The 144,179-nt window shown below is 42.5% G+C and overlaps 3 protein-coding genes and 1 pseudogene across 5 annotated transcripts in view; 3 read left to right on the top strand and 1 right to left on the bottom strand.

Annotated features, from left to right (window-relative positions):
- The first annotated feature begins 25,256 nt into the window (after positions 1-25,256).
- LOC147625935 (mitogen-activated protein kinase HOG1-like) lies at positions 25,257-84,155 on the top strand. 3 transcript variants are annotated; one of them, XR_015268740.1, is made up of 16 exons: positions 25,257-25,597; positions 26,547-26,647; positions 26,784-26,880; positions 28,319-28,397; positions 28,553-28,663; positions 28,762-28,846; positions 56,583-56,675; positions 57,299-57,369; positions 57,525-57,549; positions 57,641-57,708; positions 57,990-58,059; positions 58,161-58,262; positions 77,799-77,924; positions 82,160-82,282; positions 82,447-83,215; positions 83,710-84,155. XR_015268740.1 is itself a non-coding variant. In XM_086817464.1 (15 exons), the coding sequence occupies exons 1-15, from the start codon at positions 25,528-25,530 to the stop codon at positions 83,158-83,160; spliced, it is 1,935 nt and encodes a 644-aa protein (XP_086673590.1). In that variant the 5' UTR covers positions 25,257-25,527; the 3' UTR covers positions 83,161-83,454. The 3 variants fall into 3 exon arrangements, 2 of the variants coding, with proteins under 2 accessions (XP_086673590.1, XP_086673591.1); XM_086817464.1 differs by lacking the exon at positions 83,710-84,155 and having other exon boundaries at positions 82,447-83,454; XM_086817465.1 differs by lacking the exons at positions 82,160-82,282; positions 83,710-84,155 and having other exon boundaries at positions 25,269-25,597; positions 82,447-83,454.
- Positions 65,227-67,172, top strand: LOC147625937 (uncharacterized). Its single transcript, XM_086816987.1, has one exon. The coding sequence runs from the start codon at positions 65,940-65,942 to the stop codon at positions 67,170-67,172; it is 1,233 nt and encodes a 410-aa protein (XP_086673113.1). The 5' UTR covers positions 65,227-65,939.
- On the top strand, positions 74,063-75,850 carry LOC147625936 (uncharacterized; annotated as a pseudogene).
- Positions 84,156-143,313: 59,158 nt separating the features above from the next.
- The window catches only part of LOC147625934 (ABC transporter G family member 11-like), a 6,342-nt gene continuing 5,476 nt past the window's right edge, over positions 143,314-144,179 (bottom strand). The window contains exon 11 of the mRNA XM_086817463.1: positions 143,314-143,705. Coding sequence (XP_086673589.1) covers positions 143,379-143,705 — 327 coding nt within the window. The 3' untranslated portion in view covers positions 143,314-143,378. The remainder of the gene's footprint in view (positions 143,706-144,179) is intronic.

The following is a 144,179-nucleotide window of genomic DNA, read 5'->3' as shown; positions in this document are numbered from 1 at the left end:
ATCAACATCTCCTACCATGACCTTCTCTCTGGTAAAGCTAGGTTCCTAATACTACTAAGCTTGTTGCAATAGAGATGACAACTTGCATGTCCACATGCATCCCCAAATCTCCAAGTAGCTTACATAACCAAGCTACCTCACATGTTATCATCGCAACACCCCTATACTCTGCCTCTATACTCAACAAGGCAACTAGCATCTCGCTGCTTCTTGCTTCTCCATGTAATAGCACCACTTCCAAAGGAAAACATAAACTCACTAGATCTTATGTCCAAGATCTTACTAGTCCAATCTACATCAATGTATGTCACGTAGCATGCAACGCACGTGAGGCTCCATCGGGCTTTGAGTACACATGCCAGAGTACGAGGTAACGAGTAAGTCTGAGGTTCAAGGGTGAGTCGTCCAGGCAGTTAGAGTACTGCTAGTCGGCTAGTGTGAGTAGGCATGCCACTATATATAGCTTGGCAGGATGGGTGCATGCTCATTCTACTCTACGGTTGGGAGGTGAACAAGAGCCTTGCCTTCTCTATCTCCGCGTAGCCGAAGAGCTATGGTGTAGCCAGGAGCATTAGAGTATCCATTCACTTGTAACTGTATATACTAGCCTTATAAAAGAGACCATAATCCACTGTGGACCTCATGTATCGTAGTGTGTGCCTCACACTATCCAAATGCGGCTTTCGAGGAACCTACATATACTAGCTCTAACCCATCTGTGTAGTTCATGTCTAGCCTTATATGATCATCATGTAAATCAAGCTGCCCACTATCTTCTTCCTATACATAATCGCATCCTCCACAAAATCTCACCTGCATTTGCACACAGCTTACCATTCTCATCTAATGATACAAAAATGGGCTTACATCCAAACCTCAGGGGGTCCACCTTGTAGACCTGTAGGTGTAGCATGTGCATTCAAAAAGAGGGGTGCTTAAATTAATTTCACCTACAGTTCTATAAAATGAGGGGTCTTAATATTCTGCGTGGTAGAATTAAAATAAGGGGTGTTTTTATTCCTTAAACTTCAGAAGTGGGCTAATAGAGTAATGGTAGAACAACTTTTTACATAGTTCCAAGTAGAGGGTTCAAATCCCACACACATCTTTGACTAAGAGAGAGACTTTTTTTAACATTTTCTGAATTTGCTATAGTTCAAAGGTTTTTTAATGTTTTTTGAATTAGGTGCTAAAAAAAGTGGGAAGAAAAATAACATCACGTGTAATGATTTGTAGCTCCTTACTATACCACCTTTTCCCTCTCTCTCTCTCTCTCTCTCTCTCTCTCTCTCTCTCTCTCTCTCTCTCTCTCTCGTTTCTATTGTGGGTTCACTCTCTACTCTTCTCTAGCTTGTGGGTTCACTCAGAGGAGCTTATGAGAAGCTATTATGGGTTGGGTTTTGATTTTTCATTGTGGGCGATATCTATTAATTCTATCTCCATTTTTGTAGACTTTGGTGGGTAATCTAAGAGCCATTGTGCATTTAGTAATTTATTGGGTTGTCATTCTAAAGGATTAATGAGCTGATCACTTAGTGATTTCTTTTCTTCTTCTACTTTCTCTGAAAATTGAAAGAAGCTCCCAACGCTCTTCTCAATCAATCAACCTTTGCAACCTCTTCTCAATAAATTTCTTGGTAGCCTCTTCTTTATCTCTTCCTTTCTCTCATTAGATTTACCAGGTATAGGACTTCATTAAGTGTAATAGGCTTTTGTTTTAGTCTTAATTTTGTTATGAAATGGTAAGTTTTATTCTTAAGACAGTATGATTCTCTTGTTGTGCAGGGCAATTATTGCTTCTTATTTAAAAGATATAGGGCTACAAGTTGAGAAGAAGTTTCTTTTTTATAAGATTTACGGTTAGAAGCTGAGAAGGTGAGTGCTTTACTATTTTTTATGAGATTTTTTTTGTTTCTTTAATGTAAATTAAGGGAGAAGAATTTCTATAGTGTTTAACACTTCTTATCAATGGTTGTGAGGTTGGCATAAAACCTTTTCTGCATGACCTAAAGATGGGACAAGAGTGGTTTTATGAGCCACATACAAAAGCTACTTTGTATGATGGAGGTATGGAATACACAGTAAATGGATGCTTTAGACATATATGTTATTTTCGTATCTCAAAAATTGGAATTCCCTTTAAAAGTTTTACATGTGAGTACTGCAAGACAATTCCAACTTGTGATGATTTTGCATGAGGGCATATCGAGAGAGTACCACCATTGAGAAGAGAGGAGAGAGGCAAACAAGAAAAGGAAGGCGATTAGACTACCTTTCGAGTGAAGAGCTGAAAAAGGTCACACTTGAGGCCAAGAAGAACTTGCTAAGTAGGGAGAAAGCTATGGTGGCTAAAGGCAAAGAATGTGGGCTTTTGGTGAGAATCAAGTCTTTGAAAGAAGAAAATTATAAAGCCATTAATAGGAAGGATGTGCAGTGCTTTGCAACAACATCATTAAGGCACATAGGCAGGGAAAATTTGGGGGGAAAACAGCTTTATGGGATTTTTTTCAAGACATTGCAAATAATGCTTTAAAATCAAAAAAGGGGGAGCAAAGATTCACGAAATTCACAAAGACCATTTTTGCAGTTGTGAAGGTGGTGGGCCATGCTTGCACAATTTTCTGAATATAAACATTAGAGGGCCATCCATGTAAACCACTAGGAGGCACGGAAGAAAAGCAACCCACTTTCAATCAGGGGAGCATGAATATATCTTTGATGCGATCGGGAAGATATACATGGATGCAAAGAATAAACATGGAATAGCATCATGAGTGCCAATCATCATTGTTCATGGGACAACCATCAAGTGTTGCATTAGGTAAGCTTGGTTGGATATCTCTTCCCTTTGTTTGGTTCTAAAATCTAAAAAAAATTGAACACAAGAAGTTGGCTAAAATGAAAATGTTAAAGCAAAGCTTTATGTTCATGCAGATGGAACACAAAGGATGATGCTCTAATTGGGTTTTGTGGAAGAAAAGGTGAGAATCATCAATGCTCTTCAAATGATGCCATCATCATTGGAGATGGAGCACAAGGATATGAGACAATAGTGGATGCCTTCCAGAACCATGTGGTGGGGCACTATACAAGACTCTTCATTGTCAACCCTCTTCATGAGATTCTTCCATGATTGACTCTAGTTGTGCATTGCACATGTAATCACTTTGATAGTGATTTCATTAGAAATTAATGGACTCTTCTGGGAGCAGATGGGGAATGCAAAGTTCAAGGATACCATATGGCCAATAATTGAACATGCTTCACATGGTGATAGTAGACGTTATAAGCTCATTCTTGAAGACTACGTAGGAAAGAGTGATAAGCAATTCTTCATCAATTGGTACGGATGGAAGCTCAAAGGAAGATTAATAGGAAGAGATGTGTATGGTTTACGTGATTAATATTTCATGCATGGTGGAAAAAAGCTTGTGAGTCCTCTTGATAGTCCTACTCAACAACTTACAATTGGGCATGTGTGGATCCCACTCAACCATGTTGCCGTGGTCTATAATTCTTTTTCCATTGATCAACATATGTTACGAGATGGGGATATACAACAAAATGATCGTCAGAATTGGGGAGTAGCCCAAAGGATTATCTCTAGACAAGTTCAAAAATGTATGAGGGAAATGCCAAAGAAAGAGTGGAGCATGCAAGGGTTTGAGGCATATTTGTTGTTTGTTGCTAATTATATTGACATATTTTTTTCTCCATATTTAGACTTGGGACAACGTGTGGTGCTTGCAGATAAAGTGGTCTTCTTCTTCAAGATGTGGAGATTATGGACTCATCACCATCCTACATGACTCTATAGAAAAACTTCATTAGTAAAGAGGTGTACACAGATATCCAGCTTTCTTGTCATTTTGAAGTTCTATTTATAAAGATGTTTCGAGACTTCTATCCAAATTTCAAGTGCCCTTTACATCTCATAGGATCTAATGTTGCAAAAATCTATTTCAGCAAGATTGGAGGTATGGTTGGGCAGAAAAAGAGCATTTGATTTTAGAGATCTTTTGCATTGTGTTGGTAGTTTGAATCAGATCGTCACTCACAACCATGTCTCTCGCTCAATTGGATATACGAACCTAACTTGAAGCAACTTGTCCAGTTCCTCTTTCACCCTTTGCGCATAGTCTGGGTTCATCCGATACCTCTATTGCCGGATAAGGATGGCATCCTTGAGATTGATCCGATGTTAGTAGAACCATGGATCAATCCCTTTTCTCTCGGTGTAGCTCCATGCAAACACATCCTTGAAGGAAGTGAGCAACACTCGGGCTTTCTCTCTCGGAACTCAATATCCAACTTGGCATTGACCTGAACCATCTTCGAGTCAGCATCAATTCCAAGATTCATCTCCATTAATGTCATCTTCTTTGACCCACTTGGAGTGCTTAAGGTCCCTGTCAAAATCCTTTTTTGCTACAATGATCTGTTGTAGGCTCAGGGTACTGCCATCATTAGCCAGGACCTCCTACAAATCTTCAGCTTTATCCAGACTTTGCCCTGTGCTTTGTGGATCGGACTGATCCTATTTTACAGGTATATATTTTATCATATTTTTTATGAATTAATAATCGTACAAAAATATGTTTAATTTAATTTGTGCAGGATTCAGCTTAATGGAATGTGCAAGTGAGCACGAGATTAATATATGTGCAAATGTGCACAATGTTATTTTTTGTTGGAGCTACACACTTGAGGGGGGAGATTGCACCCAATCTGGTTTACTGTGTGGTATTCTCTATCCTTTACTTTTGATGGTGATGTTATTCTAATTCTTTTCCCTTGTGTTATGCTAAGTTATTTAATTATCAATTTCAATTCAAGTCTTTGTTTCAATTATGATGTAATTTATGAGATTTTTAATTAATTCTTCAAGAAGTAAAAAAGGGTCCCGTGTGACAGTGGTATTAGAGCATGGGTGTACATTCTTGAAGAAGGTCAAGCTCACAAGAAACCAAAGGGTAAAGGGGAGAAAGCTTAGAAGACCTTTGGACCAAAGATATAAATGGTTATGGGAAATCTCTGGACCCTTAGATGAAGGTCTTGATCAAGGACTGAGAATAAAACATCACCTTCTTGTTGAAACCACCCTGCACAAGAGAAAACCACGCTTCAAGCTTAAAAATGGTTTTATTCCATACTCATTCACCATAGTCCAAAACCCCGTTCCCCACTCTTAGATCTTCAGAAGATTGATGGAGTGTGAAATCCATCATGGACGGGGATGAGGGTTGTGTAGAGACTTTTTTTTTCCAAATTACTGTTAAATCAGGAAACTATCCCAAGAGACCAAATTGATCTATCCGAATAGATCAATTTGGTCTCTTGGGATAGTTTCCTGATTTAACAGTAATTTGGAAAAAAAAAGTCTCTACACATCAATTTGGTCTCTTGGGATAGTTTCCTACGACGTGAAAAAGTTCTCTTCTCTCTCTCTCTCCTCTCTCTCTCTCACACGCATAGATTAAAGGCTCGACTACTGGCTGTTGTCAACAACGAGGCGGAAGATCTCGAGGAACAAATTACCACAATGACATGGCAAGTACGGTGGGCCTGGTGCCCATTACCCACCTTGCCAAGTTCTACGACAGGTATCCCTACTCGCCGGCCTGCCAAGACGTCGTCTCCCTCTCCACCTCCCTCCACCACTACTACAAGCGCATGGAGGCTCAGCTACCCCAAAACCAAGCGGCGGATGAGGTTGAGTTGGTAGTTGGCCTAGAATTTCTTCCCCCACACACAAGATAGATGAGAACCTTTGGAAAAAACAGTGAACAAATTGAAGAAGTATTGGACCTTTTGATGAAAAAGGCAAACTGGCCCGCTGCTTTGCACCATCTTGTGTGCAGGATTTCCAAATTGTGCTCATTGAGGGATGTCCTTATTGAAGGAAAACTATTGTCAAGTACTTAGTAGGAGTCCCACAGGTTTTACTTGATTTTGTTAGGCCCCCCCTCCCCCTCCCCCCCCCCTACATAAATTGACAAGTCTTTCTGTTTCGATCAGAATATTTCTAGTGCTTTGGTGGAAAATGTTTGATGATCATTTATCGTGTGTAAATGAATTTATCTCGCTTCTTGAGAGGGTTGTCAAGTCTTACATGACCGAATTCAAGCACTTCTTAAATTTTCTAGGGGATGTATTTGAAAATTCACCTTTTCTCATTTCAGCAGAGGAAGCGGGGACTACTGAAGGCATTGAACTTGTTGTTGATGACTTCAAAGAAACCATTATCGCAACTGGGAAAACTCATGAAGTAATTGTGACAGTGGATTGTGCAAGATCTCTAGTTTTTTTTTTTAATGCAAAGAAATTTATATTGAGTATCAAAATAGATACAGCACCCTAAGGTGAACACTGCAGCTTATGGACTTTCCTAAGCGGTAGATCCACAGTAGCTTTTATCTTCCCTCTCTCCCTACTACTTGCTAGTACAAGACCTTCTACCACTAGATTCCTTACTCTCCCTATGGAGCTATAGTCACAACTGGATCCCCTGTGTAGTATAGCATTCCTAGATTCCCATATCCTGCTTAGTATCAAGCCTCTCAGTGTTTGCCACACTTGATATATGGCAGGGTTCACCCTGCCCTTGCATCCACCAATGACTGCTTGCTTCCAGTTGATCTTGTCAAGCACTCCACAGTTCACTGAGGATTCTGCTGACTGCTGTCCACACAGGGTACACCTCCTTGCACTCCCAAAAAGCATGCCTCATAGATTCCTTATGGGTTTTGCACCTGGGACAGTAAGGGTTCCCCTGGCTCCACTTGCTGGTTATGCCCCTAACTGGTAGTTTCCTCTTCAGTATTCTCCACAGATCTCTAGTTGCTTGGGATTTTCGATTGACTTCTGGAAAGTCTGACAACTTTGGTTTGAAATCAACATCGGTAAAATGGCTGGGAAACCCTCGATTCAACCACTTTTATGGACACTCAGAGAGACTACCAGACCACATATTTACCTTCTAGTCGAAAAACTAACCGACCATGAACCTCCCCCATGGTGAACTTCTATAATACTATGGCAATGAGGAATTGCTTGGGACTCCACAACAAAAGTCGTGGACTTCGATATTCACGATTGTTACCCATAATACAAATTTCCCTTACGCCTTACCCAAGCTGTATATTTTGTACTTCTTCAACATGATTTCTGAAATTTGTATCCACGTACCCAACTATTTGGCAAGATTCCCTATAATAGCTATCACTAACCTCATGAATACCTTTCCACGATATCTCTTTAGACTGTTTGAGCAGAACTCATAGCATCCTTGGCCCTAGATTAAAGATGTATTTAAATTTATTTTTGGTTTTGAATTATAAACTTTAGTAGTTGTGTTACTTCTTTTAATTTCCTTAGATTGTAATTGTGTTACTTCTTTTCATTTCTTTAGATTGCTATTAGTTTTCATTGTATTTAAAATTATAATAGTGCTTAACCTCAAGACTCCCTCACTAAAACCAAAATTAATTATATAGCATAGCATCCTCATGTCAAAAAAAATTATGATGATTATAGCATTATGACTCGGTCATCACCCCATGATCCTCTTGCGCAATCGGAACTCAAGCGACTCATGACACAATGTACCCATTTAGCATATATACTTGAACGAAACCATGCTATTTTTCAACAACTACTACTTATATTCAACAACCGACAACAAGATAAATGGTCAAAGATATGGACACATGATCATGAGGAATGCTTTATTTTCATACCTATTGGAAACCCCACGGTTTTTACTCCAAACATACGTTTTTGCCACCTTCTCGAGCGGATGGACATCGTACGTGGATATACTATAGAAGATGATTCATTGTCGATAACAGATGAAGAATTTATGAATCGATTACATTACCTTATAAACAAATTACCCCTTGAGAAGATACTAATACCTGACCATATCCACATCATTAGAAGAGTGTAAATTTTATTCAAATTTCTTGTATTCATTTCTCTTGTTATATTAAAACTTTCTATTTGGGAAGTGGTATTTCATTATCTTTATAGAGCAAATTAATTCTCCATTTTTCATAATTTTTAATATTCGTAACAAATTAAACAATCACATATGCTTACGAAATTTGTGTCCTTTAAACAATGTATCCACTGTAACTTAGTAAAATGTATCCACTATAACTTAGTAAATAATGTTTCCAATATTTCTATGTAAGTTTTATCTTTTAAACGGTGACTCAAACACCTTCCAAGTAAGTTTCTTACACTTATTCTTACAATAATGATCATGCTTAAATAATTATGAATAGAATTTCAATTCATACTACTCTAAGTTCGATTTCTTATAAAGTCATAATTAAAAATAACTCTATGGATAAGGTAATTTTCCTATATAAACACACATCTCTAAAACTTTCCCACACACATATCTAGTACTATCCCATCATTGAGCCCTTATAATTTTTTCTCTTAGCTTTTTTAATTAAGAATGGGTTCTCAAAGTGATAGAAATCGAAAACATGATACGACTAGACTTCCCCCCGTCTACCAAGCTCAAGAGGAGAAGAGGAAAAGGGTAGCTCGTGAGAGAAAGAGATAGTGGAGAGCACATAAAAACAAGCAACACCTTCCATTGGCGACAATCCAAGCCTTGCCCCTCCTCTTACTCTCCCTCCGCCCTCTTCTCCACCACTATCCCTTAGTTTAGATAATCCACATGAACCAATCCTTGCTCCTCCTCATCAACAACCCCCCCTTCTCTTCCACAAGAACCCCCCCTTCTCTTCCACAAGAACACACCCCCATCCTTTGGGCACCCATAGTGTGGATAGGAAAGAACTATCAAAGTCAGCGGTGCATTGTCGTGCCCGTGCAATCTTCCAATCCTATTTCTAAGACCTCATGCCTTTGATCTCACAAGCATGCATGCTTGATGATTTGATCAATCAGTCCAACATGGCCGAGTGCAGGGCGCTTTTTGACATTGGAGGTCGAAGAGAGAGGAAAGCTAGCATGGTGGTACTACAAAGTGTTCGTCGTTCCTATTTAGTTAACAAGAAGAGGAACTGTGCAGATGCTTTAGCTGCTTGATGGGCTATTGTGGTGGCCATAAGTAGATCCCAAATGAAGGCTAAGATGAATGCCACATCTAGCATTCTTTCCATAGCACCACATGCCCTTAGAGGTGGCTCTAGTAGAGATGACAAAGTGTAGATGCCAATGAGGCTAATGCTTTGTGGGGGAGTAATGGTTGTAGCTAGGCATGTACACCTACTAGAAACCACTAGAACCTTGATAGAAAGGTTTTGAAACAAAAATTGTCGTGCCTCACCAGTTTTCAAGTAAGCTTTGTGCAAGAGTCATAAGATGAGTGTTCATTGAGCATGCTTCTTAGGACAATGGAAAAATTATCCACATCCCAGAGCATATCCACCCAATGCCATCTATGTCCTCAAGGCATAGAGTGCAACGAGTATTGTGAAGAAATCGTGGTGCATCTTGAGGGAGAGGTCGCCAAAAAACCTCCGTTAAACAAGAAGCCAATGTGGATACAAGGGTAAGTAAGGCACTATCACACGTCTGAAGACCTATGGCACTCTTGAATATGCAAGATCACAACTACTCTATCCTATATGCTGAGCAATCCTCTCCACGATCATATGATGCTCTGCCTGCAATGCTGCTCTAAGACAGTCAGTCTTTACTACTCTCACCTCTAGCAACTCTTGTGTGAGTCTCTCACTCACAGATGTGGTACCCTATGTGACATAATCAACCAACATTAATTTTAAAATTGTAGAAAAGTAAATATAAAGATGTAAACAGACAACTATGAAAAACCTAAAGAAGCAATGAACATGTATAAATACCTTGCCATCTCTCTACATTAATCTTGAAAAAAGATGCACCATGTGTTGGATGCTCTCAATGGTACTACGTACATCGATCCCCACCTAAGCGAGCCTAGTGCCTCGACAGTAGACAAAGGTACAAATGGTGGATCTGTAGTAACAACTACATATAGGGCTAGCGGGGCCACCTCCTGTGGTTTTGGAAATAACCTCAATGAGAACAGCCACCAAGCCAATGTTGGTGTATTCAACCTCTTTCCCCAAGACAATCTCTACTTATAATTGCTTCCCAAAGTAGACGGGTGGATCTATAATAACATCTACATATAGGGATATTGGGGCCGCCTCCTGTGGTCTTAAAGATAACCTCAACCAGAACCGCCACCAAGCCAATGCTGGTGTATTCAACCTGCTTCCCCAAGACAATGTCTACGTATAATTGCTTTGCAAAGTAGACGGGGATCTGGCAGTTGTTCGGACATCCTCCCATATGCGGCAATATATCGACCGTAGATATGTGCCACCATACGAGGATGCAAGCACGCAAAATAGTAAGGGGCTTCCTTATCCCAAGCCACATCCCATGACTACCAAGAAAAAGGTCTAAGTATGCTCCATCTCTAATAGGTCCAAGCTCACACTCCTGACGGTATGTCAAGCCATGTGATACTAGAGCAATATAGTGATGGGTTATCCACTCATCTACATAGACAACATTGTGAAGGTTACAAAGGGATGAGAGCATTGCCTCCAAGGTTCGACACGATATGTAAAATAATTGGTGTATCTCTAGCACTCCTATGTATAGTCGCTGCTAACTCACAATCTATCTCTGCAACAATGAGGTCCATAATAGAAAAGCGGCCCTCCTCGCGTGACTCCATGTTGGACCCTAAGCTTAACCACCACAGATGGCGGGCATGCTAATGTGAAAGGTCCAATGACTAGTGCTAAGAAAATACTAATCTAGCACTAATGAAGCTCTAAAACACCACCACTAATGTTGGATTCAAAGCCCACTAATTACACTTCAATCCAAGAGAGAAACACAAAGGAAGAAAGAGTGAAACAATGAAAATGACATGAGAGTGAGGGGGAAAAAACTTAGGATTTTTATAATCTCATTCAAGGTCACGTGGCATAAATTATAGGGTTTGCAAAATGAATGGCCCCAATGTATGCATGGTTTTAGGGTTTGTAAAATGAATGGCCCCAATGTATGCATGGTTTTAGGTTTGTAAAATTAACAACTTAGATTTGTTGAGGGTATCTTGATCGAGATACATGGACAGCTTTAACTCTAACCATGTATCTCGATTGAGATACATTTATAGCTAGGATCACATCTTAGTATCAAGGTAAATGGATGGCTCTGATTCTAACCACATATCTTGATCGAGATACAATTATAGCTAAGATAGCATCTTAGTATCTCGATCGAGATATATGAATGGGTGAGATTGCCTCTCACTATCTTGATCGAGATATGTCAAGGGTCGAGATCACATTTCCATATCTTGTTCGAGATACATAGACTATCATGATGTATCACTGTGCATGCTGACCGAGTGGGCATGTTAACCAAGATCCCTTGTGGCATTGATGTGGATCCAAGTGTCCTACGTATCTCGATCAAGATATCAAGGTGGAGGTGACTTGTTTTAGTGACATGGACCATGACAACCCTTCCGAAGCTACTGGCATGGCGGTTGTTGGTATCTCGATTGAGATATTAGACTTTTAGCTCGGGGAGCACATGTCAAGTTGTTATTGATGTTGATATCTCTATCGAGATACCTCGCCCGTGAGTTTTTCTCCTTGTGTCAATGTCCTATTTTCATTGAGAGTGAACGAAAGTGAGTACTATTACCTTACATCCACCCCACTGCTAAATTTTTATATGAGCATATCATATCCATATTTGGGACTTCACTAGAGCTGGTCAGTGATAAAGGCTCCCATTTTATCAACGAGGTCATTGAGCACTTGTTGATAGGATTCATGGTGGTACACTGTAAATCATCACCTTACTACCCTCAAGCTAATGGGCAGGTAGAAAGTATTAATAAATTCCTTTGTGGTATCCTAGCCAACATAGTGGAAGTTAGCTAAAATGATTGGGAGCATAAGCTAGTAGCTGCAATGTGGGCCTATAGGACCTCCTATAAGGTAGCCATAGGACAAACTCCTTTCTAGCATGTCTACGAAATTGAGGTAGTGATGTCTATGGAATATTTGGTGCCTAGCTTGAGGATATCTATAAAAGAATATCTTTGGGAGAATGCTCTCGCTGAGAGGTTGGTCAAATTAGAAAAGCTTAATGAGACTAGAGTAATCTCTCTACATGGCATGATAGTAGAAAAGCTCAGACACGACACAAAAACGGTGGTTTAACCACAACCTGAAATCTAAAGAGCTATAGGAAGGAGACCTAGTACTTATGTACGGGGTCGATTATTCCAAACGAAAAAAACTAAAATACTGAGGGTTGGGACTATTCACAGAGTTGCGGAGCTCACCACCCAAGGTGGAGCCGCACATTGAGATCATTGATGGCATTATGTAGCCCTACATTAAGATGCAAGGCTACATAAATGGTAGCAAACTTAAGAAATACTATGGGCCCTCAACCCAAGACATGTTGGGAATAGGCTCGTAAAAAGAAACAAGAAAGACTGAAGAAAGAAGAACAATACAAGGCTAAGGCAAGGACAACCCAAGCCAAGGCAAAACAAAGTGAACCGATACTCCAAATAAACATGGCTACTCTAACCCTGATTGAGGAAGAGGACCTTGAGATAGAGCATGTGTGGCTCAAAGTAGGACTCTCTGTGGTGGGGGTGGGACAACTAATCTCCTTGTAATGATTGACTTAGGGGCAAGATACACCTTGCTCTCGTATGAAACTTGGGTAAAATTGAAAAAGCTAGATTTGGAGACCACATCAGCTTAAGTTAAAATTGTACATGCAAAAACCATAGGAGCTTTTGGATATTTGAAACATTAGGGGACATTTGGACTCAAATTGGGCCCTTTAAGGATTGCTACACATTCTCTCTATACAAAAATGGGCTCATGGTGAAATTTCTGCAAATCAACTCAAAAGTGAGAGGATTTTGGACATTTGGAATATACTCTTCAAGACCTTTCCAATGATATATAGCATGATAGGCAATTTCGCATATTCAAGAAGTCCCCAAATTTGGTGATGATGGGGGAGAACATGTGCCATCCTCCCAAGGCCCACCTTCTCCAGCTTGTCTTTAACATCTGCCTCCCCCAGAATCTCCAAGCTGTGGTACTGCAAAGCCACCTTTCCATGAGGCGTGTGAATCTCTTGCTGATGATGGCACCATGGAAAGCCTGGGCGTATGGACCCAGGTAGTTCATCTTCGAGCCCCATGTCAATCTTTTCTTTTGGCTCTCCGGGGATCCCGTCGCACTGGCCTGTGTCACTGTGAGGGTCTCTGAAACTTTTGGGTCTAAGGTTGACATCTATACATGGAAAAGAGATCAGTCCATAGACTCGTGGTGGGGCATGTGCCACACCTTGTTGTCTTTTTTCTCTTTTTTCTTTTTCTTCTTTTTATTTTTTATTTTTTATTTTTTATTTCTTTTTTGATGGTAAGAAGGTTAATTGTGATGGGAAGTGTGTTAGTGGTGTGAGCAATTAACGAGGTATGTTAGCTGCTGTGATATGACAGGGTCAAATTAAGTACCGTGAAAGTGCGGGTGATAAAGCCGTGAAAGTGCAGGCCATGAGGGGTAATCCCGTGAAACAAGGTAAACCCATGAGAGTTAGTTCCGTGAGTTGGATTTCCGTGATTTCGTGAGTTGGAAATCCATGAGTTGGATTTTCCTAAGGTGAAAATCCTTGAGTTGGATTTTCCTAAGGTGAAAATCCTTGAGTTGGAAATCCGTGAGCTGGATTTCCGTGAGGTGGAAATCCGTGAGTTGGATTTCCGTGAGGTGGAAATCCATGAGATGGAAAACCGTAAGTTGGATTTCTGTGAGGTGGAAATCCGTGAGTTGGATTTCCGCGAGGTGGAAATCCGTGAGAGTTATTTTTGTGAGTTGGAAATCCGTGAGTTATTTTTGTGAGTTGGATTTCCGTGAGGTGGAAATCCGTGAGGTGGATTTCCGTGAGTTGGATTTCCATGAGTTGGAAATCTGTGAGTTAGAAATCCATGAGTTAGATTTCCGTGAGTTTGCAGGTTTTTGGTTGTAGCCCCATGAGTTTGCAGGTTTTGGCCATAGCTGTAAAGCTTGCAGGTTTTGGCCGTGAAGTATTTAGGTTTCGTTTTTTATAAATTTGTTGAATACATTATTTGTTGAATACATTATTTGATCGAACTGCAGAGTGAGGTTTCGTGCAAGGATGATCACGAGGCAATTAATGATGATGACATTGTTTGATAATCAAAGACATTTGTTTCAAAATGCAAAGCATTGTTTGAAATGTAAAGACAGCAAGGCACTTAATGATGACAATCAATGATTTGAATACAAGAAAGAAAAGAAAACACAAGGAAAGGCCCATGCTCCCACCTCAACCCATATGTGTCGATTGAACTCAAAGAAGTGAGGAGGAAGGCGATGCAAGGAACGCTTGATGCTGCGTTGTGCACACGATGACCAGCGATTGCAAAATGAGGAAAAAAGGAAAGAATTTTGATTTTATTGCGCAGCTGTCGGACTAGACGACTGCCTTAATGAAGAATGCCACATGTCTTCCTATGATTGGTTTAGAAAAAGTAACTGTTTCATAACGTGAAGCATTTTGGACCAGTTCACAGTGTGAACCATTTCATACCAGTTCACGGCGTGAACCTTTTTGTACCAGTTCATCGTGCGTGAAGCATTTCGGATTAGTTCACGACGTGAACCTTTATGAATCATGTGTGTGCAAGATTGATACCCTAAATTTCTCTTCATGCTCAAACACTCAAACATGCATCTAAAGAAGTGAATGATACCCAGTTTTACCTTGTATCCATTTTGTGACTAATGGATACCTTTATCTTTTTATTGCCATGGAAATAATGGTGGTACTTTGGCACTTCTGGGTAGGTGTTATTGTTGCAGGCATTTTAACTTCGTGTGAGAGTGCTTGATTCTTCCCTCCACCCAATTGAATAGTGTTTCTACTGAGTTCTATGGATTGGGACTTGTATCGGTGTCCCTTTGTTACACCTTCTTTTTCCTGCTTTCAAAGTCCTTGTCCACCTCCTTGATCGAGGTGGTTATTGGTTTGGTTATATTTAACCTATGTTGTTGGGTTGGCTTCTTCCTCCACACCAATGTTTGTGCACTCTTAGTATTGGTTTTAGTTGGGAGTTGGTTCTGAAAGCCTTTACTACCCTTTCCTTTTTATTCAGAAGTGCTTGCAACAGTGGCCACCAACAAGTGAAGTTTGGGCACCCATACTATTGTATTTCCTTGGTAGTAACCTTGTGCCATTAGCAAGTCCTTTCGGACCCATTGCTTACAAATGCTTTTTGTAGTGTTGTTTTGTTTGGAGTATCGCCAACTTACCTGTGAAGACCATTTTTGTCCCTTGTCTCCTTTTGAACCCTTCTTGTTGATTCCTTATTGTGATGCCCTTCTCATCCTTGTAGAGCTGGTTTCCAAGTTTACTCTAGGCCAGTGACTTGGGCTGCTTTTTACGAAGGGATTACAAAATTGATGCCATTTTTGCTTCATGGGCTAATGTCATCATGCTCGGTGTTTCTATATCCTCAATCATGGTCTGCTTCCCTATATTTATCGGGCTTCATAAGGGTACAGAAATGACATTGTTTCCCTTGTTCAACAATGTTGTTCTCTTCTCCCATTGGATATTATAGTTACTGGCGCAAATCCAGGATTGTCCTAAGCTCATTTCCTCCTCCATGGAACCTGCAAGCATGACAAACACCTTCCCAAACAAGGAATTATTTTTGATGGAAACATTAACACTTAAAAATCCCTCAGCTTTCATAGTTGTCAAGTGCACACTGCGTAATTGTGTGTTGGTGGTTTCAAGGTGCGGTTTATCTAAGGCTACCCATGTCTCATATAAGATCAGGTTATGACTTGATCCCATATCTATCAATGTAATGCTCATTGCATGACATTTAGCTGTAGAGAGTCCCACCCTGAGTCGTGCTGGCTCAATGTTTAGTTCCTCTTCATCTAGGAGAGTTAGTGAAGCCATGTTCACATGCAACACTCTCTTTTGGAGTATTTGTTTGCTTTGGCCTCCCTTGCCTTAGCCTCTTCTTGAGCTTGCTGGATTTTTTATTTTGCGATCTCCTTTCATTGTTTTAAAAGATGTTCTTGTTGCAAGAGCATCTCTTGGGTTAGTGGTCCAAAATATTTTTTTAAGTTTGCCCCCATTAACGTAACCCTCCATCTATTCACCCTAAACTATCTCAATTCTAACCGACCCCTGAGGTGTGATCTCGAACACTCAGAAGGGTCCTAGGCCTCTATACTTGAGTTTCTTTTTTCTGGTGCTCCCTACACCATACATGAGGACAAGGTCCCCCGTTTCCAATCCCTTTCAATTTAAGTTATTGTCAAACCAATGTTTTCTTCGACCATAAGTCCATGCGATGCAATTAGTTTGGTCTCATTAAGCTTCTCTAAATCGATTAGCCTTTCAGCTTATACATTTTCCATCAAACATTCTTACACTGCAATCCTTAAGCTTGGAACTAGGTATTCTATAAGCATTACTGCCTCAACACCATAAGCTAGACGGAAGGAAGTGTATCCTTTCGCTACCTTATATGATGTTCGGTATGCCCATAAGGCTGCTGCTACCTTATGCTCCCAGTCCGTTCCAACATGCTTCCAATGTTTTTATCAAGATAGTACACAAAATCTTATTTGTACTCTCTACTTTACCATTAGCCTGTGGATAATAAGGTGATGACTTCCGGTGGATTACTAGGAATCCATCAAGTAAGTGATCAATCACCTCATTAATGAAATGTGAACCGTGATCACTGACTAACTCTAATGGGCAACCGAATCTCGAGATAATTTGCTCATATAAGACTTTTGATGTTGTTTATGCATCAGCTCACTTAGAGGCTCTGGCTTCTACCCATTTTGTGAAATAGTTCGTGGCCACGATTACATATCGTGGTGGATGTGCCGCTGGACTATTAGGTCCAACAAAATCAATCCCCCATTTCTCGAAAGGTTGTCTTACAATAACAGGGGCGAGTGGCATCCCATCCCATTGTTGCGGGATAGAAAATCGTTGACATTCCTTGCACCTTTTGACAAACTCTATGGCATCCCCGAACAACGCAGGCCACCATAGTCTTGCTTGAAGCACCTTGCGAGCTATAATCTCTCTAGAAAAATGTCCTCCGGCTATCCCTGAATGTGCTTCATCCAGTATCGTAATGAACTCATCTTCTCTCACGTATCTTCTTAGGACATTTCATCCTACGCATCTTCCTCAAATATTCTTGACATTGTGTTTCCTTGAGATCCCTCTTCGATCTCTTCTAGAATTGGAGTAGGTACGTCCAATTCCCTTTCCCTTGTTGGTTCGTTTCTTGGATACATTGTATCCCTGACCTGGTTAGCCCTTAACTTAGCTTTGTGAAGTCGTTGTGGCACTCTTCTACTAGGGCCCTGGCTTCTTCGAGCTTCCTTATCTCCTCTTCGGCATTTGGGTATACACCGACTCCTTTAGGGGTTGATGATCTTTTCCCTTGCATCTCTAGGTTAGGCTCTTTTTGTTTGACCGCTTTGATCCCCTTCTTCTCTTGATTGGGTGGATCCTATGTCGATCGTATCTTCTTTGAATCCATCTTGGATTGTGACCCTCGTGTCACCCTTACTCACTTTTTTCACTCTCCTTCTCCGTCCAGTTCTGGAAGTGGTTGCATCTGTTGAGTTCTTCCCCTTGACCCCCAATTGGGCTTGTGCTCGTGTTAGGACATTGAGTGGCATGATATTTCCAGGCTATATAGTAATGGTCCGGACAATGGCCTGGAAGTCAAACCACTTGCGCAGTATGGACAATCTTTGATCAAATGATCAATGCCACATTTAGTACAAGTAAGTATTGGCATGTCATTGGGTGGAGTAGTCAATAGTTGGGGTTGGTACATATGAACTACATTCTTGTTTAGACACTCAACCATTCGATGCATCCCCCCGCAACCAAAACATTGTAGCGGTCCTCTCCTCATGTTTGAGTTAATGTCCTTACCCTTCCACTGTACCATGGTTTGAAACATAGATACTGGCGTGCTATTCTATAGGACATAAAAGTCTGGTGCGATCTCCACAGCTTCCTCATAGTACTCTCCACTGAGTTCTACTTCACACCATATCCATATCTTCTGATGGCTCTTTAATCAATACTTGGTTCATTTTAGCCTGTGGTGGTGGTTGTGGTGGTAGAATAGGTGGCGGCAGAGGTGAACTGTCGTATACCCGAAACATCCCCCTAGGTAAATAAGAAGAGTTTGGTTGTCCTGCAGCTGTAGTGATTTGCACAGGTGGTGCTGTTGGTAAGGCCAATGGAGCTCTAGGTATCGGCAGCAGCTGTGCAACTGTTTCGAACCTTGGATATCTGCACATGGAGGTGTCATGATTCCCTAATTTTACATAGTGTGCACAATAGAGTAGTGGCCTTGCTCTTAATTATGGGCATTCGGTGGTAGTGTGATTCAATCTGCACATAGAGCACCACACCAATTCTCTACGGGGGTAAAGATGGGTATGCCCATCTTTACCCCCGTAGAGTGATTCAATCTGCACATAGAGCACCACACCAATTCTCTACGGGGGTAAAGATGGGTGCCCATGCCCAAATGTTTCTCTTCCTCCTTTACCTTCAATTTTTCCAGTATTGCATTATTGAGTTCATCCACACTCATGTTTCCGACTTGCTTGCTTCGAGTTCCAATCTCTTGGTGACTCGAAACACGCGAAGTCGTACTGGCGAAGATATTCTGACATCTTCCAGTTGTGGCAATTTCAACATATTATCTTCATATTTAATTGCAGTTTACAACATGCATCTATGGTAACCGATCAGGTAATACCAAATAATCATGCATCTTGTGGTCTCTTACTCCTCTCCGGAAGCAAGGCAATAACTGATCATCAGTTAGCCTTTCTCGTAGTTTGCACCTTGAATTTAAGTGCTTTAGTTGAGACACATAGTCTCGCATCGACTCCATTTTCTTTCGTTTGATGTTGTGCAGCTATGCCACAGGACTTCATTTGTTGCCACTTCTGGAAAACCTGGGCACAAACACATTCTTGAGCCATGTAAAATTAACCTTATCTTCGGGTTTGAGGGTTTAGAACCATTGATGCCCTTTTCCTTCTAGGGTCAGTGAGAAATCATGAATCGTTGCTACATCACTACCTAGCTTGCAGGTTTTGCATGTGGACTCAAAGATCTCTACATGTTGAATAGGATCCCCATCCCCAGAGAATTTTTGAACGAGCTTTGAAATGATGTGTGGCTTCATTTGGGAGAGTCGGGATTCTAGAGCAATGCCTAGTTCCCTGACCATTCCTCGGCCCATTTTCGCAGCCATATTCAACAAATCCATCCTTGTGGCCACATTAAGATCTATGTTTAGATCCACCCTTGATCAAGGTGATTTTGGGTGCAAAATCCTTATCCAACTGCTTCCAAGATGATTGTGCCATGCCTAAGGAGTATAAAATCCTTGTCCAACTGCTTCCAAGATGATTGTGCCATGCCTAAGGAGTGTAATACAAGTTCAAGGCATAGTCAATGGCTCCTTATTTTTACGATTTTTATAATTTTTTAAAAAGAAAGAAAAACAAAACACTAACCTGCTCGTTCACGTTGATAATTCCGGTGATGCAAACATCAAAAATAACTAGAAAAAATAGTGAAGCTCTCTTCCAAGACCACTCCACCACACAAATACACAACAAATACAACTAATTTCTTACAATTTTTCACTTCCACTCAAATCTTATCCATTCATTTCCTACATAATGCACTACCAGAATGCAAAGGCAATTATGAATCTTATGTAATGGGAGCTGAAACTCAAAGAGGATGGAAGAAACAAAGGTGTTTCCTTAGTAGCAACACCAAAAATGTTATGGGCTACCACACTTCCAAGAGGGAACTCAATGCATTCACCTAAGGGAAGAGCAATAGGACACAACTGTTGTAGGACACTTACCAATGCTTTGAACTTGTGTCCCTTGAGGCCTCTAAGCTCACTTGAGAAGCTCCAATCCTCCAAGCTCCACCTCCATGTCGTCACCGTAGAGTCGCTCGCACCATCACATAAGGCAATCACTCTCTCTCTCTTCAACACAAGCATGCAACATACAAGCATAGAAGAGGCACAAGTACTAGAATGCTCTCTCTCAATCTCTCTCTCAAGACACAAACAAGAGCTCTCAATAGCACAAAAGGGGATTGTGTCCATTCATTATGAGAAAATTCCTTATATACAATTGGCCCTCACACTTCAGCGCCCAAAACTTACTTAACTAAGGCCTTGGGTGGCCAATATCTCATAATGTACAACTTTTATAGTGCCTTTGCATGACACTTATTAATGTCCTCAAATGGAGGAGCATATTTGTTAATCCAAAATGGGATTAACAATGGCTTACAAGGAATATCTTCAGAAATTCCTTGAGGTCTTTATGGATGACCTCTGTGTTAACTTATCCTCGAAGGCGCACCTTGCATGTTTGCACAAAGTGTGAGAAAGGTGTAGGTTGTATTGCACCTCTGTGTTAACTTATCCTCGAAGGCGCACCTTGCATGTTTGCACAAAGTGTGAGAAAGGTGTAGGTTGTATTGCATCTCGTTAAACCCACTTAAATGTCAATTTTGGGTTCGACACGGAGTGATCCTGGGACACATTATCTCCAGGCAGGGAATCTCTATAGACGATAGCAAAGTGTGGCTCATTCTTGAGCTATCCCCACCCACCAACTTTAAGGGAGTCTAGCGGTTCATGGGGCATGTAGACGATAGCAAAGTGTGGCTCATTCTTGAGCTATCCCCACCCACCAACTTTAAGGGAGTCTAACGGTGCATGGGGCATGTCGACTACTATCCGGCGATTCATTTTTATGTACGGGGATATTACACGACCTCTGTACGGACTCTTAATCATCTTCTTCAAGTGGACTGAAGAATGCCAATGGGCTTACACAACACTTAAAAAAGCCTTGGCAAGTGCTCCAATTCTCAGGTCCCCTATAACTGGGACATTATCTTCCATGTCCACATCAATGTCTTAGCTTTTACTGTTGGGTGTGTGTTGGCCTAATCAGGAGAACACAAGATAGAATTTTCGATCAACTTTTCCAGCCGCCAACTCAATGAAGCGGAAAGGAACTACACTAGAACAAACAGAGAAGGATTAGCCATATTCTACACCGTCAAGAAGTTTCACCATTATCTCTTGACGACTTAGTTTATTTTCTTTGTAGACTAATAAGCTCTCCTGTACCTAGTAAACAAGCCTTGCATGATAGGCATAATCACCAAGTGGTTGCTTATATTCCTTAAGTTTGACTTCACCGTCACGGTAAGGAAAGGCTCTCAGCATGTTCTAGCAGACCACATGTCAAGGATCCCCAACGGTGAACCTCCGATGGAAGTAGATAATGATTTACCATATGCCGCCCTATTCCAAATATGCTTGATTCCTAAATGGGGCGAGGAGGTGGCACACTTCTTAGCCAATGGCTTACCAATGGATCCCCTCCTCAACAAAAACCGAGCCCGTCGCTTAATTAAACAGGCAGCCCCCTACCAACTCATTTGCAAGCTAACTTTATATAAGTAGGGGAAATATAAAATTCTACAACGCTCTATTCGTGAAGACAAGTATGTACTCCTTCTTAAACAGGCTCACTCTACCTGTGATGGGGACACTATGCAATAGGTATCACTGTGTGTAAGGTCCTCATGGCTAGGTTACGGTGGCCCACTCTAACGATAGACGCAATAAAATACGTCAAGCGGTGTGATGAGTGCCAGCGCACAACAATTCCCCACTTTAAGGACTGCATGCCCCTGAACCCAATTGTGTCCTTACAACCATTTGCGAAATGGGGCATAGATTTCATTGGACCCATCAATCCAATAGCCAAATACACTCAAGCTCGATATATAAGAGCTGCTACGGACTATTGCACTAAGTGGGTAGAAGCTCGGGCGACCTACAAAGCTAATGCACGATCGACTGCTAAATTCCTGTATGAATCAGTCATCACACGCTTTCTTTTCCCCCTCGAGCTCGTTAGCAACAATGGGACACATTTCATTAATGAGGTAATCCAATTCCTCTTGCAAGAGTTCCTTATCACTCTCACAGAAAGTCCTCCCCCTATTACCCACAAGCGAATGGCCAAGCAAAAAGCATGAATAAAATCTTGTGTCCCATTTTGACTAAAACCGTGATGATTGGGAACAAAAGTTGTCGGCTGCACTTTGGGCTTATCGAACTTCCTACAAGGCAGCAACAACCAATGCCACCCCCTTTAATTCAACCTATGGTACTGAAGCAGTCATGTGCTAATGGAGTTCCAGCTCCCAGCTTACGCATCGTTGTACAAGAGAAGCTCACCGGAAATGTCTCAGGTTGTCACCTTTTTGAGCTTGAAAAGCTCCATGAAACATGCCTTTTAGCAATATACAACATGATTGTTGAGAAGCTAAGGTGCACACAATGGTTTAACAACCAGCTTAAGGGAAAACAAATGAACGAGGGAGACATGGTCCTCTTATTCAGTACAAAGACACACAAAAAGAAACTCAAGCTCAGAGGCTTAGGACCTTTCCTAGTCACTGAGATAACACCACAAGGTGCAGTGTGCATCGAAACACTCGATGGTGTAGAAATGGCTAGTTATTTCAATGGTAGCAAACTAAAATGCTACTATGGCCTTTTGCCTTTGGCTTATAGCTGCCTTGAGAAAAGGCTTTGCCTTTATCATTTTTACTGGCAACAAATGCTTGATCTCCCACACACATACTAATTTGTTTTTGCCGAGATTGCTCTTCTTACAAGAGCATTGCAACCAACTCATTAAAAGTAAGGGAATTGGGGGTTACCTTATTATGAGCCGAAGTGCAGATGTAAAACCTTGGCAGAAATCCAGTAGAGCTGTGAGAATAGTAGATACCAAAGAGTTGTTCGGATAGGCCTCATCAATATATGCCAAATATCTTTAATCCTTGTGAGGAACTCATTCATTAAATCTCCCTCGTTCATATGCTGGGTCTCTAATTGCTTATGTAAGTAGGCCACTCGTGCCTCGTTACGCACCTGGTAAAGTACATTAAGTGCATCCCAAGCATGTTTCGTGGTTTTACATGAATGAATATGAGGAATAATCATCCTTTTCACTAAAATCATCGCTAATGCAAGTGCCTATGCATCCTTGCCATCCCACCTGGCTTGTTTTGATGTGGGAGGTGTGGAGGTGGATACCACAGATACATACAGTTACATTAGAACTTGTATCAGAACTTACATGAGTGAATATGAGGAATAATTCTCCTTTTCACTAAAAGTGCCGCTAATGCAAGTGCTTATGCATCCTTGCCAGCCCACCTGGATTGTTTTGATGTTGGGAGGTGCGGAGGTGGATACCACATCTACATATAGTTACATCAGAGCTTGTATCACCATGCAAAGTATCTGTACTATCTTATCATGTTGGCAAGACATGGTGTGCCTCAATGGCAATAACAACATTCCTAAGTCCTTTTGTGACCAATACATGGCGCATCATATAGGACCACAATGGATAGTTGGTTCTGTTAAGCTTATCCTTAGCAGAAAGCATCCCAAATATATCACCACCTACCATTCTGCCTACAAATAACCAATCTCTGACACAAAATGTAAATATCATAACTACCTGCATAGGTATTGTCAGTGTCCATTGAATGCAACCAAAATGGTTGCTAGTAGATCGTTAATGATGATGGAAACTTGTAAAGTGTATGAAAAATTGGAGAGTGTAGAGTTTGGAAATGATACTTAGTAAGAATGTAGAAATCGTTGATAATGTTGACGATGCTATTGAAGTTGTTGAAGTTAAACTCGAAGATGCGATGTTGAAGATGACGACGGCACTATTTGCACACCAAACTGCTCTTATGCAAAAAATCCAAAATCAAATAAAAACAACTTGAATTGACACTCCCTTGGGATGCTTGTAGAAAATTTACAACATGCGAATGAGCCCTGAAACGCATAATTTTTTAAATTAACATAGTTAATAGAAAACTATATGGTATACCTTCTCCACCTAAGAGGATAGCTCAACTTGAGACAATCAAAGTGCAACTCGAGGAGAAGATAACAAGGGGGTTACAACCAAGAGAACATGCTCTTATACCAATTATTGGAGTGGAGATTAATGTAGTAACACACACATAGGTGTAACAAGCAAGGAGAGAGAGATGAAAGCATAACACTCAAAAGTAGCTTGATGAGAATGAGTGAAGTACAAGTGAAGTGACATGATAAGGTCACTTCACACACTCATAAGAGTGCATATATACGCTCGAGGGAAAAAAAACTCCTAAAGAGGGAAAAAGTGCCTACATCCACACATCACTACCAGATAAATGCTATACACTTAGTTGTAATAATCTTAGCTTAGATTGCACTGATTTTTACCAGGCCTTCCACATATATGCAAACAAAATCTATAAAAACATGTCACCAATCGTAAGGGCCTCCATGGCGGCCATGATTATGGTTAGGCAAAGGTCATGCTTGAGTTTGTGTTTTCATGCACTCAAGAAAAGGTGCATTTAATTTGTGCTTAGGTGTTGATGATGAGATAGACCTTGCTATACCAATTGTTTTGCACTACACCATAGGTAGAATATAGAAGATTACTCTAAACTAATACAAACCTTGAAATTAATATGCGAGAAATCTTTAGCCGTAATATTTAACTCTAGATTACTCCAGACTAATACAAATCTAGAAATCAATATGCAAGGAATCTTGAACTCTAGAGGCATGTTATGGTATTAAAAAATGATAAAGACGAGCCATTGTAGTTAATGCCATCCTATAAAGTCTCACACCATGTAAGATCTGTCTTGCAGAGGGGTTGTATGGGTAGGAGTTATGTAGGGATAGGAGGGCTTTGTTACTAATAATATGAGGAATTCAATGGTCCTTGATTGTCCAGACATAACCAAAAAACGAGAGGAGATACTGTGGCTGATGACCCAGAAGTTTAAGGGGGCTTCCGAGGTACAGGCTAGGAAGCTGGAAATTTAGAAAGTCAGAAATTATTTTACCCCTAATAGCTATCACTCGCGAGACCCAGCTCTTAAAGCCTCCCCACCCGAGATCTCCACGTGGCTTAATGCGTTTCCCCTTGTCGTGTAGCATGTGAAAGGTAGCATATGCAAACCAGACGGACATCAACCCACATTTAATTGCACTTAATTTAGGGTGCGAACCTGCTGCGCCAGTAGAGTCTCGCTGCCCACGGTATCTCGGTCCACATCGAGATTTCTTTCTCTTCCATTGAGCTCGCCTAGCCATACCCTGACTGTACAGAATCAATGCGTTGCTTGTATTAGTGCTCCTCAAAAAAAATGATTGTTTTCCCTTAATCTGATCCTAATCACTCGGTTTTCTAATCATTAAGGCATTTCACGGATGAAAATTAAGTGTTCAATATGCCCAATAAAATTGTCACCGCAACTGCGATTGAAGGGCAATACAAAGTCTGCGGCAAGCCATGGACAGGTGCGTGCATTTCAATCTTCCACAGTTAATGATTTATGGAAAGCAAAATAAAGTTAATGTGCACAATAGGATCGTTAATCTTAGATTCTTTCAAACTAACCTAGATAACAGTGGTTTATGATCTGTTGGGGTTTTAAGTGGTTTTATTTTGACTGTTGGCCTTAGTTGGAATTTACAGTAATCATCAGTAAATTGTCATTGTTTTGAGCAATTTAATATAAGCTAAGATTAATCGAACTATGGTAGATCTCTTGGCCGGAATCACGAAGTCCTGTTTCACTCTAGTGCACCCTTTTGATATGGGTTTGGCCATTTAAATACTTGATCTTGTTATGGTACACTATGCCTTAATATCTCACAGGTGACTCAATATTGAAGGAAACTAAGGCTAGGGTGGATGCCTTGGGTTTTTATACGCATGGCTTCTGCAATTCGTTTAGTTTAGGGTATATATACACATGTCTGTCATTTGCGTCAGATTGATGTGTGGGGACGCAGGCATTTATACACATGTTTGCCATATGCTTTGGATGGATGTGGTGGATGGATTTGGCGGGGTTGCACATGGCTGTCATCCCAGTTGGATGGATGGTATTTATACGCATGGCTGCCATTTTCTTTTCATGGTTGTGGTGCCATCTCTAAGCCCTCACAGCTCCTACCTGCTGTCGTTAAATGCTTTATGATGGGCTGTGGAGTAAGAGTGTATACACCAAAGGGGAAAACTAAGATGTTCCATGGTATTATATACCCTATACTGGGGATGGCTCTTTGATCACAGGAATAGAAATACATATATGTTGTAGCCTATTAGATGGTTCATTAGTAGTTGAAAGCTGTAGGCAATGTCATCCATGCAAATTCCAGCTTCTCTCATCTTTAGAAGGTTTTCCTTTTCTCTTAAGGTTATGTTTGGAGTGTCCCAAAGTGTTTGTGTTTTGTGTAACAGTGGGCCGCAAGTACATTTTGCATGAGCATGTTGGAGGCGGGTCATATGGGGATGTATGCCGAGCAACAGACCTTGAAACGAATGAGACAGTGGCATTAAAGGTTTTTGGGGACATTTTTTTTCAATGTTCAATTTTATAGGCTGCCTTTCCGCTTTGCATTGAGATAAAGAAGATTTTAAGTTGGCAAAGCCTGGAAGCACCCCTTAGTAGTCTTGGTTGGATCTATTTGTTTGCAGAGGGTACCAGATGTATTGTGCTGCCCGTTGCTGGCAAAACGTGTCCTTCGGGAAGTCTGCATAATGCGTCGCCTTTCTCATCCACACATCATTTCCTGTAAGTCCTACTGAGCAGAATTGTCTGTTATGCTGAAGCTTTGAAGGATGAAAAAGATTTTGGATGCTTTTTCATTGCATGCAGGATCACCTTGTTGCAACTAGTGATTGCTACAAGACTGGATCTGAGTTCTTTTCTATGTGGCTCCAAGGTTTTCTGTGGTGATTCTTTGACATCCCGTAGGGGGGACATATACCTTGGCGATAAGGTACATTTGAGATGGAATGATTGGCAAAATTGTCAAGAACTCGTTGATGGAAGCTAATGAGAACAAGCGTAACCCGGATTGGATTTAAGGGTAGACAATAGAGTTTATCAATAATGTGGAGTTTAGGGTACAGAGAGACTGAAGTCTTCCTTCTGCCCAAGGGAAACCATTTGAGAGGGGGTAAGGAAATATCTACGAAAGGAGGATGCAAGCAAGTTTGAACTAGACAAGTAGGCGAAAAGTTTTCAACATACTCCTAGTAACTTCATGTGGGTTTATGGGTGTAAGAGTGCTAGCACTTCTTGATGATACATTTTGACAGATGTGTCATAATTTTTGAGAAATTTAATCTTGCTATATATGAAGTTATTAGATGTGTTGGGCTATCACTCATGGGTTTAGTTGTTGACACGACAAGAGTATCCTCATAGACTTAGTGGGTGTGCTAGGAGATAAGTGGGATTCTGTAATCCATGACAAGCTGTGTCAAACTTTGAAAGAGTCTGAATTGCAATTCTTCTAGCAGTTTATCAAAGTGGGAAGTTGGGTAACCATATCAAAACTCTTTCTATCGAGGATTTTAAATTATCCTAGGTCAGGTAGCTCTTGAGTTGCGATAGAGAAGTTAACATGACCTCGTTTTTATGGAGCCAGCTCGACTAGGTTTTGGAATCAGGTTTAGTAGGTCACATACTTGCATCTTTTTGGGTCTTTCTAGAGACCTAGTGTTGTATATGGAAACAGAGGAGTCCAAGGCCTTTAGGTCAGCAATAAGGGATTTGTAGATAGTATTGCACTTCAGGTGTAATTTCATATATGGTTTGTGACTCCTATATTTTTGAAGTCATGTAAGAATTTGTCTTTTGTTAAATGCATGTATTACATATATAAGTAAGCATAATGTATGTCACACGTCTCATATGATAGTATGGTTATATTTGGGTGCTTTTTCATACGTGTAAGTGATATGGATGTTTTGCAGTAGTTGATAGACGTGTGCTAACTATGTCATCAAAAGACTCTGTCATGGTAGAACATTCTTGAAAAATTAATTATATCAAATTGTTCCTGAAGTCCCCTGTTTTGTGTAATTTATTACAACTGAATATAAAAGCTAGCAGGACCTTTTGCCACTGGCAGCTTACGTTATCATGTTTACATTCGGCTGATTAGTGCCAGGTTAAAGCCATCACGTTGGATATTTAACAGCTTTATTTTCTCACGTGACAGTAACCGATGTTTTTACCTTTCCATCATCCGAGGTCGGAGGTGGACTCGATCTCTATATTGCTACAGAGTTTGCCGACGGGTAAGTGACAAATCAGCTTGCAAGATGTTTTTTTAATCAGTGCTGCACGCGCACACGCACGTTTATACCACCGACTTTGCCAGATCTTGTGCAAGTTCCTATCTGAAGACTGATCCAAAGCACAACGACACTTAATCTACTTGGAAATTATGCAGGGGTGATATGTATCATCTTAAAGAGCCAGTATCAGCGAATGATGTTAAGTTGCTCGTATGGCAGTTGCTTGTGGGGGTGAAATACTTACATTCATGTCGTGTATGGCATAGGTAATATAGTAATTAGTTTGCGTGTAGTTTTCAGCTGCATTCAAGAAAGCGTTTTCAGTTTTGGGAACAACTTACGCTTAACCTTAACACATTATCAGGGATATCAAATCGGAGAACATACTTCTGACATCTAGGATGCATGTCAAAATTTGTGACTTCGGCCTCTCGAGATCAGCTGAAGAGGTAAAGGAGTCAAGAGATGTTTTAGTAGAACTCCTTTTTGGTCCTGCTAGGACGCAGTGTGCTCCTTGCAGTTTAGGGGGTCTAGTCAAATATATGGCCTCCTTTCCCACAATTGGGCATGTGAGACCAAATGTGCTTTTGTCAAATTGTTGTATCATTTATTATAGTATCATATATAAATATTTGTTCGTTATTGAGGGCATTTATCATGTGTAAGTTATTACGTCATATTATAGGGAATAGGACTGACATAAATTTTTGTTTGAAAGTAGTTGCTTGGGTTATCATCTGAAACGTACATGAGGGTTTCTGATCTCCTCCTTACTCAATCTGAAGAAGGGTCTCTGGAGTCTTAACCAGCTTTGCCTTACTTAGTTTCTGACCTCGTTCTTACTCAATTACATAAGAAGGATCTCTGGAGTGTTAAACAGGTTTGTCCTGCAAAACTCGAATTACTATGATTTCAGTGGAACTTCTTGGAGGGACTGGCTAGCTCTTTACCCAGCCATAGCTCCACTTGGGAGCACACCAGGTCTTGAGGCTAGACCAACACTATGCCTGGACTCCTCACCCAAGCTACAGTGTCTGAGACCACCAAGAACCACCATCCAGGTGTAAGGCTTGAGTTAAACCAGGCCTGATTCAGGTCCTGATTCCCAGGGTCTCCACTCTCTTGAGAATGCCTTTAATGAGCCTATTAGGTGAGCGTCCTTTAACTGTAAGGCTACTTTACACCAGCTCATTAATTAATTTAGTAACTTCCATTACTGTCAACTAAGCTTTGGGAAGCTCTGGGAAAGCAATGTACTGATTAGCAAATAACGCAGTGAATTGATTAAACAACTGAATGAAACACAAAAGTATTCACTTGATACCTCGCGCATGCTCTCAGATTTCGGGCTGGAATGTGCTCACTGGTGCTGTGTTTACTCTTGAACAGGGGAGGCAAGCTTACTTTCAGTCACGATTGATCGTGTCCTTTTGTGTGGGCTCATAAAGACCTGCTAATTTCTAACCCTTCTCAGTTGTCTTTGCGCATGCATTTGAGACTCATCATGCATGTCACATGCATTTGAGACTCATGCATGTGACATCCTCTCTTGCTTAACTTTGACCATGAGGGTGGAGTGTCTTTTTAAGAATGTCCATCTTCACCAACATCTTCACTAGGAGATGACTGCTAACACCCCCTCTCAGCTCCTGGATGTGGAACCAACCCGAGTGAGCTGGAGTGTTGACAGAGCATCTGTAGAGGCAGAGGCTTCGTGAAGAGGTCTGTCGCATTGTGCTCCATGGAACAAAAGACTAGCAAGATGTTATGAGCCAAAATCTTCTCATGAACAAAATGATATTGTATCTCTATGTGCTTGGTCCGAGCATGGAAGCCCGGGTTCCGAGCAATGGGTTTGGTTGTCGAACCGGATGACCATGGGTTCCTTTTGCGGAAACCCAATCTCGCCAAGTAACCCACACCACCTTGCAAGCAGCACCACATGTAGCCGGATACTCTGCCTCAATGGAAGACAAGGCAATAGTTGGCTGCCTCTTGCTGCTCCAAGAAATCGCTCCTGAGCCAAGGGTAAAGCTGTATCTTGAAGTAGATCTCCTCGTGTGTGGATCTCCTCCCCAATCAGAGTCACTCCAACCTCGGAGAATGACTTGGTCCTTCGTTCCCCCTCTAGTGTTATAAAAGAGTCCAAGATCCTTCGTACCCTACAGATACCGCAACATCCGCAATCTTGCGTCCCAATGAGTCTTTATTAAAGGTGTCTGTAGCATAAATGAGCTCAACAACCCCATTGGAAAACTCAAGTCCAATCTGGTGTTCAGCAACCAAATCGATGAACCAATAAGCTTCCGATACAAGGAGGCAACAACCTGGTCACAAGGATCATGTATGGTAAGTTTGGTATTCGGGTCCATCGGAGATGAAATAGGCTTGTAGTTCTCCATCCCAAAGGCCTCCAGCAACGCATGAACATACTGTTGCTGGGAAACAAAGAACCCCTACGAGTTCGGATCTGCAACTAATCTCTGGAAACTCTTTCTCAGAAAGAAAGAATCAATCTTCTGGTTCTAAGCCTTGGGAGCCTGTTTTAGACCATACAAGGCCTTCCGCAACCTTTAAACCATACCTTCTGATCCCGGAACCTCAAAGCGTGGAGGTTGCTCAACATACACCTCTTGCAAGTCACCATTCAGGAACGCAGATTTCACATCCATCTGATACACCGGCCATTGTTGAGAAGAGGCAAGGGCAAGAACTGTCCGGATTGTGGTCATCCTAGCTGTTGGTGCACAAGTGTCCTCATAGTCGATGTTAGGCCGTTGAGCATAGCCCTTAGCCACAAGTCTGGCCTTGTGCTTGTCCACGGACCCATTGGACGTATGCTTGGTCTTGTAGACCTACTTGACACCAATGACTGACCGTTTTGATGGCTTGGAACCAACTCCCAAGTCCCGTTCTTCTCTATGGCCTCTAGTTTCACCTGCATGGCTTCCCTGCAAGTCTCTTGGGAAAGAGCTTCTTTAACTGAAGTACGCTCCTTGTCCCGAATGATACAAGACATCAAGGCATAATTTACCTGCAAATGCTCCTTTGGCTGACATTTGTCACGAACTCTATGCGATCTTCGAGGTCCATCCTCCGTGGTCCACTCGGAGGGATACTCGGTCACACACCACTCTTGAATAACCTCAACGACTGACTGAGGTTGGTTAGCTGGAACGATACCCCAGGACTCATCCTCATATACATCTGGCTCTCCAAGAAGCGGTGGCTCCTTATAGCAGTGGAAGCTAGAACATGCTTTGTAAGCCCAGCGGGGCGTGCTGTGACAGACTTAACCTGTGTCCAAGAGATAGAGATATGGAGAGGGGGGAATAGGGATCTTGCACAGTACACCACATTGAGTGGGGAATAGGTCCTGCCCCCTTTTAGGAATTTATTCAGGAACAATCCATGGGCACGCTAGCTAGGATCAATACAATCAATGAATACAAAACAAACAAATATGCCGATGTAGGATATCCAAGTCGAGGTCGAGGCATGAGATCTTTGATGCTGAGCACACCACAGGGATGACCCACAAGTACCTCGCACCGGGCTAGTACCAAATGTAATATCCCAATCCAAATTCAATGAATCCAAGTCCAAGTCCAAGTCCAGATCCAAATCCAAGCCCAAGTTCCATAACCAAGTTCCATGTTCATGTCCAAGTCCAGATCCAAATCCAAGCCCAAGTTCCATAACCAAGTTCCATGTTCATGTCCAAGCTTCATGTCCAAGCTATATGTCCAAGTTCCATGTTTATGTCCAAGCTTCATGCCCAAGCTATCTGTCCAAGTTCCATGTTTATGTCCAAGCTTCATGTTCCATGTCCAAGCTCTATGTCCAAGTTTTGCATGTCCAAGCTCTATGCACAAGTTCAAGTAGTCCAAGCTTCCATGAGTAATCTCGACAACTCGTACAACCTTGTCGATGAACAAAACCATGGAAAAGCTCTTTCTGGCAAGAAAACTGATAGAAAACCCGTTTTAATGGTTTTTGGGGAATAAAAACATCCAAAAAGTAGTTTTTAGGGTTTTTGGAGCAGTTTTAGTGTTTTTGAAATTTTTGCCCGTACATGTCCTGACAGCTTCATACATGCGTCCATGTCGCCCATGCACATGCCCATACAAGTCTAGGGCTAACTGTACGTCTGAAAAGCAAGTTGGAGAAGGTGTTGATGGCGAAGAAGAAGCTTTCCATGATCATAATGATGCCCACACATACACTCCACGATCTCCTTCAATCTTCAATGATCTTGTTCATGGTACTACAAGAGAAGTCCAATCCTCTTTATACTTGTAAGAGACCCTGCTTTTTGCCAAAAAGCCTTCATGCTTTTGCTTTGCCTTTTTGTGCTTTGCTTTTCTCTTTTTGCCTTTGATTTTGCTCTTTTTACTTTTATTAATAAAATATTACTCAACTTTTGGTGCTTTGCTTTTTTGGCTTTAAGGCCTTGCTTTTTGGCCTTAGAGTTGCTTTTTGAGAAAGCGTCTTTTAGCTTTTTGGTCCGACTGAGTCTCCTCTTTTCAATGGTGCCCTTGGCTTGCAGTCAACCCTGTTTGACTTTTTTTGTTGCTTTTTGACCAAGAATGGTGCTTTTTCTTAATCAAACCTTATGGACCCTGTCCCCATGTCTTCTTCCACGTGTTTGGTGTTTGGGCATCGGTTTCATCATGTGAAATAGAGCTAGGAGGACCAAATAGTTACATGGTCATCAAAGACAACATCTTTGCTGACAACAATCTCATTCCGCTCCGAGTCATATAACCTGTAACCTTTGGAAAGAAAGTTATATCCCACAAAAACAAGTTTCTGTGACTTTGAGTCAAGCTTCTCCCTTTGCTTCTTTGGAATGTGAACATAGGCATCACTCCCAAAAACACGGAAATGGGAGACGTCTGGTTTCCTGCCAAAATAAGCCTCAAACGGAGTCATTTTAGGCACTGCAGTCGTCGGAGATTGGTTGAGGATATGGACAGCCATAGCCACAGCCTTTCCGCAAAGTGGACGAGGAAGGTCTTGATGCTTCAACATTGTCCTCACCATCTCCACCACAGTCCGGTTCTTTCGCTCAACTACTCCATTCTCTGAAGGGGACCCTGTATTGGCCAGCTCCCGCTTGATGCCATGCTTCGCACAAAACCGCACAAAAGCATTAGAAGAGAACTCCCCTCCTTTGTCAGCCCAAACAATGTTCACTTGCAATCCAAACTTCTTTTCCACCAAAGCATACCAGTCCTTGAACCAAGCAAAGGCTTTGTCCTTATGTGGCAGAAAATACACCCATGTGCACCTGCTACAATCATCCACAATTAGCATGAAATCCAAGGCTCCTCCAAGGATGGGGTCTGCATAGGCCCACACAAGTGTTTCGAAGCCCGCCTGGTACCTTGCTTCGGAAAAGACTCCCTATGTTACTTCCGACGAATGCAAGAACTGGAATGTCTTTGCCTGTTGCCAACATCTGGCAAGCCATCCACTGTCTGGTCCTAGAAAGCTCGCCGTAGTGCGCCCACATTCAAGTGGCCAAAACGAACATGTGACAAATCACTGAGTTGAGTACTTGTAAGGGAAGAGAGTGCTGAGAGTTTGTAAATCCCATTCTCCACTCCGCCTTCCCAAACAACTTGGCCTGTTGCTTTGTTCCGGATAGCAATTGAATGCTCATCAAAATCCACCCGTGCGAATGACTTCGCCGGTCCTCGCTTCGGAACTCGCGGACTACCGACTCAAACACTAGGGTTGGGAAAAAGGGAGCGTGGATCCTCTTAGGAAAGTATACCCGCCAAGGATGAGTAGACCTCATTTTCTAGACTTGCAAGACCTATGCTCTACACTGTCTACTGTGCTCTCCGACCACCACCTAGCACCGCAGTACCCTACAGGCCTCACTCACACCACACCCACCAGTGACCTCTCACTCACCTCACTCACAGAGAGAGAGAGAGAGACAAACACCACAAGAGCGTAACACTGTATACCAAAATGCCAAAAAGAATGATACAAGAGAGACTTTGCTCCAACAGAGAGAATGTCATACACCAAGATAATGTGCTACAAGTGTGTGATACACCAGTGAATGTGCCACCAGCCAGAATGTCATAAAAAAAAGGGGGTACATGAGAGAGAATGCCTACATGGTGGAGTAAGTGCTACCCTTAACTCCTCTTTGGGTGTCCTCCTCCTTGAGGTCCCAACCCTCATCATGTTGTGTAGAGGGAAGATCTTTCGTAGGGAGGAGATAGTGCTCAAAGAGGATCTTGCCGTGGCTTGGGAGGCTCTTGGTGGAGTGTGGAGGACTTGGCTTGTGTTGGAGATGTTGGAGGGCATTGGCGGTGATGGCGGTCGGAGCGGTCGGAGGGCACCGGTGGTGACAGTGGTCGGAGAGCATCGGCGGTGACGGCGGTCGGAGGGCATCGGGGTGACGGCGGTCGGAGCGGACGGAGGGGATAGTGAGAGGAGTTTCTCTTGATGGAGCATATAGGACTTGGCTTCTTGTCCATAGGTAACTCGTGGACTACCGACACCAACACTAGGGTTGGGGGAAAGGGAGCGTGGATCCTCTTAGGGAGGTATACCCGCCAAGGATGAGTCGACCTCGCTGGCTAGACATGCAAGACCTATGCTCTACACTGTCTACCGTACTCTCCGACCACTACCTAGCACCGTAGTATCCCTACAGGCCTCTCATTCACACCACACGCACCACTGACCACTCACTCATCTCACCCACACACACAGAGAGACAAAACACCACAAGAGTGTAACACTATACCAAAATGCCATAAAGAATGATAAAAGAGAGACTATGCTCCAACAGAGAGTATGTCATACACCAAGAGAATGTGCTACAAGAGAGTATGAATGTGCCACTAGCGAGAATGTCCTCTCCGAGAGAATGTGGTATACGAGAGAGAATGTCCTACACGGCTGAGAGAGTGCTCCCCTTAACTCCTCCTTGGGTGTCCTCCTCCTCCAGGTCCCAACCCTCATCATGTTGTGTAGAGGGAAGATCTTCCGTCGGGAAAAGGGAGATGGTGCTCAAAGAGGATCTCGCCCTTCCTAGGCTCTTGGTGGAGTGTGGGGACTTGGCTTGTGTTGGAGATGTCGGAGGCCACTGGCGGTGACGGCGGTCGGAGGGCAACGGGGTGACGGCAGTCGGAGCGGACGGAGGGGGTAGTGGGAGGAGTTGCTCTTGGTGGAGTATAGAGGACCTGGCTTCCTGTCCACAACCCGCATGCCAGTCTTGCAAACCTCATGCATTGACAACAGATGAAAACCAAGAGATGGAACATAAAGAATTGGGGAGGAATGCTTCTCCTCTCTGCCATCGGGGACGATCTCCAACTTGCTGTAACTTGGTTGAACACAATGCTAAATCAACACACTTAAATACACTAAGATTTGAAGGACACTTGCTCATATACAAGAAGTAAATTGCTGAATTGACAAGAGATACACAATGAGCCGGAACGGCCGACCCCTCCCTTGAGTAAATTGTATTACTATTGGAGAAATTCAATACATAGCTTCACGGGCATCCATTGCCAAATCCTCCATGCCAATGCATATGAAATTCAGCATTTTAGAAAACAATGGTATGTCGATGTAGATCACCAAGGAGCTGCCTTGATACCCGGCCCGACTTCAGTGCCCATATTCTCTACCATTGGCTCTATGTTCTACCAAGCAAGGTAGCAACATCTTCAAGAGCACATAGGACAAGAGAAATACTACACAGGGCGGCTAAACAAGGAGTCCTGCCCTTTTACTGAATAAGTAATGACAACACATTGTCCAATTAGCTTACCAGTCTTCATAGAAGTTGTTGCAAGCGGAAGCCTTCGCGTTGGAAGCTTTAGAAGTGTGGATATCTTCGATTTGCCGCAATTCTTCGCGACAAAAGTCTTCAAGAGGATGAAGGGAACCTTGGGAAAGCTTCCCCTATGGTTTAACTTGAGAAAGGAAGGCTGAAATTAGGGTTTGCAGCAAAAAGACCAGAAATTACAGCAAAAATGAGAGCTGTTTCGCTGAATTTCAGTCATTGGGAGTGAGTAGGAGAGTGATTAGCACTTGGAAACACTCTTGGAAGCTTGGAAAACACCCTAGCAAGTTGGGTATGGCTATGGAGAGCTTGGAAATGGAGAGAAATGGTGGAAAAACAGAGTTTTCAGCCTCCAAAAATCCTCATGAAGAGAAAACACGAATTTTCTCTTAATAAGTAAGTGAATTGGGGTCCAATCAGGTGAGAGGACATAGGGAGATGCCCATTTATGAGTAAAAAGGAAGATCAGGTCGTGGACATTGAGTCTTGTCCGCCTTGGGACTTCAGTGAGTGTGAACTTGGAAGTGGTCATAATTTATAAGTGACTTTTGGGCGCCCAAACTTTAATGAAGTGGGAATGCACTCACTTATAAATATTGGCTAAGTCCTAAGGGCTATTTGAGCCTAGATTGGGTAATACTTACCACCTGTTCACATGCCACACAACCATGTTAGCAGACAGTTTCACACGCACGGTTCACGGGCGGGCGTCGCCTAGCCCGGAACTACACATAGGTCATGCAGGCATGAAAACAGCATGCAATTTCATTTGCAGGCAAGCACATAAAGATGCTATGCAATGCAGCATTGGCTTGAGCAATTTCCGTTCATGAAACCATATTTGACCAGGCCTAATTTTGCTTTACCCAATCCCACTTCATTGTTATCTCATTCAATGCATTGGGAGGCAAGAATTGAGCATAGAACCTCTCCTTGAACTCTTCCCATGATCTAATAGGATTCGGTGAGAGCTTCTCCGTGAGCCACCAATGGGCAGCAGTGCCTTTCATGAACATGCTTACATGCCGGATCATGGATTTGTGAGTGAAATCCTCATCACTGAAAGCAATATCAAACTGGGCAATAAAAGCAAGTGCCTTTGATGCATCATATTCCCCATGATATGTGTCAAACTTCACAGATTTGTCTCCGGCTTTGAAGTCACGAGACTTTGATGCATGTGTGTGCATCTCAACATGTTTTTCCCCATGTTTGTCCATTGGGACAGCCCCTGTAACTGGCATCGTTTTTGGACCAAAAGGTGATGCATAAGGCATAGATACATGTGCCCTGTAAGCATGAGGCATGGCTGGCCCCTCAACATGCATTGATACATTTTCAGCCATAGCTTCTCCCTCACGAGCACACTCGAAGGCATGAGTGGCATGAGAGATACGCGGAATACTTGCACCAACAGAAAATTGCAGCCCATGTTGCATGTGTTGTGCATGTACATTTTCAGCCGGCAATGGCATTTGACATACATTTTGACCACTGCCATAAACATTGTATCCTTCACGGGCTACATGAGGTATTCCTGCATGGCGTGAAGTCACTGATTGTTCCTCTCCCATCGCATGGAGATTCATCCTCTTAGACATAAGTTCTTGTTCGAGCACTTGTCGGGATTCCAAGACATGTGGGATGGTTGCCTTTTCTGCATAGGCATCCTCGGTACGAGCCAAGTATGCACGTGCTGCATCCCTCGGTTGCATGTGCAACTCTTGAGCAATCATTGCCATTGCATGATCCATATAAGATTCAGCTTTCTTGGCCTTCAAACGATCATGTACCAATGGATCCTCACGGCGATAGAGATTCAATTCTTCTTGTTGTGCATGGAGAAGAGCCTGCATACGAGTAAGTTCAGCCCTCAAGACTATGGACTCTTCTTCTTGCATCTTCTCTTTGCCACGGGACGACTGTCCCACATATTCATGTTCCCTATTGTGCACCACATGAGTTTGCTCATCCTGTAAAGCATTGGAGGCATGCATTTCATTGTCCTCGCCTCTTGTATTAGCATCTCCAACATTCATTGTATGGCTGTCCATAATGTTCTAAGTGTAGAGATAGCTAGTGTTCACGGTGATCGTCTCTCACGATAGAAGTGAAAGAGAACCGTATGCTCTGATACCAATGTAACTTGGTTGAACACAATGCTCAATCAATACACTTAAATACACTAAGATTTGAAGGACACTTGCTCATATACAAGAAGTAAATTGCTGAATTGACAAGAGACACACAATGAGCCGGAACGGCCGACCTCTCCCTTGAGTAAATTGTATTACTATTGGAGAAATTCAATACATAGCTTCACGGGCATCCATTGCCAAATCCTCCATGCCAATGCATATGAAATTCAGCATTTTAGAAAACAATGGTATGTCGATGTAGATCACCAAGGAGCTGCCTTGATGCCCGGCCCGACTTCAGTGCCCATATTCTCTACCATTGGCTCTATGTTCTACCAAGCAAGGTAGCAACATCTTCAAGAGCACATAGGACAAGAGAAATACTACACAGGGCGGCTAAACAAGGAGTCCTGCCCTTCTACTGAATAAGTAATGACAACACATTGTCCAATTAGCCTACCAGTCTTCATAGAAGTTGTTGCAAGCGGAAGCCTTCGCGTTGGAAGCTTTAGAAGTGTGGATATCTTCGATTTGCCGCAATCCTTCGCGACAAAAGTCTTCAAGAGGATGAAGGGAACCTTGGGAAAGCTTCCCCTATGGTTCAACTTGAGAAAGGAAGGCTAAAATTAGGGTTTTCAGCAAAAAGACCAGAAATTACAGCAAAAATGAGAGCTGTTTTGCTGAATTTTAGTCATTGGGAGTGAGTAGGAGAGTGATTAGCACTTGGAAACACTCTTGGAAGCTTGGAAAACACCCTACACCCTAGCAAGTTGGGTATGGCTATGGAGAGCTTGGAAATGGAGAGAAATGGTAGAAAAACAGAGTTTTCAGCCTCCAAAAATCCTCATGAAGAGAAAACACGAATTTTCTCTTAATAAGTAAGTGAATTGGGGTCCAATCAGGTGAGAGGACATTAATAAGTAAGTGAATTGGGGTCCAATTAGGTGAGAGGATATGGGGAGATGCCCATTTATGAGTAAAAAGGAAGATCAGGTCCTGGACATTGAGTCTTGTCCGCCTCGGGACTTCAGTGAGTGTGAACTTGGAAGTGGTCATAACTTATAAGTGACTTTTGGGCGCCCAAACATTAATGAAGTGGGAACGCACTCACTTATAAATATTGGCTAAGTCCTAAGGGCTATTTGAGCCTAGATTGGGTAATACTTACCACCTGTTCACATGCCACACAACCATGTCAGCAGACAGTTTCACACGCATGGTTCACGGGCGGGCGTCCCCTAGCCCGGAACTACACATAGGTCATGCAGGCATGAAAACAGCATGCAATTTCATTTGCAGGCAAGCACATAAAGATGCTATGCAATGCAGCATTGGCATGAGCAATTTCCGTTCATGAAACCATATTTGACCAGGCGTTTCCAGGCAAGTATATGCGATACCAGACCCAGTGGAAAGCCAATCCTCCAGGCGTTCCCGGGCATGTACACAAAGGCACAAGTCCTAGCGGAAAGCCAAGTCCTCCAGATATTCTGGGCATGATAACATCAAGTCCCAGCGGAATATCATATCCAACTATACAGCATGACACGTGTCAATCACATGCATAGGCACATTCCATAAGCCATGGACACCAATCCAATATGTACATAGTGTGAAAGCAAGAGTGAACCATTCGGGTGGCCAAATGGTGACACTTGCCCTCATTGTGAATTGGGATAGTGGATTTGTCACCAACAAAGATGTGACCTGTTTGCCTCTGAAGGTCTTGTAAGAACCCTCGAGCCAGCGTCATGTGTTTGATATGATTAATCACTTGGGGTGTGCAATTGAGGAAGATGAAAGAATGCACACGGGCATTGACACGATCCCACAACTGTGCCTGGGTCTCCCGCTCTTTCTTAGTGGATAGTGAAAGTTCCTCCTCCAACTCTGGCCATGGAACTCCAACTATGATGAACTCGGCCAAATCATAAGGCTCCAAAACAGACTCCAGCATTACCTTCCAGATGCCATAGTTGTTCCCGTCCAACTGTCGGTCCACCGGGAATGTCGGGAGGGTGGGGATCTTCACATGTCTCTCTGCCATCTCGAGCAAATCTGCCGTCTCGGGGGTTCACAAGGTCTTGTGAAGGAGGAAAAAAAATGAAGAAGAGGCTGCACTTCCTTGCAAGGTGGCTCTCCAGCAATGACGCCCGCCTTCTACCTACTTCTCCACGTCCCATACGGCCTGAAAACACTTCAATTAGCACCAAATGTAGCGGTCCCGAATGCTCTCACCGTCTCCAAAGCTTCAAGCCACCTGGGGCTCTGATACCACGTCGGAATGAGCAGCAGAAATGAGACAAACAACTGAGAGAAAAGAAATGCAGAAGTGCTGGAGAGAGAAGCGCTGTATAAACTCTGCTATATACACAATATCCAATACAAACTGGTGTGGGGGGCAAGTGTGGTATCTATACAAGAAGGGCAGCCAGTCGGCCAGTGGGAACTGGGCCGACAGCCCTTGTGGAAGCCCACGACTAGGCCTGGCCCAGTCGGCCAGCAAAATGCCTAGTTGGCTGGCCCACGACCAGCATCACCTGGTTGGCCATGACCAGGCCTGGTCGGCCAGCAACAGTCGGGCCCTCCTGGCAGCAATCTACTACAGCCGACCAGGGAAAAATAAAAGAACCCCCCACGTAAGGAATAAAATGGACAATGGGGAAAAATGGAGAGACACTCACACCTGGCGGGCACACCCGCAACACTGGCCCTCACTCCCTATAGTGTAATATGGTATAGACAGGAGATGACTGCTAACAAGTATTGGGGTTGGTGGGTAGCCACACGTGTGAAAACGTAAAGCCTTTATTACTTGTGAGCAATTAAACTGGCCAACTTCAATAGAAGGTGGCTGATCAGCACGGTGGTGTGTATATATACGTATAATTATCTTTATTCCTTTTAATGATCAGAGCCTACAGAGCGTCTCTGTGCAGTACAGGAGGCTGGTTGAGGAGATCTTCGGCAATGTGTTGGCTGAGAACTGATGTCTTCATTCTCAGTCCTTTTTTGTACTGGAACTACCATTGTAACACTTTTTCCTTTTACCTAATACATACAATAGTGTAGGACTCTTGTGTGTGTTGTATGTGTTGAGTCTGCTGCACAATTTTCTGTAGTGTAGGACTCTTGTGTGTGCTGCTTGTGTTGATTCTGCTGCACAATTTTCTCTCTCTCAAAACTCTAGCACATAGGCACACGTGTTCCACAGTTGGTAACAGAGCCTAGTGAACCTGCAAATTTTTCTCTTCTGGCACTGGTGTGCGTTGATTACTTGGATAAGGTAGAGCCCCCTATATTCAAGAGTGCACAAGGTCGGGTTTGGGATTTGGGTTCTTTTTGGTGTATTGGTGCCCCTCCTTATCCCCCCACCTTTCCTCAATGTGAAGGGTTGCAACCCTTGCCATCTCTTATTGATCACTGGTTCTGGCTCTTCATCATAGATTCAAAGGCCCTTATGAAAGTGCTTTCTAGTATGGAGGCCTTGTAAACCCGTCTCGACAAGGTGGTCATGATGTAGGGGAGTTGCAAGTCTGGGACTCGGCAAGACTGAAAGTTGAAGGGCAAGGATTGTGCTCGCTCAGGCCTCGTTGAGGTTGCAAAGGGTAAGCCCAATTCTAGTGGGAGAGTGTTTTCCCACTCCGAACAACAGGCAACATTCGGAGGATTCTTCACAGGCATGAGGAGAGGCCAAAGAGTCTTCCCTTTCTTCAGCAATAGACGTGATTTCTTCAGAGATATCACTACACGAGTGTTTTCTTCGATGTATCGTAGGGTGTATTATCTAGAGTATGCTCCATGTGTAAAAATATACCCAAAAGGGTATTTTACCCAACCCAAAAAGGTTTATTTTGGTCCTTTTTACTTTACCTTTATTTGCTGTGGCCGACCAGCACCCTCCCTTCCTATGTATATGAAGCACATCTTCATTCGGTTGACTGAAGCGAGCACCTCCTCTGCTGGTCGCCAACTTCTGAGTCACCATCAAGCTGCCTACGACAGGTGTGAGCTGCCTCCTCTGCTGCTGGTGCAGGTTGCCTACGACTGGTGCAACCTGCCAGTTCCTCTGCTGGACTCATCGCCTACATCAGGGCTGTCTACTGAGTTTCTCCATCGCCTACATCAGGGGACTGTTCTGCGTTTTTTGTCATTGCCTACTTCAGGACTGATCTCAGCGTTTTTCACCATCAGTTACACTTCTGCATTTGTCTTCAGCAAACCGTTAGGCTGACTTCAGTGTTTCTACATCGGGAGTACTTCAGCGCTTACATCAGCCCTGCATCAGGCATATATCGGCGTTTACATCAAGCTTACTATGGCACTGTTATCTGCGTTTTTGGGACAGCAGCCCTCTCTGCTCCTTTGAAGTCTCACATAGAGCTCCTGTACTGGATTTCATCATTTATATATACATCCCCATTGCATGATGTGTGATTTGCTCTGATCTCTCATATATTCAGTCCTTTGGTCTCTTTTGCCCTCACGTGGTATGAGAGCTATCGTGAGCAAAAGGATTGAAGACCTTGAGAGCACACAACATGGACCGTCTACCCACGATTCCGGAGGATCAGCCTTTCTTACCAGATATTGATTCGCCTTATTCAGATTTAGATCACACGGAGGATGGGACTCCTCATTCACTGGAGAGCCCTATTTGAGGTCTTTCATTGGGAGACGACCAGCCTATTTTTACCTACTCACCCTCTACACCCTTGGCATATGGTTTTTCTTCTCCGAGCTTATTAGCCATTACTTCCAGAGGAGGATACATGCCCATAGCCAGTGTGCCTGTATTGGACCCAGGTATTCAGCCTCATTTGGAGAGCCTTGCTTCTCATTCTAGTCGACAAACTGGACTTCGGTATGGGACTTTTTCTCAGGAAGGACACGTATCTCCTCGGTCGTTCGGAGAACCATCATCATCAACCCTGCCAGTGACCACGTCAGGTTTGTATATGCCTTTTAGTATGTATGTTCCTAACTCTACCAGGGTATCTTCTTCTGTAGCACAGGTTCAACAAACGGTACCACGAACTACCCTCGATCCCTGGCATTTTGTGAACCCAAACAGAGGAGGGTCTAGGAGTACAATTCACTCTCAGACTTCTGGTGTTCAAGGAGGTAACACTGTTTTCTCCTCTGGTTCACTTTCTTTCCTTGCTCCTAATGTGTTATGGAATACTGCCCAACTTCAAGCACAAAACCCTCCCACCCAACCCATGGCTTTTTCTACTAGTGTTGGCATGCAGTCATCACCGCGTGCACCTCCTTTGGGTCCTGCGTATGGGTTCTACCCATCCCAGGTATCTCTCAGCACTATGCCCTCTGGCACTGCGGTGCCACCCAACATTCCGGGGTATCAGGTGGTTTACCAACCCATCCCTGGCAGTAATATTTTTCCTAATTATGTGCCCTCTCAAGGATACACGTATGCTTGGTCTTGGTGGATTTTTTGGTTTTCCTCCGCAAACCTTACACTCTGGATATGGGCACCGGCCATCCTAGACTCCCCCACCATCTTCCTTTCATGTTTCCATGTCCAGAAATGCTTTTACAAAAAAGACTCGTTTTAATGGGTCTAATTATACCACCTGGGCTAATCTTATGGAACAGGTTTTTACTTCGCAAGGTTCCTAGAACCTAGTAAAGGGATTTGAACCAAAACCCCACCCTTCCCTAGCACCTCTTGAAGTTATCATCCATTGGGAAGCTAGAAATGCCATTGCTATAGTGGAGCTCATGTAAGGCCTTCTGTCGGAGTTTCATTCTCAACTCCAGCAGTTTCCCCCTGTCTCTGACAAATGGGCACGCCTTGCAGAGAGAGATGCCGCACATGATCGCACGCATTGCATCGATCTCGAGCATCAAATTCAAATTTTCTCTATCAAAGAAGGGGATGACTTGACCGTCAAAGTTGCTGAATATCGGCGCCTTAACGCCGAGTATGCCACCACTGGTTTTGCCAAGTTACAGGAAGACCAGGTTATCACTTTACTAAACGAGTTGCCGCCTAGTTTCTTTACTTTCGTCACACAGACCATTAGTTTAACCTATACCTAAACCTATACCTAACCTATATGAGTGAGTGCCAACTTTTGCGTTTCGCTAGGTTGCATGACCAATTTCATACCAAGAAGTCATCCTCTTCCTCCTCCACTCAGGAGGGGGCCTTTGTGTCCAATACCACCTCTAATCAAAAAGGACAACAAGGGAAGGGGAACAACAACTCAGGTAATCAAGGCAAACCTCTCGGCAACAATACTGATTCCAAAAACCCTGCCTCAACACCCATTTCCCAATGACAAAATATTCCCAAAAAGAATAGATTTTGCACTTATTACCAAATGCTTGGACATTTTGATGATGAGTGTGTTTTTAGAGCCAAGGAAAATAGAGGCAACACCTCCAACACCACTACCTCCAGCCGCCAAAACAACCAAGGTGGTAGCAATGCCCCAAATTGGAGATCAAGAGGGGCTAATATTCCAGCACCTACTCTGCAGAGCTCCCCGCCAAGGACCCAACAACAAGGCAATAGTTCGACTTGGTCGTGATCCTCTCAGTGGCGATCCACTGGTCAGGTTGCTCAAGTCCCACCCTCCCAGTCAGTTTCTTTCACCACCTTGGAAGAGATGTCTGACTGGTCTTCCCTTACACCTCATCCCGGCCCCTCGGCCAATATCGCTTAGATCACATTTAAGGTTGACTCTGGCCACTCCTCTAGGAGGAAGAAGAAACAAAGGCCTAGACGAGGCCATCTGCAGGGGAAAGCCTCTGCCTTCATTCAGATCTGTCAGTTACTTGACAATGCTTCTGTGCCCATTGTTGAGGCCCATCCAACTCTTCCTTGTGGTCATCCGGTCACTTGGGTAGTTGACATGGACGGGAACAACTACGGCATATGGAAGGTAATGATGGAATCTGTTTTGGAGTCTTACGACCTTGCTGATTTCATTGTTGTTGGGGTTCCACGGCTGGAGTTAGAGGAAGGGGAGTTACCCTTGATTCGAAAGAAACGCGAGGCACAGGCACAGTTGTGGAATCGTGTCTATGCGAGGGTCCGTTCCTTCGTTTTTCTCAATTGCACACTGCAGGTAATTAATCATATCAAGCATATGACGTTGGCCAGAGGTATATGGCAGCATTTGGCTTCTCTCTATGACAGGGTATTGCCCATGAAGAGGATCTCCTTGGAAGTACAGATGCGGGTGACGAATCCTGCAAAGTCGTCGACGATGCGGGAGCACATCAATAAGCTGCAGGCTCTTCAGCAGGAAGTTCTCCAGGCTGGGAAAGAGATATCATCGGAGGATATGGCCATCACGTTGCTGTCGCATTTGTCCTCTCAGTACTCAACATTCTACTCTTCTTTGATTCCCAGTGGTAGGCTTAGCACCATCACATGGGAGGAGCTTGTGCCCATGGTGTTGGACTAGGAGGAGAGATTCACGAACCTTCCACATGGCGGAGCTTCGGAGGCCTTAACTGGCCAATGGTCGAAAGGCCGTAACAACAAGGGCAAAGGGAAGGCTTCATCGGAGAAGTCTTTGAGAAGATGTCCAACTCAAACCGCGAGAAACTCAAGGCAAGGAGGACAGTGTGGTGGACCTCTTCATGAAGTCTCTATCTTAGGCTTTGCTCCGACGGCACTCCAGCTCACTGGGGTTGGTTCCACATCCAAGAGCTGAGAGGGGGTGTTAGCAATCATCTCCTGTCTGTATATTTACTCCAGGGCCTCTGTTGTCGGTGTGCCTGCCCGATTTAGGTGTTTTCTCATTTTTCCCCACTCTCCATATTTTTTCCCTATTTTTTTCTTATTTTACCAGGTGTGGGAGGCTGTCCTGTGGTTCTTGGAGTGATCTAGGTGATGGCCGACTGGTTTTGCTGCTCCGTGCTTCTCTCTGCTGCTGGCCCACTTCACACGTGTGAGGGCCGACTCACTGAAGCTGGCCGACTGGAGTTCATTAGGTCGGGTGTTGTTTTTGCTGCTGTCGGCTGTCCTTATTGCTGGCCGACTGGATCACAGGGGCCATATAAAATGGCCCCTTGCTCCCCCACTTGTAGTATTCAGTATTCGGGATTTTCTTGTGTATATTTAGCAGAGTTACACACCTCTCTCTCTCCTTCTCTATTGCTGTATTTTTCTGCAGTGCACTTGCTCTTGTGTTCTCAGATTTTGTCTTCATCTCCGCTGCATATTTTGATAACTTTCTGTATCCTAGCTAACCCAACTTGATCGTGGAGTTTACTTTAACAAACGAGTTGTTGAGGTAATTGATGAGACTACTGGTCTTGTTGTTGCTAGAGGTCAAGCTCAGAAGGATGGTTTGTACCAGATGTCTACTTTTTTAAGTGAGCCTTCTTTTGATGGTTCAGAGTTTCATCGGGTTCGTGCCTATGTGGCCCGAGCTCCATCTTGTTGGGTAGGAGGGCAGCTAGCTAGCCTGCACACACACACACACAGAAACACAACCTCAAGCACAGAGAAACGTGAGAGTGCTGGAAAAGTTGTACTCAATGAAATGAAAGTACAAGAGAGTACTAAAAAGCCTAGGTCTAAGTGCCCAACACACAAAAGTGTGTTCACACGGGAAAAAACCTGTGTCCAGTATCACAGGGAAAAAATGCCCGTGAGTAAGCTGGGTTCACACCTGAACTAGTCGGGAGTGGACATGACCAACAAACCCCCCTCAAGTGAATGGTGTGAACGGGTAGCATGGTGATAAAGCTGTGAATGTTGCCTTGCACTATGCTCCACAGTAAGAGTGATCAAGAGAGATCATGATGGCAAAGATGAACTGCAGTGCCAATGGGAAAAGCAAGCACTATATGACAGGGAAAAGGAGAATCCCCAATGTCATAGTGCTAATGCTAGAGCACAGTAGTACATAAACGCATCACATGTCAAAAATCATGTGGACATCAATTGCATCAAATCAAGAGGCACCACATAATACCCCCCTGAAGGCAAGCATCCAAATGCCAAGCTGAACTGCATGTAATCCACATCAATGACAACAAGAGAGCAAAGCATAGCTCGGTAATTGCACTAGTGATAAGCATAAGAAGAGGTAGCAGATATATGCATGTGTAAAGGCAACAGGATCCAGAAGTCATACTTGTGAGACATGCAATAGAAGCTGCAAGATAGAAACTCATCAATGGAGCATCCGATGAGGAAAAATCAGTGATGGTAGGGCTGATAAAAGTAAAAATTCAGCAATGGGAAAAGCCGAAAATCGGGAGAAAAAGTGGGGGCACGGGGCAGGCATCAGCCAATGCTATGAGAGGATGGGTAAACTAGCGATGCCATGATCAGTGGCATGTATGGCAAGCGTAAAGATGCATAATCCCATAATGAATAATATACATGTGACATGTCAAAACCATGAGGGCAAGCCAACATTGGCCAAGTGTGTAGAAGGCACTCCCAATAAACATCACATGTGAGAAAGTGACAATGTCAACACTGTAAAAACAATCCCGCTGCAAGGGAAAACATCATAAAAGGCATCTCCAGTAGACATCACATAAGAGAAAGCGTCTAGCATAGACAAGCATAAGAATCAACAAGCATAAGTGACCATGAGGCATCACCAACAGCATGTGGGCAAGTAAAATCCCCCCTTGAAATGCATCTGCCAGACAATGCATACCAAGAAGTACTGACTATAAAGCATAGTCATCAAAAGCAATGGCATCAGAAGACATCTCTGCAGGTGATGAAGATGTAATGGTCAAGGCTGATACATGTCTAGCCAAATTGGCCTGATCTGCACCTATGGAAGAAGATGCTAGCTACTTCTTTTTTTCACTCTCAATACGCTTCTTGTAGTCCTCTATGGTGTGCCTTGTTTTCCTGCAATAATTACAACGCTTTTTCTTTTCAGGCCTGTCCTCTGTCTTGGGAGGATCCGATGGGCTAGATTTAGGCCCAGATCGATTCCCACGAAAGGGAGCAGCCATTGCTGACTCAGCAGACATCATGTTGTTCATGTTGGAACGAGATTGCTCTTCACTAAGCAAGAGAGTCACAAGGTTATCAAAAGTGACCGCATTAGGTGCATTGCTAGCCAACAATCGTAGAGTGGTGCCGAATGTCTGATAAGAGTCGAGCAAATTACGCAAAACTGTCTGAACAAGATAGCCATCTGTCAAGACCTCATCAATGTTAATGAGCTGCTCTCGTAGGTCTTTCACATGCGTAAGGTATGATCGATAGAGTCACCTTCAAGCATGCGGTCACTTGCCCCGAAGGTAAGCTACACGAGCCTCATTGCGACATGAATACAATGCCGCCAAGGTATCCCAAGCACCCTTTGTAGTGGTGCAGGAACAAATGTGCGGAATGATATGCTTGCGGCACGAGAGAGCAATCAATGCATGGGCCTGAGCATCCCTAGCATCCCAAGTACGCTGTTGCTCGGTAGGAGGAGAACGAGGAGGTGGACTTGTAGGAGGGTGAGCGGGAATCACTTCACCTTCTACTGGAGTAGGTGCTAGAGGACCCATCCACATATAGCCATACATTCTTGGCAACCAATACATCATGCATCATATAAGCCCATATAGGGTAGTTATCCCCATTGAGCTTGTCCTCTTGAGATAGCATGCCAAAGAGGTCATTATTACTGTTGGCCATGACAACACAGCAAATCTGTCACAAGTCACCACGAGTAAGCAATGCCGAGCAAAACCGTAAGAATGCGGGAGATAAATAGCAGGATAATCAATGGACTGAAAGGGAACTCCTTCACCACAAGAAATACATATGCATGTCTCAAATCTGCAAGTGAATTGCGCGATAATGCAAAACTGTCAAAGTGTCCACAATGGCATACATATACTGCAACAAACCACAAATGTATACATGTGCCGTGAAAAACACAATCACTTGACACCTGTAAGAGTTGCAAGTGCTCAAATCCCGGTAAAATCAATGGTAAATGGATCAAATGTTGCAAAAATGGACTCAATGTAGAAAAGCTCCTATTTTTAGGCCGTCAATTAGACCAAGTCTGAAGCGGATCTGCACCTGTAAATCTGCTAAAGCAATTGTCACCTGTATCAAATGCTGTAATGCCCAAGAAATGCCCCAATGCCAATGTGCCTGTAACACCCAAAATGCTTGCAAATGTCTATAATAGACCTGCAAATAGTGCCAATTTTTGCAAAATCTCCAAATTTCTAGTGCAATTACGCACCAAATCTGTTGAAATCAATGCTAATGTGTGCCAATGTTGGAGTTGCAGGCTCAATGGTGAAAAGCCCCAAATTTCAACAGACAAAATATGCAATTTTAGGTCAAAAATTGCCAAATCCCACAAACCTGTAAATCTGTAAACCTGTGGGGGCTGAAATTCTCGAAAAATTTCAAATGCTCCAAATTTTGTAGTGTGCAGGTGGGCGGAGATCTGTACTCTGTCAGTGCTCGCCAGGTATAGTCGGGCAGAAGGTGTAGATTGGGCGGCACAGGGGAGTGGCGGCGGTGTGCAGAAGCTGGTCTAGTTGGGCAGCGCTGGTACAGTCGGGCGCACAGGGCGGCACTGGTATAGTCGTCGGGCATAAAAGGTCGACAGTGCACAACAGGTTATATAGCCGCAAAACGGTGCACACAGCAACACGTACGGCAGCGATGCAGGCGACGACAACAGGAGAGAGAAAACATGACTGTAGAGAGGTCGCGAGTTGTTTTTGCAAAGATATAGAGTGTGTGGCGTGTATGCGCGATAGACTGAAGCGAGAGAGAGAAGCTCAAGGGCAATGGGGGTAACCCTAACCCTAGCAGCACCCTGCTCTGATACCAATGTTGGGTAGGAGGGCAGCTAGCTTGCACACACACACACACACACACACACACACACACACACACACATACAACCAACCTCAAGCACAGTGTTGGAAAAGATGTACTCAATGAATAATGAAATGAAAGTACAAGTGAGTACTAAAAAGCCTAGGGCTAAGTGCCTAAGACATAAAAGTGTGTTCACACAGGGAAAAAACTTGTGTCCAGTCATAGGAAAAAAATGCCCGTGAGTAAGTTGGGTTCACACCTGAACTAGCCGGGAGTGGACATGACCAACACATTCGACATTGAACGACTATGGCACTTTCGCTATGGTCATCTACCCTATGACACACTCTACGAGTTATCTCGAGACCAATTAGTTGCAAGCATACCTAGCCTCAAACTGGAAAAGGATGTTTGCTAGCCCTGTCAAATGTGTAAGCAACATCGCTCCCCATTCCCACAACATGCTACTCATCGTGCTTCGGGAATCCTCAAGTTGATTCATTTCGACTTGAGTGACCAATTCCCAACCCCTTGCATGGATCTCTCTACCACATGCTGACTGTTGATGATTATTCAAGGTACATTTGGAAATATTTCCTAAAGCATAAATCTGACGCTTTCCAATACTTTTCCACATGGGTTCGGTTAGTCACTAATCAAATGGGCGTCTCAATTGGGATTGCTCGTAGTGACAATGGTGGTGAATTTATCTCCCACCAATTTACTAAGTTCTTACAAGACCAAGGCATTCAACGCCAACTCACCTCCACTAACTCTCCCTCACAAAATGGAGTGGTCGAGCGCAAGAACCGAACTGTGATGGATATGGCACGCTCCATGCTTTTTGCAGTTGAGCTGCCTGAACGCTTTTGGTTAGAATTGGTCAACACTGCGGTGTACCTTCTAAACCGTTGCCCCACGGGCGCTGTTCCTCACAAGACTCCGTTTGAGGCATTTTTTGGCGAAAAGCCAACCGTTTCCCATCTCCATGTCTTTGGGTGTCGTGCATACACTCACACTCCGAATGTCACAAGGGGCAAGCTTGAGCCAAGGAGTGAGTTACTCATTTTTGTGGGCTACTCTTCTGAATCAAAAGCTTACAAAGTTTTTGATCCAAGATCAAACAAAGTCTTCGTTCGTCGAGACGTCTTCGATGAGCGAGATATACTTTGTCTTCCGCTGCCCATACCAACTGAACAAGAATCTCAGACTGTGCCACATGAATCCCATCAGTCACCTACAACTTCGCCTCTTGAGAAGGCTTCCTTCTCCCAATGGCCACCCAGGGACCCTTTACCTCGTTGGTATCAATAGACCATGCGTGATTCTGGCATGCTTCCCCATGATACCCCTTTGGATGGTGCTCGTCGGTCCACCAGACTTGCTTCTCGTCCCTCATTCGCCTGTCTTTTCCGCAGACTATGTGGCGCATGATGAGCCAACATCGTGGAAAGATGCTATCAAACTTCCACCCAGGGACTCTTTACCTTGTTGGTATCAACGGACCATGCGTGATTTTGGCATGCTTCCCCATGATACCCCTTTGGATGGTGCTCGTCGGTCCACCAGACTTGCTTCTCGTCCCTCATTCGCCTCTGTCTTTTCGGCAGACTATGTGGCGCATGATGAGCCAACAGCGTGGAAAGATGCTATCAAACTTCCATCCTAGAAACAGGCTATGGAACTTGAACTCGAAAGCATTGACTGTAATGGCACGTGGTCCCTTGTGGATCGCCCTCGTCATAAGGTTATTGGAACCAAATGGATCTTCCGCACCAAATTTAAAGCTGATGGTACCTTGGACAAATACAAAGCCTGGCTTGTTGTGCAAGGCTTTCGCCAAAAAGAAGGCTTTGATTTCGACGAGACCTTTGCATCCACTGCTCGAATGATGACAATTCGTCTTTTACTCAATCTGCTTGCTCACCACAAATGGACAGTCTATTAGATGGATATTAAGAGTGCCTTTTTAAATGGCATTCTCGAAGAGGAGGTCTACGTTGACCAGCCTTCGGGCTTCCCGCTCCTCGGGTTTGAGGACAAAGTCTTTCGCTTGCATAAAGCTCTGTATGGGCTTAAGCAAGCCCCGCGAGCGTGGTATCATCGCATTGACAAATTTTTTCGCAGCCAAGGTTATCAACCATCTAATTGTGACCCAATATCTATATTCACACTGATCAGGGGATGGTTTGCTACCTAGTGCTGTATGTCGATGACCTCATTATTTCTGGGTCACATCAAGACAAAATGGCTGGCATCATGGCATAGCTCAGACGAACTTTTGAGATGACTGATCTCAGTCTTCTCTCATATTTCCTTGGCATGGAGGTGGTCCAACATCTTGATGGTATTTTTGTGTCTCAACAGAAGTATTGTCTCCAACTCATTACTTCCTACTTTCCTGATGGTGCTATCCCTATGGCTACTCCATTGGATCCCACCATCAAACTATCAAAGGAAGTGGACTCACCTCCACATGAAGAGCGAGCCTACCGCCAAGTGGTTGGGAAACTTATCTAGCCCACAAATTCTCGTCCTGATATATCCTATTGCACATCCATTTTAAGTCAGTATTTCAATTCTCCTAAGGGGCCACATTGGAGTTCAGCAATGAGGGTTGTTCGCTATCTAGCAGGTACCTATTTGTATGGACTTCGCTACAGTCGTGGGATCACCCTGTGTGGTTACACGGACTCCGACTGGGCTGGTGATTTCGATTCCCGACGTTCTCATGGTGGTTATTTGTTCTCCCTTGGATCTGCCCCTTTCTCTTGGTCTAGCAAAAAGCAGGATACCGTTGTTGCAGGTTCTTCCGTTGAAGCTGAATACCGGGCCCTCTATGACGCCACCACTGAGGCTATGTATCTTCGTCAGCTTCTTACGGAGATGCGTGTCCCCATTGACACCGCTTCTATCATCTTCGGTGACAGTCAGAGTGCGATTGCACTTTCTGGCAATCCTATTTTTTGTAACGGTACCAAGCATGTGGGCGTCCATTTTCATTTTATCAGGGAGCAGGTTGAGCTTGGTACCATCCGACTCCAGTACATTCCTACGGCGGACAACCATGCAGACATCTTACAAAGTCCGTCAACTGCCCCATCCTCGAGCGTCTTCGCGATCGGATCGGCATCGGTCCACCACCATCATCCTCCGCACATTGAGAGGGGGATCTTCCTCTCCTTTCACATTTTTATCATCATTGTATCGGGCACATGAGTCAGTGAAAACCCCATGAGGGCATGGCTTATGTGAAAACCCGCTGCATTGCATTTTTTTCCATCTTGCATTCCCTATGCATAGCATTCTGTTTTTTGTGTTTGGGGCGCATGTGTGAATGAAAACCCAAAAATGGGCGTTCATGCATGTGAAAACCTCTTGCATTGTGGCATTTTTCCAGTACCTCCCAAACTCAGAAGCCTCTACGGTCCTCGCTATGGAGCCTCCTTGTGGAGTGTGAGGGCAAAAGAGACCAAAGGACCGAATATACGAGAGATCAGAGCAAATCACACAGCCTGCAATGGGGATCTATATATAAATGATGAAATCCAGTACAGGAGCTCTATGTGAGACTCCGAAGGAGCAGAGAGGGCTGCTGTCCCAAAAACACAGATAACAGTGCCGTAGTAAGCCTGATGTAAACACCGATATATGCTTGATGTAAGCGCTGAAGTACTCCTGATGTAGAAACGCTGAAGTCAGCCTGCTGGTTTGCTGAAGACAAACGCAGAAGTGTAACTGATGATGAAAAACGCTGAGATCAGTCCTGAAGTAGGCAATGACAAAAACGCAGAACAGTCCCCTGATGTAGGCGATCGAGAAACTCAGTAGACAGCCCTGATGCAGGCGATGAGTCCAGCAGAGGAAGTGGCAGGTTGCACCAGTCGTAGGCGACCTGCACCAGCAGCAAAGGAGGCAGCTCACACCTGTCGTAGTAGGCGGCCTGATGGTGACTCAGAAGTTGGCGACCAGCAAAGGAGGTGATCGCTTCAGTCAACTGAATGAAGATGCGCTTCATATATATAGGAAGGGAGGGTTCTGGTCGGAGCAAATAAAGGTAAAGTAAAAAGGACCAAAATAACCCTTTTTGGGTTGGGTAAAATACCCTTTTGGGTATATTTTCACACACCCCCTCTCAAACCAAAAAGGGATCATGAGAGAAGATGAGGGGAAAAAAACTTTAGTTGTCGAAGATGAGGACCACGTGTTTTGAGACCGGAAGCACCCACTGTACTAGGGTGCCACATGGCCATACTTGTACATAGTGTACAGTTAGTAACTTTTTGGATCAGCATTAAGCCTGTTGTGATCACCCATCAGGATTAGGTCTTAGGATTAATCGTCAGTGTGTTATCCCTTCAATCCTCAAACGAACGTCATGATGCAGAAAATGATGGATATAATGAAAATTTTCATGCAAATGACCACAATCCATGGCCCTACAAAGGCACAGTGGGAACAAGAACACCAAAAAGCCATGGAGATAGAGCGGCTGTGTTTGGAAGAGTCGAGGCATGAAACGAAGGTTGATAGGGACAAGTGTGGACCACATTGTCCAATGGTATGTTCAAAGATTTTATCCCCAGTTGTTTGTGGATGCTGTGGGAGGTGTTGAGAACATGGAAATGGTGCACAACCTTAGGAAGCCAAAGAATGTCAAGGTCAGTGTGTTAAAACCACTCCAATCTGAGGTTAACAAGACACACAATTAGGGGCCATCTTCGTGCTAGTCCTAGGCATAGAGAGCTTCTAGCTCCAAGTCCCAAAATAACTAGTCAGCCATGAGCTCCATTTCTAAGTACTCATTGGTAGGGAGCTGAAGATAAGCAGGAGGGGAACTCCACTAGGGAGCTAGAAGATAAGCACAAGGTAGTTTTGCAAGGGAAGATAAGTCACTAGAATTAATCAAGTGTCATGGTTACCTAGGAGATCGTGTGCCATAGTTCTTTTTCGATTGCGGCAACATAGAGGATGCGGTGATTCCACAAGTTTCAGTCAACATTTGACTGTACTAAACATTTCTTGATCATAACAAAAAATGTACCTCATCCGGTCATAATCAAAGGAGAAACAGTATTCCGCATGTTTCTCTCATTTCCAGCAGGTGATGAGGGAAGTTTAGGTTGATGTTCTTTGTGCCAAGTTTTGTCCTTTGCCTTAATCACAACAGATTAGTAGTCCTGATAGAGTGGTATTACTAATTAGTTTTCCTTGCCTGTGGCTAATCATCTAAATGAATATTTTTATGACAGTTTGAAGTTTGTAACCTGCAGGAGGAAGGGTGCATGGAGGAAATCTAGCAAGGAGACCACCAAACACAAGATCCATAGGAATATCTAGTTTTTAAATGCCCCTATTTAGCTTCATCATCCACCGATCAGATGGACACAAACTCTGATGGAGTGGGGTTGTTGCCTCCCAGTCCTAGTTCATCAAGTGACAAGAAGGCATCAATTCTGGAGCAGAACATCCTCTGAGGCATGAGGACAAGTTTAATTGAAAGGACCGGTTTGTTTGAAAGCTGTGCCAACCCAGTCAACAAGCTAAAAAGGAGGGGATGCCATGTGCATCTGCTGCACTAGGGTGCCACAAGGCCACACTTGTACAGAATGCACAGCTAGTAACTTTTGAATGAGCACTGAGCATGTTGTGAGCCTAGTCTAGGAAAAAGTCCGGCTTGTCCATCTCCATATAGTCATTTGCCTCTATGGTTACTCCTGTCATTGGTGTGCATTTACCACTACCTTGTCTGTGCAAACCTTAACTTACTCTCATAGTCACTGAATTGACTTTGTCCCTTTGTGCGCGCTTACAAAGGTTTGCTAAACCCTAACTCTCCTAGATGACCCCTGTACATGTCCTAGCTGTCTTGGTACACAAATTGTACACCTGATTATTGAGCATGAATAGTTATTATCATGTAAAAAACAAACTAATAATCCAAGGATTTGGAATCCAATTTTCCAAATTGGATACTAGAGTGGCCAGATTTCGATTTCTTCAAGAATTTTAATTTTTCTTGAGAGTTCGGGAGACACCAATAGGACTCACCTCATCTCTTGAATCAAATGGAATTTTTAATGCTTCTTTGATTTGAGAGGACAAGCATAGAAGTCGCCCAAATAGGGATTTCGGGTCCTATTGATGAAAACAAGAAGTCTTTTGACGACTTCTAGAAACACAAGACCTAAAAAGAAAGCGATGTATGTGACGAATACTCAATTAGTATCAAGCTATTGTATTTGAGTTAATTATTAACATTAGTCCAAGGACATACTATTATTTGCTTAGGCACTCCTTCAACTTTTTGCAATTGTTTTTTTGTTGCTAGATCCAAAGTTGGTTTTGGGCAAGTGGTTTTGCTGCTAAGGTATGGTTTTTGTTTGTCCCTTGGTTTAATTTGTTTAAACTTCTGTATGCAGGCTGCTTCTGGCTTTGAATCCAGGCAAATTTCTGCTGATGGTGGTAGAACACCGTCAACCAAGAAAGTCTTGACAAGGCAGTATACTAAAATGGTAGGACACTTTGGTGCTATCTTCCTAGTGTGGAGTGTGTGTCAATATGTGCTTCTTGACTTGCCTTTGTGAAAAAGTAGGTCCTAGTGGCATGTCATATTTGCTTAGCAAAAAATCTAAAAAAAATATATTGACTCTTTCTCACCCCCTACTTTCTCTCATGCACATCTCCTCACCCCCCAACCTTTTCTTCCCATCTCTCTCTCTCTCTCTCGCTCTCTCGCGTGCGCGCGTGGCAAGTGCTCATGCACGCCCGCACGTTGGTATGCACAAATAAAATGAGAAACCCACAGAGAAAATTTAAACAGTTTTAACTAATATGCATTAGTATAAACTAGATAAAGAAGTACTTTTTTTAATTAATATATATTTATATGCCAATCATTGATATCTTGAAAGAAAAACTAACATAATAAAATTTTAATCAACTTTTCCATCAGTGATCTGTGTGAACCAATACATGGACTAATTGGTAATGATTATTAATTTTCTACATTTTTTGAATCTTTATTTTTTTATTAATGTTCTTGTTAATGTAAATACTGTAATAATGTTTTTTTTATCATTAAAAAAAATCAAGGGCAGGTTTATTAAGGAGATAATTTTTATAATCGTGAATGCAGGTCGTTACACCAAGCTATCGTGCACCAGAGGTCATTATGTCTAGAGGGCAGTACAGCTCCACAATTGATATGTGAGGATTGTTTTTTTTGGGGGGGTGCAAGGTTGTAATTTCTTAGAAGTTAGCTAACCAAAATGTTGTGAGTTATCACTTTTCTCTGTCAAGCAAAGTTCAGGACTGAAGAATTTTGTTGTGTCCCCATGTAAATTGTGACGCAAACAAATCAGCTGGTCACTAGGCTGCATTTTCTGGGTAACTAATACTGCTTTTCTGGGTAACTAATACTGCATTTTCTTCATTTTGCTACCATGTTGATTAAATACCTTTGTTTTATGGGATGCAGGAGCTATTAGTGAGGAGTGTGAATCAGCAAATCAATGGACCCCTTGCTAATCCTCTATTTGGTATACGGTAATTTACTGCTCTGTCGGGAGTTCGTGTGTTTTTTTTTTCTTTTCATTTTGCTTATGTAAAAGTAAGATTCTTACTTAGTCTAAGCTAGACATTTGGATTAGGGTTAGCACAGATACTATGAGGGGGCCATCATTTGTTTTGATTCAAGCGTCTGTTATCATTGCTGACTTTTGTCTCCCTTTTGACTCTCAAATAAGGATGTTGCTAACTTGGCAGTATAAGAAATTTTCTCTAGTTTGATCCTCAAAAGTATGTTGTCATTGCAATACTATCTGCAGTGGGGAGCCTGTCACACCAGAGGAGGGAGAGAACTATGCTAAGGATAGTCACTCCCCTTTAGCTGAGCAGGTGTTTTATGAACTCTTTTGCTTCTTTTCAAAATCTGTTAACTCTGGCTTGAGAACAAATTGAAGGGTTTGTTTTTGGCTGATTTGTATTTTATGTTGCAGTTAAATGTCATCTTCAACGTGATTGGAACCCCTTGTTGGAAGGACATTGAGAGCGTACCAAGTGAATCTTGGCGTGCATATCTTAAGTGCTTGCCTGGGCGAGTATGGCATTTTTCTCAGGCTTTCCATTGCAGAAATTTTATTTATTTTTGTTCACTCACTCACATACGGAAAGAAAGAAAGTTATATTAACATCTACAAAAGACGAAATGGTCTATGAGACCAAAAGCATTAAAACACATCCAAGAAATACTTGTTCATGGAATGAAATAAGAACAATTTCGCTACAAAACAAAACATCACACACACACACACACACACACACACACACACATATATATATATATATATATAGAGAGAGAGAGAGAGAGAGAGAGAGAGAGAGAGAGAGAGAGAGAGAGAGAGAGAAATGAAATGATATATTAACGTCTTCAAAAGGCCAAAATGACCTATGAGACCAAAAAGGTTACAACAAACTACTCAATCTCTGGTCGAAAGAAGTCTGTAATCTGCCTCTGTAGGTGTCTCTCCCTCTCTGATCCCCTTCCTCTCAAGAGACCCTCTCTATGTCTACGCAGCTCCAGCAAGTATAATCTGAGGCATCTCTGATCCTGGTATCTCATGACTCTGGAAAGTGGTCTGAAACCCTCTCTGAACAGGCAGTGAAAACGGCCTCGTATCTCAATATATACTGGACAGTGACATATGTAATGTAACTCTGTCTTTGGTTGCATCTGGCACAATTGACAAATCCTGGCCTCAGTTGGTACTCCATTGAATCTGCCAGTCTCAATCTCTAGCTGGTGTGAGGATGTGCGCATCTGACCAATAGCACACCGTACCCCATGAGAAAGATGAGTATCCATGTAGCTGGGTCTAATCACAAACCCATCCTCCGTGAGCTGGAGAAGATGATCTCTATAGAAAGCCATCTTCGTACGAAGCTCGTCTTCAAAAGGCCAAAATGACCTATGAGACCAAAAGGTTATATCATATCCATGAGGTACATCATCCTGGGTACAAAATAGTAATAAAGAAAGATAACAAAAAATCTAGAACTTTAAAATCTGATCTAGGTACATGAGCAGAGAGCTCTCATATCACCCTAATACATCCCTCATGGGCCGTTGTGACATGGTGCTCAAGGTGGTAAAACAGAGTTGGCGCGAGAAGGTCCTGCAATGATGGGAGATGATGGCCCAGATCTTCCTGTGGTGGCGTGGCCGTGGGCAAGGGCCATGGGGTGTCGAGCTCTGCATAACTCAGTGGCTCTGTCGAGTGTCACATCTCTCAGCCGAGCTCCTACACTAGCTTGTGGTCTGGGTATGATGGGTGGATCGGCCCTCGGAGTGCTGGTATGGAAGAAGTCGTTGAGAGCTCTCTGTGCTGGTCCTCGAGAAAGTACAGTTGATCTGGATCTCACTAAGGACTCCCTGTGTCTACGGAGCTCTAGAAGAAAAAGTCCCAGGTATCTCTGATCCGGGAAGTCCATGATCTTGGAAAGTGGTTCGAACCCAGCTCGGAAGAGGCAGTGGAACCTCCCCCGAATCTCATAGTATACAGGGCATCGGCATATGTAATGGTCCTGTCTCGGGCTCTGTGTGACAGAGTTGGCATATCCTGTCCTCTGGTGTGTGTGTGTGTGTGTGTGAGAGAGAGAGAGGAGAGAGAGAGGAGAGAGAGAGGAGAGGGGGGAGGGGGGAGAGGAGAGGGAGGAGAGGGGGGAGAGAGGGGAGAGAGAGGAGAGGGAGGAGAGAGATGAGAGAGGAGAGATGAGAGGAGAGAGATGAGAGATAAGAGATGAAATGAAATGATATATTAACGTCCTCAAAAGGCCAAAATGACCTATGAGACCAAAAAGGTTACAACAATTGGTGGATCTGATACAATGTCTATGTAAGAAAAGCTAAAACAACTAAACAACTAACTGAAACTGAAACAACAACTATGAGGAAAAGTAAGGTACTAGGAGCTCCTAATGGATAACGTCTGGGAAGGAAAACTCCAGCAACAAAGGTAAGCATCATATACATCACTATCCAAAGATGTCTCTCATCGGTCGATGGCAGATATCCTCAATGTCCTCCATGGTGAGTACTCTGACTTGACGTCTCCCATGCCGTGCTAGTATGGTCCTGATCCTCTGTTGTAGTCTCCGCCGGTGTCGGGATGGGCCTCTCATCTTGGGGCGCCTGGACCGCCCCAGCTCTATAGCGCGATCAATCAGTGTACCTCTGGTGCGGCTATACTCTGGGGCTAGGTGCAATGCCTGCCCGATTGCTCAATCTCTGGTTGAAAGAAGTCTGTAATCTGCCTCTGTAGGTGTCTCTCCCTCTCTGATCCGCTCCCTCTCAGGAGACCCTCTCTATGTCTACGCAGCTCCACAAGTATAATCCGAGGCATCTCTGATCTTGGTATCTCATGACTCTAGAAAGTGGACCGAAACCCTCTCTGAACAGGCAGTGAAAACGGCCTCGTATCTCATAATATATTGGATAGTGACATATGTAATGTAACTCTGTCTCTGGCTCCGTCTGGCACAGCTGACAAATCCTGGCCTCAGCTGGTACTCCTCTGAATCTGCGAGTCTCAATCTCTAGCTGGTGTGAGGATGTGCGCATCTGACCAATAGCACACTGTACCCCATGAGAAAGATGAGTATCCATGTAGCTGGGTCTAATCACAAACCCATCCTCCGTGAGCTGGAGAAGATGATCTCTATAGAAAGCCATCTTCGTACCAAGCTCGTGTGTCGGCTGTATCCATGTCCTCCTAGTGTCCAGCTGAGTTAAGTCCTGCCTGATAAGTCTGGTAATCTCTGCCCATGTGAGAGAGAGGGAGGGTGCATCCAGGGAGTACTGAAATGGAGGTAGCCTGTCCATTCTAAAGCCATGCAGTTGGCACCAAGCTGTCATCTGTGCATACCAACATGATCCGTCTCCCTGTGATGCCAGTTGTCGTGAAGACTCGAGGGCTAAGTGAGCATATCTGTCTCTAGGGAGAGCCCAAGTGCTATGTATAAAGGAGACTGATCGAGTGAGTGCCTCTACTACCACTGGGGGGGGGGGGGGGTGGAGGGGCAGCCATCTCTGCACAGATAATATCATGTAGTACGGAGGCCTTGGCCCTAATCATCCGGGAAATCATAGAAACCAAGGGCTTCTCCATACATCTCCATCCATCAGTGCTACCAGCTCGGCTGTGGTGATCCACTGAGGGTCCCCATATCTCCACTCTATACAGCATGGCTGAAGTGACCAAAGTGTCAAAGAGCCAGAGCTTTGTTCGAGGTTCCTGAAACTGAACCTGCGAACACATCCTCTCTAGTCTCCCCAATGCTGTATAAGCTCTTGTCAATCTGGTCTCTGCTGCTCTCCTCAAGAAAAATAGTGGGCCACTAAAAACCACACCAAGGTAAGTATATGCATCTGTATACTCCACTGTCTCCTGACCATATGTAAAGGTGGGTACTGACCTCCTAACCCACGGTGCTGTGGTGTTAAACACCATCACCTTGGTTTTACCAAGGTTAACAGACAATCCACTGTCTTGTGCAAATGTGTGCAATGCATCCAAATGACGCTGCATCCCCTCTGGAGAATCTGAGATTAGCACAATATCATCAGCATACAATAACAATGGAATCCATGTCCCTGCTAGCTGTGCTCCTCTGTCACCCTCCCGCTCTACATAGTCCGAAACCTCATCCACAAACATCCCAAATAAGGTGGGAGAAAGGGGGCAGCCCTGTTTCACCCCAATAGTGGAGTGAACCATCTCAGATATACCCTGAGTAGTACGTACCTGCCCCACAACTGTCCTGTATAAAGCCATGATTCCCCAAATCAGCTCTGTGGGCACTCCGATCTCCTATAGTCTGCGCATCAGTCTGGCTCTCGGTACTGTGTCAAAAGCTTTGCGGAAATCCACAAAGCAACAATAAATCCTCCTGCCATATAATCTGCCCTCCTCAATAATCGCTCTGAGTGTCAAGATATGGTCAAGAGTGGAGAAACCTCTCCTGAACCTTGCCTGCCCTGATGCACGTATGCCCTCTCTCTCTGCCCATATACTCAACTCGTGCTCAAGAATAGATGCATATAATCTAGCCAATGTGTGACCAATCATGATGGTACGATAATTCCCAGGAAGCATGGGATCCCCTGACTTGAAGATAGGCACAATCGTGGACATATTCCAAGTCTCAGGAAAACCCTCACACATGGCTCGGTTAAACATCATAGCAATAAGCTCTGCATGCATATCTCTGGCATGAATAAAGTGCTCTGCTACCAAACCATCATGATCATATGCTCTCCGAGTCCTCATCCTGTCAATAGCTTTCCTTACCATCTCAGCAATAAAGAAAGCACATGTCTTTGGGCATGGCTCCGATGGGTCTGGCAGGGGCGGCTGCCCTGGTGCTGTGTACAGGGATGCTGCATACTCACCCCAAATCTCTGTGGAGGTAATGGCTGGTGATGGTGAATGCTCATGGAATAGTCTCCATGCCTCGCCTGAGTCCTGACTCATAAATAACTGATACAAATCCCTCTCTAACTGAGCAAGATAAGCCCTCTTCTTCCGTCGCACTAGGCGCCGGAAGGTAATCCGTGACTGTCTGTGAGTGGTAACACCCATGAGCACCTCTCTCTGTAATCTGATCCTCATCTCTCTGCACTCCTCATCATACCAGTTGTTCTGGGGCATGTTCCCAGATCGTCTCCGTGTAGGCTGACTATGGGGATATGCCTCTGATGCTGCAGCATGAAGCGTCTCTATCAATATCTGAGTGAGCTCATCTAATGGCCTTCCCGGCTCCTTGGCACATAAGCGTCTGCATATCTCATCCGTGTACACGGTGTCAGTCTCCCTCGTAAAGGTATAACGAGTGTGTGTGGAGACCTGTCCCAATGGAGCGGTGCTGAACTCAAATGTGAGAGTGAAGGACAGATAGCATGATCCACTGCTACTCCAACTGGCCTAGTGCCTACCATAAAATCCTGAAAAGAGGGAATGAGATTGGGCTGAGCCATAACATAGTCCACTGTAGTAGCACCGTGCCGATGTGGAAAGCTAGTGAAACCGCCCGTTGTCGGGAATCTCTGTAGGCCATTCAGGATGTCCAATCCATGTGCAGTCCCCATGTCTATCAAATACCGTCCATACACTGTATGTTCCTCATCCTGTGAGAGTCTAGATAGGCCCATATCCCTAACATCAAGCTCCCTCAACATCTCCTCTGAGGTATCATAAAATACTGTCTGGTTATGGGCGGTCCTGGCATTGAAGTCCCCCACGAGAATGATGTCACCATCCCTGGAGAACTCCCAAATGTCATCATCCAAAATAAAAAAGGGAGACTGCCCTTCTAGGTGATGCATACACTGATGTACTAGAAGCAAAATAGCATACAGCAATGTAGAGATATCTGCTTGTCTCTGCCCTCAGTCTAACCCACATGTACCTAGCCTGCTCATCTCTGCAGACTATATGTATCAGTGGCTGCAGCTCCTCTCTAAACAATACTGCCACTCCTCCTGAGCCTCGTCCTCTATGCTTTGAACGAGTCTCTTGTCTACAAGCTGTCTCCCATCGGTATCCACTAACATGTGGCATGGACTGTCCAGGAGCCTGATGTGTCTCACAGTAGAAGATGATGTCCCTCCCAGTGAAACTATCCTCAAAAGCCCCTACATCAAGGCGTAGAGATCCATTACAATTCCAAGTAGCAACTTTGAGTGTAGTCCCATAGGTCTCGCGCCGTCATGAAGAGCGCCTCTCCATAATCACCACTCTACCATCTCTATAGAAGGCCACTTTCCCTTTCTCTCGGGCTGCCCTTATCTCGGGCATAACTTCTTTCATGTGGGCAAGTTGCGAGAGTGTGAGGTCATCTCCAAGAAATATTCCCGTCTTCTTGAGTGTCTTCAAGAAGTCCTTCTTCGCTTCCATGGAGGGGAAATGAATGATAAGTGCTCTCTCCTTAGAAGATTCGCCACTACCTTCTCTCTTCTTTCCCACTCTCCATGCCTTTGTGTGCGTGGCTTCAATGCCCATCATAGAGAAGAGCTCCTTGGTTTCCCCTTCCGCATCATCACGGTCTTTTAGACCGGACACTCGTACATGTAAGGCCCGGGTCTTCCTCCTTTGCTCCTCTTCAAGGGTCATGTTGATGATGGTGGGAGTGGGGATGGGTGGCGATTCTTTACCTTTCCCTTTCTTGGCGACCTGGATCCATTTCTCTGCCTCGTCCATCTTCTTTTGTGTCTTTGTAATCACCTCCACCCATGAAGATGTCTTCTCTTTACGTTGCTCCTCCTCCTCTCGAATGATCCTCATTTGTTCCTTGATGGTATTTAGCTCTTCAATAAAGGAGGGCTGAAATTTTCCATCCTCAAGCTTGCCTTGTGAAGTGGCTTCCAACTCCTTTTTGAGGGCTGAGATTTCAGCCGCTTGACTTTTAGCATGCAATTTGGCCTCCACTAGTTCCTCCTTTAAGGCTGAAATCTCAGCCTCTTACTTGGATGTTCTCTCTTCGAGCTCTTGGATTTTGTCAAATCCCTTCTCGAGTTTGGAGAGGCGGTTTATGATTGCGGTAACGGAAGAGTCGACCATCTTCTTGTTTTCTTTGATAATTGTGCTGAGCTTGTCCTCCACCTTCACGAGCTCCTCTTTAACTCCGGTCTTGGCCATGACTTTTTGCAGTACTTCCCACAGCCAATGGACTGGAAATTAATCCATGACACCTGCGCGCAGCGCAAAACAGTAGCAGCAGGGCAGGGAGGGGGGGGGGTCAAGCCATGTAGAGAAAAGAGAAGAGATTCAGCAGAGAGAGAGAGTTATGTTGCTGCCTTGGGGGCCTGAGGAAGGCTGGGTGGGAAAACGGGGATAGAGGGACGGGCCAGCCTAGGCGGGCGAACAACGAAGAGAGAGAGAGAGAGAGAGAGAGAGAGAGAGAGAGAGAGAGAGGGCGAAGGGTGGGTGGGAAAAGGGGGGCAGAGGGACGGGCCAGCCTAGGCGGGAGAGAGGGCGGGCGAGCAGGGGCGAGCGAGGGCGAAGAGAGAGAGAGAGAGAGAGAGAGAGAGAGAGCTGTATTAACGTCTACTAGAGGCCGAACCCGACCTTTGAGACAAATCAATGTACAACTGTCAATGTCTTCTGGATGTATAGAAAAAAAAAGGACAAAATGAACATGAAATAAAGTATGAAAGTACTAAGCTAGTGGGGGGGTGTGATGGATGGAGCACTACTGCTAGAGGCTCAGTATGCAACTGATATGCGTAGGGTATACAAGAATGCAATGCAGATTTGTCTAGTTCCATCCAGTACCATAATGGGGGTGTAATATGTGATACATAGGCGATGGCGAGGCAAAAATACCTCGGAGCATGATCTCCGGGTGTGAGTGTAAGTGAGCTAGCCGCTCCTGGATATGGTGCTGATGTCGAGCCTGTGATCTCCCTCTGATGTAGTCTAGGAGTCTGGTAGCCTGGTGCTCTCGGTCTCTGTTTGGCTTGGAGGTCCGCAGCGCGCTGAAGTGTAACCCCCTCCTGTGTCAGGGTAGGCATTGGGATAGATCTCTGGAAGAAATTAGTGAGCTGGAGCGGTCGCCCACCTCTCCCTGTGGTATGAGTCCGTATCAGTGTCTCTCGGGAAGCTGTTACTTGGTGGCAGCATTTGTTACAACTTCACATAGATCCCATCACATGCCAATTCCAATTTGATTGGGCTGCTTTCGTGGCTGACCTCAAAGCTTGTTTTCTTCCACCACAGTATATGACCAATCTTGAGGATGAGTTTCTAGACTCTCTTTCTAGAGCATTGAGTTTCTCTCTCTCTCTCTCTCTCTCTCTCTCTCTCTCTCTCTCTCTCTCGCAGGTTCAGTTTGAGGAACCTCGAACGAAACTTTGGCTTTTTGACACTCTAGTGACATCAGCTATGCTTTATGGAGTGCAGATATGGGGACCTTCAGTGGGCCATCACAGCGCAAGCGGGTGGAGATGTATGGAGAGGCCTTTGGTATCTATGATTGCTAGGATTATTAGAGCCAAGGCCGTGGTACCTCATGAGATTATTCGAGCAGAGCTAGCGGCTGCCCCTCTGGTGATTGAGGCTTTTACGAGATCAGTCTCCTACATACATGGCTTGTGGGATCTCCCCCGAGACAGATATGCACGCCTCGCCCTGGGGTCCTCCCGACAGTTAGCTTTACAGGGAGACATGGCTTGTTGGTATGGACAGATGACATCTTGGTTCCAGGCACATGGTTTTAGCATGGACAGATTGCCTCCCTTCCAGTATTCTCTGGAGGCACCTTCTCTCACTCTCACATGGACAGAGATTACCAAACTCATCCGTCAGGACTTAGTTCAGATGGACATTAGGAGGACATGGATACAGCCGACTGAGGAGCTGGGCACGAAGATGGCTTTCTACAGAGAGCATTTTCTTCAGCTCACAACAGATGGTTTTGTGATCAGACCCGGTTACATGGATGTACACTTGTCTCATGCAGTACGATGTGCTATTGGTGAGATTCGCACATCCTCACACCAGCTTGAGATTGAGATTGGCCGATATAGAGGTATACCAACTGAGGCCAGGATATGCCGAGTATGCCATGGGGAGCCAAAGACAGAGCTGCATTATATATGCCATTGTACTGCATACTATGAGATACGTGGTCGTTTCCACTGTTTATTCAGAGAGGGTTTTGGACCACTTTCTAGAGTCATGGGGTACCAGGACCAGAGGTGTTTGGGATTGTTCTTGCTTGAGCTGCGGAGATATAGAGATAGCCTGCTTAGGCGCACAGAGAGCCAGACTCAGAGGCACGCGATGGGCAAGGGAAGAGGCGACGGACGGAGAGTGAAGCGACGAGCAAGAGGCGAAATGGGTAGGAGGCGACACACACAGAGAGAAACAGCTTGCGAGAGAGAGAGAGAGAGAGAGAGAGAGAGAGAGAGAGAGAGAGAGAGAGAGAGAGAGAGAGAGAGAGAAATGAAATGAAATGTTTTATTAACGTCTTCAAAAGGCCATAATGACCTATGAGATCAAAAAGTTACATCATGGTGGATCTGATACAACGTCTGGATAAAAAACCAGAAAATGAAAAATAAAGATGATACTACTGGCACCTAGAAAATGAAACTGGAACTGGAAGGTAAACAGAAACCCTTATAGGGTGTGAATATAGTGAGGGGGGGGTACGCTATGGAGGTGAGTGGAGTACAGTGAGGGGATACAATATCATGTGGGACGGGGGGGTACACTATGGAGGTGCCTCCATCTCATAATATGTGCTGCATCGGACGCTGGCGGATCTCCTCAATATCCTCTGTGGTCAGCACCCTGACTGGGTGTCCCGCATGTCTCGCAAGAATAATCCGAATCCGCCGCTGCAACCTCTGTCTATGCTGGGATGCCCTCCTTCGTAGTCGTGGGCTTCTGGACCACTCTCTCTCTCTCTCTCTCTCTCTCTCTCTCTCTCAGGCTGGTTCGTTGTTCGCTGGTTCGTGATGTTGCTTGTTTCTCACCCACCCCTTCGCCGTCGCCCTCCCCTCTCGCCCATCTTTCCGCCATTCACCCTCCCCCACCCCCCTCGCCCTCGCCCTCCCCTTCGCCTACCCTCCTCGCACTCCCCTCTCGCCCACCCTCCACTCTCACCCACCCTCCCTCGCCCTTGCCTACTCTCTGCCCCTCCCCTCCCACCCACCCACCCACCCACCCGCCAAGCACTCCTGCCTCGCCTGCCTGCCTGCGCTCTCTCGCGCTGCCTGCCCTTCGCCCCCCACTCCTACTGCCTACCTGTGCCCCCCCCCTCACGTTGCCTGCCCTTCGCTCTCTCTCTCTCTCTGCCCTCCCCCCGTCTCTCTCTCCTGCGCATCTCTCCCTCCCCTCCCTCCCACCTGTGCGCCCTCTTACCCGCCTGCACCCCGCCCTTTGTCCCCTCCATCTCTCTCTCTCTCTCCTGAAGGTCAGCACCATGTTGAGACCAACCCTAGTTTGCTGAAGTAATAGTCACAGCCCACAAGGATTAACGACAGAAGAAACGTCATGGAGGCACGTATGGAAAAGCTCGAAAAGATACTGAAGGATTTGAAGAAAACCACGGACAGCAACCTCAACACTGCCCAGAAGAACCTTCTCGATCGCATTGCTAAGCTGGAGACCGAGGCAGAAACATGGAAGAAAGAAAAGGAAACAATGCAGGAGGAGATTGCCCAGCTTAAAGGCGAAGTAGCTTCACTGCGTGAACGCCCAGAAGAAGGGGAAATCCTCGAGGCAGACAAAGAAGCCATGAAGGAGGAGCTCACCCAGACGATTACCAAAACCCTGGAGGGCAAGATGGAAGCAGTAAGAGAAGGATAGGTGGAAGTGGTAAAAAAAAACATTAAGAAAGAAGTACAAGAGGACACGCACATGGTCCAATCCACACTAGATGAAGAGAAGATGGGGAGAATCCGTCGCCTGAACATACGCGTGACAGGTATTCCAGAGGCAGAGGGGTGCGCCCCTGAGGCGGACGGCCGAAACTTATGCATAAAATTAGGCCATGCGGAGGATGCACCACTTCCATTCACCAAGATATGGAGGACAGCCCCACCCAAGGACCCCACCCAAAGTAAAGCCCCCTAGTGCTACAGTTCGCAGACGAAGTGAGCAGGCAAACCTTCATGAGACAAAGAGTTATTCTGAGAAACCTACCAGGGGACCCATCTACTTTGATGATGACCTAACTTGGATGCAGAGACAACATAGGAAATCATGCATGCCACAAATTAAAGCAGCACGTGCTAAAGGGAAAAAGGCACATTACAGAGATGGCCATGTATACATAGAGGGCAAGATGGTGGCATAGCGCCATATGGCCTATGGGACACAGGAAATTATCAAGAAGCACAAGGAGATATATGCAGCAGTTTGGAACTGCAATGGGGCTCTATGGACACATCCAGGCAGACTAGAGGAGGTTATGGAGAACCAGGACATCATGTTTCTGACAGAGACACATGAAAGCCCAGAGAGAGGCCTACCACGGGTAGCAGGGTACCAGGGGGAATCAGTGTATAGACAAGGGATGCGACAGGGCACTTCCAGATGCTCAGGTGGGATTGCTATACTATTGAGACGAGCACCACACCAGCGTATCAGGGTGGTGTCGAGAGACCCAGAGGCACGCTACATGTGGATTAGCCTACAGCTCTCAGAGGTGAGAACAGTTTACTTGGCAATATGCTACTTCCCGTCGAAGGGGTCGAGATTCAACACAGGTCACATACATGGAGGACCAGATTGGAGGAGGAGAGGAGAGAGGGCCCCTTCCTAGTGAGTCTCCATACGCCACTCTATCCGCAGATATCCTACACTATTCGACCATGGGGGAGGTTCTCCTGATGGGGGACTTCAATGCACGCACACAGAATCGACAGTGTGAATCATTCGACTTCATAGATTCCCTCATCCTAGAGGCACTAGATGATGTATGTAACTCGTGGCGGGTGCCCGGGAGACTAGGGCCTTTGACACACTTGTTGATACCATCAATGCATATTAAAACATTTAAACATGGCCACAGCCTTAACATATATCCATCATCACTTTGCATAAAACATAAAGCAGGACAAAACATCCACAAATGCTGAAAATGGAGCTTGCACGTGTGACACCGCATAGAGGCCGGAATGGGCCGACCCCCCCCCTTGGAGTATTTTATTACCCAAGGAGAATAATATCATGTACAAGCTTTGAGGGCCTTACTCTCCCCACGGGAGATGCCGGATTATCCATATACAAATGCCATAACACAGCCCAACACAAGGCAACCAAGCCGGAACATAGGCTGTAGAAATGCCGAGCCAACAATATAATCCATATACCTCCGTGTGGGTACTGATTCTTCCCCAAAAACCACGGGTCTTCATGCAATAGAGCTGGTACAGCAGGTACAACTCTCCATTCAGCCGGTACAGTAGGTACAATGGCTGGTACAGCAAGTACAATGGCTGGTACAGCTGGTACGGTGGCTGGTACAGCAGGTGCAGAGGCTGGTACAGCCGGTACAGCAAGTACAAATGCTGGTACAGCAGGTACAATGACTAGTACAGCAGGTACGGTGGCTGGTACAGCAGGTACAGAGGCTGGTACAGCCGGTACGATGGCTGGTACAGCAGGTACAGCAAGTACAAATGCTGGTGCAACAAGTACAATGGCTAGAAATCATAATAAATGATTAAATACCCTTGCCTTCAGTATTTCTTCGCGATGGAAGCCTCCAAAACAGTCCCCAACAGCCGGTATTCTTCATGGGCAGCCTTCAAGAGAGAGAGAAAGAGAGTAGCCATCATTAGAGAAGCCTTCAACGGTGGTAGAGGCTAGTGTGCAGCAAGAGAGCCTCCATTAATGAAGAGAGAGCTCTCCAATTTATAGATTTGGGCCTCCCATGAGCTAAAATGGCAAGAGAAGGCTACAATGACAAGTGGAGAGCCACACAATAGCTGAAGTGACAACTGTGAGGCCACTTGTCTCATTTTGATCCATTTTCTAACAAGTGTCAGGCCACTTGTCTCACTTTGGTCCACTTTCTTGCCACATGTCCCAATCTAAGAGATGGGTCCTTCCATAATCTTTACCTCTAAAAATATCCCAACTGGTAGACATTCTGTCATAGGCACTTTGCCAACTCTTGGTATCTGCTCAATTCCACATGTAATGACGCGAACAGAATTTCCATCGGAGCGGGCCAAAAATAGCAACTCTCCTAAATTTTAGGAGTGTGGTCCTTTGTATTCTAGGATAATCCCCCATTCCCAAAGCTTGTACTTTCCAAATATTTTAAACATCCTGGAGTCCACCAGACCCCTTTCAGACTGGGAAATGTCCAGGCTGGTGACATCCTCCCCAACTTCTTAAAAGTTGTCCGCAACTTTAAGCTTCAAGCCATATATTCAAGATATAATCATGTCCCATCGATTGGGCGAGACGAGACAGTCTCAAAAATCCAATATAACTGAAGAATCCATGTCCCAAAGAAATGGGCGAGACTAAATAAGTCTCCATAATACCAATATCAAAATCATGTCCCAAAATAAATGGGCGAGACAAAAACAGTCCCATAAGTCCAGATATCATAATCATGTCCCAAGTAAATGGGCGAGACAAAACAGTCCCATAAGTCCAGATATCATAATCCATGTAGATCACCAAGGAGCTGCCTTGACGCCCGGCCCGACTTCAGTGCCCATATTCTCTACCATTGGCTCTATGTTCTACCAAGCAAGGTAGCAACATCTTGAAAAGCACTTAGGTCAAGAGAAATACTACACAGGGCGGCTAAACAAGGAGTCCTGAAAACAATCACTCGCAGGCATAGATAACCTGGTGTTCCATACGCATTTCTGCTACACATAGTTTATAGGCATTTCGGCCACCAACTCACACTACCCTCTCAAGTGCCCATGTTCCCTTCCATCTGCTCTCTATTGTTCCACCCACACATGGTAGAAACAATCTTCAAGAGAGCACGTAGGACAAGAGAACACTACACAGGGTATGTTGTGCTCGACACTACCCTTTGAAGTGCCCATGTTCCCTTCCATCTGCTCTCTATTGTTCCACCCTCACATGGTAGAAACAATCTTCAAGAGAGCACGTAAGACAAGAGAACACTACACAGGGTATGTGAATCATGAGTTTCATAAGTCCAATGCATCCCAAATAAAGGGAGCCAAAAAGAATAATCCATCCCAGTAAAAGGGAGCCATAAACATAATCCATAAACCTGAGGATGGATCCAAATCCCTAGAAAAGAAGTCCAGGAATCCATAGACCTGTACACCATAATCTTTGTATACCATAACTCTTACCACATACTCCGTGCTATCCACACACCTTGGAGTAGAGGTGGACTTTATCCATAAAAGCATCATATCCATGAGATATCCAAAGATTTCTTCTCTATAAACTCGGACAGATTCGTCCATAGAAATTGCCTTTTAAGCCCAATATCTATATAAATCTCGTCCAAGAAAGAAATCTCCATAGATATATTCCATCCCAATAAAGGGAGCCATAAACAATGTTTCCCTGAAACCATCTCAAGGCAAACAACACCACCTTTCTCCTTGCATAGCTATACAAGGGTTAGTGAACATCAAAAACACTTCATAGTAAATAGCAAAAGCACCAACTTTGGAAACTCAAAGTATACTTAGCTATTCTTTGCCAGGTTGGTCATGAAGCCAAAAGAAATATCTCCTCACTATATCCTTAAGATATCCCGAGATATATCTCCATATAGCTTGCCTGTAAGCTTGATAATATAATCCACAATATCCATATGGAAAGAGTGCTAAACGTGTGCACATAAAGCCAACTCCATACTTCCAAGATAAATTTTGTGAATTCATAAATCCTTAGATCAACAAGCTGTCTACTGCTCATGCTCTTGCTTCATAAGCTATGAAGCGGCTGGCCATGCTTAACAGCAATGATGGTAAGTGTGGTCCCCACTCGAGATCTTTTCTCTTCCTTATTGATAGAAGGAAGCCTCCGCTTCCAAGAAAGCCTATGCTCTGATACCAATGTAACTCGTGGCGGGTGCCCGGGAGACTAGGGCCTTTGACACACTTGTTGATACCATCAATGCATATTAAAACATTTAAACATGGCCACAGCCTTAACATATATCCATCATCACTTTGCATAAAACATAAAGCAGGACAAAACATCCACAAATGCTGAAAATGGAGCTTGCACGTGTGACACCGCATAGAGGCCGGAATGGGCCGACCCCCCCCCTTGGAGTATTTTATTACCCAAGGAGAATAATATCATGTACAAGCTTTGAGGGCCTTACTCTCCCCACGGGAGATGCCGGATTATCCATATACAAATGCCATAACACAGCCCAACACAAGGCAACCAAGCCGGAACATAGGCTGTAGAAATGCCGAGCCAACAATATAATCCATATACCTCCGTGTGGGTACTGATTCTTCCCCAAAAACCACGGGTCTTCATGCAATAGAGCTGGTACAGCAGGTACAACTCTCCATTCAGCCGGTACAGTAGGTACAATGGCTGGTACAGCAAGTACAATGGCTGGTACAGCTGGTACGGTGGCTGGTACAGCAGGTGCAGAGGCTGGTACAGCCGGTACAGCAAGTACAAATGCTGGTACAGCAGGTACAATGACTAGTACAGCAGGTACGGTGGCTGGTACAGCAGGTACAGAGGCTGGTACAGCCGGTACGATGGCTGGTACAGCAGGTACAGCAAGTACAAATGCTGGTGCAACAAGTACAATGGCTAGAAATCATAATAAATGATTAAATACCCTTGCCTTCAGTATTTCTTCGCGATGGAAGCCTCCAAAACAGTCCCCAACAGCCGGTATTCTTCATGGGCAGCCTTCAAGAGAGAGAGAAAGAGAGTAGCCATCATTAGAGAAGCCTTCAACGGTGGTAGAGGCTAGTGTGCAGCAAGAGAGCCTCCATTAATGAAGAGAGAGCTCTCCAATTTATAGATTTGGGCCTCCCATGAGCTAAAATGGCAAGAGAAGGCTACAATGACAAGTGGAGAGCCACACAATAGCTGAAGTGACAACTGTGAGGCCACTTGTCTCATTTTGATCCATTTTCTAACAAGTGTCAGGCCACTTGTCTCACTTTGGTCCACTTTCTTGCCACATGTCCCAATCTAAGAGATGGGTCCTTCCATAATCTTTACCTCTAAAAATATCCCAACTGGTAGACATTCTGTCATAGGCACTTTGCCAACTCTTGGTATCTGCTCAATTCCACATGTAATGACGCGAACAGAATTTCCATCGGAGCGGGCCAAAAATAGCAACTCTCCTAAATTTTAGGAGTGTGGTCCTTTGTATTCTAGGATAATCCCCCATTCCCAAAGCTTGTACTTTCCAAATATTTTAAACATCCTGGAGTCCACCAGACCCCTTTCAGACTGGGAAATGTCCAGGCTGGTGACAATGTAGATGCAGGGACCACGAGGATGTCAGAGGACAGTGGGCCAGACAGTACAGGTTATGGGCAACACCTTCTGGACCTGGGAGGTAGACACCATCTCGTTATTTATAACAGGATGTCACAATGGCCAGAATCAGAAAGACTCACATGTTTCCCATCATCAGGAGGCAGCAGCACTGTGGACTACATATTGGGCTCGCGCGAGAGCACAGACTTGATAGACTCTTTCACTATCCCTACATGCCCCATTGGTGCGGCCCATACTTATTTGGCTTTTTCTCTTAGGAGCTCTCTTGATCTGCCACCCCCGACCACTCAGGCATCTCATACCATCTTCCACTTTACCCGGGATCTTGTAGATGTTTATGATTCAAAAGTACATGATGGCCTCTTTGGTATGGACCCTACAGCACCCATCGATGTACTGACGGCCCAGCTTTCACACATACTGCACATAGCAGCTAGCCATAGTTTTCCACACCATCTCCAGACAGGGAAGCCACGTAGATCCCGAGACATGCCCCAGAATAGATGGTATGATAATGAGTGCAGAGAGCTTCATCGACATCTCCGAGCCCAGATAGCGAAAGGGGAAATAACACAGCAGCAGGCTAGTAGACAGATGCGGTCTCTTACACGCCGTAAGCGACGCACATATGAGGAGGCTCAATACTGGGACATCTACCACATGCTCATGAGCAAAGATGCAGCCACTGCTTGGCGACGACTCAGAGAGCCATGCCCCCCCACCCCGATTACTGATCCTCAATGCTGGCAGAGTTATGCAGAAGGGCTTTATGATGTTCCGCACCAGCCACTCATCCCTGGCCCCACCGAGACTCCACCGACCTCATCGGTTTTCTTTATTGCCGATATGGTATCTCGAGCTATACATAGATTCCAACATGGGAGAGCTGAGGATCACACCGGCTTACAGGGTGAGCATTTCATTTATGCAACTGACACACTCTCTCCTTTTATTGCTTACCTCTTTAACAGGGCTCTGGTAGAAGGTTTCCCGGCTGAGTGGACGATGCACACTATTGTACCGATCCACAAAGCTGGGGACATGTTGGACCTCGGTAATTACAGGACTCATGATTGGTCATACCTTGGCCAAACTCTATGGGGCTATCTTGGAGGCAGAATTGAGCACACATGCTGAGAGGGAGGGGCTTCGTGCTCCTGGTCAGGCAGGTTTTCGGCGAGCCTTCTCTACTATTGATCACATTTTCACCCTGAGATGCCTGATTGACCAAACTCGGGCACGGAGACAGAGACTCTATTGCTGTTTTGTGGACTTCCGCAAAGCCTTTGACACAGTCCTGAGAGAGCGCCTCTTCCACCGCTTACAGACATTGGGCATACCCCCCGACATGATGTGGGGGATTTACAGATTATATGAGCAAGTGTTTGGACGAGTTAGATGCCCAGGGGGACTATCAGATATGATTGCCAGCACCATTGGCGTGAAGGAGGGCTGCCCTCTCTCCCCGACACTCTTTGGCTTATACATCGACGAGGTAGCAGACTACATCATACACGGAGGAGGCTCTGGGATTGACATCTCAGGTACGACTCCACACATTCTATTATATGCTGATGATATCATTCTTGTGTCGGATACTCGGATAGGGCTACAAAGGCATCTACACCACTAAATCGGGTATCTCGGGCTGCTTTTGAGGCATCCAGATAGCTTGCTGAGGAGGGACATATCTGGTCATGGTACTCCCAGGTGGTACAGTGGATATCATCACACAGGATTGATATTGACAGATTACCACCCTTACAGGATGACCTAGCTGCACCACACAGACGCCTCTCTCAGACAGAGAGGAACAGAGTCATGAGACATGACATTTGGCAGGGCCACATACAGGAGACTTGGCTATCTCCCAGTCAGCCACTCCCGACGAAGATGCTCTACAGAGACCACTTCTTGAGCACCTCCACAGACGGCTTCATCCAGCGACCATGATACTTGGAGGCCCACTTATCACATGGAGCCAGAGTAGCCATTGGGCGACTAAGGGTCTCATCACACCAACTAGAGATCGAGAGTGGGAGAGCAGCACGCATCCCTCGAGCAGAGCGCATTTGCAGATTATGCCAGACGGGGGTAGAGACAGAGGAGCATTTGGTTTGCCAGTGTGGTGCTTTGCAGGAGATGAGGGCATGCTATCCTGAGGTTTTTAGAGGGACCACATCACTTAGACAGATCTGGGAGAGATCGGACCAGAGACAGCTAGGCAGACTACTACTAGCACTACAAAGACACAGGGAGATCTTACTTCAGACACCCGCACATCATAGCGGAGGAAGACAGTCCCAGTTGACTGACTTCTTACAGAGTTTGGCACCAGTAGCCTAGCCACATACATTGGGAGTGACATCTCAGCGAACAGAGGAGATTCGAGCTAGGCGACGACCCAGACTAGCCGGCTACCAAGCACCACGGCTACACCACAGAGAGATCGCGGCCATCCGGTCTCGACACCAGCAGGAGGTCGAGGAGCAGCTGGCACATTTTCGCTCTGATCCAGGACGCATGTTCCAGACATTTACGACATCCTCAGATCGGATGTATTTTTATTATACCCAGACTATGGGACTGGATGGAGTTAGGAGTAGATAACATATCATACTTGTATCACCCCTTCAGCATATAGAGAAGCATTAGTAGCCCTAGTACTCCATCCACACCCTCTCGTTTGTACACCACCATTGAGTCCCCTATGGTCGTGTTGTCATACTTGTACATTTTATTCTCACTCCACATTTTCCTCTTGATGACTGGAGGAACATCATTGTACTACTTGTTTGTCTAATAGGCCAATTTTGGCCTTTTGCAGACGTTAATATATCTTTCTTTCTTTCGTTCTCTCTCTCTCTCTCTCTCTCTCTCTCTCTCTCTCTCTCTCTCTTACTCCCTGTACACTCGACATCAATGGAGAGGTTCCATCCACCTCAGCCTTGCAGAACCCTAACTCTATTAGGACCTTCATTTGGTATTAGAGCTAGGGTTTATAGTCCATGAAATCAGTCAGCTGTGCATTCAATCTCACCTCATCATTATGCTGGTCGCAGCTTTAGTACAACCTGCAGACCTACGTTTCAGGCAATTGTTGGAGAATGCACAGGCGGGTAAGCATAAAAAAAACTAGAGAGAGAGTAGAGAGAGCTTGTGGACAAGATCACCTTTTATAATAGCTTGAAGCTTTACAATGGCAATAGCCAGCAAGAGAATGTTGAACTTGTGCAAGGGAGTGGATGATAAAGTGAGAAATGGGAGGCCTCCTTATATTGTGCATGAGTGAACTGGCTGAGACTGTCTCGGCCAAAGAGAGTGGGTGATAAAGGGCAGCAGTGTTTCACCCCAATAGTATTAGAGATCTCCTGTGAGAGATTGTTTAAACGTCTACGAAAGTCCCAAAGGGTCTATGAGACTGAAAATGAGTACATATGATCCATAAAAAAACTGGATGTTGGAAACATGAAAAAAAGAAACGTCTACCAAATAAAATGGGTCCACCTACTACATGAGCCCATTGATCCAAAGAGAGTCAAAGCTCATCCTCCTCCTGAGAGAGAGAGAGAGAGAGAGAGAGAGAGAGAGAGAGAGATTTTTGAAATTTTCTTGCAGGCTGGAAATTTGGCGAAAAACTTGATAGGTTTTGTAGATGATGAAGCAATTGACCTTCTCTCCCGAATGCTTGCTTTTGATCCTGCACGTCGGTGCACCGCTGAAGAAGCTCTGGCACATGCATATGTAAGTTATTGCTTTTCCTTTTCTAACAGGCAACCTTTGAATGTTTCGAGGAATGTCTGTTATTTTTTATTACTTGCTTTAGCAATGAAGATCCGTCAGGTTGCGTTTATTGGGTAGTTTCTCAAACTTAAAATTTTGAAATAGCAATGTAGAGTAGTGTTATGGTGATCAAAAGTAGCGTCACAAGACCACAAGGGTGTACAAGTCAATGGTAGTGCATGAGTATACACATTATGCACAGTGGCATGTGGTAGGAAAACATACTTTAGAGAAACTAACTGCTAGAGGAAAAAATGAATTTGTTGTATCGAGAATGACACAGATGCAGATAGCGCCAGTAGAGACCTGAAGTGTTTGCATGAAATGGGTACTTCTAGATATAACCATGTATACTCTGGTCATGAGACTCAGCCAAAACTCCGCTGGATTGAAGATATGCTGTAGCATGTCGACGGCTCTGGATCATGGCAACCTGCTTTTGCTTGATGGTAGGTGGTTGCTTGGTTTTGGGTTTGGGACATCTTGTTGACAACTATTGGACCTGCATCATTTTCCTTACTCCTTAAAGTGGTGTGAGAGAGAGAGAGAGAGAGAGAGAGAGAGAGAGAGAGAGAGAGAGTTGTATTAACGTCTACAAAAGACTAAAGGGTCTATGAAACCAAAAGTGTTTACAATGAGTACATTGAGTACCTCTATTATGGAAAAAAAGAAAAAGAAACTAGCTACCTATTACAAGGAACCATGTTACAAAGTTGCAAAGTAGCCCAATGGCTGAAACATTTAGTGTGGTAGAAAAATAGCTCTCAGGTATGCGTCCTCTATCTGAAGAGGGGAGGGGCATGTTAGAAATGGGGGCGATAGAGAGAGGTAGAGGTAGAGAGATAATAAAGCTCAAAAAGGGAGAGTGTTGCACGACTCAATGATGATTAGATGGATACGATAACCTTGACTAAGTACATTGCTTTTATAGGCATGTAGCACTACCCAATGATGGTTAGATTGATATGATAACCTTCACCCAATACATTGCTTTAACAAGCATGTAGCCTTTTTTTTAATCCCATAGCAATCACAATTACACACTAAATAAGTGACACATGGCACACTTATCCTATCCACCTAGCAAGTTGTTGAAGGATTGAGCCTAAATTGCTTAAGTTTTCTCCCAAGGTAGTACTTTCATCCATTTTAAAATTGAATTTTTTTTGCTTGAGATATACCTTATTAATTTTATTACCAAACAGATTCTCAAGTTTATCCCACACCTTGGCTGTTTTGTCAAATTCTACGTGGTGGATGAGATTCTCTGCAAGACCGAGACCAATGAGAGAGAGAGAGAGAGAGAGAGAGAGAGAGATTTTAACGTCTACGGAAGACCCCAAGGGCCTATGAGACCAAAAGTAATACAATGGTACCATGGATATACTGAGCCATGGAAAATTGAAAGAAAAAGTAAAATGAAAACATGTGACAACATGTGATCAACCGATGATCTTGTGTAGAGTGAAATATGGTGTGATCAGCTAATGATGATACCCGTCTCGGCTAGAACCGATCTAATGGTGGAGTGAATGTCAGGCCTATGTGCTGGGAGCGTGTCATGTCAGCGGAGAACCTCACAAATCTGTGTGTGTGGTGGAGAGAGAAAGAAAGAAAGAAAGTTGTATTAGTGTCTTCATAAGGCCAAAATGACCTATCAGACCAAAGGTTACATCATATTCATGAGGTACATCATCCTGGGTACAAAATAGTAATAAAGAGAGAGAGAGAGAGAGAGAGAGAGAGAAATGAAATGAAATGATATATTAACGTCTTCAGAAGGCCAAAATGACCTATGAGAGAGAGAGAGAGAGAGAGAGAGAGAGAGAGAGAGAGAAACGTCTACCAAAGACCCAAAGGGTCTACGAGACTAGAAGAGTGTTACAATAAATCCATGAAATAACTAGCTCATGGAAAAGAAAAGAAATGAGCCACCTATACAAAGAAATGTTTGTGACTAGAGAGTTAGCAGGTAGCCATGTGACTGTATTACAAAGGCCCATACAGATAATGGGGGAGTCACCATGCTGGAGCTGTGTCTATAATATCAGTGGAGGGCATAGTCACATGGGACGTGAAATGGGGACGGGGAACGGGGACGGAAAAGATTGAGAATGGCCATTCCTTGTGACTATAGAGTGACATGGGACGGGAATGGGAAGAGGGAGATGCTGCCATCCCCTACATTCCCGAGTCTAAAAATGCCCATTCCCTGTGACTATGGTGGAGGGGCATCTCTACGTCTTTGAAGAATCTCTTGGATTTGGAGCTGTTTCATGGAGGGCTGTCTACCCTTGGTGGGTTGAGGAGATCTTACAGAAGACTGCAAGGGTCTGTGATACCTGGGCAATACATCCAAAGCACAGCCACGTGCACATGTACTTTTAATTCACTTAACCACTCAATGACCACTGGGTTTACCACACTAAACATATCTGAAATCATCAACACGGCACTAGAATGTGCTAGGAATAACACCACACTGAGGGCCGAAGATGAGGCAACAACACCCCTCCCCCTCCCCCTCCCCCCCAGGTATTTTATTTACCAAAAGAGTATCTGTAAATACAAGCTTGTGGCGGTTGACCAGGAAAAATTCACTTGCCACTGGATCATCAGATTTTCAAGCAGAACTTCTCAATGACTACAATGAGCAAGCAAAATGTCAATGCTGAAATATTCCAGATGTGTGCTTACAACAAAGCGGTGCCTTTCATTCTATGTTAGGCACCCTAGTTCTCTCAAATCTCTCGATAGGCATGATTACAACAAAGTGGAGCGGAGCCTCTCACCCCATGTCCAACCAATTGAAAATATGTCATAATGCGTTGGAGTTGTGAATGTCATTCTTTTCTTGAAGGGTTGTCTCTAGTTGTAGAATCTAGAAACTCCAAAAAAGCAGAAACCTTAAAAGTATGGAAGCCCCTTAAAAGATATCCTCATGTGTAGAAACGCCTAATTCCTAATGGAGTGAGGGTGTGGAAAGAGAGAGGGAGGAGAGATGACAATATGAGAATAACACTCAAAAAGGCTAAGTAGTGGCCCAGCGCAAAATCATGACCTGTGAGATTTAACCAAGTGTGGATAAGTGAAAATCTATCTAGTACTGCTGGGCGCAATGCTCATATGGTCCCAAAACACAGGTGTACCTTCATGCAAGGGGGTGCCGTATGATCCAGTGTCTGTTGTGGTGCTAGCTAGCTGGTCTTGTTGATAAATCTGCGAGCACTATCGTCCGTCCTGACTGAGAGGAGGAAAACCGCGATGAAGGAATGGTCTGTGTCACTGTGAATAGCTGTGGGAATATGGCTCCGATGTGATCGTGGGCTGTGTAGTTGAGTACAGCATGGTGTTCGTCCTCAATTGATCCAGAGTCACAGCAAATGTAGATCCAGTCAGCTGCTGATGGAGGACATTCTGCTATCTGCCAGCATCCAGTCTGGCTGTGCAATCTGTGAGAGCCAGTGTGAATGGTGGCTACTCCCCACTGGGCGGCGGACCGTGGTAGCGGTTCTAAGAGGTAAGGCTGAGTACGACTTTTTCTGGCTGCCATGAAGGTACTTTGAAAGGATGGGTAGATCCATCTGGAATAGTGCAGAAACTTGGTGCAGTGCTCTGCCAGCTCCCAAGTGTTTGTGGAGAGAGAGAGAGAGAGAGAAATGAAATGAAATGATATATTAACGTCTTCAAAAGGCCAAAATGACCTATGAGACCAAAAAGGTTACAACAATTGGTGGATCTGATACAATGTCTGTGTAAGGAAAGCTAAAAACAATTAAACAACTAACTGAAACTGAAACAACTATGAGGAAAAGTACGGTACCAGGAGCTCCTAATGGATAACATGTGGGAGGAAAACTCCAGCAACAAAGGTAAGCATCATACACATCACTATCCAAAGATGTCTCTCATCGGTCGATGGCGGATATCCTCAATGTCCTCCATGGTGAGTACTCTGACTGGACGTCTCCCATGCCGTGCTAGTATGGTCCTGATCCTCTGTTGTAGTCTCCGCCGGTGTCGAGATGGACCTCTCATCTTGGGGCGCCTGGACCGCCCCAGCTCTATAGCCCGATCAATCAGTGTACCTCAGAGAGAGAGAGAGAGAGAGAGAGAGAGAGAGATCCTTGCTGGCAAGTTAGCAAAAAATCAGAGCTGTCCACTTACATAATAGTCATGTTTTTGTGGCTTCTCAGTTCAAGACTATAAAAAAGCCAACTGATACAAGGCAGTTATTAGCAGAAGATCCTACTTTAGCTATCTCTACAGGCTCCCTGTGGAAAATAAGGGACCCATCTATAGCTTTGGAGCAACTAGAGGTAAAACTGAAGACATCCTGCCCAGCACATTATTAAAATGCCGATGTCTCTCCTCCAGTTCAAGTTCAAGTCGTGTAGCTTCTTTATGCAGATTGTTTTATCTTTTATTTTGGGCTTTTCAATACATTTGACAAGCTTAACTAGTTTTTTTAAAATTTTAATAGCGGGAACTAGAGGCCTCTGCAAGAGACCATGATGGAGGCAGAAACAAGTTGATCATGCTTTTGGATAGCGAGATACAGCAGCAGCAGCAGCAAAACTTGATGAGGCAGTCTCTCTTATGCTCTTTAGCAGCTGCGAAGCTTCATTTCTTACAACAAAGGGAAGCCATGGCCTTTAACTCTGCAGCACAGAAGGTGTTGGTGGATGGCCAGGCTGTACAGTCTGTGGCCCAAATATTAGTGCCAGCATCATCTCATAATGGGCTCAAACAATCAGCTAGTAGTCGAGAAACCAACTATTGTTCTTGTGATTCTTGTACAAAAAAGTCCAGTGACAAGTCTAGGAGTATCAATGGACTGATGAAGGCGGAAAAGAATGCTGTGGTACATCAAGGGCCTTCACATGTAAAGCTGGTTATGGAGTCTTTCACCGAAGCACTTCCTTCTGATAATATAAACACATGCTTGACACGAGCTATGGCTGCTCCAAGGATGCAGAAGCTTAATGCAGGAAAAGGAAGTATTCCTCAGTCCAATGGTAACCACGAGATAATTATGGTCATGGCAAAGAATGCAGTAAATATTAGTGGTCCTGATGGAACAAATACAGGTGTAAAGCCCTTACAGGTTGCGCCTCTTGTACGGAGGTCGCCACGGATACGAGATGAAGGAACAGTGATGCCTTCGGCCAAAAGAGCACATATGCAGGCAGGATGATGGATGGTTTCAAAGGTTCAAAAGGGGGCGTGAATGTGATCATATACTAAGTGAGGTACACTTGTAGATGGCTCTATGCAGCAGTATATTCTCATTTGTAATTTATTATTTTATGGGGGAATATAAGTAATGTGTTTGTCTGCTCTATGCTGCATCATGAATGGCCTTTGATTTATATGTTACATGTCTACTCCATAAAGACAGCTAAGCAGTTGGCCCTATTGTAGCTATCGTTCTCAAAGTCTTTAGGTTTTGGTAGTATCCTCTGGTAATAACAAATCAATCATTTTCGCATACGTTTGCCTTTCTAGGTGAGCAGTTGATACATCTCTCTCTCTCTCTCTCTCTCTCTCTCTCTCTCTCTCTCTCGATCTCCAAGAGTTTCATCCTATAGACTCTACATAGAAATAGGGGGGGGGTGGTTTCATCCACACACAAGGATTGAGAGCTACAGGTATGCTACATGCACAATGTTGAGATCGAGGAGCATGCCCTTCTCTGCTGTCCTATATATAAGGTTTGAGTAATGGACATTGTTGGGTGACACAGGAGACATGGAGGCAACATAACAAAGCATGCCCAGAGAGATTCCAACCATGGGGAGTCGAAGTCACCATCTTGAGGCAAAAACTTGTTAAAAGAGTCCTTGGACAGCCGGCATTGAAGGAGAACAAATGATACATGGTGCTAGATGCAAAGTCAAAAGTCCTTCAAGACATATGGCTCATGGCCACTCACGAGCATTGTTCTCATCTTGGTCGCAAGATGAGGCCACTTTTTGAGGACTTTGTAACTCTTATCGGACTATTGTTGGCTATTGGTCATACTTCTCACTGTCATGTTTCCTTTGGTATACAAGTGGGCCCTCAGATGGTTTTGTTACGCTATCAATCATTGACATAAAGTACCAATGTCGACAATTTTTTGTACATCTTCCAATTCCATTATGCTTTTTTCTTATAGAATTGACAGGATGCACTGTGCATCTCACATGATGTTTATGTCTCTCTCTCTCTCTCTCTCCCATGCACCCCCCGTAGTATCTACCACTAGGTATTAAAGGCCCTTGTCAGGTGATATCAATGGATGGCATTGATCTAAATTGCGACGTCTTTTTTGGGCCATCGGATGAAGTAAACCAGGACAAGTAAACTCAAACAAGTAAAGTACGTCGGATAATGTAAACTCGGAAAAGTAAACTACATCATGAGTGAGGGTGTATTTGGATTTGGGACTTAGAAAAATTTGGGGCAAGATGTTAGGTTTTGAACTCAAGACCTGGGTCTCTGATGGGTATATCTTACCACTACACTATACTTTCAAGCAATGGAACCATGTGGTTTCAAGCCATTATATTACTTTGCGATCCGTTGACATAGTTTACTTGTTCGAGTTTATTTTGAAGATGGATGGTCAAGATTCGTGCATTCAATCTTTAGAGCACGGTGGCCGTGGATCTCACTTGACAAGGGTCTTTAAGATCTTGTTGTCTATAGTGGTGTGCCCCTCCTCCCTCCTCCCCTCCCCTCTCCCCCGTAGCCGTGCGCTCATGTAATATTGACATCTACAATGAAGATGACCTTACATCATTACAGAATGACCAAAGGATAATCTGGTATGATTCCTTAACGTGCGTTAGACACAAGGATAAAGAAAACATAAGGTTTTGTTCGCATTGTCTTGTTTGGTTGATCGATCCTAGAGATGGTGGCAAATAGTCTATTGTAGGAGGTCTTATTCGCGTGCTTTATGTCGGGAAATCTAACATTGTTGAGATAATTGGCCCTTTGGCCTTCATTATGTATATGACTTCACCATTCCTCCCTTATTCGTTGGCATCGATTATTCTCTATTTTTTGGCACGTTTCTTGCTTAGCTTCTAGAAATTCTTGTATTATCCACTCACACATCCATCTATACCATGACCTTGATACTATCGATCCCAGTCACCAACTTTACATTGATTTTTCCATGAATTAGCTCCAGCTTTTTACTTGTATAGGGTTTACTTCCATATCTAGATATTTGTGTAGAACCATGACCAATTTTATTTGAGTAAAGTACTTGAACAATGCCCATACACCCCACCAATTGTTCCAGTTGGCGCACACTTGCGGAAGAAGTCTTATGCAACACAGGTCCCCTCTAGATATGTGCACCAATTGAAGCTTCATAAAATCCTCTCTTTGAACATCCTTATTGAGCTCCGTAGAGGGGAGAGAGAGAGAGAGAGAGAGAGAGAGAGAGTGGTTGAGAAGTTTAGGTACATTTTAAAGGATGGCTTCATTTTTCTCTATGTTGGGATATACTATCCCAAGAAGTGCAATCAAATTATAAGTTTTTTTCTCTAAATGTTTATAAAAGAGATTAGACTGGATGACATACCTGCCACTTACCCCTAGACGTACTTGTGTGAACCTCTTAATGTTACTAAGGCCATACATAAACGGAGGAATAAAGGGTTTAAGACCAGAAGCGCTTACAAGCTAATAAGCATGTTTCCCATGCATTTGATATTGTAGCCTCTCGCTTGTTGACATGTTTAACATGGCCCTTGACTTGTGGCTATACATTGGGCAAGATGTACAGATTAGTGCAAAGCCTTGATTCATATAGCTTTGAGGATACGATATGACCAACAATAACCTAGGCGTCCTTGCGGCGGATTACCTCACTCGCAATCCTGAAGTGAAGGTTGTTAGTGTTGTGCTTCCAAGTGGGTAGGTTTGATGTCCACATATCTAATATCCACCAGTCATACATGTCCCTTGATTATGTGTTGGGTTAGGGTTGCACAGAAATGAGGCACACACACAGAAGTACACAGCAACAAGCTCTCTCAAGAGAGTGAGGTGGTGATTGATGCTCAAGGAAAGATAGGATACAATGTGTGAAGCTAAAAGGGTTAACTCCACAATATCAAAAGACAATACATGTGGTGTCCTTTCACACCTAATATCCAAGGGGAAAAACCCAAACGAAGAAAAGTGCCCTTGGGTAGCCCATGTTCACATGTGGCACTGCTCATATCATGTGGCATAACTCATAGCATATATGCCAATAAAGCCCCCCTGTAGTGGCAATGTGAACCGGTACAAGGTCTGAGTAGATCACTCTCTGTAGGAGAGTAAGCCTAAAGCTTTGCGGAAAGCTTAAAACTTCTCTTGAGGAAACGCCTTCGTAAATAGATCTACAACATTGTCTTGTGTAGAGCAGTAAGATAATGACATCTCCCCTGCAAGAATCCTCTCCTTGACATAGTGATAATGAATCTCTATGTGCTTAGTACGTGCATGAAACACTGGGTTTAGTGCCACGGCTATAGCACTCTAACTGTCAGTGAGTATCGTGGTGGGTGTCTGTTGACACTCACGAAGATCAGTCATCAATATCCTTAGCCATACACAATCTACTGTGGCTATAAAGGATGCCCTGTACTCAGCCTCACAAGTAGATGGAGCAACAATGGGCTGCTTTTTGCTCAGCCATGATATGCATGAATGCCCCAAAAACAAAAAATTCCCATTGGTGGATTGCCGTGTATCACAGTCACGAGCCCAGTCGGAATCACTGTAAGCATGTAACTGTAAGCTGTCGTCCCTGGATATACAAACGCAAGATCCAAGGAGCCTTGAAGAGAGCGGAAGATTTGCTTCACTGCTTGCCAATGCGTTGTACATGGGCTGTGCATAAATTTGCTACACTGGGAAAACCCAAACTGAATATCTGGGCATGTGGTGCATAAGTATATGAGGCATCCAATTGCTTGGATGTAAACACTCATATCAAAAGGCTCTCCAACATCATACATGCTCAATTTCAGCCCTAGCTCCATCGGAGTAGAGATGGGCTTACAATCTTGAAACCCAAATTTGTGCAACAGCTTTTGAATGTACTTTGGTTGCTGTACACATAAATCCCAACATCTGTCTGCACAAATTGTATGCCCAAATAATAATGCAACAATCCCAAATCTGTCATCTCAAATGATGTTTACAATTCATATTTGAATGCTGAAATTTTATCCACATCATTCCCAGTTAGCAACATGTCATCGACATAAAGGATAAGCATAATCAAAGTTCCATCATCCACTTTCACATAGAGTGTGCTTTCGGTTGGACTATGCGAAATCCCTACGTGGTCAAATAAGTATCTCATAAAGGAGCTCCATATATCAAGGCTGTGTTAGGGTTGCACAGAAACTGAGGCACATAGAGAAGCACATCAGCAAGCACTCTCTAGAGAGAGAGATGGTGATTGATGCTCACACAAAGAAGATGGCATAGAATGTGTGTAGCTTGGGGGTTGACTCCACAATATCAAACTACAATAAATGAGTGGTGTCCTTTCACACCTAATATCCAAGGGAAAAAACCCAAAACCCCTCCTGGGATATACCAATGCAAGATCCAGGGAGCCTTGAAGATAGCGGAAGATCCACTTCACTGCTTGCCAATGCATTGTACTTGGGCTGTGCATAAATTTGCTGCAATGGGAAACCCCAAACTGAATATCTGGGTGTGTGTTGCATAAATATATGAAGCAACCCACTGCTTGGCTATAAACACTCATATCAAAAGGCTCTCCAACATTATACATGCTCAATTTCAGCCCTAGCTCCATCAGAGTAGAGATGGGCTTACAATCTTGAAACCCAAATTTGTGCAAGAGCTTTTGAACGTACTTTGATTAGTGGACATAAATCCCTACATTTGCCTACACAAATTGTATGCCTAAATAATAATGCAACAATCCCAAAGCTGTCATCTCAACTGACGTTTACAATTCAGCTTTAAATGCTGAAATTTTATCCATATCATTCCCAGTTAGCAACATGTCATCCACATAAAGAATGAGCATAATCAAAGTGCCATGATCCGCTTTCACATAGAGGGTGCTCTCTGTTGGACTATAGAGAAATTCTTGCGTGCTCAAATACGTATCTCGTACCAAGCTCGGGGAGCTTGTTTGAGACGATAAAGTGCCTTTTGAGGCTTTGTTTTCATGACCAAGCATCACAAAACCAATGGGTTGATTTACATACAGTTCTTCCTGCAAATCCCCATTGAGAAAAGTTGATTTTATGTTCAACTGATCCGCTTTCCATCCATGATGGGCAACCAATGCAACAACACATCTAACTGTAGCCATACGAGAAGTAGGTGCGAAAGTGTCATCATAATCAATGCCTTTTTGTTGTGCATATCCTTTGGCCACTAGCTTGGCCTTGTACCTGTCAATGGTACCATCAGACTTTCTTTTCAACTTGTAGCCCACTTTGTGCCAATGGGGGCTTCTTGCCAACAGGCAAGTCTACCAAATCCCATGTGCTGTTTTTATGGATAGAATTCATCTCATTTTGCATGGCTTGCATCCAATGCTCATCCTCATGAGCCTCTTCAAATGAATCTGGCTCAAAGTGTACTCATGCAAGTAACATCTGCCTATTCTCTTGCATTACGTGAACCAGGCCGAGTCCTGCTACTAAGTGGAGCTGAAAGTTTGTTCTCCTGTAAACTATGGAGCAGCCAACGAGGCATAACTCTGGCCTCTTCTGTTGCTGTCCGCTCTTGCTCCATTGCTTCCTCCACATTTTGACATGTAATGAGCTCATTCATGGGCTGATTTTGAGCACCCAAATGCTGTCCATTAGGCAAAGTTGATGGTTGATCTGTTGAGCCATCAATTCGCAATGGGAGAAGTCCTTCAAACACGTTATGTGGGCTCGAAGGTTCATGTCCAAAAAATTCAGCTAATGGATGGTTTGATTTTTTAGAAAATACATCTCTGCTGTCCAAAATCCTTTGTGTGGAAGGATTAAAGAGACGGCAGCCTTTATTGCCACTGCTATAACCCACAAATATGCACTTAGCTGCTTTGTCATCAAGCTTACCTCTCAATTGCTAAGGTACATGTGCATAAGCTATGCATCCAAAAACTCTAAAGCGATCAAAGTTAGGTTTCCTTTTTGTGCAAGGTCTCATACGGTGGTATGGTTTTCAATGCTTTGGTAGTGCATTATTTAATACATGTGCAGCACACTTTCTTGCCTTCATCTAGAATTTTTGAGGCAAGCCGTTGCCTTTAACCATGCATCTAGCCATTTCCATCAAAGACTTTTTCTTTCTCTTAATAGCAACACTATTTTGCTGAGGAGAATATGGCATCGTGCATTAATATTTTATGCCTTTTTCTACCATAAATGCTTTGAGAGCAATGGACATGTAGATCTGTGCGAAGGGTTTGCACTTTGCAACCTGTTTGATTTTCAGCTTGTGCCACAAAACGGTGAAAACATGCAAATACATCAGATTTGGCCTTCAAGGGATACACACAAGCAAATCTGGAGTAGTCACATGAATAAAGGTTGCAAAGTATAGATCCTTCTCAAAAGATGGTATCCACATAGGACGCATCATTGTGCACAAGCTATAATTTTCGGACAGCCCTTCTTGATCCATCTTTTGGGAATGCATTTGTGTGCATCTTACCCAAAATGCACCCTTCACATACATGTTTTGGTGGTAGCTCTACATGAGGCATATCCTGTATCATTTTATGCCTTTGCAATAGCATCAAATTGCCATAATTCACATACCCAAACATGGCATGCCACAATTTTGCCTTGTGCATGGCAAGTGTAAGAATCGTAACCACATGAGCATCATACTCTCTCCTGTCACACTTGTCAAGTTGATACAACCCATGGTACAATGTGCTAGAAGTTACCAATGCATAGCCACCTTCATGGTCTTTCAATGTGCATCTGCCGTCCTCACAGCTCACTACATATAATCTTTTAGCAAAAGAGGAGACAGACAACAAGTTCTTAATCACCGCTGGCACATACAATACATCTGGAAGACATAAGTATGCACCATCTGCTATTGTGAGGATCACCTCAGCAACACCTTGAACTAGATAAGAAGAATTGTTTGCACATGTCACCTGCTTGCCTTCACAGGGGCAGCCATAAGCTTCTTAAACAAATCCCTTTGTGAGGTAATGTGTTTAGAAACACCATTGTCAAAGTACCATGTGTTGTGTCTTTCATTGACATTGAGAGACATTTTCTCCAATGATGCATCATAACTGCAAGTAAGGAAAGTCCACTTATCTTGTAGAGGATTTACTGATGCATCATCTTTCCCTGTAGGTGATTAAGAAGAATCTACAGCCATGCCGCTTTCCTTTTTCTTCTCCTTTGCAAGCCTTTTTTTGCGCTCATTCAAGTAATGACCTGGCTTCTTGAAGTAGTGACATTTTCTCTTTTTCTTGGGCTTGCCTGCATCATTTTTAGCCTTTTCTCGAATTAGCCTTTGGCTGAAAATTGTGTTTGGTTTTTCCCTTGCCCTCATCTTGGGCAACAAAAGCCCCATCACTACCATGCATGCTCGAAGATTTGTTCTTCTAGTTCTGCTCCTCCTGTAGTAACAAACCAACCAACTCTTCAAAGAAGATTGGTTCCATGTTTCCTTGCATAGAGAGAGTGAGCGATGTGTGGAAGTTGAAGTAGGTTTCTAGCAAAGATGATAGTGTCCTGGAAACCAGTTTCTTTTCTGAAATGAGTTTATTGATTGAGCAGCTGCTCTCGAAGATCCTAGATCTTCGTAAGATTATTAGCCATACTATCATCTTCATTCATGTCCAAGTTCTCAAGCTCTTTCGTGTGAGAAATACAACCATGGCCTCGTTCTCAAGCTCTTTCGTGTGAGTTTATTGATTGAGCAGCTGCTCTCGAAGATCCTTGATCTTCGTAAGATTATTAGCCATACTATCATCTTCATTCATGTCCAAGTTCTCAAGCTCTTTCGTGTGAGAAATACAACCCTGGCCTCCTTCTTTGCCTGATACATGGTTTCAAGTACATCACAAGCACACTGTGAGGTCATGGAAGACCGAATATGCGGTATGATTGATCGATTTATTGACAAAGCAATCATAGCCATTGCTTGGGCATCTCGAGTATCCCATGTCTTCTGCTCTTGTGAGCGAGGAGTGGGTACTGTTGCTTGTTGAGCACCACGGCCAGGCGTGTTAGGTGCTATGTCAATAGGGCGTATATCTTCACCACCTGACACATAACCCCATAATCCTTTGGCTACAAGTAAATTTCAGACCATGAAACTCCATAGGGAGTAATTACTGCCATCCCATTTGTCCTCTTGGGACAAAACCCCAAATATATTGGTCGTATTTCCAGCCACCATGTGCTGAAATCTTTTGCAAGAGAGATGCAAACATGTGCAACCTACATCCAAAAATCCCAAACGCATCGGAGTGCAATGGAGTGCAATGCTAGGCAACCACAAAGTCCTGTGCAAATGTTTTTCCCCCGAATACAAGGCTGCAATAAGCAATGTTGAAAATCCCCAAATTTCTGAATGCGAATGGGCTGATTTATGTGTTAATTACACATAATTCACAAAAGCCCTGAAAATCTGTGTACCATTGAGCTTTTATTGTGCAATTAAGCATGTGCAATTAAGCACGGATTTTAAAAAAGCCCCACATTTCTATGTGTCCTGTAATTGCAATTGATTGTGTAGGACCAATGGGAGCTATAGATGAAATGAGACTGCAACTGTAGTAGCAGACAGCAGGATTACAGAAGTTAGCGAGACGGCAACGGGACAAGTGCAGGCGACGATGAGCACATCATCGATGGGATAGGCACAAGCGTTAAAGTGCGCAAAGACAACAAATAGCAAGAAGTCGGGTCAGAGCCTGTCGGACGGATTTGGGACGACGTTGGAGTTGAAGCCAGACGGTGAAGTCGCCGGCCGGATGAAGCCCCAAATCTTGTGAAAAATTGCCCTCTTCGTGTAAACCCAAAGTGGAGGGACTGAGCTCCACCCGTGCTGCCTCCTCTGGTGTGAGCGTTGCCCGTTGGTGGAGCCCTCCCCACTAGTGCTGCCTAAGTTGGTGGTGCAAAGCAGGGGCATGATAGAGTGTGGCATGCTAGGTTTACAAGATGGACTACCCACTAGGTTTACAATATTACCACTCACCATGTAGGACATTGACTAGATCATGGACTTTGACCTTGTCATCTAACAAAGTTATTGGGACCACATGGCTAGACCCACCATAGCTTCTCGTGAAGCCCCAATTATTTCACGAGCACTTTTTGAGGATTATTGAACATGGATTCATCTAGCAGCTGGTGTATTTATGTAAATGCAACTCACATGCCATGCAAATAACAATTGAATAGATTTGATTCTCATCCCAAACCATTAGAGTGGAGATTGGTAGAGTTGAGTGCATTGCAAGGAATGATAGGGTTGTGGACTATGTTCCACTTTAAAGGTTGAGAGAGAAAAAAGCTACCTTTTTATATGCCCTGTGTACTATGAGATATGAGGGAGGTTGGATCATATAGATATGTTTTTGGCTCATTGTTGTCACTATGACTTTTAGGACTAAAATGGTTGGGTGGTTTATCAAGTATTCCATGTTAGGATTCTCTTGCTATTTTTGGAGCTTTCATCTCCATCTCCTCCATCACATTTTTGCATGGAGGCTAATTCTAAGGTTAGGGTTTACATGCAAGGTTTGGTCTTACATTTGGTATGAAAGAGCATGGTTTCTTCCTTGGGTAAAGAGGGTGGTTCATACTTTTCATTACTCATATTGCAAGCATGTGAGTGAGATTTCTTTGCACAATAGTGGCTGGGAGCTTCAACATGAGGCTCACAAATGTGTGGGGGTTTCTTTCTTCGATCTTAAGATTGGATGAAAGAAACACTAGGAGCTATTAGATATGGGATATATCCCTTTGTGCATCACCAATCATCCTCTTACCGAAGCAAGATGGATCTTACAAACTTATATTAACTATAGAGCTCTGAACAACTTAATCATTCAAAATTGATACCCTTTCACGACCTCTTGGATCAATTCAAGGTGCTGCCATCTTCTTAAATCTGGATATGAAGTGTGGCCTACCATTCTATTAGAGCCAAGTCCATTAGAGCCATCTTCTTAAATCTGGATATGAAGTGTGGCCTACCATTCTATTAGAGCCAAGTCCATTGATACATGGAAGATTGCCTTCAAGATGAGACAATGATTGTTTAAATGGTTGGCACTACCTTTTATAGTCAACAATGTATCTCAACCAAATTCATGAAAGTCATAAATGACATCTCCAGATCACTAATGGATAGATTTGTCATCATATAGGCATCCATGGATGTGATTCTCATTTACTCCTAGTCCATCTTGTGATTAATACATACAATGATTACATCTTCTAGTTTAACAAAGAAATGTAGCAGACCTTGATTGATCACATGTATTGATTAAGTACAAGATAAAAATATTTGTTGTTGTATTTTGAGTTGTTGAAAATCTAAAAGGCAATGAAAAAGTGTTGATGTGATGAGATTGGTGTAGTCCATGTTGATTCGTGTCGAAATTAAATGACGATAACAATAGTCCACATGGCAATGGTGCTTTCAATTGTCATCACATGATTTTTTCTCTTAAGGTTATAGCAACTTTTAGGGATTTTGAATGAATTCTTCTTAGTATGAATGTAAAGAAACTGATAAGGTTCAAATAACTTAGGCCAATAATCACTTCATATACTCATCAACCCTTTTTCTTGTAGAAGATTTCTATGTTGAGGAGACGAACACATTGTTTCATTGTGAGAGTTGCTTTAGAGGATTATGAAGCTTGGTGTTACCTTTGAGGAGAGATGCCATTGTGCTCTAGTGTGCTTTAGTGGTGAGACTATTGTTGGATGAGAGATGCAATTGTGCTCTAGTGTGCTTTAGTGAGACTATTGTTGGATGAGAGATGCAATTGTGCTCTAGTGAGCTTTAGTGAGACTATTGTTGGATGAGAGATGCCATTGTGCTCTAGTGTGACTGTTGTTGGATGAAAGAGGGTTTTCTACTTTGCACAGGTCTATTCATTAAATGTTATGGGACTTACTTTAGTGCCCATTGATTGTGTAGAAGATGAGGTTAAAGAGGTGGTATTTTGATCGTGTTAATAGGGAGGACATCCTTTGAATGGGGAAGACATCCTTTGAATGGGGACTCGCAATCTACATAGGTGTTTTACTATAGCTTATAAGTACTAAATAAAGAGAGGATATTATTACTGATGAGTCTCTTTTTTCCCTTTTTCTACTACAACACAACCGATTGAGATTTGTGGTCCTCCATAGGGTTAGAGGCTATTATTATTGGACGAGTTTCATTTTTTGTGTTTTTCTACTACCACACATCTCGTTAGTCTATAGGAGTCACTTACACTAATCTAGTAATTGAACCACAAAAGTAGCTTCAACCATAAAAGTAGAAGGTTAAATTTTCATTTTAAAGAAATGGAAAGCAAAATCAACTTAGAATTCCATGAAGCCACTTGAGAATGCTTGGTTAGCATGCATATACATATGGCAAAAGTTTTGAAAAAAAATCATTTCTATTAAATTTATAATTAAAATATCATTTCTATTAAATTTATAATTAAAATATCATTTCTATTAAATTTACAATTAAAATATCATAAAAATACTATATGAGCCTTACCTTCTAGGAGATGTGTATAGAAAAGTGTTAATAGAAAATACATATAAGAGAAAATTTTCCATTGCATTTTTTGCATTTTTAGTGTGCTTAAAAAATTTATTCAATGTAAAATTTAAATTTATTTATTTTTGGGTGAAAAGCGCCTAAATGTTGACCATGGAAGATTGTTTTTGAAAACTTTTCAGCACTTGATTTTTTTTCTACTAATATCTTGTGTTGAAAATGTTTCCCTTGTAGGAATTTTTTACTTGACAAGAAATAATTTTTTTACAAAAGTCTCTAAAAGCCACAAAAGTGGCATTTTCTTTACAAAAGTAGTGATAAGACGTGCAAGTATGAAGGCATATAAAATACCCTTATTTTTTAACATTGTGAAAATTTTTACACAATCCTCCCTCCCCCCCAACTTCATGTACTCACCAACCCTTTTTCTAATAGAAGATTGCTATGTTAAGGAGATGAACACACTGTTTCATTGTGATATAAGTTGCTTTAGAAGATTATCATGAAGCTTTGTGTCACCTTTGAGGAGAGATGCCATTCTGCTCTAGTGTGCTTTAGTGAGACTATTGTTGGATGAAAGATGCCATTCTGCTCTAGTGTGCTCTAGTGAGATTATGGCAAAAGTTTTGAAAAAAAAAAATCATTCCTAGTAAATTTATGAGTAAAATATCATAAAAATACTATATAAGCCTTACCTTCTAGGAGACGTGTATAAAAACGTGTTAATAGAAAATACATATAAAATGACCTAAATAAATATAAGATAAATTTCTCCATTGCATTTTTTGTGTGCTAAAAAAATTATTTAAGGTAAATTTTAAATTTATTTTTTTGGGGTGAAAAGTGCCTAAATGTTGACCATGGAAGATTGTTTTTGAAACTTTTTTGCACTTGATTTTTTTTCTACTAATATCTTGTATTGAAAATGTTTCATGTTAATTGGGAAGACATCCTTTAAATGTTGACTCGTAGTCTACATAGGTGTTTTGTTACATGTATATAGTGTGACAAGTGTGCTATGCTATGTTACATTTATGTAATGTGACCATGCTGGGAATGCTACATAGAGAGCCATATTTGGCTATGGACATTTGATTGGATAATATGTTGATGTGGCTATCCCCTATGAATGCTAATGTTGGCTCATTGTTATTGTAAAAAAACCACTACTTGGCTTCAAATGGAGTATTAAGGATCCCTTAGGACTCTTATGAACTAGCTAAGCTAAAGCTTTGGACTATTACTACTTCTTTTGAGCACTATAGTATAAAGTAAATTTGTAGAGATGACTTTGCATGCAACTATAGTACAAAGTAAATCCCTCTCTCTCTCTCTCTCTCTCTCTCTCTCTCTCTCTCTCTCTCACACACACACACACACACACACACACACACACACACACACACACAGAGTAGAGATTGAAGAATATTTCTTTGCTTATCCAAAAAAACCCTAATTTCACTCCTATAATCACAAACCTAGTAAATCCAAACACAATCCTCCCCACTGAGGCTCTTATACCAAAACAAAGAAAAGGGATCTAAGGAGAGAATCAAAGAATTACAATGTTATCAAGGTTAACGATATAATGGTACTCTGATTATAATTGACTAGACATAATTATTAACGATATAATGGCACTCTGATTATAATTAACTAGACATAATTATAAACATAATAAAGACTCTAATCTCATGAAAAAGTTGTTCACACTAAAAATGAGAAAGGAGTTTTATCATTTTACATCCCCTAAAGAAGCATCCAGATCTCTTCATCCTTGATTCTCTCCATGAGATCTCCTTGATTCTCTCCATCACATGCTAGATTATCTAGCTTACCATTGTGGCATGGAATCTACCAATTTCTCTAGATGCTTCTTCACCTTTTACAATTGACCTCACAGAACCTTTCATATGAGGCCCTTTAGGCCTTCACCTTATAATTTGGCATTATCATTTAATGCCAAATTTCAACACTATTTATGTAGAAGAATTGTATAGGCTTTAGACCAAAGTGTAAATTTTGATAAGTATAGCAAGCCTTCTTTTTATTGTGCTTTGATGAGAGCAGTAGTTTATGTGTATGGGCTTCTATAAGTCCTTTATGTACTATTGATAATTTAAGCTAATAAAATTTACATATACATACTCATTGAACCCTTGAGAATGAACAACATTTACTCATTGGTTTAGGGCTCACTTTCTTTGTTAACTTGGATTTGGGAAAACTAGTCCAAACATGCCTGAGCTACTAGTAGTTGTGTGTGTGTGTGTGTGTGTGTGTGTGTGGTTTGGGGATTTTTTTATTTAACTATAATGAAGGGGATTGAATTGTAAAAAATGAGAGAGAGAGAGAGAGAGAGAGAGAGAGAGAGAGAGAGAGAGAGAGTTAAATCTTTAAATATATATGGAGAGCCTTAGTACTTGTTTTTCTTCCATTAGACATTTCATGTAGAAATAAGCCATGTATGCATGTCACTTTATCGCATATATCAAAGAAGCAATTAATTTTAACTAAAGGTCCCCAAAGTTCCATGAAATTTTCTTATGAAACCAAGTCATAGGTTGTAAATTAAGGACCTATAAGGCTTTATTTGAGACTATTGGGAGAGGAAAGAGTAATTATTATAGCCTTTGTGGAGTCAGCTAAGTTGGTTATGTTAAAAAGTTTACCCAAGTTGTCATTTGAGGGCACAAAACTAGGGAGGGATGGTTACTAAGGATAGAAGGCTTCTAGGCTTTTTTCCATGTGTTGTTAGTGGGATGAATGGACCAAGCAAGGGCTCTAATAGGGGAAGGCTTCTTTTAGGTTGCCACAATAGTGGCCTTTTTTGGTTTTATGATTTAAAAGTCTCCACAAGTGGGAATGGAGTAGCATATATAGCCAAGTGATAAGACACAACCTGGTCCATTGCCAAGAGAGTTTGGAAAAATTCCAATTCCCATTTTGCAAGATTAAAAAGGGGGGGCATGGTAAATCCTTTTAAGATTTTGTCAAAATCCCCTCATGTGACATGTCGTTGGAAAGCCCTTGAAGAGTAGGCTCCAAATCCACATTCTCTGACAACTTTGGAGTTGGTATGCTCAAGATAAACCAAAAAGTAGATTGAAAATAAAATTTCCAAAGTAATGGGATTTTTCCAAACTCCCTAATAGGGTCATGATATAATTTAATTTTTAGGTCATCGGTTCAATGCCCATCTAGTGGGTAAGGTGGGGTGTAAACTTGGAGATGCACACATGTGCTCATTATGTTTGCATGCATATGTGCTCTCTTAGACATGAAGCCAACTGAGCACCACCTAGAACTATCCTCAGACATTAATGCTCTTTGGGAATGCTATTAATGCTCACTTAGTCAAGAACCTATGAACTCAAAAATCATTCGTAGTAGCAAAGAGACTACCTAATGCTGCATTAATGCAACCATAATAAATACAACATGCATAAGGGGCATTCTTTTGACACTAGCATGACACTTATGAGAATGATCCTAACGTTCATCATGTATGGTTGAAACTACACTCTAACAATTACTTGTCTGATTCATACCATGAATGATGGATTTCTTTTCTTTGAAAAGTGTTTATGCATAACTCTTCCATTTAGACTTCTTCGTTTAGAAGAATTGCATAATCTCCCTTACATTGGCCATAGAGGAATATCATCACTACTCTCAAAGCTGTGCTAAATGATTTTTATTGGCCTAATGTAAAGAATGATGTTTCTAACTTTGTTTCTGAATGCCTTATTTGCCAATGACTCAAGCGATATCATGGAAAACAACATGGCCTACTAATGCCTTTGCATATTCTTGAAGGTCATTGGTAAGAAATATCTATGGATTTCATTACTGGTAGAAAGCATGGGCTCACTCTTGTGTAGGGGTAAATTGGATCTAGCATTGTATATTGAGTATTTATTTGTTCTATTTTCTCTATTTGTTCTCGATATTGTATTTATTGCACTCTCTATTATGGGTTCATGTTAACCTCCCACGACAGTTTAGGCCAATCGTGGCACTAGCCCCAACCTGTTCCTTAAGCATGACACCCACACTAATTTCCACGGCGGAGAGATATGGTTTGGTGTGTAACTTACCACTAAAATCATACAAGTATGGAGTGTCTAATGATGAGACCTAGACAACAGAAATTTTATGCTCATTTGCCAAAATCATACAAGTATGGAGTGTCTAATATTGAAGCCTAGACAATAATAGTTTTGTACTCATTGCCAGAACCACTTATCAATCACTCGTATCACAGGGAAACCCGACGCCAAAACCTATGCTCTCAGCACCAAAGAAACCTTTATTCCTAGCACTCATACTAAATGCACCTCAACCGGCACATTTTGTAGTGCCTGTTTATTAAAAACCTTTCCTAAGAGGTATGTAGAGATCACCATACCCACCTCCGATATTACCACCCTAATCAATTGCTCTGTAATCACACCATAGTACAATAATACTTGGTGACCTTTCTAGCTAACTTTGAGTGTCATGAGATCTATGAGTAATTCAATTCATATAGGTATCCAATAGCCTCTAGGCATTGAATATGTCTCCTTGTTCGAAGCTATAATACAACAAAGGGTGAGAGACTTCAATAACATGTCACCTAAGCCATCTCTTCAATGTGTTCATTACAATGGCTAGCACTATGTTGTTGAATATCCTTATATTAGCATAAGAAAGCACCTGAAGACATGGTTGTAGACACCTAGGAATAAACCACCACCTAAGATGATCATTCAAGAACCTAGGAGGTTATACTCATGATAGGAAGTACTGTGGGATAATCAATTATGATATGGTATGTCTGAATAGAACGTTAAAGAGTAGACTAGATAACCTACCTCTATATGTTGATGGCCATGAACCACCAATACTTTTGACATACTTGGTAGGGACAAAGCCACATATAGTACTATTAGGGAGCTTCATGATCTTGGTGGAACATCCAAGAAATTGATGGTAGAAAATCTCTATCTCAACTTTTACCCTCAAGATTCAACTTGATCATGCTAAATTGCATCCTCAACAACCCTTCACGGAGGTCATCACTCAAGAAGGAGTGGGTGTACCCTAGAGTACCCTGGCTAGCCAAGGTAGATACAAAGCCCACACAAAGATCTAGAAACCAACATTTAGCTAGAAGCCTACCCTTGCATAGAGATCTGCCAAACGAGTGAGAGCCTCACGCAAAAGAGTTTTACCACACCCCAAGCCTTGGTAGATCCCTTGTCAAAATGTTAGAAGTTCAATGTTTCTACAATAGAAATCCTTTTTTTTGGGTTCTAAATACCTTAAGATCTATACCCCAATCTCAAAATCCAAAAAGAGAGGTAGGGGGTAGCCTTAAACCCTTTTGTTTAGGTTTTAAAGACATTGTGATCTACACCCCAATCTCTAAATCCAAAGAGAGGTAGTGGGTCCTAAAGAACTTGTGATGTGCACCCTAATCTCCAAATCCAAAGAGACATAGGGCAGTCTCAAACCCCAAGTTGAGCCCAACAATAACTAACATTGTAGTGAGTCCCAACCAAGATCTATTAGAGAAGCATAATGCTTCTACAAAGGGAATCCATACATCTAGGTTTCAAAGTCAAGAAAACCTATGCCATAAGCCTCTACAACCATGCCATTAAAAGCTAAATCAAAGATGGAGTGGAGAGATAAAGTCGTACCTCAAAATTTAACCCTAAATCATTTTACAACCATGCCATTAAGTACCTCCAATGCCAACTCCAAAGCTTTAGTTGGAATGGATAGCCCATTTTAGTCACATCACTCCAATAAACACATTCATAAGAGCTTACCTTTGTGAGCTACAAATATATGAAGATCTAACTAATGGTGAGCTTGATAACACTAGTTTAAGAGCTCCACACCTTCGTGGTGGGTAGTAGTCTTCGTCACCTTTGTGGGTGTAGCAGTCTTCATCTCACTGATGATGAGCATTATGACACCATCGCATTGGACTATGGGTCCTCTTTCCTCTTCTCACCTCAAATCACTCACATACACTTACTATCATGAATTAGAGAAGGTAATTATAGCAAGAGCAAGACTCTATTGCATAATGGGAGAGTATGTTGCATTATGTGAGAAAGTGACTTATTTTTAAGGCCATAAGTTTTCACACACTTCAACTGTGGCTAGTTGAGCATCTAAGGCTTATCTTAATCACGTAATACATGCATGTAATACATTCACAAGGAACCCATTCTAGCTTGTTTGGCATTTTGCTTGGAGAGGGAATCACCATAATATTCCATCCAAGTTGTAAATTTAGACACCATTACTTCATAGTTTGATCATACATGGTTTTGGTGAACTATAGTGGTAACGTTTGTTAACCCCAAATGCATTAACATTTCCCCCTTCTTGATGTCAACTACATCCAATGGTGGGGAGAATTAAAACATTGTGTTATTGATTCTTATAATGTTGCATGAATTCCCAATGGTCATTTGTTGATGCTTATAATGTTGCATAAATCTCCAATGGTCATTGTTGCTCTAGAAGGAATGGGGAAGGCTAGTTAGCAAATGAAGTTAATAAATAGGGTTGGGATTTTTGCGAGTGATTTTATTTTTCTTATCTTTTTGTTAGCTCTCAGTTTTTCCCCCTTGTATTTTTATATTTTGAGCTTTTTTTTTTACAATCCCAAGAAAGTTTACATTTATAAATTCAAGTTAATGGTGATTTTAAGGCTTATTAGCAATGGAGGAGAAGAGGTAGGGGGTTTAGAGGAACATCAACATAATTATTAAAATGAGAGAATAAATCTCAGTTCCTATTTGTTACTTTGAAGGGATGCACATGTAGCTTCTTGGTTGTTACTTTCCTTGTCGTTTTGCAAGACTTTGTCAAATGATCTTGAAGTGTACCTGTCCTTACATTATGTATCATATGTGCTTTTTATTTTTTAAAGAATTTTATGCTCTTACTAGTAGATATACAATAAAATGTAAATTTTAGTGAGTTAAATAGACTCTCGATGTAGTTTATGATGAGATCCTATGATGTTGAAGATATTATTGTTATAAAGGGGTTCGTTGCATGTAAGTTCTAAATGGGTGTCATTGAGGACAACTTATTGTGCTTGCATCTTTAAAGAAAACTCTAGGTAATGGGTCACACCATTGGCTAGGATTTCACCCACCATGGCTCCCCCATCTAGAAATGTACTTGGAAGGATGTCGATGATGAGACTATGGTGCATTCAAACTTGTAATTCTTTCCACTAGTGGGTTAGACATTATGTTTACTCACTATGCAGTTGCCTCATAGTAGTTAGCCAATTGAAGGATGTCGATGAGAAAAGGCTATGGTGTATATAAATTTTCAATGAAAAGAAGACTAGTAAGACAATAAGATTACCCATTGATGTGATTGGTTGTTGATGATTAAGGAGATTGTAGATGGCTGATGAGGTTTGTTTGGCTCCTTTTGTGGGAGGTTCTTATGGCACTCTATCTTTTTTAGTAGTCATCGGTTCTTGTGGCATCCTTGTTATTTTTTACTTCCTTGTTGCAAGCAACAGGTTCTTGTGTCTACTCTTTTTTAGAGATCAAGTCCTAATGTCTACTCTTTTTGAGAGAGAGAAGGTTCTTATGTCTGCTCTACTACTAAGCTTTGATAACCTCCTTTCTTATGTCTAACTAATAAGCTTTGATAACCTTCTTTGGCAATAAATCCCACAAAGTAAGTTGACAAACAATTTGAGTCATGCCATTAAGTGTTCAGATTAGCATTTTGATGAATCTATTGTGGTAGTAGTAAATGTTGATGTTAAATCTTTGACTAGTAGCTCTTTAGGTGTTATGCTAATAATGAGGTGACTTGTTACAAGCACGTTCTTGTGGCTTCATTTTTTAGAGAGGGTTCTTGTGGTGTGCTTCTTCTTAACACAAAGTTGGTGGCAAAGATATTCTATTTTTTATGGCTTTGGACACCCAGATGGTGGAATTGCCATTATAATACTTAAGAGAAATGAGTAGGCATGTAGGTATTATGATGGTGGAATTACCATCATAATACCTTGAGCAATGAGTAGGCATCTAGGCATCCATTTTTGGTGAAATTTATGATGTGGAGGTTGGTGCCTTCATTGTTAAGGTTTACTTTGTGCAAGTTGAGGGATCTTATGGATTTTTTTTGAATCCACACATTTTCATGACCTTAATAGAATCCATGAGCCCTTTACAATAATTTTGTTGGTGCCACCCCAGCAGTGAACTGCCACACCAAGCATATCTGTTGGGCAATAGCTCTGGATCTTTTCTTGTAACAACCTTGTGTAACTGTTCTTGCCAATGGGGTAGTACCCAGGTGAGTGTAAAAGAAAAGGAGAGTAGAGAGATGGGGTTTGTGGCAATACACGGGCTAAGCCTTATTCAGTAATACAATGATTTTTGGCATTGCCTTCATCCGTAGTTCTAGCAAACCTGTTTGATTCTCAAGTTGTGTCATTGCTCTCTCTGTTTTGAACATGTCTTTTAACCTGTGTCTATGTACATAGTCAATCCTGTCTGGAAGTGACTCCCTTCCAGAGACAGGATTAGGAGCCATGCTAAGAATCTCTCTAGATGCAGGAATTAACCACCACAGACCTATTGCAACGAACTCCCTTAACCTAGGCAAATTGGTGGTACAACGCACTAGCATTGGCTTATCTTGTTGGGCATAGTAGTCTTAGTCGTGTCTCCTCCCAAGCTGACTAGGTGGTCCGGAACCACACAAGTTTTGGGTCTCAACCGGACACTGATACTTTTGGCAATCCTGTTGAACGACACGCTAGGTAGGGAGTAGAGAGATAAAGGCTAGTATAGGTGAAGTCATGCACAGTCAGTAGGGTAAACTGGCCAAAAGAAGCCCATAAAGAAGGCACACACTAACTAGGGTCAGGAATGCTAACCAGAGAGGCATAAGGGCACAATGGAGTCAAACGTGAAAATGATGTACCATCGTAAACAAGTTGAAGCCATAGAACAAGAAGTACCACTGCACCATCCTCTACGCTGGCCAAGAAGATTGGCAAATAAAATTCCATAGCAACTAAAGACTGATTCCAAAACAATAGAGAAATCAGGAAGAAAATCATCAGGAGACAGATAGGAATCTACAACAGCAGGAAAGACTGATTCCCGGAACTGCTAAGGAATCAAGAAGAAGACCGTCCTGACAGGAGGCTAGAAGCTCAGGAAGGGGAAGAATTGGCAGCTGGGGACAGGATGTCTCTCAAATACCGAAAATTCAAAGGGAAGAGTGAGGAGGATCCAGATGCTAACATTTTCACTTTTGAAACCACGTTCCAGGCAAACAGAGCACCATTGGGACAAAAGAACCACACCATTGGGTGACAAAAGACGCAAAGCCACTAGCGGGTATGCCCAGTATGGGCTGGAACACTTCCAGACATTTGAAGAGCTGAAGAAGGCTTTCCTGAAAAGATTTAGGAAAGACAAGACCATAACGGAGGTACTAGAAAAGATGCAAAGGATGACACAGAAAAAGAGGCCAATAAAAGACTATGCGTCCAAATTCAAAGCAATGCTGATGCACCTGGACCAGCCCAACCCAGTGGTTTGTGAGAGGACTAAGGGAAAAACTCGATATTGCAGTCATACGACCCGGAAGACTTGACTTTGAACAAGTGGTAGTAGGAGCTGCCAGAGCCGAAGGAGTCCTGAAGCAAACTAACAAAGATTCCAAAAAGAAAAAGAAGTACAAGAGAGAAAAAATAGGACAAAACCTTGGAATCTGATTCTAGAGAGGAAACCTTAGAGGTACAATCTAGTCACACAGGAGTTGCATGTGCCGAAGAGCGGAATCCCCGGGGAAAAAAAAGATAAGAAGTAGGTAGAGAAAGTTCAAGAAGAACTGAGGGCCACCCTAGCCAAGATTGCCAAAGGACATGCAAGATCCGGAATTAGATCAAATGTTTGGTGCACGAGGTGCAACAATCAAGGGAACAACACAAAAGAGGAGTGCCACTTAAGAGGCACGTAGCAAGTGTGCACAATCTATGGAAGGGACAATCATTGTGCATAGACATGTTACTATAGCATACGGAACAGGTGCCCAAGAGTGGTGGAAAGACAACAACAACAAGCCCCCGCTGTTAACCAAGTCACCACAGGACCTCAAATCAACAATCCATATGGAAGAGAAGGTGGAAGATTTGGGGGAGGTAGGAGATTTGGTCCAAGAGGGCCCTGTTTCTATTACAATGGCCTGAGGCATAGGCAGAATGACTCCATATTTCAGTGCCATGAGTAGGAACTGCAAGAAACAAGGCTAGAAAGGGAGACAAACATAGTAGGATATGATGTAGCTGTGAATATGGTAAAAATAGACCATAGAGAAGGAAGAAAAAAGCCATCCAATGGAGAGACGGAAAACTCTCTCACTTGTAGCAAGAGTAGCATGATCCACGTGTAGCTCAATCCAATGGGATTTGCATCCCTTTCGGAGCTAGGGATTCAACCCGTACCGGTGCACAAAAGCTTATCCACAAATGGAGAGAATGCCTATGGCTACCACCACATGACACTAGACTAAGCACACACACAAGCTCAACTTGCCCTCATTCTTACACACCCATTCATTCACAAATACAAGCAAGAGGAACACAATCACTATGCACACAAGCAAAGAGAAAGACCTCACTCCACTCCTATCTTCCTACAAGCATGCACCACACACCCAAGCATCAAGCTTCCATGAAAGCTTCAATTCAGCCCACATACACAAAAATGAAATCCTAAAAGCATGCATAAGAGTAAAATGATTAGAGAAGAGGATGAGAAAGACTCATGACATTGCTATTGATTCAATGAAGAGATTTATCTCATACAAAGATGTAGATGGGGTGAGAGAAGAGTCTTCACCTCTATGGAGAAGAGGGAGAGTAGCTCTCTCAAAGGAGCTCTTGCATGAACTTAGCCCAAAGTGTACATAAGCTCTCAAATGAGCCACTTTTTATACAAAAACTCTAAAACTCCCAAAACTTCCCATGCGGGATTATTCTTAAACCCACTCCCACACTCATCTACAACTTGGAACTCTTTACAAGAGCCCTAAATAAGAATGTCACTTGTTTTCCTGCTTGCATCTTTTTGTTGCATCCTTGCATTGATCACCACTCGTCACGCAACACTCCCCCCTTCCTTTTTTGCGCACGTCCTCGAGCGCGGTAGAAGCAAAAGCTGCAAAAAACAATGGATACAAGTAAAGCCTTTTATTGAAAAAAAACCAGCGATGACAATCTCACACGTGAGCATACAAGTGAAAGGCTGATTAGAGTTTTAAAGAGTGCTAAAAGAGGTGAGTAAAAACTAGTCAAAGTGAGACTAAGTGGTAGGATAGTGCTATGCAAAGGCAAGTGTGCTTGCACACCACAGGTTATGACCGCAGTCTCAATGTCCTACAAGTATTTAAGTTATTCCTAAGTGGCAAACCTACTCCTAAATATGAGCAATGGTGATTGGACCTCTCTTTTTTTTTTCTTTTTTTTTGTGTGTGTGTAAAAGATGATAAAGAGGAAGGTTCCATCCCAATGAGACCCAAGCAATGGCCAAGAGACCTCCGCCAGGAGAATCTAAAGACCGCTAAGTATCTCAAGGGTGGCAGACCCTTTTCTTTCTTTTTGACATAAGGAGTACCCCATGAAGACGAGGGCATCGTTCTCGAGGGCCCATAATGTACCCCAGAGTCCTACCAGCATCTATCAAGGCGATAGAGTCCTTGAAGGTTTTTTCTTAATCTTTTAGACATCAGTGTTCACCCCATGGAAACCAAGGCATCGGCCCCAAGGTGCTAAGACAACCCCAGGTCCTACCAAGCATTCCACATGGCTGTAGACACGTCATGTCTCGATTCACTTGTATATATTTTTTAGGGCATGATTTTCGTAAATTTTTTATTAATCCTAGCACCTAGCCCATACCTAAGAGGTAGCTACCACTAGGGATAACTAATATACTTCGAGAGCATAAGAACTTGGCATACTCCGTTGGTATATATCCTACACTGTCTTCAAATAGAAATACCTTCTACTAAGTCCTCTAGAAATCACTCACCATATTTTAACAACTAATTTAAAACTTAAACCAGTCAACTGTCGGCCCATTCAAACCAGCTTCTCACAGGATAGGAAACAAATACATTTTGGTGGCCCACCACTGATTATTGCACAAAATGGGTAGAGGAAGGCCCTGACTGCAAGGCATCATCTGTGAGGCAAAGTTTCTTTATGAAACCGTAATGACAGGATTCGGATGCCCTATAGAGATATTTAGTGATCAAGGGACCCATTTTATCAATGAAGTGATCACGAAATTGATGGAGCAGCACATGATAATACACAAGAAGTCAATAGTCTACTACCCACCACAAGCCAATGGGCAAGCAGAGTCCACCAACAAGTCCACCAACAAGATCCTCAAGGGAATCTTGATCAAGACAATAAATGAAAATAGGAACGATAGGGACACAAAACTACACTCGACATTATGGGAATTCCGGATAGCTTATAAGAATGCAACATGACTTACACCATTTAGTATGGTGTATAGACTAGAGAAGCAGTAGTGCCCATGGAGTTCCTTTCATAGAATCTCAAGATAGCAGTGGCTAAAAGGCTCTCTCCAGAAGAATCAGAGATGTAGAGGATTGAAAAGCTCCTAAAACTTGATGAAAGAAGACTGCACAAACAGCACCTTGATAGGAGAGATTTTATAGAAGAGAAGAAAGCTACAGGTAGACAGGAACACAAGGTTCAGGATCTTCGATGAAGGAGATGCAGTACTGCTGTTTACATAAAAAATAGGACCCCACCCATGGAAATTGAAAATCAGATGTACGGGCCCATACAGAATCGTCAAGAAGTTGGGGACAAGAAATTTTGAGCTGGCAAGTTTGGATGGTGAAAAACTTAGGAAGTTGGTAAATGGATACAAGCTGAAGCCCTACTATGAAAAGATGCCAAATGAAGGGAGAAAGTGTCTAGAAGGGAATCAGAATCCTGATCCAAAAGTGATTGATGAATGAGAGTCCGTGTCCAGCCAGGATTAGGAAGAAGGACAAGATACTAGAGATTTTAAAAATGCCAAAGAGAATAGCCCAAAAATAAATTCACCATTGGTAAATATGATAATGGTGTGTACAGATACCGATGAGGAGCCAGGTGGCAGCAGCGTGTGGCACAAACGGGAAAGTCGACGTTGCTGCCACAAAAAGGGGTAGCATGGACTTGTAAAAACCATTAATGACCTCGAAAAGAGTGCATAAGGGATCAATGGTCAAAAAAAAGGGAGATCTGGGGAAATCATCGAAAGATGATGCAATTATGGCCACCTTTGGGAAGGGTGCACCTCACGGCAATGACTAAATGCCTCTCCATCAAGCACATAGTTTCCAAATCAACTTTCAAAAAGCTACCCTGCACTCTTGACCCTCTTCATGCTCTCAATTCTCTTCCTGCTAAAACTTGCTCACCTCTTTGCCTTCTCCCAAGCCATCACAGTGTTCCTAGAGAAGAAGATATGGTGCTGGAGTTTGAGCCCCTGTTGTCCATGGTATACAAGGAGGTGGAAACACATGCGTAATTGTTGGACAGGATGGGCCTCAAAGAGTTCGCGGAGTTGCTATGGGAAGAGATAGAAGAACTACAAAGTAGAGGAGCAGCTAGAGCAGTTGTAGAAGACCAATACAATTACACTCCCATCAAGGGAGAAGAGCACCTTCAATCTCATCTACATGGCTGAGGTTCGCGGTCAGTTGCTAGTAGAAGGCAAGAGCGAGATCAAGGCAGCAAGACGACGATGATCTTGTGAGAGAATTTAGTCCTCTAGAAGGAAAAGAAAAGGAATTTAAGATCACAGGAACGCCAGATGAGGAATGACAAAAGCGTATGTGCTTTGTGGTAGAGATGATCAATCTCACCCACCACAAGCCATACTACATGTCAAGAAAAGTGATATAAAATAACACCATGTATCACTTTCAGCTTCATCAGAATCATGGTCAATGAGAGATTCTGCCTCAGCATCACACGCTAGTCGCAACAGGCGTGGACATACTGCCCTGCAAACCACTTGTGCTGCCATCTCTCCGCTGGGTCAGGAAAATATAGATCCTAGAAATGGCCTACGAGTCTAGCTCGACTCGTTCGAGTTGTAGTGGAAGAGATGAGATGCTCAAAGGCGAACGCAGTCATGTCTTGTGACTGGGTGAGGTCGGGAACACCAAAAAAGTGTGGGAATTGCATCTATAAAATTCAAATTCTTTGATTAAAATCTTCATTAATGAAGCGTAAAGAATGAAAATACAATATGTAATTGCTCTTTGTGAGTTTTTATTACAATTTTTTGATAAGAATTCATTTGTCTTTATTAGCTTTCAAAACAAGGTTTGATACCAGCAGCTGTGAGACCCCTGCCTCCTCCGCGGTACCCCCTCCGAGGGCACTAGGGCAGAAGCAACGTTAGCCTCTCACGCGGGGCGGGGATCCACACTCGGGGCCTCACCCGCGGATGTCCGGACACAAGGGACTAGCCCGGTGGTTCCTCCGAAACTGAGCCCGAAAAAACTTCCCTTGCCCAAAAGACGCGAGCGATTCTGCCATGGGAAAATCTTCTAAAAAACGGGGGAATTAATCTAACAAGTCAAAGTTTTAACTAGTTAAACTGATCTGACCGAACATGAAGTCACATGGTCAGGATCAAAGAAGAGACTTGCACTTGGTCCATAGAAGAGTCTGGCTATCTGTTTCGGGGTGATAGGCTGTGCTGAGATCTAGGAAAGTTCCTACTGCTTCGAAGAATGCAGTCCAGAGCTTCGATGTGAATTTGGGATGTTTATCACTTACTATCCTCCTAGGTAAGCCATGCAATCTGAAGATCTCTTTAAGGAAAACGTGGCAACATCCACAGCAGTGTATGTTTCTTTCACTAGAATCAGATGGGCAACTTTGGTTAGCTTGCCAACTACCACAAAAATGGAGTTGTAACCTGATTGCACTTAAGGTAATCCAATGACAAAGTCCATACTGATACACTCCCACTTCATCTGTGGAATGTCTAGAGGCTGCAGTTTCCCTAGCATCTTGACTCTCTCTGCCTTGACTCTTTGACACATTAAGCATTTTCGCACATGATCAAGTACATCCTTTTTGAGTCCTGGCCAGAAGAAGCTTTTCTTCACAGACATATAGGTTTTTATAAAACCTGGATGTCCAGCTATTAGGCTATCATGGGCTTCTCTCATAATTCTTCCCTTTATTCCCTCATCATTGGGGATACATAGACGATTATTATAATACATGCATCCTTCATCCAATTTGTACCCAAGAACTCGACTCATTTCCTGAGGAGTCTTGCTTTCCTACATCAGAAGGGTAGCAATAGTAGGGGCAAAGAATTTGTCATGAATGATTTTATCCTTTGCTTCACTGATCAATGGATTTGACACCACTGTAAATGCAAGCAAGGAGGCTTTTCTACTGAGCGCATCTGCAACCACATTTTCTTTCTGCGATCGATACCTAATTTCAAAATCGATCTCTTGCAGGGTCTGCATCCATCTCCTTTGACACATGTTGAGATCCCTTTGGGTGAAGATCCACTTCAGACTTTGATGACCTGTCACATCAAGGTGAACCTTTGTCCCAAAAGATAATGTCTCCACAACTTCAGAGCATAAACTACTGAGAGTAACTCCAAGTCATGGACGGCATAATTTCTCTCATGTGTTTTGCGTTTTTTGGATTTATAGGCCATTGCATGACCTTCCTGCATTAGAGCACCGCCTAAGGCAAACCCACTGGCATCAATAACTACCTCAAAGGGTTTGGTAAAATCTGGTAACTTAAGGACAGGGTTGGTTACTAAGGCTATCTTTAGTTTATCAAAGGCACTCTAACACATTGCAATCCACTGAAAAAGTGTACTCTTCTTGAGAAGGTTAGTTAAAGGGGATGCTATCCGAGCATACCTGGGTATAAAGATCCTATACCATCTGGTTAATCCTAGGAATCCTGTGACTTCCTTTACCGTCTTGGGTTCCAGCCATTCTACGACTGCTTGGATCTTTGCGGGGTCAGGAGAAATTCCATCCTTTGACACTATGAATCCAAGTATTCCACCTGGTCAACAGAGAAAGAAAACTTGCTCTTTTTTTCAAAGAGTTGGTGTTCTCTTGGGATTTCCAGGACCTTGCACACATGATCTTCATGATCTGCAACATTCTTTGAGTATACCAAGATATCGTCAAAGAAGACAAGAACAAAATCATCCAAGTATTCTCTGAGAATATCCTGCATAAGACGATTAAATGTCACCGGGGCATTAGTCAATCCAAACGGCATGACTGTGAACTCATAATGCCCATAGCGAGTATTGAATGTTGTCTTTGGGATGTCTTGCTCCTTGATTCTAATCTGGTAGTACCCGGATTTGAGATCTATCTTTGTGAACATTTGGGTCCCACTTAACCGATCCAGAAGTTCATCAATCCTAGGAATAGGATACTTATTCTTAATTGTTAATTGATTCAATCCTCTATAGTCAATACAGAGTCTTAACGTTCCATCTTTCTTCTTTTGAAAGAGAACAGGCGCACCCCAAGGTGAGGCACTGGGTCTGACGAATCCCTGCTCTAATAGTTATCTTAACTGCACCTTAAGTTCTATGGCTTCAGGGGCTGGCATTTTGTATGCATGCTGAGCCACTGGTTGAGCTCCGAGAGGGTTAACTCGATCTCATGATCTACTTCGTGAGATCGAGGCATCGCAGTCAGCCCTTCAGGGAACACATCTGCAGCATCATACTCACTTAACCACTCTAGTTCTTTAGCCTTGCATTTTATGTCTACTGGATTTATCTTAACAACATAAATAGCTTGCCTCTTTTTGAGCCCTTTTAATAATTTAGAAGCCTTAACTAATTGTAGCACTGGGGATCCGAAAATTCTAGTTCCTTGAACTTTATTCCCGTGAAGGTCAAGGAAAGAGATGGTTCCTTTGTGACAATGAATGTCAACCTGATTCTTTAGGAGGAGCCAATCCATTCCAAGGATTCCATCATAGATTCCCAGGGGTAGGACTCTGAACTAGCACTCTGTTACGTTCCCATCTAGGCTAAATTGAATAAGGTCTGTTTCAAGGTGTGTGAAAAGAATCTTTCCACTGGCCAATTCCACTTGCATAGGTTTCCCTGATTTTTTATTTAGGACTAATTTACGCAGACATCCTGGGGAAATAAAAGAATGAGTACTGCCTGAATCAATCAAAAGCTTGAATTGCATACCCTGGTACTCTGTTGGAGTCTGGAGGACTGAAAATTGATGATTATTCCCCTGCTGATGCTCTACTGCTGCATAGATTTGTCCTTTTTCTTCCTCCACTTCATCAGCTATAGTGATAGCTCTAGCTGCTGCAGTCTAAGGTGGAACTGTCTCTCTTTGGTTATTCCAATTCTGGGAGCGAGTTCGGAGACTACTTTGCATGGAGACTGTAGGAGGCTGAGCTGGCACTCTTTTGGGGTTGCCCTGATTTTGGCGCGGGGGACCATGATTGGACTGATATGAAGGAGTCTATCTCTGAATTCTGGGACCTTGGCTTCCTTGGCCCATAGAAGGAGATGGGCAATCTTTGAGCTGGTGCCCAAATCCCTAACATCCGAAGCACCTGTTCTCACTTCGAAGCTCTTCCCTTTGCATTCTTGAGAGAGCCGGAGTTCCTGAGAAAGTACTTCGAGGGAAAGGTCTTCCTTCATTCCTCCTGAAGCTTCCCATCTCCAGATTCTGATTGGGACCTTGGTGTCTCTTTGGAGGCGGAAGGTTGAAAGAACTACCCGGTGTCTAAAGTCTCTTGAAGGATGAGGGAGCTGGCTTTGGCGGGACTTTCATGATGAAGGCTTTGGCGAAGTCCTTTGCCATTTTGACAGCTTCTTCGATGGACACTGGGGCTTGGCATTCTTGACCAGTGTGTCTAAGGGTTCGTTCATTCCCCGAATGAACCTAGCCATAAGTTGCTCTTCGTCTAAAGGTGGTGAATACTTGAGTAGAAGAGCAAATGCCTGGTCATATTCTTCGATGGTTTTGCTCCCCTGCTTTAGCTCTAAAAATTCATTCATTTTGTTTTCTAAGAACTCAGGGGGACAAAATCTCTTCCTCAAATAGGTTTTAAGATCGTTTCAAGACTGGGTATTCCTATCCAGATGGTTGGTGTCACAATGGTTCCTCCATGCCACCCTGGTTGTTTTTTCACAATTTTCAGCCTAGCAAGAGCCATTTTGCTCCGCTCATCGTCGTAGCCTGTGACATCAAAATACTCTTCCTCCATAGCTTCCACCCATTTCTCCACAGCCTCGCCCAGGTTCTCCCCTTCTCCTTTGAAGGTTCCTGGCTAAGTTTTGTGAAGAGCCTTGTGAACGTCGGGGTCAAGCTCTTCTTTTTCTTTAGAGAGAGGGTTTGCCTGATGGCCAGGGTTCTCTCGCCTCATGATTCGACCAAAAATGATATATTATTAAATTTTTATTTTGATATCGTCCACAGGATGAGATTCAGAAAATAATTTCTTAAACAAGATAAATGATCTTACTGGAGATCTATGACATATATTTGGTAACAGATTTTGCTTTATCAGTTCGTCCATAAACAATCACTTATACAACATGGAATTTTTCCACAAAACATTTCTTTATTTATAGAAAGGTTGCAATATGTACATAGAGCAGCTCAGCTCCATAAGTCAAAATCTCCTCGGGAGACGCATAAGACGACGGTACTGGGCTATAGACATGCCCTAATACAAATGTTCCCTTACTGCCAAGGGAGCTACTATCTTCTCCTTAGGAATAAAACGACTAAGGAGTCTGTAGATTTGGCAGGAAAGTCTGAAATTTTGAGGCCTTGAGTGATATAAAATAACACCATGTATCACTTTCAGCTTCATCAGAATCATGGTCAATGAGAGATTCTGCCTCAGCATCGCACGCTGGTCACAGGAGGCGTGGACATACTGCCCTGCAAACCACTTGTCTGTCGTCTCTCCGCCCCGCTGGGTCAGGAAAATATAGAATGGCCTACGAGTCTGGCTCGACTCGTTCGAGTTGTAGCGGAAGAGATGAGATGCTCAAAGGCAAACGCAATCATGTCTTGTGACTGGGTGAGGTCGGGAACACCAGATAAGTGTAGAAATTCCATTTATAAAATTCAAATTCTTTGATTTAAATCTTTATTATTAATAAAGCTTAAAGAATGAAAATACAATATGTAATTGCTCTTTGTGAGTTTTTATTACAATTTTTTGATAAGAATTCATTTGTCTTTATTAGCTTTCAACAAGGCTCTGATACCAGGTGTGAGACCCCTGCCCCCTCCGAGGGCACTGGCGGCGAAAGGAGTGTTAGCCTCTCGCATAGGGTGGGGATCCACATTCGAGGCCTCGCCCGCGGATGTCCGGACAAGGGACTAGCCCGGCGGTTCCTCCGAAACTGAGCTTGAAAAAACTTCCCTCGCCCGAAAGGCACGGGCGATTCCACCATGGGAAAATCTTCTAACACAGGAATTAATCTAACGAGTCAAAGTTTTAACTAGTTAAACTGATCCGACCGAACGTGAAGTCACATGGTCAGATCAAAGAAGAGACTTACACTTGGTCCATAGAATCACCACTTTTTTCCTCCTTTAACGAGGCACACCTGCGGTGATCCCCTCCCATAGAACAAGGGTCTTCTCAGGACTTAATCTAACTAGCACGTAACCAATCGTATCTTAACTAGCACGTAACTAATCGTATCTTAATTGCTTCACAGGAATCCTCCGATCTAGCCTAACCCCAACTAGCCCATGGGTTAGCCAACCACCCGACCACTGTATTGGTGGGATTTCTTTATAAAAATTTGGATGTGTTTTGCCCGGGTACCGAGGAAAAGAGTTCCCACGCCCCCTAGCCGACGTTTCATGCAAAAATTAAGGTAGGCATTCCACATACACACCCAATATGAAATTGCCATTTATAACAGATTTGGTTGTCTTTAAAACAATCCTTCAATAGAAATCATAATATTATTGATCATCATCCTCCAAAATTCTGAGTCTATTGTGTTACAAAATATGTCATCTCGACTCTCCGTTGAAGACTAGCTAGCCAACCAACGAGCAGCACCTGGTTAGAACCCTCTAGGATCCTCCTTAGGTGTCCTAGCACTTCACTCAGGGATCGCCTCGTCGGTCCTCGCCTATCATACCGGAAGCGCATTATTTTAATCGTACCAAGGCTGGTTAAGACCTCGGCAGGCTTTGCTGCGAGCAACATCCCTCGACGACTCCCCGCCAGCTGTTGCAAACAACGAGCCTCCTATTAGTAAAACACATGCGAAATGCTTCCTCCAGTATTTTGGCGTAAAACAGTCCTTTAAATGAAAAACAGGTTCTATGCAAGTAAAATTCCCAGTTTGAGATTGGTTCCACAAAACCCCTTTTTCCTTAATTCCCAATTTCATAATGAGAATCCTTGATCTCTCATCAGGGTAATCTACCCATCATTTGTCTAGCTGTCCAACTAGATTCTTGGTGATTTCGGTCAAAGGAAAACTAGTTTAGTTCAACGACGGTAGTCTATTCTTTGTATTTAGGAAGTGGAATTGGTCACGAAGTTTTTGCTTAATTGAGATCGAGAGATGGACAAGTAGGTTTACTGTTCGTCCCTCTCGTAGTCTAACCAATATCATTCGGTTTAGTGCTAACAAGAATTTACTTCAAATAAACATCTATTTTTGGTTAAATACCAATTCAATGATTTAACCAAAGCAAATATCTAAAGATAGTGATTTAACCAAATAAAATATCTAAAGATATTCTTTCTACCATTTAATTTCTCAACCTTAATTCCCTAGGTAGAGTTATGGTGAAAATTCATCTTTTGACACCAAAAATTAATTCAAATCATTCTTTTCTTAGATATCATAAAAATTTTCTTTTAACTAAATAGCAATATCTATTTTTTTTTTTGAATAAGCTTAAAATTCCTCTTTTTCTCATTTAATGAGTGCAATCCAAATATCATGGGAATTCCTCTTTTATCATAAAATAAATCTATCTAAAATTCCTCTTCGAATTTAAATAAAAATATGCATTATTCTAAATATACCAAGAATTTCTCTTTCATCATTTAAATTTATTCATGCATAAAATAATTTTAACTGAAATTCCTCTTAAAATTTAAATAAGAAAATCCATTTATCCTAATATGATAAAAATTCCACTTTTTCCATTTAAATGATTGAATTCCAAATATGATGGGAATTCCTCTTTTATCATTTAAATTTTTCTTATGCATAAAAAAAATTTTAACTAAAATTTCTCTTAAAATTAAATAAAAATATCCATTAATCCTAATATGACAAGAATTCCACTTTTTTCATTTAAATGATTGAATTCCAAATATGATGGAAATTTCTCTTTTATCATAAAAATAAATTTAACTAAAATATCTCTTAAATTAAATAAAAATATCCATTATTCCTAATATGACAAGAATTCCACTTTTTCCATTTAAATGATTGAATTCTAAATATGATGGGAATTCCTATTTTATCATTTAAATTTTTCTTATGCATTAAAAAAATTTAACTAAATTTTCTCTTAAAATTAAATAAAAATATCCATTAATTCTATATACTAAGAATTTCACTTTTCTCATATAAATTCCCCTTTTATCATGTAAATTTTTTTAATGCATAAAAATAAATTTAACTAAAATTTCTCTTTAATTTTAAATAAAATATAAATTATTTTAATACTTTAATTTTTCTCTTTCTCCTTTGAAATACATGGATCTCCATTATCATGGAAATTCCTCTTTTATTAAAAAAATAAAATTACTAAAAATTTCTCTTTTTCTCTAATTAACTATTTATACATAAATATTAAAAATTAATTTTCCATGGATATGACGAGAATTATTCATTTAACATAGGATGACTAATCCTTGAATATGGTAGGAAGTCCTCTTTTCACATTATGCATAAAAATGATTTATGTGTTAATTTTTAAAAATTTTACCATAGCTCTGCTGCTATTACTGATAATTTTTAATAATTTTGAAAAGCATAAGACTTAGTAATACACTTATGATAGATTAACTATCAATAGATCTAAATCATAATTTTATCATAATTTATGTAACATAAAAGCATTAAAAAGCCATTTCTTTAGCCTCTAGCTTGACTAGCATAGAGTTTGATTTTAGAATTAAGAATTGCTCCATGAGAAGCATCATTTGAATAGAGAATTGGTCATAGGAATGACCATTCTTTGGGGGAGAGAGAGATAAACTTTGAAAAATATCCTAAATTAAGCATAAATGTAAACTTCTTATGATTAATCATTAGAATTCATTAGAGAGCTTCATTTGCATTGAAAAACCATTCATTTGAATACTTCTCAAGCTTCAGAGGGGTTGAGAAGTGAAAAACATTTAGAAGATTCAAGAAAAACCATAAAGTCACATCTTTATCTCTTGTTTTGCTTGCTTCTCTATTCTTAGGAGAGGCCCAACTAATCAATTGGTTAGTATGTTGAGAGAAAATCTCCAAGGAAGGTTGAAGAGAGAGAGAAGCTCCAATCTCTCCAAATTGTAGAGGATTTTTAGGAGATAATAGAAAATATGCTTATTCTAATGTAATATTTGCATGGTCTAGTTCACAGATGAGAATACAAAAGAATGAGGGTCTATTTATATGTGAGGGAGGCCACTAACTGAGTCCAACTAAGTTCTAAAATTTTTCAGCTTCAGTTTGGCTGAATTTGGACAAGATTTGGACCAATTTGGCTCCCTTTTTTATCCAATTTGACTCCCTTTTTGATCCAGTTTGATCCAAGAGAGAGGAGAAATAAAAATATCTTAATATGTTTGAATTTAAAACTCATTCACATGTGTGAAATAGGCGCCTCCTTGAAGTCTCCCCCTTTCCTTACCAAGGTGTCAAAATTATGTGATTACTCCAAAATATCTTTATTTTTTAGTAATATCTCATAGTTTTTAACTAATAAATCTTGTACTCAGTCAACTCTTCATCTTATGTGGGCATTTACTCATCTTTGGGTATTTTCTCTTATTCATTGGATTTATCTCATCTCAACACTTGGATTAATCTTATTGGCCCATAGGAACCTTAATTGGACCATAATCTAAAATTTTTAAAAAATCTTGACCCTTAGGCTAAGGTCTTTTAAATCATTTTTAATTGATTCCTAATGCACCTTGGAAAATTTATTTTGATTTTCTATTTTAGGGAAACATATTTTTGATATTAGGAAAAAAAATTTATCCAAAAATATCTCAATATTGAATTACCACTCTCTAGAATTTTTTATCTCTCTAGGCAAAAACAAGGAAAAATAATAGTTTCTTGTATTCTGAAAATAGGGAATGATTACAGGGGATTGAAGTAAAGGCTTATTCATTATTTAGGCTGAGGAGGAATCTTACATCCTCTCCCACTTGAAAAACGCCAGATGTCCTCATCTCACAAAGTGGGGGTAACCTTTCACCAACTCTTCTTCTTTCTCCCAGGTGGCGTCTTCTAGAGGGAAGAACTTCCACTTTACTAAAAATTCTCTCATGACTCTGCTCCTGAGAATCTTCTCCCAAACGTCAAGGATTTCTTTAGGTTGGAGTACCATCTGGCCTTGAGTCGGAGAGATCAATTATTTATCATCAAGCACGTCTTGGGCTAGCTACATATTTCTTAAGCAAACTGACATGGAATACATCATGTACCTTGAGATGGGGAGAAAGAAGAAGTTTGTAGGCTAGATCGCCCACTTTCTTTATGACAGCATATGGCCCACAGTGTCTGGGAGAGAGCTTCTTGTACTTCCCTAAGGATAAGGAACTTCTCTTTTGGTCGTACTCGAATGTAGACCATATGGCCCACAGTGTCTGGGAGAGAGCTTCTTGTACTTCCCTAAGGATAAGGAACTTCTCTTTTGGTCGTACTCGAATAAAGACCATATCTAATTCTTCAAACTCTCTCTGATCTCTTTTTATCGACATACTGCTTTTGCCTATCTTGGGCTTCCTTTATATCTTTATGGACTGATTGCATTTGCTGGTCCATGTCATCAAGCATTTGTCTTCTGGACATCTCGACTCTAATTAATGGGTCGAACCAAGTCAATGATGTAAGGCAATCTTGTCTATACAAAGCTTTGAAAAGGACTCATCCCAATGCTTCAATGATAAGCGTTGTAAGCAAATTCAACCAGATGCTTCAATGATAAGAAGCGTTGTAAGCGAATTCAACCAGATGCAAATGGCTTAACCACTTCTTGGGTTCCTTGCCGTCTCGCAGCATGAGCGAAGGATATCTTCTATTATCTGGTCCACTCTTTCAGTCTGGCCATCTATTTCGGGGTGATAGGCTGAGCTGAGATCCAGGAAAGTTCCTACTGCTTCGAAGAATGCAGTCCAAAATTTCGATGTGAATTTGGAATCTCTATCACTTACTATCCTCCTGGGTAAGCCATGCAATCTGAAGATCTCTTTAAGGAAAACCCTGGCAAAATCCTTTGCAGTGTATGTTTCTTTCACTGGAATCGGATGGGAAACTTTGGTTAGCCTGTCAACTACCACAAAAATGGAGTTGTAACCTGATTGCACTTAAGGTAATCCAATGAACAAAGTCCACACTGATACACTCCCACTTCATCTGTGGAATGTCTAGAGGCTGCAGTTTCCCTGGCATCTTTACTCTCTCTGCCTTGACTCTTTGCACACATTAAGCATTTTCACACATGATCAAGTACATCCTTTTTTAGACCTAGCCAGAAGAAGCTTTTCTTCACAAACATATAGGTGTTTATAAACCCTGGATGTCCAGCTATTAGGCTATCATGGGCTTCTCTCAGAATTCTTCCCCTCATCATTGGGGATACATAGCCGATTATTATAATACATGCATCCTTCATCCAATTTGTACCCAAGAACTCGACTCATTTCCTGAGGAGTCTTGCTTTCCTGCATCATAAGGGTAGCAATAAGGGCAAAGAATTTATCATGAATGATTTTCTCCTTTGCTTCACTGATCAATGGATTTGACACCACTATAATTGCAAGCAATGAGGCTTTTCTATTGAGCACATCTGCAACCACATTTTCTTTCCCTGGTCGATACTTAATTTCAAAATCGATCTCTTGCAGGGTCTGCATCCATCTCCTTTGACGCATGTTGAGATCCCTTTGGGTGAAGATCCACTTCAGACTTTGATGATCTGTCATCAAGGTGAACTTTTGTCCCAAAAGATAATGTCTCCAAAACTTTAGAGCATAAACTATTGAGAGTAACTCCAAGTCATGGGCGGCATAATTTCTCTCATGTGTTTTGAGTTTTCTGGATTCATAGGCCACTACATGACCTTCCTGCATCAGAGAACTGCCTAAGGCAAACCCTTTGGCATCAGTAAATAACTACCTCAAAGGGTTTGAGTTTTCTGGATTCATAGGCCACTACATGACCTTCCTACATCAGAGAACCGCCTAAGGTAAACCCACTGGCATCAGTAAATACTTAAGGACAGGAATAATGATTTTGGGAATGATATTGTCAATGTGAAGGTATCATCAAGTAGTCAGCTTGACATGAAAGATTTGGGAGAGATGAGATTATTTTTTGGCATTGAGGTTATTAGGACATCACGTGGTATTTGGCTGGTACAAAGGCAATATGCCCTAGATATGTTGGAAAAGTATGGCATGACTGGATGCAACCCTATGAGATGAGACCATTAGAGCATAACATAAAGCTAAGGGCTAATCTTGGTGATGAGTTGGATGATGTTACTATGTATAGGAAGAGGGCCAGTAGCTTGATTTACTTGACCATTACTAGATCAGACTTATGTTATGTAATGGGACTAGTTAGTCAATCCACATTTGGATGTTGTCTCAAGAGGATCGGTAACCACTTGTTGGTAAAGTGAAGTATGAGTACGTTAGAGAAAAACTTGGACTACATGAGATGGACATAGTGAGCTTGAGGAGGAGTGTTAAGAATGCAAGCTCATTGGGAACTAGTGGATAGTATTAGTATGTGGACACTAGTCTAGCATTGTGTGTGTGTGTGTGTGTGTGTGTGTGTGTGTGTGTGTGTGGACAATAATGGCCGTGTTCAACTATCCAAGGGTGTGGACATTAGCATTAGGTTCATTTTCGATGTGAACTTATCATTATGTAGTGTGCTGTGTTTTGTGGAAGACAATGAAGGAAAGCCATGGATCTTTACCACTTGATGTGTGTTGATGAAATGAAATTAATGAATCATTAGGTGTATCTCCTGTGTTTCTCTCTACTCTCTTTTCAGACCCTACTTTAAACCTTTTAGAAAGGTCAACACCCTTCAAGTTCAACTTTATCTATGGTGTAAACATAATCTCATGACCCTTGAACTATGGGATTTATTAGGTCAACCTGCACTACAAACTTATCTTGAGTCGATTCTTTCACACAAGATATGAATATGTCATGTTACTTTGAACATACAATCTACATGCAAACTAACCCCCTTAACTACAAGTTTTTTTTGAAGAAAAATAGAATCACCTTAAAGGTCTCCACAACACAAAGATGGTGATACCATTTTGCAAAGAGGATCTAACACTAAAATATACCTATATCATACTGAGCATAAAAGGCTACAAGCCTCCTACCCCCTTAACTGTAAGTTTTTTTTAAGAAAAATATAATCACCTTGAAGGTCTCAAGATGGTGATACCATTTTGTGACAAAGAGGATCCAACATTGAAAGATATATATAATGGTAAGCATAAAAGGCTACAAGCCTCCTCCCATAAAGCTACAAGACTCTCCCAAAAATTTCCTTAACTTGAAAACTTGCCTTCTCCATCAAAAGTCCTTTCTGCAAAGCCTCTATCCCTTGAACTCTATCCTCATCAAAAGAAGATGATGTACTTTCTTATACCCTATTGATGCCAACAACACAAATTGAATCTTAATGTGGCAAGAATAACCCCCGAAATCTATGGAGTGCACATTTTATCCCCATAAGTTGAAAACTAGTCCAACTTTTAGGCTTTTCTCCCACTTAAAGTTGAAAAAGTAGCCTTAAAGCTCATTAGTCCAACTTAGGCTTTTCTCCCACTCTCTAGGTTTGTATCCCCTACACCCCCTATGTTCGCCCCTCCCCATACTCTCCCACACCTACCTACCCTCCCAAAAGTGAGCCTAAAAACTAGAAAATAATGCCTCAAAAAAAGTAACATAACCTCCCTAAAAGCCCTCTTATCATACCTATGTTATGATTTAGACATAGTTTTTTAAATCTTTTAGCATTATATTATGTTCCACAATTTCCTTTCAAACCTATAAGGTTCTATAAGTTTGCCATTTTTCCTACATGTTCTCCATAGATCTAACCTTTTTATTGATTAGTCCCTCACATCTCTATTTTCTTACCAATGCTATTTCTTGTTTACTCCTCCTACGAGGATTCATTCCCTTTTTGTTGTTCCCTCATCATCTTTCTCTCGTCATCTTGTATAGTTTTTTCCATTCACTTGTATGATTTTATGATTCTCAAAAGATTCAGAGCATCCTTCTTCTTCAAGATCTTCTCTAGCCCCTCGTGTCTTCTATAAGCTCCACAAGAATCCCTCTATCTCTTCTATGTTTGTGTAGAATGTCAAAGATGACAAGGGAAATTGCAAGGGAGAAAGACTCTTGGGTCTTCATGTAGCCTAGTGCCATAGGCCCCCATGTCGAGTTTGACAATGAGGGATATTGAAAATCATGGGAAGGGAAGGTCAATCGGTTTCAATGATTCAAAAGAATGTGGTCTACTTGCAAGTGTGCAGCATGTTAACATCACACGAGATTCAAACCTTGGCCTAAACAATGGAAACAATAGGTTTCCACCCAATCGTAAGCACCCAATCAAAAGCACCTAATTGTAAGCTACATATAATTTATACCTAATCAAAATAAAAGCATAATTAATTTACATGTTTTGAATAATTGGTATTTTTGAAAATTTCTCCCTTCTATGTGTTTCTCGTTGATTTTCCTCTCCTCAACAGAATGGCAAGACAACAGTCTGGGGGGTGACAGACCAGTCAAGTAATGCCATGGGAGACGTGCAATCACCCACCAGAGTATTTGGGTACAAACACCACCAGAGTATTTGGGTACAAACACCAACCCTCAAATGGTCATGGGGACACACAGAACACCACTCTACTAAGCAAACCTTCACTCTGACTCTCTTAGTTCTCACTCCGCATCTCTCCACTATCTATCTCACTCACTTTCTCACACATAAACAACATGTTCAGTAAAACAAGGACATTGCATACTTAATCCACATAGTGCAGAGAGAGTAACACAGAAAGATAATGAAATGGTAATATTTCTCTTAGTTACATTCCGGATGTATTGCAGACTAATACATAGCAATTTCCCAACATAGACTACCATTTCCTGAGAACTATCATTGTAACAAGCTTCATGACACAGACTGTCAACTATCAGTTTTGAGAGCATATAACGATTGCACCCTTCATACATTCACTCTATCTGAGTATCTATCTCTCTTTCTGTCTAACACCGTATCTCCCTCTTTTTCATCTGCAGTGACCAGTTTCCCTTTTACACTGAGTCTTCTTGTTCTTGGCAATGGCTCTCTAGTGTGGTTATAGTTCGCCACCTCCACACATGTGATATCGAGGTGGTGCTCATGACATGTGGAGTGGGTTGCCTACGCCTTCTGCCACCACTGAGTTGCTGGGCGCAACACCTGGCATGCTTGGTGCTTGAGCTTTTACTCCGGAACCATTTTCCTTAATAAATTTTTCTTTGAATCTTATGAAAATTCATGGGGGTGTATGGTCCGGAATGTATACATCATCAGAGTAGGTGGCGTGCTTATGCATCCTCTTTAATTATTCAGCCCGTTCTTCTGAGCAACCTAGACCCATGTTGTCGGTCTGTGGTGTCTTTTGATGATAAAAAAACTTTTACCACTAGTATGAGTTTTGTTTTCCCTAGAATTTTATTTTCTACCATTGGTATGGGCCTCCACTCAACATGTACAACTTCTTCATATTGTATTGGATCATCTGAAGGTGAGCTTTATACCTTTTTTGCTTCTGGGTCTCCGGTGCCCCACTTCCACGCGTTGACACTTGTAGGTGGTTGCATTCTAGGCAGAAGCATCCTCCTTCCCTTTGGCGTCTATGAGAACAAGAATTGTGAGCATGGGTGCTCCGGAGGAAGAGGTTTCCCAATAAGCATGGATCTTATTCTGTTTGCATTCTGAAAATATGGTGGTAGCTCTTTGTTAGCTCTCAGCAACTCAGAGAACATCACATTAAGCTTTAAAAAATGGATTGTCTAGGCTCGCCCACGGAGCTGCTGAGCTGTTGACCAATCGGTCTTTCAGGTGTTCATTCTCTTTGTGATGGGCTTCGTTGGCTTCATGCAACTTCTGGACCTCAACCAATAGCTCTCTACGCTCCTTTTTGGGTACTCCAGGCAACAACATTTTTGTGCTTTTTGTGGCGGCCTTTACCTTTGTGAAATTTGCTTGGAGTCTGGCCATTTCTTCCTTTGATTCCCTTAGCTCTAACTTCCATTGTAGCCTTGTTTTATGGGTCTAATGTATCCTTTCTCCCACTTGCTTTGCCTACTCTATTTGCATCTAGAGGGCGGATTTGTAGCTCTAACTTCCATTGTAGCCTTGTTTTATGGGTTTGATGTACCCTTTCTCCCACTTGCTTTGCCTACTCTATTTGCATCTAGAGGGTAGCTTTGTAGTTTTCCTAGTCTCTGGCCCTTCTTTTTTGAGCTGATTTTCATTCTCCCACTTGCTTTCTCCCACTTGCTTTGCCTACTCTATTTGCATCTAGAGGGTAGCTTTGTAGTTTTCCTAGTCTCTGGCCCTTCTTTTTTGAGCTGATTTTCATTCTCCATGCAGTGCTACATTTCCAACTCCAATGCATTCAGCTCATTGATGGTTTCTATTTCAAATTTAGTGCTCCTTTCAAGCCTTTGTTTATACTCATCTGCCTGGTCTTTGGCCTTGTCTCTATCTTAGAGAGCTTCTCTCAATATATCTACATATTCTTTGGATGGTGTGGCATCCTACAACGCCTTATTTCTTTCAGCTAACTTCTTCGCCTCCTTTTCCTAGTGTTATGCTTTCCAACAAGTAATGGCCTTCAATGCTTATGCAAGATTTTCATATTCATTTTCTACTTGTTTTCCCTTCCCTCTTAAAGAACTTGTTTTGGGGGACTACCTGCCTACTGGCTATTGCTGTTGTTGTTATTGCTGTTGCTACTGTTGTTGTTACTGTGGCTCCCTATCTACATCATCATCTTCCTCCAAGTCATGAATGACCTATTGCGATTTGCAAGACATCTATTCTTGAATCTCTATCAGTTCTTGCAATGCCTGATCCCAGACCTTGCTGAGTCTGCTGGCCTTTGCTGTTTTTATCACACTGCTGCTTTGGCATCTAGTGGTAGGCACATAACTTCTTCTTCTTCTTGGTTTTTCAGGGCTTGGGCTTCTGACTGGGCGACCGCCAATGCAGTTGTGCTATCCAGCACTTCATCCTTTAGTCCTTGGATGCTATCAACCTAGACCTTTGCTGGCTTTTTTGCTTCTGCTAATTCTGTATGGAGCCCTTCCACCTGAGCTTGGAGCAGGTGCCTTTCGCTGCTGATGAGGGATCTGATCTTTCCCTCGCTCAGCTCCTTTTGTTGTACTAGGGCCCTCTCCACCATGGCGATGTTTTTCTACATCTCATTTTGTTGTGCCATCATCTGTGATTTGCTCTCTAACTCTTTGGCTTTAGCTGTGGCATTCATTAGCATTCCATGATTTTTATGATTCAAGGCACACATCTGATTGATTGTGCTCTAGGCCTTAGTCTCATACTCCTCCATCGAAGACAGAGCCTGTGAGAGGATGTTCTGGGCCATGAATATCAGTCCTTTGTTTGTATGCAGTGGGGAGTTCTGCTTCCAACTCTCTGGGTAGCTTGAGGTTGTGGCTTGGGCCTTCTTGCACCTTATGTGCTAGAGTTGCCACCCAAGGCCGCAGTTCTGCTCGTATGACAACTTCTATTCTTGTGAGTAGCTTCCCCTTTTGAGTTGCTTCTTCTCTCTTTTTATATTGTTCTCCTTTTCCCCTCTTCTTCTCTTTTTCCTCCTTCCTTCTCTTTTCTTCTTCCTCCTTTTTCTCTTCTTGTTCTTCAAGCTTCTTCTTCCTTTTAGCTTCCGCAAAGTGGCTTCCTGCTTCTGTCTCTCCTCCAGCTCCCTTTTTATTTCTTCTTCTGCTTTTTGTTTCTTAACCTCTTCTGAGTTAGGCACCATCTCTTCATCTATTCTGTGTTTTCTCTTCTTGCTGGCTTTCTGGGGAAATCTTTTACCATTCATCCTCAAATGAACTAAAAGTCACCTTGGCAACTTTTGAGTATCCTCTGTCTTCCTTATGTTGATGTTTGACATAGACATCTCCTGTCCGGCGATCCACCAACTTAGAAGCTTGAGCAATCACCCTTAGGTGTGCATGTACTACTGTGGGATGTTTGTCCTTAGCCAAGGTGGCTACCCTCTTTGCCTTATTTTCTTTGTAAATGGCAACCCATTTTATTTTTTCTCCTACTTCTACTGCTCTGAGAAGTCTGTAGTTTTTATTGGACATATCCTCTATCTTTCCCATGAACATGACATTCTGTAACAAAAAGATAAACTATCCACGCCATATTTCATCCGCACATCCTTCACCTGGTGCATGTTTCCAGTCTTTAGAATTTCTTCTTCCACCCTCGACTTCAAGTTTGTGTCTATCACTCCATCCATTGACAATTCCAGTGCACGATGCACTGCCAGCTCTGAAACTTTTATGGGCTCCTTCCCCTCTACTTGCACTATGTTGGTCTCCAATAATTGATTTATCAGTTTTCCCCCATCCTCGAGGTCCTACAGCTCCTCCCACTGGTGCTCCAGCAGTTTTTCAAACCCACACTTCTTTGCCCACTCTCCTGATGTTCTTTCTTCCTCATGTCAGGGAGGATGATCATGGGCATGCAGAGGCTTTTCTCAGGCCTTTTTTCTGGCATGGTGCTGTCTTCTGAGAGGGTGGTCCTGATGGGTGAGAGAGTTGTAAAGCAAAGGGTAGATTGTGAATCTGCGTGTTTAGACTCCTTCTTGTGATCTTTTTTGTGATGTTTTCTCCTTTTTTCGGGCTTTGTCATTTTCAACTTCCCAATTTTTGAGGTGATGTGACCCTTGATTCATATCATGCCCACCACCGTCTCGGCTTAATGGTATTAAAGAATTCTTGTTGTCTTCCCATCCTACTGTTTGCAAGTGGTGTTTTAATGATGTTGTGACACATGTCCTCCATGCAGTTTCTTATGCCGACATCGTGGCCTTTTGAGTTGTTGATATGGATTGTGCTGGCGCACACTTGGTCACTTGCTTTTTTGTTGTCCTGGCTTTGATTAGTTACGGAGATCTAAGCTTTTGCGGTTTGGCAACCCTTCTATAGCTTTGTGGTTTTTTGAATTTTCCGCATCCACCTCCACTAGTGAGCTCATTCCACAACATATGCTCTGGACCGACTCCTGGTCTTCTACTTCTTCTTTTTCTTCTGGAGTAATTACCACCGGCGGTTGGCCCTTGTATTTTCTCATCCTGAAGCCATTTACTATCTTTGGAAAAGGTGAACCATCCAAATTTTCTAAGGTAAAGGCATTCTAGCTGACCGGGTCTTTCACTTTATGAATGGTCTTATCCACCGAATTTTGAATTTTCTAGGGTGAGGTCCCAGCTTGGAATTGAAGACCAATACGAGATCTCCTTTATCAAAAATTATATGCTTGAGATGCCTATCAATCCAAGCCTATCTTCTCCGGCTGCACTATGTCTGCCTTTAGAGAGCTAATTTGCTTTCCTTCCTCTAAGGCTAGGAGTTCTTGTATTCTATGCTCACGGGATTCTTCCATTGGCATCTTCTCTTGAATGGCCACTCTCAGACTAGGTACCACAAATTCCATAGGCATAACTTCTTCCAACCCATAAACCAACTTTAATGGTGTTTGACCAATTGAGAATTTATAGGATATGTGGAATGCCCATAGGGCATCATCTAGCTTTTGGTCCTAATCATTTTTGTTAGCATTTATAATTTTCTTTAGAATTTTGGTCAGACCTTGTTGGTCAATCCTGCTTGGTCGTTGCACTATGGGTAGTAGGCTGAGAACTTCTTGTGATTGATCAGGTATCTCTCCATCAACCCTTTCATTACTTTGTTTATGAAATGCATGCCCTGGTCTCACTAATTATTTCCATCGGCAACCCATGCCTAGCAATGATGTCCTTGAAGAGGAACTTCACCACCTCTTCTACGGAGTTGCTCTTTACAACTTTAGCTTCCGACCACTTGGAAAAATAGTCAGTAGCCACCCACAATGATATACTCACATCTGCTGCCTTTTGTGGGTAGTTTGATTGGTCCAACAAAATCCAATCCCCACTTCATGAATGGAGATAGCGGCAGTATAGGTGATGGGAAATCTATCGAAATCTCCGGGTTGACCCATTTGCTGATAGACATCACAGTTCTTTACTTCATTGTTGGCATCCCTCATGATAGTTAGCCACCACCACAGACCTGCTTGTAAAATTTTCCAAGCTGAATGGAGATAGTGGCAGTATAGGTGAGATGGGCAATCTATTGGAATCTTCGAGTTGATCCATTTGCTGACAGACAGGCCTGCTTGCAAAATTTTTCGTGCTGTTATTTCTCCGCCCATGTGTCCTTCGGTGATACTATAGTGTGCTTCTCTTTACACTGCTTTTGCTGTTCCATGATCCGGGACACATCTGCATAGGATCTGGTATATGCCTCTTTTGCAAAGCTACCTAGTAATCATGGTGAAATTTTTGCTTCTTAGGGCAATTCTCTTTTTCTTGTTAGCGGTGTACCCTTCCGGGAAAGTCCCATCTTCCAGAAACTATATCATCATAATACTAGTTTTCTTCTACTTTGGCTATTGCTACTGTGAATAAGTTTGTATCTGGGAGTTGATCTTCTACACCCTCCAAGAGGCAGGTTCTTTGAAATCTAATCTGGACAAAAATTCCACCATTGTATTTTCTTTTCTAGGTGGTGTGCTGGATAGTGAACTCAAATTCTCGAAGTAGGAGCATCTATTTTGCCATTTTTTCCACCAAAAAAACTTTGTTCACCAGATAAATGAGGGCTTGATGGTCCATATGGAAAAAAAAAAGTTTCCCAAGAGATAGTGTCAGAACTTGTTCACAATGTAGATCATTGAAAGGGCTTCACGCTTTGTTGTGTTGTAGTTCCTTTCCACCCTTGTGAGGGCTTTGTTGGCATAATGGATGGGTTGCATATAACCTCCTTTTTGCTCTTCCTACATCAATGCACTTATACATCAATGCACTGCTCACTACGTTGTCGGAAGCATCTACATAAACATGGAACATTAAATTCCATTCCGAGTTGATCATCACTGGTGCAGATGACACCATGCTCTTCAGCCAATGTAATGCCTTCTGACACTCCAGACTCCATTTATACTTTACACCCTTCTTGGTAAGTGCATATAATGGGTAAGCTACATATGCTAGATATTTTAAAAATCTCATGACACTTCACCTTACCAAGGAATCTTTCAAGTTGCTTAATGTTATGGGGAGCATACATTTTGGATATGGCCTCCACCTTAGCCAAATCTATAGCCAATCCTTGGGCTGACACAATGTGTTCTAACAGTGTTCCACATTTTACTACAAAAGCACACTTGGCCAGATTTAACTTCAGCCTTGTATCTCTCCATCTCTACAAACATAGCCTCAAATGATAAATGTGCTTTGCCTTAATCATCCACAAAAGCTTTCATGTCAGATAGTCATAGAAAATTTCTTGCACCATCTTCTCGAAGGTAGTAGGTGCATTGTTTGAGCCAAACATCATAACAGTTGCCCCACAAAGACACCCCATTCAGTGAAATGAATGCAGTCTTCTCCATGTCTTCTAGAGCCATCTTCACCTGGTTGTACCCACTGAAAGCCAAAAAAGAGTACATCTCCTTTCCGGCTACCTCATCCAGCAAGGAGTCCGTGAATGGAAGTGGAAAGGGATCTAAGTTAGTTGTGGCATTCAGCTTGCAGTAGTCCACATAGATTCTAATTTTCATAGTCTTTTTGGGGACTACTACAGTCGGGGATATCCATGTAGCTTTTGCTACTAGAATGATGAAACCCACTCTCAGTAGTCTGTCAATTTCTTCTTTAACTTGCTTTGCATAATTTAGGTTCATTCTGTACCTCTATTGTCTGACAGGTATAACTCCCTCTTTTAAGTTAATGATGTGTTGGAAGAATTTAGGGTCAATGCCCTTCATGTCTTCATATGACCACATAAAGACATCTTGGCATTCCTTTAGCAAGGACACCCACTCTTGTTTAAATTCTTCTTCCAGTTCAAGGCTGATATTTACATGCTTTTCTTCTTTTCCATCCCCTAGATTTACCTCCTGTAGTTTGTCCGGGCTTACTTTTGCGGCATTGTTTTCCTAGTTTTCCTTTTTCTTTTGCACCCAATCTCAGATTTCTTGGATCTCTTCTTCTTGCTCCAAATTCCAAGCCCATTTAATTTCTTTTGAGGATTTCTCCCGCAAGGCTTTGCTCAATTTGGAGCCCTCTGTCTTTTTAGAATCTACTTCTTTTCTCTTCATTTGATTGTCTGCTACTTCTGCATTTTCACCCTTTGCTTCTGCATAATGCCTTATTACTTCATCCACTTTTGACATGTAGAAGGGCGCTAGGTCCGTGTTCACGGAGTATTCTTTTCTCTTCATCATCATCAAAGCCTTCTGGCATGTTGGATGTTTCAGCATGGACTGCCCTCTGAGCAGGTTTCACTGATCTCCTTGCATCGAAAATATCAACATGCACTTTCCACTTTCCCCTTCTAATGGTGATCATGTTGTTCTTGCCCCAGCCCTCCTTTACCTTTCCGTGTCTCAACCAGGACCTTCTCAATAACACCTAGTAAGACCTGCTGTGGATTTTTGTGGTAATAACCACTAAGTTGACCTGGAAGTCAACTTTTTTTTAATTTTCATTGGGACATTTTTTATGATTCCTTTAGGTACTACTGTGACACAAAGTTGGGGGTTAACTTTAGTCACGTCTCAAACCCAAAAGTTGGGGGTTAACTTTAGTCACATCTCAAACCCAAAAGTTGAAGAAGGGGAGGAGGCCTCGGTGTCAAAGAAAGTAACAGGAACAAACTCTCATCCTCTATCTCCCTAGATCAAAACAAATACATAGGCATCAAATGTGAGATTGTAGTCCAGAAGAGGAAATAGGAAAGGTTTTGGGGAAGCAGTAATTTGAGCCAAGCGATCAACTCGAAAAGTGAGGGCAAGTCTTTGCTGGAAGAAAATATTTTGACTCAATACGATGTGAATTGAAGTGAAAGAGGTATATTGATACGGCTCATTTGGATGGATTGGATGGTTGGGCCGCATCATTTTTTAAGAAAAGAAGGAAACCAATAAAACTTTCCAAAGTGAATAATCTGCTCTGATCACACAGCTATAACTTTTTCTATGGTACTCAAAATAGAGTCTCAAAAACATCAATGGCTAGATCTTGAAAAAACAAAGATTTTGATATAAGATTTTGACTCAATACGATGTGAATTGAAGTGAAAGAGGTATATTGATACGGCTCATTTGGATGGATTGGATGGTTGGGCCGCATCATTTTTCAAGAAAAGAAGGAAACCAATAAAACTTTCCAAAGTGAATAATCTGCTCTGATCACACAGCTATAACTTTTTCTATGGTACTCAAAATAGAGTCTCAAAAACATCAATGGCTAGATCTTGAAAAAACAAAGATTTTGATATAAGTTTTATAAAAAACAGAGAAGCGAGCACAAAGTTATGATTGTTTAAGTGAACAGTACCAAAATTGTCTATACCCGCCTACCGCTGTGGGGAAAGGCGACGACTTCCCTCACTAGAGAAGTAACTTCCAAGATGCATGGTGGATTGAGGTCGCTCAAGGGAGTATAGGTTCCTCTTATAATAGATCTAGAAGCAAGCTACTCATGTGGACAAACTATTCAAAGCAATGCAAAGCGCCTCTTTAAAATTACTAGGATTCTTGCGCTAAGAACTTTTTCACGCAAGCCGGGATCCAAAGTCATGAGACAAACTTGCTTATCTTAAGGTGCTCCATTGCTAAAGAATTTTTAGAGTCCCCTGTAGAAGATGATGAAGAAGAAGCAGCAACATGTAAAGAACCATGTTGATACTTAATGAACAAGGCCTCATACCTCACTGAAAAGGTAGAAATTGACTCTCCTTCCTTTTGGGAAATTTGATCCAGCTACAATAGAAAGCATTTGGCGACTCCAATGTCCCAAATCTCTCCTTCATTGCCCCAATCAAGTTGTCCCAATCACTCGGTGTTTTTAGTACAGCTTATCATCCAGAGATCGATGGCAAGACTGAGAGAGTCAACCAAATAAAGCGGCACGCTTGGTTGAACTGTCGGAGATAACTCCCCAGGTCTTCTTCTTCTGATCCATGGAACACTGGAATGTTAAACATCTTACACAAAAACCTAAGTAGAAGCCAGAAACTTTTTCTTTCAAAGATGATTTTTCCTTCTTTCAATCAAGCGGGATCGTGAGGTTATGATAAAAAGATTCTAAGCGAAACCCACCTGTCGTCTCCACCAAATGATGTGACACAAAGTTGGGGGTTTAACTTTGGTCATGTCTCAAACCCAAAAGTTGCAAAAGGGGAGGAGGTCTTGGTGTCAAAGAAATTAGCGAGAACAAACTCTCACCCTCTATCTCCCTAGACCAAAACAAATACGTAGACATCGAAGGTGAGATTGTAGTCCACAAGAGGAAATAGGAAAGGCTCTAGGGAAGCATTAATTTGAGCCAAGCGATCAGCTCCAAAAGTGAGGGCAAGTCTTTGATGGAAGAAAATATTTTGGCTCAATACAATGTGAATTGAAGTGAAAGGGGTATATTGATATGGCTCATTTGGACGGATCGGATGGTTGGGCCGCATCATTTTTCAAGAAAAAAAAGAAACCAGTAAAACTTTCCAAAGTGAATAATCTACTTTGATCAGATAGCTATAACTTTCTATGTGCAACTCAAAATAGAGTCTCAAAAACGTCAATGGATAGAGCTTGAAAAAACAATAATTTTGATATAATTTTCATCAAAAACAAAGAAGCGAGCACAAAGTTATGATGACTGTTTTAGTGAACAGTACCAAAATTGTCTATACCCGCCTGTAATTGTGGTGGGGAGAGAGGCAACGATTTCCCTCACTAGAGAAGTAACTTCCAAGATGCATGGTGGGTTGAGGTCACCCAAGGGAGTAGAGGATCCTCTTATAATAGAACCGGAAGCAAGCTACTCATGTGGACACACTAAGCTCTGAAGCGAAGAGGGAAAAGATAGAGAAAGGAAGCAAAAGCTTGATTCATGAAGCAAAAGAGACTTCCAATTGGAGAGGACTACAAGAGTAGGAGAGCCTAATGCTTGAGGGAGATGAAAAAGCATAGGAGGAGCTGGATACAAGGCTATGGGAGAAAAACAAAGAGGTGCTTGAGAGGGAGGAGAGAGGCCTCTTTTATAGAGAAACTCTCACCCTGTTACATTTTCAGCCAGTAGATTCCTTCACCCCTAGTGACATAAGGACATGGGTCACCATCAATTATCCTTTTGGGCACATTTTGATAAGTGTCCTATCTAAAGATACTCATGAATCTTTTAAAATTGAAAAAGTCAAGAGTCCTCTCACATGGAGCCCATCGGGACCCTCTCTTTTGCACATGTCAACATCCTCCATATTCCACTTAGGATTTCTTGAAGGATTCTTCTTGATCCCACACTTCTCCACACTCCTCCACATGCCCTTCATGTGCTAGGAATGTGGTCTCCATATTATTTAAGTATCTTATTGAGTCCATGTAGACATTTGGCCCACCCTAAATACATGACTCATTTATATCTTCCCAATACAATCCAATAATATTGCACTCTCAAACCACTCTATTCCCATACCAAGGTATTTATAATTCATACACATGGTATTTACAATGATTCACTCCACTCATAATCACATTCACAATCATTCTACTAATTATTCTAATTAGTATCAAGCCCATTTTTGTTATTACTTTAGATAAAGTAGTAGTCATTAAATGATTGACAAGCCACAACGAGATTAGCTGCCCAAGCCATCTCCCGCCCACCAACTTCTCCATCACGCTTCTCGGTTCCCATGTCTCAATGGCTAGCTTCTCCATCACATTATGGGCCTTACAAGATTCTCCCACAAGTTTCCACCTTATTGTTATTTTGAAAAAAATATATATCAATTTTTTTGTCACGCAACTACCCTGTTATCTGCCATTCTTATGTTAAACGGAATGAGCTCGCACTTGAGACCCAATCCCAACGCAGTTTCCTTAGTGATGGCATTCACTCTGGATCCTCCATCCATTACTGCATCATTTATGAGTACATTGTTCAGTTGAATTGTGACTTTGGCCACTTCATCATCTCTGGATGCTGGGGGTTCTTCAGCTTGCATATTACCACATTCTGGGGTTTCTTCCTCTACTAAGTGCTTCAATTCCTTGCTCAGTCCTTGAATTCCTGCCATCCTTGAATCTCAGACATAAGTTTAGCACTTGTCTCAGCTGGACCTATCTATCTAGCAACATTGATATTACATTTGGTTTTCAGCATTCTTCTGGGTTTCTTCTAGGACTTCCTTATTGAGGTTCTCTGCATGCTTGCTTCCACTTGTTTCCAAAAAATCTGCAATAAATTTTCTTGAGCCATCTTCCTTTTGCTTACCTTGTCTTCTCTCTATTTCCTTAGTAGTTTGAATCCTCACCTTTTCTTGTTGTTCCTAGTCTTCTACAACTGCCTTCTTACTACAGGCTTGGGGTGAGTCTTGATTATGTAGCGGAGTTATTACTACACTAGATTCATTAGCTTTAGCCCTCATGTGACGAATTGACAGGATTGCATGCACCTCCCTCTGTATGTCATCTTCCTGCGTCATGTTGGCACTTGGTGGATTTTCTTTGAGGTGCATCAAATTTGCTTATCTTTCTTCATCATGCTTTTTCTTCATGGCACACTCCGCTTTGGTGTGTCCAGGCTGTTGACAATAGTAGCATGTGAAGGTTGTAAAACCACCGACTCGTCCTTGACCTCTCCTTCATGAATAATTTTCATGGCCTCTATTTCCATACCTCCCCATTCCTGGGGGTCTTCTTTCTGCTCCTTCCATGTTGTTCACCATGGGAGCTCTATTTTTCATGTTGTACCTGCAGTTCCATGTACTATGATTGTACATATTACAAATGGTATAAGTTCTTGAGGTGACCTTCCTGTTTACATTGGGAAGAACAGAACGCATGTTTGCAAAAATCTGAGCCTTTGCTCTTTTTCATTTATTGCATCAGCTGCTTTACCTGTAGCATCAATTCTCTAGGGCTTGCTTATGCCTTCCCAGTTTTCTTCTTTTTTTATTTCTTTTTCTTTACTGCCACACTGGAGTGTCCTGCAAGGAGTCGCTTGAATCGTCTTCTTCAGTGGTGACACTCTTATTGGGATTCCTCTTTTATCTCCTTTCTCGACAGCTCAACCAGTTCCTCAAACTCCTCTTCAATTTTCACTTTTCTTTGTGCTGATGACTGCTGCGTGGATATGCAGCTTGAGCCCTTGGACAAACCAATCAGCAACAATTTTCATTGAGGGTCGGGTTTGTTCCACCACTCTCTGTCTCAAGCTTAACAGCTTTGTTGCATAAGCTTCCACATCCATATCCTCTAGTTGAAGCTCTCTCATTTGATCTCACACAGCGTTGAGCTGCAGACTTTATCTTATGGAATCTTCCAAGAAAAGCAATCATGACCTCTTCATAGGTCTGGAAATGGTTGTCTTGATATCTTGACATCCACTCCGTGGCTCTGTCTTTGAAGGTATTCATGAAATCATCTCTACGGATTTCACTCAGCTCTGGCTCTTCCATATCCCGAGGTCTGGCTCTTCCACATCCCGAGGTCTGGCCACTTTCCAGTATTGCTCAAACCTCCTCACATGATGTAGATCTACATCTTCCCCTTTATCTCCTAAGAACACCGGGAAATTTTTGGCTTATGACGCCATGGCTCCCTTGAACCTTCTTCGAGGGTTTTGTTGTGGTTGTTCTTCCTAGTTTTTTTTCTCCACCCTTTTTGGGCTTTTAATACCTGGATTGTGCCTGGCTTCTTGCTCTTGGCACTCTTTTTCTTGGCCCAAATTGTGCCTAAATTTTGACACTTCCTCTTGCTTGTGCGGGGTTGCAGAAGTTTCCGCACTGACTTCTTGATTGTAATGGTGCGAGGCACTCCCAAACTGAGCTTCCTAGAGGGTCTCTTGGAAGGCATTACTTTTCACCATCCTTAGATTCACGAACATGAAAAAAGCATGCCTAAATCTAGTTGGGTTGTGTGAAAGGCTCTTTGCATTAACTTTTCCAGAAAGTTCCTTCCATGCTATGGTTTCTCCACGGACTTGCTTTAAGTGAACCCACACTTTCCTTTGCCTGAAGGTGCAGAATGCTACTCAATAGAGGTTTTCCCTAGCAGAATGTTTGTTGTTCCCCAGCAGGACTGTCAGGTGTTGCTTGCTGATTTCCCTCTCAGTAGACAGCGGAATCGCAAGACAGCAGTCTGGGGTGACATACTAGTCAAGAAATGCCATGGGAGAGGTGCAATCACCCACCAGAGTTTTCGGGTACAAGAACCAACCCTCAAATAGTCATGGGGACACACAGAACACCACTCTATTGAGAAAACCTTCACTCTCACTCTCTCAGTTCTTCTCACTCCGCATCTCTCCACTAACTATCTCACTCACTTTCTCACACATACACAGCATGTTCAGTAAAATGGGGACACTGCATACTTAATCCACATAGTGCAGAGAGTAACATAGAAAGATAATGAAATGGAAAGATTGCTCTTAGTTACATTTCGGAAGTATTGCACACTTATACAAAGCAATTTCCCAACACAGACTACCATTTCTTGAGAACTATCACTGTAACAAGCTTCATGACACAAACTATCAACTATCAATTTTGAGAGCATACAAACAACTGCACCTCTCATACATTCACTCTATCTGAGTGCCTATCTCTCTTTCTATCTAACACCGTACCTCCCTTTTTTTCATCTGTAGTGACCAATTTTCCTTTTACATTGAGTCTTCTTGTTCTTGGCCAATGGCTCTCTGGCTTTGCCACCTCCACACGTGCGATACCGAGGTGGTGCTCACAACGTGTGGAGTGGGTTGCCTGTGCCTTTTGCCACCACTAAGCTATTGGGCGCAACACTATGATTTTGGATCCGATGTTATTTTTTGACATGTGCAATCCCTCAAATTTGGTTGAATATCATCCCAGTAATAGGGAATTTTGAGGCCTTCCATGTTAATGTGGGTGAGATAATTTTTTTTAGAAAAACATATTTCTCTCTTCTTAATAGGAAAATATTATTTTACAAGTTGTACGTAACCAAAACAAATAAATATGGCAGGCTAAAGTTACTTCCAAACTGTTCTTTGGCCAATCCTTGATCAATGGTCTTTGGAAATCTTAAAGGCCAAGATTTCAAATGATATCCATGAATCTTTAAAGTTCTCCAAAGCTACACTATCTATAGGGCTCTCTTGTTTTGTTCTTTGGTTTGTTCGTATACATGTTTTTATTTACCTTTTTTGAGTAATAAATCCATATCATAGCTAGTCCATGTTCATTTGTAAAATAATTATTGAGGAATTTATGATATATATTCTACAAAAGGTTGAAATAAGATAGATGGGTGCTTAAGGGTGCTACTCTTGTAAAGTGGCACTTTCAAGTTTAACATTTCCTTACTTGATTATATGTTTTTCATTATATATGTGTGTTTCTATTATGAGTGTTGGATGAAGAAAGGTGTTACTTGGATGCCCTTTCAAAGCCTAATGAAGAAATAGATACACCTATTGAGTTGCAAATGTGACAATGTTAGATGAAACTCTAAAACATGTTTCTGTAAAGAAGTGCTGAAATTTGTAGCACTTGATTCTCTGATGGGTGCAGTGGCGATAGACAACGCAAGTTCTAAAATCATTAGCAAAAAGATTAGCGAGGTCAGGACATGATAGTTACTTATGTTTATTGTTGATGTATTGTGTATTGTGTATTGCAGAAAATACTAAAGTGTATATATATTTAGATAATTGTCCAAATCTATATTGAATAATTGGTCAAATGTAGTTAAAGGAGCATTAGGCAAGTCCCCAATAAGAGTTAACATTAGAAAAGTCTCTAATAAAAATTATGAACAAGTTTGTCAGGGCCCTTCTCTCGTATCGTCAGTAATACATTCGATGGCCACAACACGCTTCCGTTGTCACCCGGGTCAAGCGAGGCTTCTTTGCACAACGTGGTCTTCCTAATTGTTGTGGTGCTATAGATGTCACACATGTCAACATGGACAAGCCAAAAGATGAAACCGCAACAAATTGGTTTGATCGCAACAAGAACTACTCCATGTCAGTTTAGTGCATTGTAGACATGGACCTCCGAGCCTTGGATGTGTTCGCCGGTTGGCCTAGGTCCGCAAATGACAAGAGAATTCTTCGAAACTCTCACTTTTGTCATGCAGTTGAGAGTGGCTTGTATCTCAATGGTCTGGTATTCGTAGATGGGCGCCTCTCTATTCGAGAGTACATCATGGGCGATGGTGGGTACACTCTCAAGGATTGGTGCATGACACCATATGTCTTGCCACGAACAAGTAGGCAACGACAATTCAACTTCAAGCTATCTTCAACTCACATTGTGGTTGAGCGAGCATTTGGTTGTCTTAAACAAAGATGGAGATACTTGAATGGCAAGATCGCTTGTCCCCAAAGCTCGAGTACTTGTCGAAGACCATTGTGGTATGTTGCATGTTGCATGTTGTATCTTGCACATTATCATGTTGGACGCCAAGCTGGAGATGACTCGGATGATGAAGCACAGCTTGCACCGCAACATCAAGCCCTTCGACGAGACCCCAAAGCATTAAGGGACTCTTTGGCTCTCTATGTTACCCACCGCCATAGATAATGTTTTGTATTGCATAGCTTCCTAACACTAATGTAATCCAAGATTCTTTTTCTTGTACACCTTTTCTTTCAATCTTTTTTTAAGACAATTGGTTGCACTTATTTTGTATGTCACTTATTTTATTTCTTCTCTCATCAGCCTGACTGCCCACACTGCTGCCACACCAGCCTTGGCTGCAGTCCACCTTGTACGTGCAAGTGGGTAAGATTCATAGTCCTTCCCAGAAGGTAAGAATGCAAACTTCAGAAACCCTTGATCTGTACAATTTGGTGAATCTGCCCTCTGCACATGCACTCCTGTTTCACTTGGGAAGCCTGAGATTAAACTCAGCTAAATCTCATGGGTCTACGGGTTCTCACTGTTTTTCTCTGGTTAGCACAGGCCATGATAGCCGCATCCAATGTGGCTCTTCCACCCTCTCGGATCTACCGCTTCATGAAGATATTCAAGCCCTCTTGCTGCCCCCAGTGCAATCCTCAAATGTACTACCTAGTTGAGGTTTTCTCATCTAAAGGGTTGATTCAAATGCTCCCGTAAATTACCATTGGGCATGTACTCATAGACCAGCAGCCTTTCAGCATCTCTCCTATGAGTTTCAATATAGTACCCAACAAACGGAACCAAATGGAAATGATGAAGTCTCAAAAGAAGCTCTATCTGTAGACATGTGAATGTGTATTTACTAAATCCGTTAGAGATGAAATATGGATGCGCAAAAAAAAAAAAACCAACCATGATATGGATGCGCAAAAAAAAAAAACCAACCATGATTACCTCTAGCAAAAACTATCAATCTAAACCGGGTCCGCATCTTGCATTTAGCTTTTTGATGGCTACATCTCTACCATCTTTAAGGCAACCTCTGTAAACATTGTTGCTTCCACCGACACCTATCACATTTGACTTGCAAAAACCCCCAACAGCCTCTTGTAGTTCTGAATAGGAGAACTGCCTTGTAACCCTACCAACAAGAAGAGGCCCCATTTTGGAGCTCGTCTTAAACGATCTCCTCCCTATGCAGCCTGAAAGGATGACATCCATCAAAAAGCAACCGATTACAGTATGCATGATCTTATGCATGGGTTAGCAAATGGTAGAAACTCCCACAAACCTTCACATCATCAACTATTATTTGATGTATTATATCACATTGAGTGATTGATATGACATCCTTGCCATATCTTTTTTTTTTACGAAGCTTGAAATTATATTAAAGAAAAAAAAAGAAAAAGTTCTCAGCTACAAGTATAACATTTGAGGCACCAAAAAGCTTTTTACATTGAAAAGCTTAACTCAATACTTTCAGTAATCAAAGGGCAGCTTGCATCTCAATGACGTCTAGGATATCCAAGACAATTCTAAACATTTGGTCTAAACATGTCCCACCTAAAATGTCGTGTCTTAGGTGGCTTATTCTGCACCATGCACTCTAGACCAATGATAGAGCTACTGTATTCAGTTTAGGTTATGGGCTCTATCATAACTGTTTTAAAGAGAGGGAAACTATCCCCCACATGTTTATGCACTATCAGAAAATCCAACCGAGATACTCTATATTGAAAAAATGTATTGCTCCTACTCACCCTCAAGATCTCACTTGGAAAGAGGTATTATAAGGGGAAGCCAATGGATGCTCATCCAAAATGTGGAATGTGATCAAATTGGTGTTTCTATGGAGTGTATGGATGTATAGAAATTCAATGGTTTTTGAAAATAAACAGGTAGAAATGGTGCAGGGACTAAAAAAACTGCTTGCTATTGCAAATTCGAAGCTTTCTTCAGGAAACCACTAAGATGTTGTTGGCCAAGATTGAAGAACATCCTTGCCATATCATTAGTGCACAAAAGTAGGTGCACAAGCCTAGCATTATGTATGTATTCATGTATTCATAGGGAATGACATTCATCCCATCCCTAACTGATGTAACAATGCAGCATTCTGCAATGTTATAATATGCAATCCTTTCACACAAGGGTACATGCATTTCCGTCCTCTTGGTGGATTCATAATTTGCATAAGAATAGAGCTCACCACATGTAGCCAATTCACAAAGTTCATGGTAGATGTAACCGTCCAGTTCCACATGAAATCGTGAACAGCACTAGTGCACCACCCCGAAGAAATCACAACTAGCGTGAACTGTACAAAGCTCGCCAAGTGGGCGACTAGTCCTCCTCCCGTGGTCTCGTGTGAATAGCTCCTCAGATCCAACTATTGTGGCTACATGCAAATTTACAAAGTTTACATGGTATTAATAAATCAATATTGAAAGACGCCTATATCCATAGTAGGTACATACCCCTGAGAGTTTGGTGGTGAGAAGGAAAAGGACTCGCAATGCTATTTCATTTTTCCTTTCTTTCACATCTAGCACCATTTGACAACATACCAATACATGCTACTTCTCATCAAGGCATAGAAGACCATACTGGATCTAACTATTGTGACTACATACAAATATTATGATAATGATAGATCAACCAAAAGAAAAATATGAGTCTTACAACTCAATAACCTCCAATTCAACATGAACATAGGTATGCATGCCAAGGAAAATCATGTACCATTACATGTGTTGCTTTCCATCTCATAGGCATATAACATTTAAGGATATGATCAACACAAGGTTATGGATAGCATTGCCATACTTTAGAAAACCCCTTCACCCATCACAATACTAAAAATCATTACCAGAATATCCTTGGTGATTCACCTTTCAAAGCCATAGACAAATTCTTCCCATTCTCAAGCAAGTCAATAAGCGTTACGTGAACCACTATAAATTTTTGTGAACTTTATAATAAATTTACCTTATCCAAGCTTTCTAGTTAGCTTATAAGTTTTAGGTATCCAAGTATATGAATAAGGGCTTGTTGTATATAACCCATTTTCTCATAATGAGAAAACACAATCCCCCTTTGTGCCACAATTGAGTCTAGTGCCGTCTATTTTCTCTACCTTTTGGCACTTCAACAAGTCAAGCTTGTAATCTTCAAGAAGGAGCAAAGTAAGCTTCCCACGATTGTAGTATTCCCTCTTTAGAATGAGTAGTGTTCTAAAAAAGGTAGGATAAGGGTAAAAAATAGCCTTTTTTCATTGCATCTTTTGCGTAGACCATGGATTAGTTCATCAAGGTCAAAGTAACCCTCTCTATTGTGTGCTCTATCTATCATTCATCCAACTACAAACATCATCAAAATCACCATGAAGATATTCAAATTGACATAAATTGTCCTTGGATTAGTATCATCTGGCCCCAAAATTCAGAGCACGATGTGCACATTAATTTGTATCATGTGCCCACCACCCGGTGCTGAAATTGAAGCCTTCAGAAGGCATCAAAACCTTCCAAAGAAGGCCTCATAGGAAATATGCAAAAGAAGGCCATAAAAAACCACATATTATGAAAATTTCTGTGAATTTTACATATAAGCAAGTATATTTTAAAGGGCAACCAAGTTAATAAAGCCTCCAAAGTGAAGGTTATGATGGCCTTAAAATTGAAGCCCTGCCACCACCACACAGTAAAGACTCCAATCTTTAATAATGGATATATTTCAATATCAATGCAAAAACACTGTACTCCTATACCAATCACTAGTCAAACTAATGTCATCATTCACCATAATACAACTAATAGATGAGCAGATTACATTTTGCAAAACTACCATTAATACCTAAATAAACCTACATTATCCTTCGTGTCTATAATAGCGCCTCTAGACAATAGCACGATGTTTCCTAAGAAACCACATAGATTTGAAGGCGACCAGTAAGTTGATACCTTAGACAATCCAGTCACAAATACATCAATCAAGGATATGAATGTAGTAGAGACTATTGCTGTTGAAAAACACGTTTGACAATAAAAGGTACTACAATACAAAGCTAATTCATTGAGAGATTACGTTGACGTCTAATATATAGCATCAGTCACGCAATATGTGTGACTATATACGTACATAGGCGTGTTGATTAAGCCCTGCTTATAGCATATGCAGAAATAAGTGGCTCCAGGAACCATTCCAGCAAGCTGTTTATTTTTTAAGCTAAGCAGCTCTGCTTCCAAAAACTCCAAAAGCCTGTGAAATAGCATGTTACTTTTGACCAGAAAGAAAAACCAGATGCGCCTCAAAATCTGTTAAAAATAATAATCTGCACTTGGCATTTCTCTTGCTTCTGTCATGATGCAAGCTGTCGAGATATTTACAGGTAAGAAACTATGTGATGAGTTCGTGCAGGGGGGGCAGGTTTGGTTTTTTTTTTTTTTGGGGGGGGGGGGGGGGAAGATGGGGGGTACATTCTCAAAGGTCTGTAAATTTAAGTGAAAGCTTCATTATAATAATATACATACAGTGAGATTGATGAAAATAAAAATTGCCCATCACTGCCTCCTAGCCATGGGGTTGGCGGTATTTCTGAAGGGGGACATGTTGGGGGGCACTTGTTTTGCAGCACTGTGGACAGCAGACTTTCTTCTTTTCAAGGACCTCTGAGCTAGCTTTCCTCTCACCCATGGGGTTATGTTCTCCTTCATTTTGATCATCAGCAAGAATATGATGCGGTACATCACCACCATGACATAAATCACCGACAGGTCCACCCACTTTGACCTATTCATGTCAATCTGGAACACATTCCTCACTAGATATTCTCCTGTTATGGTGCCATTATCAAACACCATGCCCAACAAGTCATTCTGGTATTGACCCTGAAAACATCAATAGGGTATACAAAGAAAGGGGTTATTTGAAGCACAAGCTCTTGGACATGGTGTACACAGCATCAGCTTTTGATCTGTTTGTATTGAAGAAGAGAGCTTGAGATTGGTCAACCAAGTATGTGTACATATATGTTTACCTAGATGAATCAAGGAACATGCCCAAATTCACCTTTTAGGAACGTGCATGTTATATACTCATGGTAGTTAACCCACAAGACTATATAACTATCAACTCCATTATGCATAGTATGGACTAGATACTACGACATCCCCACTAACGTTATCAGTGCCCAATAGTGGGTGTAGAACTCTGTATCAAGATATGCTCTCACACACGCACTCCACACACACACACACACACGAGCATATATTCACACAAAGCCCTTCGTACGGAGGTTCTGTCAAACCTCCGAAGATGCAGGGTAGACTCAGCCATAATGAAGCCTAGCACTAAGGGAAGTA

This window comes from Cibotium barometz, chromosome 23, assembly GCF_041138505.1.
Source record: "Cibotium barometz isolate CiBa-2024 chromosome 23, ASM4113850v1, whole genome shotgun sequence".
Classification (NCBI taxonomy): domain Eukaryota; kingdom Viridiplantae; phylum Streptophyta; class Polypodiopsida; order Cyatheales; family Cibotiaceae; genus Cibotium; species Cibotium barometz.
This window is presented reverse-complemented; position numbering and strand designations above follow the sequence as displayed.

Bases quoted from the DNA above. Each gene is read 5' to 3' on its own strand.
- LOC147625937 (XM_086816987.1), top strand. From the start codon at position 65,940: ATGACCAATCTTGAGGATGAGTTTCTAGACTCTCTTTCTAGAGCATTG.
- LOC147625935 (XM_086817464.1), top strand. From the start codon at position 25,528: ATGCCCAATAAAATTGTCACCGCAACTGCGATTGAAGGGCAATACAAA. The intron at 57,709-57,989 runs GTAATTTACTGC...TACTATCTGCAG, and splicing joins AATCCTCTATTTGGTATACG to TGGGGAGCCTGTCACACCAG. The intron at 77,925-82,159 runs GTAAGTTATTGC...GTGGCTTCTCAG, and splicing joins AAGCTCTGGCACATGCATAT to TTCAAGACTATAAAAAAGCC.